Here is a 120,149-nt window from a genome sequence, read left to right on the forward strand (position 1 = left end):
CTGTACCTTGCATGGTGTCTCAACCGTATTTGGCATGCAATGAGTATCTCTTTGAATAAATGAATGAATGTTGATCATATCTCCGAATTATCTCTATTCCCCTATTCCCCAAACCAATTATTTGTCAAGGTGAAGGCTTTAATCAAAGCTCTTAGCCTAAGAAAATTCAATTGCTGGGCTTGGCCCCTTTTGTAGTGAATGCAAAACTCATGAAATTCAAATGCTCCTGAGAAATCCAAACACATCTCATTTACGTGTTTTTTTTCTTTTCTTAAAAACAAAGGAAAAATTTAAAGATTAATTTATTAGCTTTTAGCAAATCAAATCAAAACAGAACAAAACAAAACAAAACAAAACCCTAGAGGAAAAAAGTGGAAAATCCTCTCTGGTGGATCTGGATGTAACCTGTAACTTTAGTGTAGCTGAAAGAATGCTGTTAGGCAAACAAGGCAGAGGCCCTGGCACAGTCGGTGTCCCTAACCCAGGAAAGTCACTTAGCTGCTTTTCATGTACAAAATAAAAATGTCAGCTTAGCACCTGCAAGTTTTTTCAGGTCTGAAAACAGTTTCCTCCTGTCCCTTGAACAGGGATTGACTTGTGATAAGCGTTAAGCTCAGCTTCTTGGCCAGCACCATGGAGGGAATCTGCCTACGTCCTGTTCTTGGACCCAATGACATCACAGACGATGGGGACCTCGCCACTGGCAAACACAATCCTTACCTGTCAATAAATGTTCCTGGTGGCCCAGGGTCTGGCTTTGTTTTGTTTTATTATAAAGTATATTTAGGAGAAAAAAATTCAAATGTTCTCACTTTCTTTCATGTTTTAAATAAGTTTTTGCTGCCAGGCAGCATATTTTAGCTTTTGAGAACCCAGGCTCTTCCACCGACCGGGGTTTGAATCTGGCTTTAGTTTCAGGTAGGGACCTCTCTATGCCGTAGGAAACTCCACCTCTTAAGAGTGGCTATTAAATTAGAACGCACCCTGCCTCACAAGTTTGTTAGGAGGTATAAGAGCTAAACAAAAAAATACGTTATTGCCCGGCACATAATTATGGCCACTTGATAAAGCAGCCACAATTGACTTTTTCATATTCCCTTCATCTAGAAAAACAGTACTTTCTGGCTAATCCACTGAAAGTAAAAACAGTTACTTTGTGCTGAGTGTGGAGGGACCCAGGAAACACAGGAGAACCCAGGGTTCAACATGTTCCTCTGCTACCACCAGTAGAATGTAAAGCTACTTGAGACCCTGCCTTAAGACAAACACATACCCGCCAAACCGAAACCCAGTCCTTATAGGCTAACCCAGCCTTTCATGTTGTCTTGTTGTCGCTTTGTATCCCTCCGCCACGAACCTACCTTTGACGTGGGCCAACTCCTCTGCTTACCTCGCTCCCTGCGTTTCTGTCTGGCTTTGTGCTGTGGCCCCTTATACTTCCAGCCCGGAAGATACCGCATGGAAGGCTCATCTGTGTTGAGGGTGCCCTTCTGTGGGCCAGCATCTTCCTGTTTCAGCAAGCTACAAGAGATGTATCCATGGTTTAAGACTAAAAAACGTTACTTAGCATGGTAAGGTCCAGCTTGAGGCCATCGAGCCTAAAGGACAAAATGTGGGACATGGTATCTCTCGGTGTGACAAGGTCACAGGCTCACTTCACATGTGTGCTGGAGTTCTGTGTCGTTCCCCCCCTCCGCCCATGCACTCGGAGAGAGGAGCAGTGGCGAGTCCATTCCCAGGAGAGCTGAGAAACAACAGTAAAACAGAGGTAACCGTAAGGAAGAAAGGTCCAGATTTCCTCGGAACCATTTTCCCACACCCATAAATACCAGGATAGTAGTTACAGTCCACATTTTAAAATAACATTTCACCTTTTCACTGAAATAATTGGCCAGAAGTTCCTTTTGTATGAATATGCTTCCGATGAATAAACACTTTAAGTAAAAGCTGTTCCATCAGAATCCTTTAAAACCTCACTTGACTAATTGACGTGCTTCTGCTTAATATGTAAATGATGTCAAATCTGTCATGTGTCATTCCTTTATTTTAGGAACAGGGTTTTGCTATAAATATAAACATTTTTTGAAGGCTAACCAGAGTGATAACACTGCCCAGAAATAGTGTCTGAGCTAAAGCAAATGGCATGCCATCAGCGGAGGGCAGGGCAATTTGCAACCGTTTGCCACCACAGACTTCCAGGGCAATGTATCCCGGGGAAATAAAAGAAACAGAACAAGGAAAGCTTGTCCCCTGTCAATCAGCCAGCCACAGAACTACAGGGGTTTCGTTTTGAAGAAGGGTTAGTAGTAAAACTAAAGGCTAAATTCACACGCTGATGTCTTTCTGCTCGTGAATGTAATCCATACATCGGACTACGTTTTCACGTCCATCACAACTGACACTCTCCCCTGCAACTCTCCCAGAAGATTGTAATAGCCTTTTCCTGACATTCTTGCCTCATTTATCTATGAGTTCTCCAAGATGCTAAGAGCAGCAGGATAGTTTGTAAAAAGTAGAAATTTTACCACATTCATTCCAGGGTTAATGACTGGCAGCCCAGGCTAGGGGAAGACTTTATCCCCATCCTTCCAACCTGGCCTGAGAGCCTCCAGAGGAGGGAGGTTCTGCATTGCTCGCATTCTTGCTGAAGACTCTCAGTGCTGGGACTCTCATTCTCTGGGAGCCACAGCTGGCACCAGACGCTCCTGTCACATTCGGGAGTTTTACAACATGTCTCCAGCGATGCTACACAAAACCAGAGGAACTCGCGGCGCTGACTGGGGGGACTGACAGTTTCTATCTGCAACTTGAGCAGTCGAACTCTCTTATGCAGTGTGTGGTTCACGTGAAGCCACAGGAGGTTTGAAAGTGCAAAGGCTGGGCACCAAACAGAAGGCCAAGGGGTGTGGCAGTTTGAGAGCTTCGGTCTGGCCCTTCCTTTAATCCCTTCCCTTCCAGACCTAGGCAAGCCTGAGCTGTCACAGAGGAAGCAGTGTGGCCAAGCCCTGCTTATTGACCCCTGCTTGCCAAATAATCTCCACCCATCGGAAATGGGCTGAGAGTTTGACTCCAGCCCTTCCTGTTCCATATGCATACGTGGGTTTAAATCAGTGAGTAGGCACACACCTTGGGTAATTCTCCCTGTATTCTGATGCATAGCTTTCTGCCTGAAATCCTCACACTCTGCCAAGAAGGTGAACACTGAGTCTCACCTGTTTGTTTGTTTGTTTTCAATTAAAACTAGATGTTTCCATTTGTATAGACAGAACTGTCCTCTTTTCAAATTACTCAGGAATTCAATTATTAATGAGTTATTCAATTATGGGTAATTTGCTAATGTCTTATTCCCTTATTTATAAAACAAAATATATGATGGTACCTGCCTCATAGTATTGCTGTTATGATTAGATAAGACAGTAAACTCAAACTCAGCCCATATTTAAGACATAGTGAATGACCATAAATGCATCACATTCCTGAAAACCCTTTGTCTTTCACTCATCAAACCACTTTCTAGCCAACCCACCTTGTATCTATCTCCAAATTGTCTCCTCCCAAAGTCCAGAATAGGCAGAACAATTGGGATGAAATATATTCACCTACCCAGGTACATATGTGTGAAATATATAAATATTCAACAGCCGTGTCAAAAAGCAAACTTTGAAGTGGAAAATAGATATTGGGATGCTCATATATCCTGTTCAGTCTATATTCTCTCAGCTCCCACATATTTTTGGAAATGTTAATTAAGGCTCTGATTCATTTATACATAATGAGATTGATGTGGCAGTTTCTAGGGACCAAATGCAATTATGTTATTCACCGAGACACTGGTAGTTTTAGTTTCATTATCTTTAGTTGAACAGCTTCTTAATGCCCAAATTAATAATCAATTTTGATTATTCTATTCACATCACAGGAAATGAAAAATAGACAACCCTTCCTCAACCTGACTTGGCTGCAATGATGTCAATGTCCTTACTGTGATAAAAAGATTACGAATCACCTCTTAACATGTTCCCCTCCCCTATGTGCTTTTATCCTAAGAAAGGATGGGATAAAGCTTTAGTGCCTGTGGCATTTTAAAGCTTCAAATTGAACACCCCAAAATCTTAACTTCATTTAAAACTTGCTTTGGCATCAACCTCAACAAGCCAGCTAGCCACGTGTTCACGAATGGCTGTCAGAATCACTTGGAGCTTGTTGCTGTTATTTTATTTTTATGGTTGTGAGCCTAGCCTTTAAACACTTAGCCATCACCCCAGCCCTGCTGCTGTTATTTTCAATCAAGAGTCCGATCTTGTCATCATTTCTTACATGGTTCGGATCCACTGCCAGATTTGGAAAACATTGTCAAAAGGAAATCGGCTACTAAATCTAGGTGGGAATCAGACAATACTTTCACGAGATAATTTGTTCGACCTTTTATAACCATTCTCATGTTTTGCTTTGCTGAGCTCATCAACATACTTCAGTATATAACATTTGTATTCTGTACCTTAAATGCTAAAGTCTTATGATGGAAATCTAGAGATAAGGGAGAGTATTAGTCAGTATGAATGTGATAAATATAATTCATACAATCACCTTCTGCTAGCTCTCAATGATCATTGCAAAGTTTAATTTTAAATGACTGGGGATATGGCTCAGTGGTAGAATGCCTGCTTACCATGTGGAAGGTCTTGCATTCAATCCCTAGAAGCAAATAAAAACAAAGCTTAACTTTACGTATTTAGCGGTAGCTACTTGTTTAACACACACAGTTTGAACTGTTCGCAACATCTCTACCATACCACATTGTGGGTCCCGAGAACATGAGCTTCCGCTTCACTGGCGAGGCTCCAAGCTTCCTGCAGGCTCGGTCGGGGTCCCCTGATGGATCCCACCCCACCCTAAAACATAGGCACACTCTACTGCTTACATTTGCCTTTTAGATCAGTGATTCTCAACCATCTTCACTGTAGGCACGGTCCATGGTACTGGAGGATGTTTAGCCATGTCCCTGACCTCCACCTGCTAGCCTGACCATCGCCCTTCTTCTCCCACCACGGATGGCTAAAAGCACCTCTCTAGGCATGGCCAAATGTTCTCTGAGGACAAATGACCACCAGAAGTGGCAAACTATGAACCTGAAGATTCCTTTGCTTAAAATGCCCTTAAGTCAACAGAGAAATCCCTGCGTGATGGCAAAGGGTTGGTTTTCAGAATGTTCTTGGGTCTGAGATGAGGAGAGTAGAGGCTACAGGGGAACACCACAGTATGCACCTTTTTATTAAAAGGAGGGAAGAAAGGAAAAAGAGACTTGCAGCCCTTGGTCACTGAAATTCTCTCATCCGTCAAGCATGAGGTCCATGCTCTGTCGGCTTAGCAGCAGCAGCTCTGCAGACTAAGGAGGGCTCTCAGAGATGGGGTGTGTTGGATGTTCCAGACCAACAGCTCAAAGGAAAAGCTCTAGGTCCAGTGAGGATGGGGTCCTTTTCTGTATGCTGGGCTTTGATTTACTTTTGTCTTTAATATCAAACATAATACTACTTAATAATTAAATAACTGCCAATGCCTCAACAGTGCATGGTGGAGCAGGTTACAGAGAAGTCTTGGGGTGGAGAGAGTAACTGCCCCTGAGAAAATGCCTGACCAGCTCAGCACTGGAGGCAACAGACCAGAGGAGCAAAAAACGTGAGCTCAGATTTCCAACGGGTTTTCTGTAAAACTTTGGGTATCTATAAATGAGGATAAGGTCGGTAATTTCTTCAAAGAGCTACTGTGAGGATTCAGCAAGGTCACATTTATGAACTTCTTCTATGACTGATAAAGAGGAAGGCTGGATTGACCCTGAAGAGTAGCAAGAGGAGGGATCTGAAAAGAGCTGTGAACTCACCCAGACTGTTTCGCAAGTGGGGGGGGGAGAAAAGAGAGATGGGGTGGGAGAAGAGATGCAGTGAGGAGAAGGCAGGGAAGGGGAGGGATAAGAGGAGGGGAAGAGAGCGAATGCTGTCCAGAAACATCTAAATAGTCACTGTGACAGGAAAGCAGGCCAAGCAGGAAAGAGTGTGAAACTGACCCAGTCTGTGGGAACCCTGATGGAACTGCTGTCTTGGTGACATGACTGACCAATCAGCTCATTTATTTGATTTTGTTGGGCTTCCTCAGTGACTTTAAAGGAAAAAAGCAGGGAAAGCAATGGTTGAGTTGCTAGAAAAGCTGGATTAGAAGGTCAAGAGGCCCTGGACCCAAGACTACCCCAGAGATTAATCTAAAAGAAATGAGAGAGAAAGAAAGAGAGAGATTAAACTGAGAGCCCTGGGAGGGGCTTGGGAGCTGCCTTGTCTGGGTAGAGAGGGAAAGTCAGAAAGGCAGGATATGGTTGACAGATAGCAAGGACTCAGAGGTGGAGCAGTTCTGCTAACTTCACATGGAGGAAGGGTGCTGTGCCACTCATCCCCGCCCAGCACCCCTCCAGGAAAGCCAAGGCTACACAGAGAAACCCTGTCTCAAAAAAAAAAGTATACCTGGCAAATGCATCTTCCATTTCACCTTCAAAGGCAGCTACTGCCTAATATTTTCCTGCCTCTGTACCTACCAAAAATCAGCACCTCCATCTGAGGTTTTGAGATTAATTTCCCAATCCATGATTTTTTAATATAATTTTTTATGTGCCTTGGTGTTTGGTTTGCATGTACGTGTGAGGGTGTGAGATCTTGGAGTTACAGTTGTGAGCTGCCATGTGGGTGCTGGGACTTAAACCCGGGTCTTCTAGGAAGAGTGGTCAGTGATCTCCCCAGCACGCCTTCTGTCCCAACCATGGTTTCTAATTCAAGATCTAAGGTATAATTACCAGAGTTCTTCCCTTAGGAACCGGTGTACAGGCAAGTACTTCAGGGTGATATGATAGGCCACCATTGAAAAGAGAACAGTGTAAGCATTACCTAGCTTGTAGAAGACTTTATTAGGAATTTAACTTCACACCCAAACTGGGTTAGTGTGAGGACTTTTTTTTTCTTTTTCTTTTCCCTTTCTTTCTTTCTTTTTCTCTTTCTTTCTTTCCTTCTTTCTTACTTTCTTTTTCTCTTTCTTTCTTTCCTTCTTTCTTTTTTCCTTCCTTCCTTCCTTTCTTTCTTTCTAGCTTACAGATGAAGAAAGTTGGGAATTTAAAGATGTCCCAAATCATTTTTCTTCTCCATCACGGCCGGGTTTTATAACCCAATTGCCAGGCATCAAGGTATTTCTTGGAGGCCACAACAACCAATATCTCACTTGTACTTACGCATCAGTCTTTTTTAAGCCCTGAAAGCCAGTCGGGCAGCAGGCTTGTTATGCTTCCAACCTACTCAAGGTGACCAAGTTAAGAAAGGATGGGGGAGGGGTCTTTTGTGCCAGCCTCTCAGCAAATGGCACTGTTGCTGGTGTTCTCTCAAAAAGGAGCGTTGACTGAGCAGGAAACACAAGTTCTGAACCATCAGTGTTCCCTTTCCTACTGTTCCCACTCAGCAGCTGCAGGTACAAAGTGATAAGATGTCATTACACAGCGAATAAAACCTCAGTGGCCAAGATACCTGTTACCCTGTGTCTCAGAGTGACTTCTGGAGGATTCCTATGTCAGACAGTAGATGAAGACAGGACTTGCCTGCAGCGTAAATCAGGCTGAGGAATCAGTGACCAGCTCTGCTCCCTCCCATCTCTCCTCTAATCTCACTCCAGGCGCAAGTGTCACCCATCCGTGGGGTGCGTTTTCCTTCAGCTCTTCAGAGAGCAATCAAGAGCTGAGACACTACTCTGGATAGACACAAATGTCAAACACCAGCGAAATTCACGCTGCACACTGTGCAGAATCTGTCCCCACTCTGCTCTGCACTTTTCTGCAGTGAGCCCTCCTGCTGTCCTCCATCATCTCACACACATGGGAAGCCTCACTGTAAGACAGCAGTCCTGTCTTCACAGGTGGTTCCTCAAGTGCGCTTGAGTTAGCAGGGTCCCTTCAGCTAGCCCTGCTGTGGCCACTGTGACTTGCAGCTCCTAGAGCTCAGAGCCATCCTCCATCCCGGGCCACAGCTCTGCAGGAAAGAAGGGCTGGCCAGGGCCCTCCTGGCCTTATCCATGGAGCCTTTCTTCTCCTAACTCTGTAGTATTTGAACATTTTGGTTTTCCAAAGACCGTGATGTTTGAGGTAAAAACTAACCTTACAGACTGTGTCCTATATCCTTGTACATGCTGTATTAAACCAAACTTTGCCTTTTTTTTTTTTTTTTTATGAAATTTTGCTATGTATTTCTGACTGGCCTCAACTTGAAGGCTAATTCTCTTCCTTTCTCTGACTCCTAAGTGCTGGGCTTTGCTGCCTCAGGCTTTATGCATTTTTAGGTAAGGAATACATGTATAGAAAACCAAAAGAACAAAATATTATACACAAGTTTTAAAAAATATTTTAAAATTGAATTTATTGTTTGGGATTAAAGTGTGATGCACATTAGCTAGGTGAACATTTTCCAAATCACATATTTTATAGTAAACAATCCCATCCCATAAACATGCTTTCTAGACACCAGAATAATATGTGAACAGTTAAAGATGAGTTCCGTATCTATTATGTACTCTAAGTTTTGGAGGGATTCACAGTATATTTTAATGCTGAAATCTAATTTCCGGTCTACGAGAGAAGTCAATGCTTTGACATACTTGTTTTTAAAGAAAACTTTTCCAAAATTAAAGACTATTCATCATATTGGTTGAAGGTCGTGGAAATTAAGCTCGTATTTCTTTGTGGTGATTATTGAGATTCATTTTTAAAGCACTAAAATACACTGTAAATGAAATTATTTAAATCCTATTCTAAGGTTTAAGTGTCTGTGTAGCTGATAAAAGACAAATGATGACACACAGACTCAAATTGCATGGCATTTCCATGCTGGCTCTCACACCTGATCATTTAAAACATCCTCTTTCTGATCCCATCCGGTTCATCACCGCGCTCTGCAAAATAAAATCACTGAAAGAGACTTCAGTGAGCAGGTTGGAAAGGTGGATTTCAGGTATTTAATCTATCTAGTTATTCTACCAGGAGCACCTACTCGGAAATTTAAATATAGACAGTCTCAACTCATGTGATTTGGGACCGTTTTACTTTATGTCGTAAAAGAGACCTGTGTTCAGTAAAACCCACACACCATTTACGTTTTGAGCTGTGATCGTCCCTTGAGCTGCAACACACACACACACACACACACACACGTGCTGATCCAGCATGGGCCATATGCTCACAGAATAAACAGAATATACTCTGTACTAGGCACCAGTGATTAATTAAGAGGGCTACACACCCTTGAGCAATATAGTTCAGAAGACTTACCCTTATCCGGTTTAGCAGCACAGAAGTGGAAACCAATTCCATTAAATTCTCACTTGCTTACCAAGTTTTGTTTTGAGGCAGGGTCTTCCTAGGCAACCAGTGTAGTTCTTGAATTCAGTGGTCTTCCTGCCTCGGCCTCTCAAGAACTGGGATTATAGGCATCCAAAACCGTGCTTGACTTTACTAATTAATATTTGAGGAAATATTTAAAAGTAGGCTACCCTGATTACTGAGGGGCAAGGTTTGGTTTGATACAGCATGTACAAAGATATAGGACACAGTCTGAATGGTTGGTTTTTACCACAAACATCATGGTCTCTGGAAAACTATAATGTTCAAATATATGGAGTTATAAGAAAGGCTCTGTGGATAAGGCCAGGAGGGCCCTGGCCAGCCCTTCTTTCCTGCAGAGCTGTGGCCCGGGATGGAGGATGGCTCTGAGCTCTAGGAGCTGCAAGTCACAGTGGCCACAGCAGGGCTAGCTGAAGGGACCCTGCTAACTCAAGCGCACTTGAGGAACCACCTGTGAAGACAGGACTGCTGTCTTACAGTGAGGCTTCCCATTGTGTGTGAGATGACGGAGGACAGCAGGAGGGCTCACTGCAGAAAAGTGCAGAGCAGAGTGGGGACAGGTTCCTCTATCTAATGGATCTTGACCCAGAGTAGTGTTTCAGTTCTTGAATCCTTGATTGCTCTGCCAGCCATCAAGAGTCAGAAAAAGGAGAACTGCCACAAGTTGAAGCTAGTCAGGAATATAGCAAGACCTTGTTAGAAATAAACAAATAAATACACTAAACCCACAAGCCTCTTGACTTTCAGGAGTAAGCTCTATTCTTGTCATGTTTTAAAAGCAAGGAGTGCTTCTGGATACTCCCTCATTCTGTGACCCTACATGAGACACTTTAACTCCTGGCCCCAAGTATTTCTTCATGTAATGTAGGGTGTATTAAAAATATTCCAAAGCCAAGGTTATAGTCCGGACCTAGAACATACTCATTGCTAGTTTTTTTAAGTCCCTAGATGATCCCAGTATGCTGACGGCTTTGAGAAGAACTTCCGGAACAAACTGATTCCCAGACAAACTTCTGTTCCCGGGGAAGTCTAACATTCTTCCTGAAGGTTCCAGGCCTTCGCACTATTCCTCCAGAGCAGCTCCACCTCAGCACTGGGACTAACAGTCTGCCTATTCTCCCAGTCTGCTATGAGATTCACGAGTGTTTTTATCTTTAAACTCTAGAACTAACCCTATGCTCCTTTGGTGGGGGTACTTCAGACATCCATGGAATAGAGCCAAAGAAAAACAAAACTAAAAATGTATCGTGCTAATACTTAAATGCTTCAGGAAAAGTAATAATTTAAGATGCACAGAATAAGTCACTGGTGAAGTATTCCACTTTAGAGAAACATCTCACTGTACCAGTAAAAATAAACTAGATCCCAGCATCAAAGGATAAAACTGGACTACATACTGAACCGCATTCCCCTTTGTAAGGAGCACCATTAAAAACCGTATCCTGGGGTAAGAAACGCACCCTTTCTCAGTCCCCTTTCTATCTTTAGTGGATTATGTATTGCTTTATTGCTTCCGAGTGGCATTTTAAGTTGCAGGAGTTTAAAAACTGATTTAGAAAGTTTGAAATAGTTTACAAACTATATCATGTAAGAGTGATTACTGTGCTCTTCACGTTGTTAATATGAATTCAGAAAAAAAAAATTCACATAGTAAATTTTACCACAGTCTAGCCCTGGACAATAAATCCAATCTTAAACACCCCCCTCTTTTTTTTTTTTTTTTTTTTTTTTTTTTTTCAAAAAAAGCTATTTAAAATACTTTGTTTTTTTGGGTTGCCTAATTGTTTCCTAATTGCAGTTATGTTTCACAATATAACAATACGATGTTTTGTTTTGTTTTTTCTCTGCTAGTTTTTGGTACAAGAAACCTGAAAAAAAATCAGATTTAGGAACTAGTTTCCAAAATAGTAATATGTTTCTCATTTATCATGCGCAATAAATGTTGGGCTATTTCATTAGATGTCAAATTGTTACCAACTAATACCTAATTTGTACCCAGCCAGAGTAAGTATAAGAAATGAGCGAAAAAGACTTTTGTGTACATGCTCAGGCATGGAAGTCAGAGGCAACTTAATATTTACGGTCTCCAAAATGGAAAGGCGATTGAGGTGGTGTGATGGCTAGTTTTTATGTCAACTTGATGCAAGCTAGGTCATTTGGGAAGGGGGAACCTCAACTGAGAAACTATCCCCAACCACATTGGCCTTCTGTGAATTTTCTTGACTGATGATTGATGTCAGAGGGCTCAGGTCACGTGTGTGTTGGGGGGAGGAGGGATGGCAGCCCTGGGTTGGTAGTCCTGGGTACTCTAAGAAAGCAAACTGAGCCCAGCCAGTGAGCACCATTCTCCCAAGGCATCAGTCAGCTCCAGATGCCAGGTTCCTGCACTGAGTTCCTGCCCTGACTTCCCTCAGCTATGGAGTGTGGCCTGAGAGTCGTAAGCTGAAATAAACCCTTTGCTTTTGGTCACGGTGTTTAATCACAGCAACAGAAACCCTAACTAAGACAGAAGCTAACCGTTACAAGCATCTGTAATTTAGGGTTCCTAAATTGACTTTCGCCAGGAAAACAAGTCACACAGATAAGGCACGCGTATTCAATCAATAAGCAACCTATAGCTATGTATGGATTGAAAGAAGAGGACTATTTCAAAGCTAGCTTCCAAGGGTGTCACTTGTCCTTTCTCGGGTGTCTGCACCTACCTGGGAAAGCTAGACACACAGAGCCCCACCCCTCCCCCGTCACCGGAGCAGCAACACCTACAGAACAGACCCAGAAGCTCCTAGCTCAGTGGGTGGCAAGCCTCGTGGCCAGTTGGGGTCGCTCTCCCTGTGCTGCCAAGCCCCGAGGCAGGTCCGCATGGGTGCAGACGAGAGAAGGGGACTTCACTTCTCCATCCGGCTGCCAACGGAGCAAAGAAACCTGCGTGCCCTGCTGGGGTCTTCAGGACTAATGAAATCACTTCCTGCTGCCTTTGGCATCCCTCACGGGCCACCGGGCCACCTTTCAACAACCAAGGACCAGCATCATTTTGGGGGACACAAGCAGGAGCTGTTTCAACCTGGAGAGACAGACTGAGCAGGGGCGGATGGGCTTGGGGCGGCGCACACAGACCGCACGTAGGATAAAACAGTGAGGGCGAGGTGGGCGCGGGACAGGAGGGGACCGAGAAGTCACGGAGTCTCCTCCACCGGGGACCGCCTCTCCTCGGAGTGGCCGCCCCTGTTTTGTCCTGAATTATCAAACGGGAGCTCAGGTCAAACAGCCGCCCCCAGGCAACCCGTCCAGGCCTACGAGGGAGCGCCCAGGGACTAGGGGGTGCGGGGGCAGAGCGGAGGAGACCATTCCGACCGAGACGGGGAGCCGAGCGTCTGTTAGCCTCTGCCGTATAGGAAAAGGCGTGCGTAAGCGAGTCCACCCCATCAGATCCACTGGAGTCAGGCTCGGTCAGCCGAGGCCTAGAGGAGGGACGGCTTCCTCCGCGACCCCTCGCCCTCAGGTCCCTCCGCAACTCTTGGTTGGGTCCGGGGCAGGGCGGGGTGGGGAGGGCAGCGCTCCACGTGCAGCCGCGATCCACCTCCCCCCACCCCACCCCGCCCCAGCTCTCAGTTTCTTCCGCTGCTCCGTCTCCGCCTCCAAGTCGGGGCTAGGCGTGGCCTCGGGCCGAGGGGGCGTGCCCAGGGCTGGCCGTGGGCGTGGACTCGAGGGGGCGGAGCGGAAGGCGTGGGCGGGGGGCGGGGCGGCCGCGGCGCTGGTCTGGCGGCGGCAGAAGGGCTGGAGGCAGCGAGCAGGCTCGGCGCCGCTGGAGCAGACGCGGGTTCCGAGTCGGACGCCCGGCGCTGGCGACTTTGGAGGTACGCGCGGGAGCGGGCGCCGGCCTGCCGGCCCCCTTTCTGGGACGGCGCGCCCCGGCCGTCGCTGTGCCCCCTGCCGGTCTATAGCGCGGTGCCCGGTGGTGCTGGTCGCCTCTTTTCTTCTCTCTCACGGGGCTCTGGGCGTCGAGCACCGGGCGGGCAGGTCGCCTCTCCGCGAGTCGGAGCTCGCCCACGCCGGGGCGGGAGGCTGGGGCCCCGGGGCAGCCGCGGCCGCGGGGGTGGAGCGGAGCTGGGGCCGCGATCTCCCGGACCCGAGCTCGCTCGAGGGGCGCATGCCCCTGGCGCCCCGTCTGTGACTAGCTGGGACCAGCCCTGAGTACCGAGCGATGCGCGGTACTGCCTGTTGTGCGCGCAGGCCGGGCAGCCAGCTTTGGGAAGGCACCGCAGCGCGGCCGTCCGGGGTCCCCGCCAGTTTCTACTGTGGGAAACCCTTGAAGGGGGCCTAGGGGGACACACGAGGAAGGGGGTGCGGCCTGCAGAATTTGGGTTTCTGGAGGAACTTCACCCCGCCAGGCAAAGGAGACCACTACCCTCCCCTCCGGAAAGGCGGGGACGTGGACAGCTGGGGGCCACCCATGTGAGGTCTCCAGGATTAAAACAGCACTTGGAGTTCCAGGATGGCTTAGCCTAATGGTGGAGCTATTTCTTAAAGGCAGAGGTAGATGGGAAGCTGTCAAAACAAGCACATTTAAAGTTGAAATGAAAGCTGGCACAATTTTCAAACCGTACAGTTCCGTGGCTAGTGTCGGAAGATACTACCTCACTGGCCCCCTTACACCTTTGGGGGGGGGATGTTTATTTATTTATTTAAGCAGCTAGTCTGTTTTGCCAGCGTTGCCCTCAGGAGCTGTGTAGTGCCCACAGCGGGGAAGGAAAATTTGCGCAAGGATTCGCGGCACCTTTTGAATGTGTAAGTGTACCTTGCGAGATTTTCCACGCGTGATTCCCTCCTCTTTTAGGATCCGGTGATGTCTAAGCATCTACTTAGTTTTTGCACGAAATACCCCATGTTGCCACAGGGTGTAGTTTGGGGATTAAAGAATGCTTTTGGAGAAAGCTGCTAGTGGCTTCATTTTCAAAGAATGTAAGTCATTTCCTTTCTGTGGTTTCAGGGAGTTGATATTTCACAGCATCAAAAAACTCCGGGGAAATTTTTCCGTACTACATCTGTCATTTAAAAGGCTTGTGACTTTTGGGTTTTCTTCTTAAAAACAGTGCATAAATTTAGGCCCACCATTGTTAAAAGGATGAAAAAGAGGGTTTTTTGTTTGTTTGTTTGTTTGTTTGTTTGTTTATTCATATCCCGAATCTAGAGCATTGAGACTGTAGAAAGTTTTTACAGCCAAGACCTACAAATGGCTTGCAGGATGGAGAGTGGGGGAGGGGAAGCGAGCAGAAAAGGGCAGGGAAACAGATGCCTTTTGCTCCGGTCCTTTGTAGTAAAACTTCTAGCACCTAATCATTTTCCTTGGGTGTGGTTTTGAGAAATTACAGTTTTACCGTAGAAATGCGAGTACTCCACAGTTGGAGGCAGTTGACATTGAAGTGTGGGGTTCTTAGGGGAGAGGTGTGTTTGTAAACATACTGACTTCGTATTTCATAGTAAAGTAGACCTTCGGTAGATTATTAGATGGAGAGGGTCCCCCAGGGAATATCCCATATCAAGTTATCTGCAGGATATCTTTTCCAGAAAGCAGACTGACTGTAATAAGACACCACTCTCTCTCTCTCTCTCTCTCTCTCTCTCTCTCTCTCTCTCTCTTTCTCTCTCTTTCTCTCTCTTTCTCTTTCACCAGCTTTGAGTTGTTTGCACCAATACCTGTGATCTGACGCTGATGGGCCACAGTAATGGACAGTTCTCAGAGGGCTGAAAACATTATGAGACAGGGAAATTTTTCTGTTTTTTCCATCCCTTCCTTTAGGGGTTAACAGGGGTTAGACACCAGCTTCAAGTACCTAGTTTGAGCGCGTAGATTTAAGACACCCCCTGGCTTTGCAGGAAGGTGCCTGAACGCAGCATGGGCAGGCTGGATGCCCTGCTTTTAAAGCAAAATGCCAGTGTGCTATAGGTTTTTAAAAATCTGTCATTCAACCGGGCCGGCGGGCTTGGGGGTTGTTGTAGACCATTCCGCATTTAACTATGCTTATAAAGCTTTTGGCTTTCAGAACTTATGACATAATGGGGCTGTATAGCCTTTTGTGGCAGTTGCCTGGAATGCAAGTTTCAAATAGAATTGTTTTTGACTGAGCCCTCAGGTTTTGTGTAAATGACTCCTGTCTCACAACTTTCTGATAAAGGAATTCTTTGTAGTTTCCAACTTGGATGTTAATACATTTTGATTTCTAAAGCTGTTTTTTTTTTAATAAAACCTGCAAACAATTATTTTATTACATGAAAGCCAGTACCAAGAAAAGATTAATTCAGTCCAGATGTCAAAATGTATGTGAATTTTAGGTTTGGATGATCTCAACAAGTTTCCCTTTTGTTGATGAGGCTGCCTGGATCCCAGATGGCATCCACAAATTATCCCAAAGTCTGAATTTCATGGGCTTTCTCCAAAGTCACTTTAATGTTATTTTAAATCTTCTCCAGAATAGAAACCTTTCTGCACATATGCAGAGAGGGTCATTTTCTTGCTATCCCTGATAGAAGCCTCATCGTGCCCCAGAGCGTATGAAAACAGGAGATGGGTAGTAGTTAGGAAGCTAGCCTTAAAAGGCTTTAGGTATCTGATTCTAGCTTTCCTTTTTCCTTTTTTTTTTTTTTTAACAGAAAAAAAGGGGGCCAGTTTCAGGTGTTTACAGTCTTCAGTAGAACTCAGCTGTAAGAGTTTGTGGCTTCAAGTGCATTCTGTCCCCTTCTTACTCCAAATGAGTACAATTTAGCAGAGAAGATTGGTTTGTTTATTTTTCCAGACAGGGTTCTTCTATGTAACAGCCCTGGCTATCCTGGAACTCAATTTGTAGACCAGGCTGGCCTTGAACTCCCAGAGATCTGCTTGCCTCTGCCTGCTCAGTGCTCGGATTAAAGACATGCACCACCACAGTGGACCAGACTGATATATTTCTAACTAAGACTCTCTAACACCTGATTTAAAAGAACTCTTATTTGCACATTTCCAACCAAGTGTTTTTAAGGAAGTCTTTGTGGAGCTTTTGGCAGTTTTGTTGGTTTGGTATGGTTGGTTTGTTTGTTTTCTTTTTGGTTGGTTTTGTTTTGTTTTTTTGAGACAGGGTCTCACTATGTAACTCTGACTGTCCTATGTCAACCAGGCTAGCCTCAAACTCACAGAGATCTACGTGCCTCTGCCTCCTAGTGCTAAGATGCTGGAATTAAAGGCTTGAGCCACCACATCCAGCTTTTGTATGATTGCATAATTACACATTTTATAACTTTACTATCTTCTGGTTGTGTACAAAACAGGAGATCTCTGTGAAAGGAATTTCATGGGTAGTGAAATTTTAATTCTCTAAAGCTAAATAGGAAAAGTAGAATTACGGGCTTCAGTTGCTAAACTTTGATGGGTAAGGGCTAGTTGAAAGGGCTTTTATGTTTGTACATTGTCCTGGGGAAGAGGCTTTGTTGACCTATATAAATAAGAAGAAACAAGGTAAAGGGATAATTGGAGAGGAACTAGGTAGCTGAGCACTGAGCACTGGGTTACACGGAGAATTTAAACTTGGAAGGATAAATAGTGAAAATCAACACTGAAGTAGGGAGCACTTTCTATTTGAAGGTAGAAATTAAAAGAATAATATCTTTCCTAGCTGGGCAAAGGGCAGATTTGGAATTGATGTGCCTAGGGTCTGTATACAGCCTGGGTTGGGGCTGCCGATTGTTGTCCTGGAAACCTTGCTCTACTTAACGTAGACTCCCTAGTTTGCTGTTAAGTAATGTGTAGGGGCTGAATGCCATTATTGCCCACCCCTTACCCAGCCACCTCCTGTTTTAAAGAATGGAAACTGTGTGTAAATGCTAATGATTATACAGATATTTAATTGATCTCTAGCATTTGGGAAAGCTATTAATACATGGTTGATAAAAACTGTGGGACCTAACTGTTCTTCAGCAGTAATGGCTGCTATTATTAGAAGGTTTGGGGTGGGAGCTCTCTCTACATCTCATTATCTTTCATGATTTCGTGGTGCAAGTTTGCATATGGCCACTTTACATGCCTCACGTGGAGGGATCATGCAACATATCGTATTGATCAAAGAAGGATTACAGAACACTGAGAAGGGGGAAGAAAATAACTGATCTGGCAGCTAGCTGTGTTGTTCCAGGAAGAGAAAAATGTGTTGAAACAAATTCACAGATGAACCAACTGTAGTCCTAAGGAAAGGGCAGTGTTTACCTGGGGCTTCCCTGGCATTTTCCAGCTCAGCATTTTCTTGCTTTTCTTTCCCCGCCTGCATGCCATTGTGGCAGAGTTCAAACAGTAAGAAACAAGGGAGAGATCCAGGCATTACCCAGGTGATCGTATAATGTGTGCACAGTACAAGATTCAATCAAAAGCATCAACTTAGATTCGGAGTCTCCTGAGTGGATTATCCTGGGGTAAGCTCAGACGCTCCAGTGTTCTTATGACTCATATAAAACAATATTTTATAGCGTACATCTGCAGTCTCATGTGAGAGAGAAAGGCTTCCCCAAAGTAAAGCAAACTCAGGAGCTGGCTCTCTGGCCGAGTTAAATGAAATGTAATTAATATTCTCCCTACAGGAAATAGCCTGTGCTGCACAGTTTCAGTGCAGCGGCTGCCTGGCTTTCTTTCGCACCTTTGGGTCCTTGCTGCTTTCCCTCTTTGAATCTGTTGTCCACTTGTTATATGTAACCAGAGATGTGCACAGCTCAGAATCAGCTGGCACAGAGTGACCCGATCCACGGGTGGCCACTGTTCTGACTTCTTATCTAATAGGTTAGTGTTCATCTGTTCTCAGACTTCATCTAAATGCAATCAAATAGAGGTCGTGTACTTTTCGTGTGTATTTTCCCTTTGGGGGTTAGGTGGTATGTCTTCCTTAGCCCAGTGTCACATTACACATGGGAACTGATGTAGGTCGTGGTGGTTCTTTAGCTTTTATTTTCATTAGAATGTCCATTCCTCCACTCTGTTAACAGCTGGGCAATGTGAGGCTAATAGGTAGTGACTAATCTTTTGGTGGCTCAAAAAATTTTTTTGAGTACTTCACAATTGAGAGTATAATCTTAAGATTATAAGCAAATAAAGGAAAAAAAAAACGGCAAAGGCAACAGGAACATTTCTGAAGGTTCGCCATGGAACTCCAGCATGTTGGAATGTCTCAGCTAGGCAGTGCCTGACTTGAGCTAAGCGCTGAAGACAGTAAAGGGGCCTTAGGTGACCCATCAGCTAGCCCATCATGTGTATAGAGTGGAATGACTCATTCCAAGTCTCACCCTAATGACCATGCCACCGTGGAAGCTTCCTGGGACCTGATGTAGTCCAGCCAACGACTACACTGGCGGGGCTGCTGCCCAGGGCAGTGCAGGTTTTGTCCTGCAGGGGGACCACGGGGCTGGAACGCAAGATTTCTCATCCTGATCTATGCCTGGAGGCTCATCTATGCCTAGAGGATGACTGCCCTGTTCTGACTCACTCCATAGTGCTATGGGGGATCTGCTCAGATACTCTGACCCATCAGTCAAATTGGATCTGTAGCAAGATGGAATCTCAGCTGCTCCTCCCCCCTCCACTGGGGCCCTTCACACTGAACTATTGGGATTACTCTTCCTTGTCTCATCCTCCTTTCTAGGCTGGCCAGTGAGACGTTGGATTGCAAATGCTGTGTTGTATCTGTTTGTTTGTTTTGTTTTTTTAATGATTTATTTAGTTAGTTTGTATTACTATTTTGCTTGCATGGATGCCTGTGTGAGGGTGTCATATCCCCTAGAACTGGAGTTATAGACAGTTGTGAGCTGCCATGGGGGTGCTGGGGATTGAGCCAGGGTCCTCTGGAAGAGCAGCCAGTACTCTTAACCACTGAGCCATCTCTCTGTGAAACTCCACTGAGTGGGGATCTTGAAGCCCCTGTTAACTTGTCTTACTGATCCTAAGTGGCCCAAGATGGACTCTCATTTCACAAGTCTCCATCTCTAGGTTCAATGGATTCCTGTGTTTATGCTTTTCCCCTCTCTACAGTTTTCCTCCGTCTGCGTCTTCTCCTCCAGCAAGCAAATAGGCTCAGAGGCATCCAGTCTTTACCAAAAACAGAGCTGAGATTCTGATGTTTAGTGCTGTGGTCAGCCGCAGGAAGCCTGGGATTGTGCTCTCACTAAGAGACCCCGTGGATAAAGCCAAGAGCTTGCAAAGTATGCACAGACTTTTGTGTCTCCCTGAAGAATAGAGGACATTTTCATGGTTCCAGACAAGGCCTAACATTTCAGCTTAGGCTCATTAAAAAAGTGCTAGTGGGTGGTAAAATTGCAGAAATTTTAAATATAAGAGTATGTCATCAGCAGCCTTGTTGGAATAAGATACTACTTTCAACAGCAAAATTTCATCATGTATAATCTTGGGAAAATGTTCAGATATGCTGACCAAAGATCTACAGCCCTGACATGCGGCTCAATAAAGTTACAAGAGGAAGGGATATTACAGCTTGAGGAATGTATGGAAGTGAGGCAGGGAAGTGAGATGTAAGATGAGGATTTCTGTTTGTTTTTCTGAGACAAGGTTTCTCTGTGTAACCCTGGCTGCCCTGGAACTCACAGAGATCTTCCTGCCTCTGTGCTGGGATTAAAGGCATGCACCACCACTGGCCAGCCGATGAGGATGATTTTTTTAAGTGGCATGTATTCATTTTACATAGCGATGATAGGTTTCAAAAGATGTTTTCAATCAAATGTATTATGTGATTTGGCTGTGTTCGCTCTTCCTCGCTCATGCCCTTCCCTTATCCAGCTATTCTTGCTTCTGTTTTCATATCACACATACTCACATATAAATGATTTTATATGTGTATGTGAAATCTAGGAACCACATATTAAAGAAACTGTGGCATATATCGTTTTGAATTTGGTTTAATCTCAATATGGAAATATCCAAATCCCTGCAAATCATTTACTTTGTGATTAAGTAAAACAGAGAGAGAGAGACCAAATTTTCTTCATTCATTCATCTGTTGGGAAGACCAGCAGATGAATTTGGAAGAGAGACCAAATTTTCTTCATTCATTCATCTTCATAGGGGGCTGGCGTTTTGAACAGTCTTGAAGGGGCTGGCGTTTTGAACAGTCTTGAATATGCTGACCCGGATTCCATTGGGTAGCTTTGAAGTCACTCCTGGAACCTACACTCTGTTCTCCGTTGGATAACTGGAGAAATTACTTGCACTTTGCCTTTCCTTCTCTTCTGTGGAATGATGGGTGACAGAAAGATTAACTGCCAGTGGTCTCTGTTCAGATATTGGGCAGTTTGTGTTGCTGTCACAGGAACAGCTGGCCTTTCCTACTGATCACTAACTGATGGGAAGAAGTTTTCCAGTTCTCCCCATTTCTCCCCTAATTGTTTTTTTTGTTTTTTGTTTTTTGCTTTTTACAGATATCAAAAAAGTGAATCGAGATATTAAAAATAATTCTCTTCATGGTCATTAATATTGGGTAAAGTACTTTCAAACTTAAGAGTAGCAAAGGACCCCGCTTTCTGCTCATACACCCTGCCGAATTTCCCATGAACCTTTTTAAAGAAAGAAAGCCCCATACTGGTATGACCAATTGTTTACTACACAGAGAGAGGGAGTGTGTAAGAGAGAGAATGTGTGTTTATATACGATGAGCCAAACCCCTTAATGACTTTCTGTTTTTGGGCCCAAAGTTTAAGATTTTTAAAACCATTCATTCAAAGGAAATTAATAGTCCGAAAGTTTCAGAGGAAGCATTTAAGCCAGGGGAACCTAGCTTAAGCACACTGGGAAGGTACATTTACATCTAAACAGCGTAATTACGAGCTATAGGCCACGATGAATCGCGCTGTATCGATGAATCTGAATGTATCACTCTCTTCTCTTCCTTGGGGGTGGGGTGCTACCTCATATGACCTGTTCCTGTCTATGGACTCTGAAAACCTCAGACTTTAGTAAACTGAACCCTTCAAACGTGTGCACCAAGCCTAACAGAAGGTAGGTTTTATGAAGAGTTCAGAACTGTGCCAGGTAACCTCTGCAATTCCTGCCAAAGTACTGCGTTTCTGCCTGGGCAGTGAAATACTTGCACAGGGAACAGGATTAGCTGTTTCTAGGTAAGTGCTCAGTTGGGCCTAAATCATTAGGTAACACACAGCAATGGCCAAGCCTCTAGCTTTGGGTGCTGAGCTCCATCTTCAGGAACTCTCCTAGCAGTGTGGAAAAAGCCTCAAGTATTAGAAGAAAACTAAGAAATTAACATGACAGAATGTAATAACATGAAATGCAACCAGCATAGTCCAGGTTGTGTTGTTGGCCCCGGGGATGTGTAAGTGAACAGAACAGAGAAAAAAAGTCCTGCTTTTGTGTTTGTCTATTAAGAGACAATAGGTAAAGTATACTTTACGTGTTTAGAAAAGGTCATGAGAGCTGGGCACGGTGGCACACACCTGTAATTCCAGCACTCAGGGAGGTAAAGGCAGGTTGATTGAGGTCAGCCTGGTCTACAAAGTGAGTCCAGGACAGCCAAAGCCACACAGAGAAACCCTGTCTCAAAAAAACTAAAAAGAAAAGAAAAAGACCATGCTATGAAACAAAAGGAGGTCAAGGGACGGGGGAAATGCTGGTCCAGGGAGATGGGGACATTACCCGGTAAGGGTATTGACAATGCTGTTAGGTGTATGTCTGATAAGTTCATGTTGAGAATGCTGGGAGTTGAGCATGTGCTTAAGTGAACCTAACTTACGAACAGTACAGCTTAGCCACACAGGACCTGGGAACGTGTGAGTCGTCTCTTGTGACGGTCTGCGCCACTCAGCATGAGGAGAGAGAGAATTGTCCTGAATATCACTAGCCCAGGAAGTATCAAAAGCCAAAGTTTGAGCCGTGATTTCTGTTTATTGTATATCAGTTTAACGTTACAGAAAAACAGCAGCAACAACCGACAAACAAAATTGCCCAGCAATTATCTACAGTGTAATTTAAATAGGCTTCATTGAAAAGGTATCTGGAAGGAGGTGGAAGTTGGTGAAAGCCATGCAGAAGTTCAGAACAAAGCATTCCAGCACAGGGATGGTGAGGACTCTGGTGAAACACGCCTGAGAAGAGCGAGCAAGGAGAAGAGTAGAGCAAGCAGAACTCTGACTCATCAGGCAGGGCCTGCCTGGGCCATTTGAAGGACTTCGTTTTTCTCACCCCTGAGTGAAGTGGGGAGCCATGAGCCATGGCTCATGAGCCATGAAGTGGGGAGGTGCTTTGGCCTGTGTCTTGATAGAAGTGATGGTTGGGGGCGGGGAGGGGCAGGGTTTTAGAGGTAGAAATAGCTGCCAGTTGTCAATAATCCACCTGGGGAGAAACAGGCAAGAAATCTGTAAGAAACAGTTTTCTCACCAGCTAAGCGCTGAGATCGGGCTATCAGGGTGACATTAAAGCATTTGGCTTCCTTGTGCCAGAGCCTGAGATGGGCAGGATTCCCGGAAGCTGCTCTGACTGATGTCTGACTTCCAAGTGGGGGAGCTGAAGAGGAGGTTGGCTGTAGAATCTGGAGTCCAGGGAAAGGGTCCGGAGTGTGGAAGTTGCCAACAGAATGTGGGTCAGGTAGCTTATGCAGAGAAAGCCATGAGCCAAGCCTTGGGGCAGATAAGTATTTATAGCCGGTGGAGATCAGAAGAAATAACTAGCTGTGACACACACCCAGCAAATGCACAGCCTCCTGCATAGAGCAGGCTCAAGTGGAGCGCGAGGAAGAGACGCACCTCCGGGTGGTGAGAACACCGGCTATCTGCTGGGGTCTGTGGGGCTGCATAGCACCGCCCACACAAAGAAGGAAACCCTTATGCTCTGCCGGGAGGTCACTGCCAGGTGCCTCGTGTTTCAAGTTAAGGCAGAAAATGCCATCTTTAAAATGTCAAATGTCCCAAGTTTTAGGTGATGGCAAACAGACGTGTTAAAAGCCGAATTATGTCTGCAGCCAGTCTTGCTGGTGGGCCTCAAGCATGCAACTTTGGTTTGGCATGAAAAAATCCATACTAAGGAATCTGGATAGCGTCCTACATCCCCCACAGAAGACACTTAACACTGATTTCAAATGGGCTTAAAGTTGGGCACTCGGCAGCGTCCACCATGGAAAATACTGCGCTGCAGAATCGTTTCACAGTGACCTTGTGAGCCTCTCTGTTACTGGTCAATTAGAACCATTTAACTAACTGTAGAGTGACTTGTAAGCCCCAGCTGAAAAAACAAGCAAAATGGTAATAAAAAAAAAAGTGTTGACAAAGCAGTACCTAAGAGAATGTTGACATTAGATGCCTACACCACAGTCCACTAGGAAAAGGCTGTAATTAGTGGTGCTCCACTGTTCAAAAAACATGTGCCATAGCCCACTGCCAACGAGAAGTCCTTGCCCTTTCTAAAGAATCCTTTATTACCAAGCAATATTCACATACATGTAACAAAGTCTTAACGCTGCCAGTCGCTCTTAAGCTTTTAATGCTCCAAAAACAATCCTTGCACATTCAAAGCCTAAGTATTAGTGTTTTAATAAGCTTAGAGGAAGAAAAGATAATTAGTATCAGAAACGTGTTTATTCACTTTGATGACAGTATTATGTAAAATTAGAATTATAATTCAAAGGTAATTCTAGGAAGAGAAAATTCTTGGTACCCAATTATGATATAAAATACAGAATTATGAAAATTGCTTAATCACATGCTTAGAAATAATGATCATCGTGAAAGCCATTAGTAAAGTATAGAACAAACCATTGCAGAGAATTTTATTATCTGTCTTGACTCTTGAGAACCCCTAGCCCTAATCTCTGTGAATGAGGACTTTCAGGCTGGTGGGCCCTACACATAGCCTGGACACCCCAAACCTACTACTGTTTCGGAAAATGCCATCTCAAAGCACACATCTCTTTTCCTATAAAAGAACTCATATATTGAATTCAAGAACAGACCATTAAACAGACAAAATAAAGTCTTGGGCAAAGTGCTTTCAGGACACAGTCTTTAGCCAAAGACATTCAACTTGCAACTTCAAAACTGTATCAAATGGTTTTCCTATTTCAAAATAAGTAGTGTACATATAATCTGCATACCAGAGTCTTGCCAGCAATACCTAAGAGAGGAGGGGGCCATGGAGGCCCTCATGGCTCCCAACAATCCTATTTCTGAAATCCCACCCCATATTAAAATGTACACACAACCAATACTAAATGTTTATAAGCTACAGAATTACAGACAACAGTTATCTTGCATAAAGTTTTCATTCTGTGATCCTCTCCAACTGGACCTATGTTCCTACCTCTACTGTTACCACAGCTTTCACCTTCATCTGGAGTGACTTGAAGAGTCCAGAGAATGACTCTCCAGCCTTTCCACCTTGACCTCTGAGCAACATGTGACCCCACTCGCCCACTGTCTCCTCTTGGAGACATTTTCTTTACTTCAGGGGCACCCCCTGCTCTCTTTCTCATAGCTCATTCTAAATTCAAGTCCGCATCCAGGATTAACCTTGCACAGCAACACAGCAGAAAAACGACTCAGTTCTCTGCCCATGGTGTGGTCAGTGGTGTTAGTGACAATAGTAATACTCAAGGAAGGGCCCACTCCATTGGAAGTGTACGTGTCTCTGTGTGTGTATATATGTTCTTTGGCTTAGGGCTTCTTAATGCTTCCTTGGACTGAGGTTTAGTTGAATTGTCCTCCCCATCATCCTGTCTTACACATTAGCACCATGCTTTTTCCTCTCCTGGGGTTCTCTTTCCAGGATCTAGGCTCTATGCTGTTGCTCCTCATAGCTGAGACCGGGCACCTGCCACTTCGTACGTCATGTTTGCATCCCTTACCTAGCCCACCCCAGGCCCCTCATTTCTTGAAAGCAAAGACCATATAATTTCCTAGTACGAAGAAAGTTTATTTTAGATGTACTAGACTAGCTGCTTCCATTTAGTTTCTATACCCAGTGCTCTATAATTACACTGATGCTATAGAACTAGCAAATAGCAGCTTTATGTAAAATCTCTCTCAAATTGTGCTTTCTAGGTGTGTTTTCCCAGTCTTTTGTTATAGCGTTTGCATAATCTGCTTGAGTATTCATTCACTAATACTTCAGTCACTTTCCATGTTCTGTCCTGTTGTATAGGTGTGTGGTGTTTCCAGATAAACGGGTCATTGCTGCTTACCCCTTGGGGGAGGGTGCAGAGGTATGCTTTGTCTTAAACGGTGAACACTTTCAAAGGCTCAAATTTTTTCATTCATTTGACAGATAATTTGTAAAGTATGGTGCCTGCTCCTGATATATCTTATTTCCTAGCTACAAAGATAGATTACTTACTTATTTGGTTTTTTCAAGAGAAACGGTTTCTTTGCCTGGCCGTACACCAGGTTGGCTTTGAACTCACAGATCCACTGGCCTCTGCCTCCCAATTTTCTGTTGTTTTGTTTTAAAGACAAGGTCTCACTGTGTTTCCCTGGCTGGCCTGGAACTCACAAGTCCTCTACCAGCATCTACCTCCCTGAGTTCTAGGACGTGTACCACGGTCCTGGCCCTTGGAAGGTAGATTTTAAATACTAGAACACGTGATGATTTAGTTTGAAAATTACTGCTGAGAGGTAGACAGCAAACTGGGCGGAGGCAAAGGCAGGAGGATCTCTGTGAGTTCAAGGCCAGCCTGGTCTACAGAATGAGATCCAGGACAGCCAAGGCTACACAGAGAAACCCTGACTTGAAAAGAAAACAAACAAAACACACACACACACACACACAAAAGAAATCGGCAGATCTCAGAGTGGGTTGCTCTGAGTGTCTGGGAGGGAGGGGCAGAAGTAGGGGATGGGGCAGTGACCAGGCTCTGAGCTCCTCCCCTCCCCCTCTGTTCTTCAACAGCCGACTTTAAAATAATCGGAATATAAAAACATAGCCTCTAGGAGAAAATTAATGAAGGTGTGATTTATGTAACTTTAAGAACCAGGGTTTGGGGATGTGAATGTTCAAAAAAGGAAAATAATTTTCCAAAGAAATTTCTTTGGCTGCTGTCACTGCAGCAGTCTTAATAATACTTTATGACTCTAGAATTTGTTTGGTGATTCAATCTGTTTTGAAAGGCAAATAAAAGACAAAAGGAAAATTAGGCTGAAAATTTAAGACACAGCTAGCTAATTTGGAAAATAGCTTTATTTTATGAAACTATTGACTATTTCAAAGGTATTAACAGTAAAGATGTTTCTCGTTGCTCTCAGAAGGAAGAAATGAAAATAACTGAACATCCCTCCCCCAGGAGACGTGGGTAACACCTTTATGTAATGGTTCCATGCTCATAACTGAAAAGTAGCAACATATTCCCGACTGATTTCTTCGGGGAATGATGAGTACCATGGAAAAGGACTCAGCTGTAAAGTGGATGATGTATGGAGAGGAAGGCGCGCAGCACTCTTCCTGTTTACCTAGATTCCACCGCCAAATGGCTCGTGGTTTTCTTCCAGAGAGAGGAGAATTCTCTGCTTAGAGAAACCTGTCTAAATACAGTGTTAAAGTTAACTTTGGCATAGTGAAGTTAAGGTCTGCTTCAGGGTGCCAGTTTAAAATCTTTGTTAAGGAATTCAAGTTACTTATAGGAGGAGATTTTTTTTTAAATGACAGATATTAGGTAGTGATACTTCAAATAAACCCAAGATTTTAAAATATAACATAAAATTTTTTTCAAGAATAAAATTAAGAAATAGTTTCCTCCCCAGAAATGTCGAGTGCCTAGAATTTGCAGCAAATTCTAGTTAAGTTCATTTAAAATATAAAGCCTTTCTAATCTCAAGAGTTTATTTTCTAAGCCTGCTTTTATCTTAAATATCTGGAAAAGGACATTTAGATGATTTGTAACTCATGAAATTATTTGCTTTTAGAGGTGCCTAGAGAAACATTACAAGAGAAAATTTCCATGAAGTCAGAGAGTAAAACCAGAAAGCTAATGGAAGTGACCCAAAATAGAGCATAAAAATCCCTTTAATAAACAGTCCATGTGTCCGTTAACTAGGACTGCTTCCTGAGAAGCAGTGTGGGGAGCATGGGAATCAGAGTGATAGAGACAGAGATCTAAATATAACGTATAATCTGTTTTCTGTTGAATGGACTTTGAAGTAATGTTTTAAATTGCCTAAGAGATTGGAAAGGCTGTGAAATTTCGTTTGAGGGCGCAGCCTCAGGTCAGCCAGGCTGCCTTTTGTGGCACTCCAGTCCTGTGATGGTGACTCCTGTGTGTGTTTTCTGGTGTTGGGAGGTCTGTGTGGCTGTGCAGGTAGGCAGCAAGCACCTTGACAACAGGTAGTTGCTCCTGTGCTCCCCTTTTGACCCTGTCCTTGCCACCTGGGAAGAGTTCTTGACCCGTGTCCAGCAGTGTCGCCGCTCTGTGGGGTCATTGAACTGGCACATCACCATGTGACCTGATGACCCATAAGTGGAAAAAGAAAAAAAAATGACTACAGGGCATGTATTCTATCCTAAGTCTGACATAGAAGGGAAATCTATGTAATGGGTATTCAGCGCTTAATATTTGCATTTGCATTGAAAACAATAGAAATTTTGTTCCCTCGATAGTGAAAAGGCCCCAAGTAGAGGCTGAGCTTTTACGACTACCAGTAGAGGATAGCAATAGAAATTATCTATGATTTCTCAAAGTGAGATTGCATATCTTGAAATGCCTGAGAGTGGGGATATTGTGTGACAGAATCAAAGTACCAGTACCACCAATGCTCAACTTTAAGGACTGTTGCTCTTTTCCTACCACCAAGCACCTTGTTTGACAAATAATTGCAGTAGTTAAAAATATGGCACAGCAGTTTTATTCTTCTCCCTATTTTACTATCTCCTTTATTTATTTGTTTGTTTATTTATTTATTTGAGGTAGGTTCTCCTTGGCTGTCCTGAAAGCACCACTCTACTTAGACGAGGCTAGCCTCTAACTTGGCACAATCGTGCCTCAACCTCCCAAGTAGTCTTTGATACCTTAAAACTTCAACTTTAGTCTCTGCCAGATCCTAGCAGCTTACTTCTTCAGCTCGTGTTGATTTTTCCAGAGAGAAGTTTTATTGTAGTCTAACTGAAGTGCGTCTTTTCATACATGTTCTACTTTCCATAATGGCTTCCACTTGACACAGAATTCCAAATCACTCTCCTTTAACCACGAAAGGCAAAGTTGTGTGTAAAGTTTTACACCGTGGATCCGTTGTGGAATGTAGCTATTACCTCGTTACTTTATTGAACTGGCTAAAAAAGGAATCTAAAATGAAAAGTGTTTTGAAATGATTACACATTATACATGTCAGGATTAGACATTAAGTTGAAGAACTTGATCTCCTCTTTACAATGTCGTAATTTAACAACTGGAATGCAGAAGGCTGTGAAGCCCATGAGATAATTTGCGGTCTTGCGGAAGCATTTATACCACATACCTTCTATGAGACATTCGCTCTCAGATCACTTTGAAAATGACAGCACGGATGCCTTGCCTCAACACTTGTTTGTGTGCCAGAGATTTTGCTGAAATTCAAAGGTGAGCAGGGCCTGAGCTTAGCACAGGACAACCGGAAAGACAGAGGAAAGCTTGCTTACATGATGCTCCATACAGCTGCGCTCCTGTTGTTGTTTGACAAGAAATTATCTTTCATCTGTTCGGAATTCTTAGTCAGAGATAACTTTGAGTCTTTGTTTCATGAAGTAGCCTTGACATTTTTTTTGTCTCACTTACCAAATCACCATGACTTCCTGCATTTCAGTTCTAAGGTTGAGTCTAAGCTCCAGGTTTAAAGCAAAGCCATGGGTTTACCAGTTGAGCCTATTTTACATTGTCTTCATTCATACATTTCACATATAACAAGAGGTTGGAGGTACTAAGTGCCGCTTACCATACAAGCACTAGTGGAGATGTAGATTCATTTTCAAACGCTTTAACTTCCCTACGATAGATTGCATGTATGAAAAATAATGTTGACAAATTTTAAGTGGTGACTGGGTTTTGGCAAATATATTTCCTCATGTAGCCACCAAAACAACTAAAATAGAGAAAGTCCTTAATGCTTTAAACTAAGCTGTGCCAGTAGCTCCTTTTGCCTTCTGTGGGAGCACTCAGTTATGGCTACTCTTCCATTCCCCTGCTGATGAGGGATATTTGGGCCATTCCATTTGGGAGCCATGATGAAGTTAGCATGACTGTCCACATTCTTTTCCTTAGCTGCATGGTATATAAACGTGTACCCGTCATAGAAACTGTCCAGTTGTTTTTCCAAAGCGCCTTGTGCCGTTTCAAGGTCCTGTCAGCAATGGCCAAGGGTTCTCCTTGCTGCAGAGTCTTGGTGCTGTCAGTCTCTTCAGTTTTAGGTGTATGTTGGGTAACTTGCCATGGCTTTTACTCGTTGTTTCCCTAATGACTAATGATCTCAAGCATCATTTCAAGTGCTTATTTGTCCTTTTCACATATTCTTCGCTGAAATAACCATTCAGATTCATTGGCCATATTTTTTTAAGGTTGTCGGTTTTGTTTAGCTACATGAGCGATTAATATTATTTATGTCTTCTAGGCCTGTTTTGAAGCAGATGTTTAATTTTTTTTTTTTCCAGTTTTAAGGTTTCTTCATCTTTAAGGTCACTTTCAAAGGGCAGAGCTCTGTGAAGATTTTGTTGTTGTTGTCTTTTGGGTTTTGTTGTTGTTCTTGTTTTTTTTGGTGTCTTAAGAATGTGACAAAGACCTATACATTTCCTGTAAGTTCCAGGAATTTATCTTTTTAAATTTAAATCTACAACTCATCAGAAGTTAGCTTTTGTGTAAGGACAATGGTAAATTTTTTTTCCATGCAGTTAGGTCTAATAGTTTCAATACCGTTTGATAAAAACGTATTCTCCATTGAATTACTTTGAGCACTTTTGTCAAAAGTCAGATAGCTTTATATAGGTCTTATTCCCGCAGTCTTTATTCCATTGGCTGTTTCTGGTTTTGTTCAATTCCGCTAAACTATAGACCTGTCCTTAGGCCTATATTATATTGCTTTGCTGATTGTATCTTTCATAAAAAAAAAATCTGTGAATGAGCTAGTAAGACCTGCTTTGTTGTCTTCAAAATTATTTTCCCTAATTTTGCATCCACTTGCTAGTTTTTGGTAGAGGAAAAAAAAATCACACTACAAGGTTTTAAAACTTTATTTTGAAATAATTTGAGACCCACAATAAAGTCTAAAAGTTCCATTGTGGAGCCGTTTGATAGCCCCTTCTCCCCCACTTAGAGAAAAAGAAATTATATGTGCTTTCAAAACCAGGAGCTTGACATTGGCATAATACTATCAGCTATGTTATACACTGTGTTTCTTGTCCTGGATTTTTGGGTTTGGTTTGGGTTTGGTTTTGATTCATGGAGACAGGGTTTTGTTTTTGGTTTTGGTTTTGGTTTGGTTTGGTTTAAATAGCTCTGGCTGTCTTGGAACTTGCTCTGTAGACCAGGCTAGCCTCAAACTCAGAGATCTAACTGCCTCTCTCCCAAATGCTGAGATTAAAGGCATGAGCTCCCGTGTCCGGCTTCATCTTTGTCCTTTATATCTTGCTGGAGTCAGTACACCAGATTTTATTAAGGGTTTCTGTTAAGTATGTGCATGAGAGACGTTGGTCACTTTGTTTTTCTTATAATGGCAAGGTTTGAGGAAATGCTGGTCTCATAAAAATAATTGGGAAATGATTCTCTTCAATTTCCTGAAAATTTTTGTGTAGAATTGGCTCCCCCCGCCCCCTTAAACATCGATGGTAGTTGTAGGGACAGCGTCTGCTCTTGGCATTTTCTTTGTCAGGCTTTCCTAGAACTTTGATCTGTGTGGAAGATAGCGGAGTACCCAGCCTCTTTCTCCAGTGAGCTCCGATGATTAGTGTCTGATGAAACACTGAACATTTCAGCTAGGCTGTTGAACCTGTCAACTTAAATTGTTCACAAAACTGTCCCAGTTGCCAGATTTTTAGTCTGGACTCTAGTGTAGCATGGCCGCTACCGTTTGATCCAACTCTGAAGGTTTGCTTTGAAGCTTATGAGGTATTTTGAGAGTTGCCTTCAGACCACAGCTATTTCAGATGCTTGCTATGGGGAGGGCCTTCAGAGCCGGCCATCTGTTACCACACGTGCTGCAGGGCTGCTCTCCCCGGCTAATGGGAAAGAGAGCCATTCCCAGACCCCCTGAACTGTGGGGTTACTTGGCCCATTGCTCTCTGAGGATTGTGTCTGGCTTTGCAGGACATTTTTTTTTCCCCACACAGGCACCAGTCAGTACTTGGCCAGTGATCTCCAGCATGCCCCCACCCCAAATCTTTGGCCCTCACTTTGTTCCTCTACCTCCTCTTCAGTGTTCTCTGCAGCCCCAAGCCAGCTGCCTCTACTGCTGCAACTCACATCTCAGTCTTCTCTCATCTTGGTGAAATCGGCAGGAACTAGGAATTTCTAGATACGGTGTGGGTTTTTTTTTTTTTTTCAAACCTTTAAAACTCCTCAAACTGGAAGAAATACTCATGAAAATATGGAGAGCAGAACATTCGGAGGTGTTCCATGCATCATTTTGTGATTTTTGTGCTTGGGCTGATTCTGAAGCATGGTTGCAATGAGTACTCCTCTGCCAGTGGAAATCTGTTTATAGGTCACCCAGAGTAGACCAGTGGCACAGTTACCAGGGTCAGGCTGAAATGAAGAGCTCTGCCACCAATGGCTCATCACTAATGTTGATAACCTAGAGTGCAGGTATCCTTTCCAGTTTCTACGCGCTGCAGCTTGGGAAACTGTCATCCTTCACCTCAGGGGAAATCATGTCCAGACTCAATTGGAAATGGCTTTTGATGGAATGATTTGTCCAGGGAGGTTTCAGGAACCTCTGATTATTGAGACCTGTATCGAAGGTGAAATGATACCAGGTAACATTTTGCAATTATCATATGTGAGAACGAATTCTTACCCAGCTCTCCATAGTAGAAATCTCACCATCACAGGTAGCGTGCTTTCTTAACTCATTTCCCATCCCCAGCTGCCAGCATTTGAACCTGTGGCCCAACATAAGCCCTTACCCAGTCTAGAGACTCAAATATTTTCTTTTTAATTTTTCAAGTAATTTGTGCTGTGTATGTAAGAGAATGGGAGTAGATTTCAGGAATGGGTTCTCTCCCTCCCAGTGGGATGCTGGGATTGTGCCTGAAGCTCTTTTACCCACTGAGTCATCTCACTGGATCAAGAGTACTTTTTTTTTCTTTTTTTTCCCTCTTTCTTTCTTTCTTTCTTTCTTTCTTTCTTTCTTTCTTTTTTAGGTTCTTTTGAGACAGGAGACAGGTTCTTACTATGTAGATCTGGCTGTCCTAGAATTAATTATGTAGACCAGGGCGGCTTCAAGCTCAGAAAGGTCTGCCTGCCGTTGCCTGCCGAGTGCTGGAGTAAAGGCGAGCAGCACAGTGCTGGCAAGATGCATACTTTTAAATAAAACATTTGCGTGGCTGTGCTTGTGGCCATAGCTGGGGTGAGTCTGAGCCTACCAACAGCAGGTAGGCTTGTCCCGGTTGGGGTGAGGGAGTTGATAGAGTGGCAGCTGCCCCGCCGGTGCTGGGCATCGGGCCTGACATGAGTGAGTGACAGCTGGCCACAGGTAAGCCGCCCATCCAGTTTGCCGAGGCTGAAAGTCCCCGGCTCATCCCAGGAATAGTTGCCCTTCCGGTGTGGTCAGAGTCTTAGGAAAAAGGTACAGAGCAGAGGTGGGGTAGTTTCTGGTTTTGTTTGGCTTGGGCCTTTTTAAAAACTGTAACCTTCAAGCTCGAGGTATGGTTCCATTTTTCACGGGAGATTACCCATGTTAGTGTAGGGCAAGGTGTGATTCCGGCTTCCTTCCTCCACACCCTTTGAAAACTAGACTGTAAGGCTCTGAGAGCATCAGTGGGTGACTGCCGTAAGAAGGAATTCGCAGGGTAGAGGGAGATGCGCGTCACCCGACCAGACATCCAGCGGCAGGTGGGTCAGCCCGAGGTTACCCGACTAGGTTGGTGACTCACTTTTGCAGTGTGTCAGCCTCACGTACTGCAGGGCACAGAGGTCCAGCACACGGCTCAGTTTCCCTCCCCCTTAGAAGACACGGATAATAATTGCGTTGGCCTTACTTTGTATCTTATTTCAAGACCCCTGTGAGAAGAGTTTTAGAAGTAAGACTTGTGAATGAGTGGGGGGTGGGGGGGCTAGAATGTTACCCCACAGGTAAGTGCCCTTCAAAAGTAACATTCCAGCTGCTGAGCCTGGCAGGTTTATGGCTGTTACCTTTCAGAAGGGAGTAAGCTAAAGGAACGAAACCCTGGGGCTACTGGGTAAATGAGACCACTTCAGGGTAAAGAATGCCTGAGGAGCAAACGTAAGGGCCATAGCTGTGGCTTCGCACCATCTCCCAGCAGTCACGCCAACAGTGGCACAAACCACGTGATCTCCACAGAGCAGACTGGCTGGTGGATTTAGTGACATTTTAGGGACTGTTGACCAAGTCTGGTTTTGTTTTGTTTTTTGTTTTGGTTTTTTTGTTTGTTTGTTTTTTTAATGTGTCCGGTAGAGAATCCCCGTGTGACAGTAGCAGCAGTGAATATTTTGTGAAACTGTAAAAAAAAAAAAAAAAAAATTGGTCATGTATACAGCACTTTTCTCGTTTTTTCTTGAGTGCTTTTTAGGCTATAATTCACAATTCCATCTGTATATGACACTTTTGTCTCCAACTCATACAGTCAAAGCAAAGTCCCCAAGTGGGTGTACAACAAGACTTTGTAGAAATATAAAGCTTTGTTAGAATGTTTTCCTTTGAAGCCTGTAGATTATGCTTTTGATCTTTTACTGAAAAGGGTGTCTGTCCCCAGGCTCCGTGTGTACAGGCCGTGTGTGTATGTGTGCATGTACATGACCACACCTCGTGGAACTGCCACGTGTCTGGGTGTGTCGGTGTAATCTCAGCCTCATAATTTATATGTATGGGGATAAAAGTTGAATTTCTGGCATGTCAAAGTCTCTCTAGCTTCCTAACTTTCCCTATATAATTCTGTGGCTGTCAGGATGAAGAAAAAAGAAAAAAAAAGACATTTTATTAGCACTTGAGTATGTTTGACATAGTTAAATGCTTCCAAATGTTTCTTAACTCTGTTTAAATCTGTAGCTATTGTACTTTCCAAAGAGATTTAAACTATCTCATATCCGTTATGTTTTAAAACAGAGAAGTAAAATTCTGCAATAAATAAATATATAAATAAATTTTAATTTTAAAAAATAAAATATTTGCATATGTATTAAAAAATCATCTTTAACTTCACTCTCTCCCTAGGCTCCTATGGAAGCCGCCTTGCATCTGTACCCATCTACAAATCCGTTGCAAATCGCAAGCTATCATTTCTTACCCTCTCATACTCAAATCCATGCCATTTTAATGTTCTGGGCACAAAGAAACTATAACATGAGCAAATTAACTTGTATCAAGGCTGATGGTTGCTTTAATGTGCTAAAACGTCAAAATTGTTTATAATTTAAAGTAAGTAAAAGGTTGTCTCTTTAATAAATACCTGCCAGAAAATGAAAATAAAAAAAGAAAAAGAAAAGAAAAAGTCCAACCCACACTGACAGGGTTGTTTGGCCAAGTGACAGGGTTTGGTTTTTTGTTTTGTTTTGTTTTGTTTTTTCACCTGTCAAGTTCCCAAGTTGGACGGCGGTGAAGATTTCACGTCTAATATATTTAGAAACCCAAGACATGAACACACATGTTGTCACCAAATTGTCTCCTAAGTGTTCATTAAGTGCCCTTGAGGCTGTTCTCCAGGTTCAGGGCCATGAGAACAATTCTGTGGGAGATGAAGCGGTTTACGATAATTTAGAATGTGATGAACTGCATACAGTTGCCAGTTGTTAGTGAAGGGTGGCAGTGGCAGCAGAATCACATGCATTTCCTGCCCTTGTATATCTTTCTAATTTTGTTGTTGTTGTTCTTTGTTTTGTTTTTCAAGATACAATTTCTCTGTGTAGCCTTAGCTATCCTGGACTCGGCTCTGTAGACCAGGCTGGCCTTGAACTCACAGAGATCCGCCTGCCTCTGCCTCCCGGATTGCTGGGATTTCAGGCGTGCACCACTGCACCCAGCTGTATATCTTTTTAAAAATCTGTCTCCATTATGTGGTTGTTTTATCATCCATACCCACTGATTGATTTTACTTTTCTAAAATCAATCATGAAGTTTAAATATATTGACAATTGGCAGAATCAATACAGTTGTTGTTGCCAGGATACAAGGACGTTTGCAGACTTTACAGGTACACAAGATTAATGTCTAAGACTAATTGTCCTATCAAGCTTCCATGTTTCCTTGGCCAGTTTCTTCATCTGAGTCATTATTGGCAGGCAAGATCGTTCTTCGTGGCTTGACAATCCCATTCTCTCCCTTTTCTTCAGGTAGAGCCACTGCAGGCACTTTGGAAGCTCTTTGTCCATCTTCCACAGTTTCAGTCAGTCTTTCAGGTATCCAAGACAGACGGTTTTCAACACCTGAGGCAGGAACACAAACATAGCCTCACATCCAGTGAATTTCTGGGGCCCGACCATTCAATTGGCCAGAGATAAATTCCCTCCAAAGGACCGTGATTGTGACCTTTTTGGAGAGGCCTAAGAATGTTCTGCAGCAGTGAGACCATCCTCACCCAAATTGAAAAAAAATATGTAAAATAGGAGATAACATATTGTGAGGAGTAGCCATAGAACCCTACTCGCCCTCCCTTGATTTTAAAAAGTGTAAGTGTTTAGCTTGGAAAATCACACATAGAAAAGTGTATAAAGTATTTACATTATTTTAATGCAGTTTTGAGACTAATCATTCCTTTGCTTCCCATGAGAGTCATGTGTGGCCTGTCCTAAATGAATCATTCTTTATTTTTGCCTAATCTTGAACTTGTTAGTCACATAGAATCATATATCTATTAACTTGAATTTTTTTGTTGTTGTTCATCATTTTCTGAGAATTATATTCATTCATTTTTAGCTGTGGTTCATTCATTTTCACTGTGAGTAGTTCTAATGCTGAATGTTTTGCTCTTGGCAGTGGATGTCTCTGTTTCCAACTTGTATTCTTAGGAGGAGCTATTTAATGATACAGAAAGATACCCGTTATTAAAAAAAGCTAGCAACTTCTCAAATGTTTCGCTCAATCTTTTTTAAAAAGGCGTTGTAATTATGTTCTTTTTGGACAAAAGTATTTTAGGAGAAACATCAAAAAAGTTAACGTTAGAATTCCATATGTTTATTTGATACACATATCAAATAATGAGCATGTCACAACAAAATTATCGTTTACAAACACATAATTCCAGTGTCAGATAGAACTGAGAGCAAGTCCCGTGAAGGAAGGAATCAAAGATTTCATCGTGGAAATTGGAAGCAGATGCTCCCCAGTCTAGTGTTTTGCCTGAGAACAGCACTTTCTGTTGGCAGTGTTGGGCTAGAAGTTCATCTTGGTTGAAAGGAATTTTTGTGCCTCATTGCTAAACCTGATACGACTTTTGAATGCAGATGGCTGTGGAAATACAGTTTCTGTGGTTTAAAAGTCATGAATTTTAGCATTGCTTTTGTCCTCCCTGCTGATTGCTTTGCTTTTGTCCTCCCTGCTGATTGCCTACCTAGCCTCACCAGCTCAGCTTCCCCACAGTACTCAGTTTTGGTTTTAAAAGTCCATTTACTTCAGGGGAGGTTGATTCTACCTCCAGACCTAGAGGCAGACGCATTCCTGCCTTTGACGGGCTGTTGTGACCCAGGACAGTTGAGTGTTCCTGTATGCTACCACATTATAGTTAACGTGACCCCTCTGAGAGACGCCCGCCTTCAGACAGGACTGATTTCTAGGGATCAGGAAGCAACTAGGTCCTAGATGGCATTGTATGCTTCTCCATCAAACCTCCGTAAGTCAGGACTTGTCTCATACTTACCCTATGTCTTACGGTACCTTACAAAACATGCACTGTAGCCGCGCACAGTTGCACACACACATGCCTTTAATCCCAGCAGTCTAAGAGGCAGAGGGAGGCGGATCTCTGGGAGTTTGAGGCCAGTCTGGTCTACAAATCGAGTCCAGGACAGCCAAGGCTACACAGAAAAACCCTGTCTCGAAAAACAAAAACAAACAAACAAAATGCCATGTAGTATATAAACAGGTGGTAGGATTTACCCAAATCATACAGCTAGCAAATAGCTGGTTAGTTAGTCCACAGGGAACAGAGTCAGAACCAAGCCATTGTGGCTTTTATTTTTGGCCCTTGCAATTTAGGGAATCCAACCGGTGCCTTTTTTTTTTTTTTTGGTACGTTTACATTAATAAAAGTTGATGTAACAGGAAAAATGGAGACTTTTTAAAAAAGCTATTTTGTTTGAGAGTGTTGGAGAATAGTATTCTCACTGTCTGCTCATTACATGGAGAGAAAAGGTGCGCCCATTTTGTCTTGTAGGTGTTCAAAAAGCTGTGGTCAGCACTTAATACCCATGGGGAAAGAAAGGGTTTGTTTGCTTGTTTACTTGTTGGTTGGTATTGAGACAGAAATTTGAGACAGAGCTTTACTCTGTGGCCATGCTGCCCTGTAGTTCTGTATGTAGCTCAGGGTAGACCGAATGAAATGCTCAGCAGTCTCCCTGCCTCTGCCTGCTAAGTGCTGGGATTACAGTTGTGAGCCACAGGGCTCCAAAGGATGTCTAAGGAACATAATATTAATCTTAATCACTAAGGAATGTCGTTGCTTTTCTTGGCAAGTAAGACTGAAATATATTCAGTGAATCTCCCTGGGTTCCCAGTGTGGAAATAGAACTACTCCAGGAATTAGCTTGCTAATAAAAACCTGCCCTGGAAAAGGATTCGGACTCTCACTGACCGGAAGCAGCTGCTGCTGACCACCCAGGGATGAGGAGGCAGGCTTTCTAGGCCAGCACCTGCATTTGCTAGAGAGCAGGAAGAACGATGTTTGTTCACTGGAGGAAGCTTGACAGATGGGACAGGATGTGAAGGGGGATACTCTGAGCAGGGGAACAGCATGGTCAAAAGAGAGAGACAAGTGGTGACGCAGAACATGAGTGACTGAGGATCACAGTGCCTCGACAGCCATGTGTTCCAGAGCAAGTATTGCTGTGTTCAGTGGCACACTCCTGTAATCCCAGCACTCTGTAAGTTCAAGGCCAGCCTGGTGTACAAAGCCAGTCTGGGACAGCCAAGGCTATACAGAGAAACCCTGTCTGGTGGGAAGTGGGGGTGAGGAATGCCAGTATGTGTGTTATCCATGAGGAGAGGTGCAGTTTATTAACCCAGTACCATGTGAGGATGTGGTTAAGGAATAATGCAAGTCTAAGAGCATGGAAATCCAGGTGGAACAGGTCATCAAAAGGGTGGATTGCAGAGAAGAGGGCTATTTTTCCTTTCTAAGATTATTTTTAAATGTTTATAGAGCAGTCAGATCTTTCAAACGTTGAAGATCACTCTGTTATTTACCCCTTCCCCTCAGTCTTTGTGCTTGGAAAGAGTATCTGTCAAAACAAATTAGGTCATCTGTTTTCATTTTATCACCATGTCATGGAAAACTGTGTTCTGCAGTAAGTACTCAGATGGTAGGAGTGCTGTTTAACTGAGTGATGCTTCAGATTCTCTTGGGGTTGACCAGGGTAAACGTGATGCTTCTGTCAGAATTTTAGAGTGCCGGGTTGCCCTGACTTCTTTAAGGGCTGCAGGAGCAAAGTCCTTCTGCTCATTGGGTAATCGCGTGATGCTCTTCCCACCCCCACCCCCGCCCCATGCTCGTCCCCCCTCACCTAGGCGGCTGCGTCATGCTTTGAAGGAATACGCCATTAATCTCTAGGGTAAGAAAAGTCATGTCACTTCCCAGGTACCACAGCCACCTTGCCCTCAAGCAAGTAGAGTGTGAATGTTACAGAAAACAGTGATGGGAGAGAGCAGAAGTTGGGAGCAAGCGTCGGGCTAGCAACAGTAGAGTGCAGAAACGTCAGGATAGCGAGAGCAGGTGATTGGCTGGGGGCACATCGTCCTGACCAAAGTGCCAACTTGTTTTACAGCATCACTTAGCAATTGGCTGGAATGTAACAGTATTGCTTTCTGTTGTTTCCACTGTGTTAACTTTGACTCCTTGCAGAGATCATGAGCTCCAGTGGCCAGAATTTAGCAGCAGTCTGGGGGAATGAAAAGTGCACACACAGGTTGATTGTCTCATAATGTGAAGTCATAAGCCAGAATGCTTTGTGAGTACCTGTGAGTCTCACATTAGGAACATTTGCTGTAGGTCTGTGCAGGTGTTCCAAAATTGGAAAAACCTCTAGAATCTGAAACGCCCTGGTCTCACGAATTTCAATTACAGAATATTCAACCAGTAATGTTTTACCATCCTGTAGGGTGCTCAGGTGCTGCTGGCATTGGCTTATGTGTTGGTTCGGCTCCTGTAAAGGTCTGCAGTGGCTGTGGCTGGTGTGGGTGCTTGTGATTGGAAGGGATGCTCTTACTGACAGCATTTCAGAGGCACTGCACTTTACAGGCACGTTGCTGTGGGTAGACTTCCCATTTCTCCCATCCTCACTTCACCTGATACATTTGTTCAGAAGCGTGGTGTGCTCTGGTCAGGCTGTGCTGCAGAAGTGGATTATTAAGTCCAAAGATGGAACATCTTCATGAGTGTTACTATAGAAAAGCCACGGAGGTTCTAGTGACTGGCCATGCCAACCATTGTGGAGGAGAATTCGTCCACTCTTGAATCACAATAGGACACACTTGTTTGGTCCTTCAGCTGTTCCTCTCGAGTCAAGGGCCAAGCACCTCATTTAACTTTGAGATGGTACAATCTACTGTATAGTTCTTTCCCAGTCCTAACCCCAAGCCGTAGCAAAATCTCACTGGTTAAATACAAAAGTGAAATGAGCACAGAGGGAGGGGTGGAGAGGAGAGAGAGGCTTGGTTAAATACAAAAGTGAAATGAGCACAGAGGGAGGGGTGGAGAGGAGAGAGAGGCTATCTACCAAGAAGGGAAGAAATTTGTCCTAGGTCTCAAGGTACAATACAGTCATTAGCAAAATAGGTTATGGATCCACATATGACCAAAAAGCAGTGTGTCCATGCTCCTTTTATTATGCAAAGCCAGCCATGTGACTTGGCGTAGAGCGTAGACAGTACATACTGTGTTCAAACTAAGCATTCCACTCAGGTGAGTGGCCTCCTCAACAATCTCTGCAGCAATCTCATGTCAGAGGTGACAAAGTGAAGAGGTTTGCCCGGTGGGTAGAGCGTCTCAGCTGGGCAAGCAGCCAGCCACACTGGCTGACTGTGTTCTTTAGCACATAGCTCTGTGACCATCACATTCCTTCTTTCTAGACTTAACCTTTTTGTTGATTCCACAGCCAGCTGGCGTCCTAGAGACCCGCAAAGCCTGCATACTAACATGGCAGTCATGTTGCTGCCTCTGTGAAGTAGCATTTAAGAATTACTTTAATGACGGGAATATCCTTCAGTGTCATGAATTAGGCTCTAAATTTGTTTTTTTTTTTTTTAACCAGAATTGTTGTGTCTGTATTGCTGTTTGGTCGGTTTCCAAATTAGGTGGCAACTGTGTTTTCTTAGTTACTGTGTTTGCAGAAGCCCCCGCCCTTCCATCGGCTGCTCTGACTTATTGATGGTGGACAGTGCAGTACTAGCCCATGCGGGAGCATGGCCCCGCAGAAAGGCATACTGGCCTTCCGTAAAACAGCGTTCTTCACCCACACATCAATACACAAGACGGGATGGTCCTCGCTGTGCAGGGCACGCCTGTGAACTAATTACCCCGTGGGCTTGTTTACCTTAACTGAGTTTTTTGGCCACGATGCTCATAGAAAATAGTCCTGTCTGAAGAGCAGTGGGGATTCCTGAAGTTTCCAAGGTTTCCATTTCCTGGATTCGCTCACTCTGCCGATTCCGCCTTGTCTCCTTCAAGTGGAGAGGAACTCTAAAACATACTGTTTTTCTTTAAGTAGATTACATACGGGTGTTGCTACACACCGAGAAGTAGGAAAATTTTCGTGAATAAACAGACCGGGCAACCGGTTAGCTTCTTGCTGGATGTACTGAGTTAGAAAGGACATACTCAGCAGTGTAAAGGACGGGAACCGATGACTTGGTTTTCTTGTGGAAATTCCTGGTTAATTCTAGCCTCTGGGACAGTTATTTGCAACCATTCAAACGATGCCACGATACCACCATTTTCCTTTCTGAGTTTCCCCTCAGTGACACATTCTTCTCGTGAAGAGTCCTTATCACGCAGGGTCAAAGGTGATTGTCAGCCCACAGGAAGCGCCCCAAAGCGAACGACAGCTCTCTCCATCCTAGCTCTTACATAACTGAGTTCTTGGAGGAACCCCATTTCGCCTAGGGCTACATGCTCACCCCATATGGAGATGAAGCATTGTGGTTGGAGAATGGGGTGCCCTATTTGGCCAATACTGGACCACACCCTACCCTGCCTTATCTCTGAGCCAGCACTCATTTGAATGCACAAACCCCTACTTGCTCTTTTCCCAGAATTTCAAAGAGTTAGTGCCTAAAATAGTGTTGCTATACCACGTACAACCAGTAATACAACTTCCCGAAATTTAGCCCAGCTGCCGCATCTGGGCTATCTGTGAGATGGCTTACTGCATGGCTGAGTTGTGGCTCTTCTCCCTGCCTGGAAATGCATAGCTGGTAGCAAACAACCTTTCCTCTCCAGAAAAACAAAACAAAACAAAACAAAAAAAAAAACTTAATACTGAATATTTTATATTCCTTATGCCATTTAATCTATCTAACATTTGAGGAGGCCAGTGTTACGGATTTTGCGAATGAAGTACAGTCTCAGATTAGCAAATGTATGCGTGGTCACCCAGCTGGTATATTGTGGAATCTAGGTTCACATCTAGGTTGTACGTTCATTTGTTTCAAGAGCTGTTCCACAGCTGCAGGCCATGTTCATCCTAGAAGCTGGACTTTTAAGAGTTCAGAGCCAAGCCAGGCAGGGATGGCACGCACGAGAGCAAGCCAGGCAGGGGTGGCACGCACACCTTTAATCCCACGCGGGAGGCGGAGGAAGTTAGATCTCTGTGAATTTGAGGCCAGCCTGGTCTACAGGGAGTTCCAGGACAGCAAGGACTATGCAGAGAAACCCTGTCTTAAAAAAAAAAAAAAATCAAGGAGAGGAGGAGGAGGAAAAGGAGAAAAAAAAAAAGAGTTCAGGCCAGAGTTTTTGCCTTTGGAATTAAATTGCTGTTTTTTAAATAAACACACATTTGGACCTTAGAAGATGGCCCAATGGTTAAGAGCTCTTTCAGAGGACCTGGGTTCAATTCCCAGCACCCATGTCAGGTGGTTCAGAACTGCCTGTAGCTCCAGTTTCGGGGAATCCAACTCCTTCTGGCCTTGGTAGGCGCTACACTCATGTTGCTTATACACTGTGTCTCACATACACTTAATTAAAAGTCAGTCTTACATGTATTTAATAAGAATAACAGTGGATATTTTTGCCCCAGGGTAAGTTTTGGCAGTGCTGGTTAACACTGTGGGTGTCATGACTGGTGAAGAGAGGGGCTTCTGGCAGTGAGTGGGCAGAAGCGAGATAGAGCTGAACATGTGATTCAGATGAACCCCACTCCAGATACCGTTTGGCCCCCAGTTGCAGCAGCGGTGACTTAGCTCATTTTCTCCTTGTTGTGAGAGTTGGAGGAGGGAAGATGGATTCTGGTTCACAGGTGTAGACACAGGCCGTCCTGTGGGAATGATGAGGTAGGTGGTAAGGCTCTGTGGTAACGAGCATGTGGCAGAGTCCCATATGGTGGTGCAGCGGGGAAAGCTCAAACAACCAGAGGTAGGTTTGGCCTCCACAGGCCCTTTCCCAAGAACTCCTCTCTTCCAGGTTTGCCTTACATCTCAAAAGTTCCATAATGTCCCCAAACAGTGCCACCAGGAGCCCAGTGCACCTGTAGGATCCATTGCACAGTCCAGTCATGACAGGTGCCAAGCCTAAAAGTCTTCAGTAGGATCCTCCCTGGTCAGGGACAGGTGTGGTAAGCCACCAGCCAGCAGTTTAATGAGTATCACCGCACGTGCCTGGCCTTGGGGATATATGAGTAGAGGAGACAGGCAAGGAAAGGCAGAACTGGAGCTGCCTGAGCTAAGCGTTCAAGTAGAGGTGACGCTCTGATCCAGGAAACAGGGTATCTGCCTGAGATGGTTTTCTGTGAGGGGGACTCTGAACATGCTCACAGCCTGCCCAAGTTCCGGGGAGGAAGACAGCCTTTACTGGGGAGCATGACATAGAGGTCGCCATTTTCTTCCCTGCTCCAGCAGTGTGTGGCAGTGCCCAGCGCGTAGCAGGCGTGTAGCAAACATCAGCCGCCGTCGCCACCATTACTTCACCTGCGCCAAGCAGTGAGCGAGCCTTCCCGTTTGCCATTGTCTGTCTGCAGACTTCTTCTATGAGACAGATGGGTGGGTGGGTGGAAGGAAGACATGACGGAAGACAGGAATAAAGTCCTGCCCTTTATTCAAGTGTTTGCTCAGATACCAACCCATCAGCAAATGGTCCCATTACCCGATACAGCACAACATCTGCACATCATGGCCGTAGCATCCGCACCCTCACCCACTCTGGCCTACTGTACATGCCTGTTTGTCACATAGTAGGTGCCTCAAGCACGTATTTTCAATTAATAAATGAGCAAAACTGTGGAACTGTGTTTTATGGCAGACCTGTGACAGCATCTTAAGGACACTATACTGGAGCTGTCGTTCTCAGCCATCCTAATGCTGCAGCTTTTAATACAGTCCCTCATGTTGTGGTGACCCCCAACCATTAAGTTGTTTTCGTTGCTACTTAACACGGTGTAAATATCTGATGTTCGAGCCCTGTGAAAGGATCATTCAATCCCCTCTCCCCAAAAGGGGTCTCAGCCCACAGGCTGTGAACCACTACTCTAGTTGGATAATTTTAATCACATATTAAAGCTTTCCGTGTAGCCTATATTTCTGTACTTAAAGTTGTCAGTCAGCTGTGTCTTCCCTTGAGCTGCCATGTCCTTGCCCACCCCTGTGTGCGTGCTGACTGGAGGGGAGCCTCTGCTTTTCAGCGAGTGGTGAACACACGGTCTGAGTGCTCAGTGTGTGGCCTAAGATTTACCAGTGGGAAACAGTTAAGGGAGGAGTCTCACAGTCCACTTTCCAAAACAATTTCCTTTATTTTTGGTAGGTAATAAAGTGACCATAGTGGCTGCTGGTGGATTCTTTCTTAGCCATGTTTGCCTTTCACGATCATCTTCTTACATTTTAGGGAGGTAGTCCCAGAAAGAGAATCCTTTTTTGCTTCCATCCAAACTGAAACTGTATTATGTGGGGGAAAATTCAAGACTGAGGTGGGCAGTGCTGGCACAGGCCTTTAATCCCAGCACTCGGGAAGAGGCAGGCGGATTTCAGAGTTCCTTAGTTCTGCAGAGTGAGTTCCAGAACAGCCAAGGCTACACAGAGAAACCCTTGTCTCGAAAAGCCAAAAGGGGAAAAAATAATCAAGGCTGAAGATTGTGTATGTATAACCCCCAAAGTATATTTTTAAAAGTCTCTTTGGAAAAAGAGCTGGGTCTAATCACTGCCAGCACAGTCTTTCTTCACTACCTGGTTTGTCCATGAACTATGGGGCAAAAAGGTATTGCTCTGAGGTAGGAATATGTTGTACCTTGGTGAAGAACTCAGAACAAGTAGCCAGTGGCCCTCTACCTGACTTCTGAAATCCAAATTAGTATCAATTAGGTCCAGTTACTGTTTCCCAGGACAGTCCCATTTAAGATTAAATGTTATAATGGTGTCAGGTAGAGGTAGGTTTTGGCTTGGCTTGTGTTTGCCTTTTTAGTGGAACTTTTAAACCAGCATTACTGCTGTCTTGGTACACTGAAGGCTTAATCCAGTCCCGTGTAGAGAGTTTGTATCCCCAAAGTGTCACATGCACCCATGGAGCAATGCTACTTTTTCTGCCCTGGGCTACTAGGAAATCTGCTGCAGTAATCTTTGTCCAGACTTTTGTACTGTGTCCAAACCGTAAAATAAAAATGGTCCCTAAATGAAAATTTTCATGTATTTTAATGAAGCTCTGGAAACATCCTGAACTTCAGATTTTCCCCACCTAGTTTAACTTTTAAATTCCAGAAAGTAGGTCAGTAGAAATATCCTGTTTTAATTGGTTCAATTAAAAATGTAAAAGCATAGGACTGCCTCAATATGAATTGCAGATTTAAATATGAGGGATTATAATGGGATTAATATCACTGCAGGGTTTGATTTAAATGAGATATATTTAATCATAGCTTATAATTTATGTAGTAAAGACAGGCCTAAATGTTGGAATATCTCAATAGATAGGGGAAATGTTTGCTGTGGAATTTAGCAGTATGATAAAGAATCACTCCAGAACTGCACTCTCAAGTGATCCGCCTAAGGCTGTCGTTCTCCAGGACCTTAGTCATCAGGGAGAAAAGTGTTCTTCGCTCTGTGAGTATGTGAAATGTCAGATTTAAGGGATGTGCCTTGACAACTTCCTCAAAGCTTTTAATACTTTCTGAATTTTTGTTTTGTTTGTTTCAAGTCAGGGTTCCTCTGTATAGCCCTGGCTGTCCTGGAAATTGCTCCGTAGACCAGGCTGGCATCAATCTCCGAGATTATCCTGCCTCTACTTCTTGAGTGCCAGGACTAAAGTCGTGCACCGCCACTACCACCGTGCTTGCTTTCTGAATTTTTAAGAAAGAATATAAGGGGGGGGGGTGTCTCTCGGTCTCCAAATTTAACTAATTTTAGGAATTTTATTAGTTTCAGGTTTTTGAGACAAGGTCTCCCTGTGTAATCCTGGCTAGTCCAGCCCCTACTTGCAGCCATCCTCCTCCTTCTGAGGGCGAGGGTTGAAAGTGTGCATCACCACATCTGGCTTATGTTTGGCTCTGTGAGATAGGATTTGCTTTATCTAGAACTGAATTGGATTGTACAGTAGCCCAAGATAGCCTTGAACGTGAAATCCTCCTGCTTCAGTGTATCAGCAATGTACCTGGCTTCCTTTTAGGAGTGAATACATTTGGAAATGCTGAGAATATTTTCAGCAGTAGCAATGAGGGGTCATTTTCTGGTGTCAGTCATTTCTTAGGATGTTTGTCCAGCGTTTGCCCTGAGAGTGGGCTAGAATGGAGCACCATGCTAGCTAGGTTCCTTTCCTCACTGAAGCGGAGTTCTCTACATTTGCCCACAGTTGTCATGAGTAGAACTGCACTGTAGCCTGGACTCTGCAATGTCTCTAACCCAAGGTATGATTCACATGTAGCCAACATTACCCTTCCAGCTGGCACTTGGGCATGGTTGACCAAGAAGAGTACGCTTTCTAGATCAATGAATGACTGCATTTCAAGTGCGGTTCCTGGAACTCGGGGAGTTAGCGTCCACTCTAAAGAGGACAACAGCCCTGGCCTTCAGGGGGGTGCTGGGGACCAAGGGGAAGCAGTAGCCCTTTTCCTTTAAGGAAGACAGAGTGGCCGAGTGATGGATGGTCCCCTTCTTAAGAAGGAAATACTACATACAAGATTACCATTTAATTTCAGTTTTGAATGATTCTCTCAGAGATTGTATTTAAGTTTAAATCAGTAGATTCTGTTTGCCGCTGGTACCATCTTTGAATAGATTCTCTCTTGCTGAAAACAAATGAGCTCTAGGGAGCTGATGGATCAAGATTCTGCCTTGGAAGTCAGTTCCGTATTCCTAGACTTTCTTGCCTACAGATACAGCTGCGGGGGAATAATGTAAATACCGATGATAAAGAGACGGGTAGTCTTCACACCCTGCGGTTGAACAGTGTCCTGCCAGCGGCACGCTAGCACTTCTCTAGAGGAGGAAAAACTTACCAGTGCTCTCAAATTATTCTGAAGGGTCTCGCCAGTACCCGGAGACAGAAAGCAAAAATGAAGGATGGAGTTACTGAAGACCAGAGATAAAAGTTTCGTTGCTTGCAAGCAAAGTTACGTACTTAGAGAACTTAAAACAGAACAAAACTTAATGTTGAGTAAACTGACAAAATAGGAAAGCTTTCCGAAGCCCATGGTTCTTCTACATGTGTGTATGTATGGTTTGATAACACAGACTTGGTGTTGTTGTGTGTTATTTGATCGGTGAGCTAATGAGTTAAATTTTCATCAACCAGTTAGAGAACCAAGAGAAAGCAGGACATAAAAACTAGGGAGGGTTTAATAACCACAGGGAACGCCATGGAGAAATCAATTACAGTGGCTGCTGCGGCTCCCGTGGGTGGTCCAGCAGCCAGGGCCACCTTTGCAATGAAGGTCACCAGCAATCAAGCAGAAATGTAATAGAAACCAAAGACTCATCTGAGTCCCAGTCCCTGGAAGAGAGGCTTCTGTGGATGCTGGGTTTTTATTATTATTATTATTATTATTATTATTATTATTTACACTTTATTCACTTTGTATTCCCCCTGCAGCTCCCTCCCTCCTCCTGTCCCAATCCCTCCCTTCCTCCACTCTCTGCATGCATGTCCCTCGCCAAGTCCACTGATAGGGGAGGTCTTCCTTTCCTTCCTTCTGATCCTAGTCTATTAGGTCTCATCAGGAGTGGCTGCATTGTCTTCCTCTGTGGCCTGGTAAGGCTTCTCCCCCCTCAGGGGGAGGTGATCAGAGAGCAGGCCAATTAGTTCATGTCAGAGACAGTCCCTGTTCCCATTACTATGGAACCCACTTGGACACTGAACTACCATGGGCTATATCTGTGTAGGGGTTCTAGGTTATCTCCATGCATGGTCCTTGGTTGGAGTATCAGTTTCAAAAAAGACCCCTGTGCACAGAATTTTTGGTTCTTTTGCTCTCCTTGTGTAGCTCCTGTCCTCTCCAGGTCTTACTATTTCCCACTTGTTTCATAAGATTCCCTGTACTCTGCCCAAAGGTTGGTCATAAAATCTCAGCTGAAGTTCACTCTAAAACCCCGTCACCTCCTTTGTGGGACTGGGAATTCTCTGTCAGGATCCATTGCCCTGACTTTATGGTACTTGGTCCATCTGTGAGTGTCCAGGCTCTCACTGTGTTCACTCATGTCTAAGAATGAAGCCTGGAGACAGTTGTCAACAGGCAGTATGTGTCTCTGCCTTCTCATGCACCAAGTGTGGCAGTCTTGGCTTGCCGTGTGCTTTCCGTGTTCACTCTGACCAGACTTTCCCCTCCACTCACAGGTTTGCCCATGCACTTTCTACAGCTATGAAACCTGCATAGCAGGGCGCCACGATGCTTCTGTTGGCCATATGATGAGGAAGAGAAGTTGGCTTTGGAGTGCTGGGAGCCTGAGCCGTTGCTGAGCACTCAGCACGCCCGGCCTGACCACTGGAGAGCCCACAACACAATGAACAAACTGACCTTCCATAACAACAGAGTCATGCAGGACCGTCGCAGCGTGTGCATTTTCCTTCCCAACGATGAGTCTCTGAGCATCATCATAAACGTGAGTAGGTCCATCTAGGAATATTCCCATGTGCCAATCCCTGCCAGCCCACACCCAAGTTAGGTAGTTCAGGGTGAGTCATCACAGAATGAATCAGCGAGAACATGGCAGGCTTACACTCTCTCTATATAGTCACTTGAATTACTTATTGGGTTTCTCTGTTTCCTTATCTTTCCGTGTGTTCAGCCTTGTACCCATTTGGGATTATTTGGAACACCTGCCACATTTCCGTTCAGGTCTGGGGGGTGCTTCTAATTCACGGTGCTCAGCCACACTACCCCCTCAGGTCCCACCATTGGTTTCTTTGAATTTCCTTTGCTCTTTTCTGTATTGACAGGGGTCCATTTTGTCATTTCTTACATGGAAGCCTCTCTCTTGGCTGAAACTTAATGTAATGAGATGGGATCTAGAGACTGTGTATGTGGAGGAAGGAAAAAAATCTGAAAGCGGCAGTAAACATTTTTTTGAGCATTGGTTTTTGTCTCTAAAGTTGTTTGGCTTCCTGAGTAAAATTTATATTTAAGTCTGTCTGTCTTTCAGATGTACTCAGAGTTGTCACCCATGTACATAAAGTGGTAGCAGTTGCTAAGTTTCGCATGTGCATCTTGACTGTGGTTTGCTCAGTAGTCAGAGTCTGAGCAGTGTCCAGGAAGATGCTGTGGATGGGCTAAGATGTTGCCACTGGCTCTTAAGTCAGAATTAGACACTTGCTAACCTGGACATTGAAGACTGAGATACTGTCTTTATTTTTCCTTTTTCCTTTTAACAGTTAAGTTATAATTTACACATTGCAAAGCAGAGAAATCTGTAAGTGTGAAGCTCAGTGCATCTCTGTTAGTATATACTTCCATGTAACTATTCCCAACTTAAGATAGACATTTCCATCTCCTCAGAAAGGGTGTTTGCGACTCTTCCTTGTCAGGAATCCATTGTCCTCAGCAGTAACAACTGTTTTGATCAGAAGGTAGTCTCCTTCAGTTACAAAGGAAGTGATATATGTTCCTCTTGTCTTAAACATTTTTCACTCAATATTTGTCCTGTGAAGTCGACACAACAGCAATTACACACTTACTGTTGCTGATGGATATTGTGTCGTTTGAAATTGCTGACTAATACTAATAAAAGTTCTATGAGCGTTTCTGGGACCTAGACTTAAAACACAGACACACATGCCTCACTGTGTGGTTATCGGAGTAGATGTGTGACTCATAGAACACACCAGTGAGTGCTGTTGGCGGGAACTGCCAGCAGATGCATGGTAATCAATTTTGTACCTATCAACTTTTTTTTTTTGGAGACAGGGCTTCACTACATAGACCAGGCTGGCCCCATACTCAGACATCTGCCTACCTCTGACTCCCAAGTGCTGGAACTAAAGGCTGGGGCCACCATTATTATTTTGTTTATTTGGTTGGTTGGTAGGTTTTTTTGTTTTTGTTTTTGTTTCCAAGATAGGGTTTCTCTGTGTAGCCTTGACTGTCCTGGACTCACCGACCATGCTGGCCAGAGGTCCACCTACCTCTGCCTCTGCCTCTCTGAGTGCTGGGAATACAGGAATGTGCCACTGTGCCGGCTTCTTACTGCTTTCCCCTCTCCCCCACTTAATTACGTTCGGATGGAACTAAGGAAAACTTGACTTGAATTAGTTTTCTGCTTGTATGCTAGTATAGTTTTACTTTTTTTTTTTTTGTTTAATGGACTAGTTCTGCAGAGCATATTTGACATTTGAATAACTTCATCAAGAGTTTAGATTGCAGCAAGGTCCTGCTTATATCAGGCATCTTGGTCTTGTCAAGCAGCCGACAGTTTGTTGATTTACTCATGTCGCCTCACTCCTGCTCATGTGTATTTTGGGAGTATCAAGTCTGCCTCTCAGGTGGATTTTACTATCTCCTGGGCAGTTTCCAGTAACAAGCTAGGATCCTGATTAGGGGCCTTGGACGATGGTTTTAGGTGAGGGAGTAGACTAGTATTTTTGCAGCTCTTGAGTTTTAAAATACGATGAAATCGGAAACATTTTAGTGTAGGTACCAGCAGCATGGTTGAGAAGAAAGTAAAATCCTTCTGTATCTGTGGACTTATATATATAATGTGTCCTCTGGCAATCCAGGACATACAGCACAAGCGCTGAGAACACTCCTGTCCCTTTTTTTTCTGTCTTTTTACCCAGTAAAGCTGCTGTGCATACTCACGAGCATGGAGCATGTACAGTGAGGAACAGTTTCTAAAGGAACTCATTGGCACTGGAGTCTCAGCTGAGGGAAATCATTCTGAAAAGCAGACTGAGAGGCTCCAGGCGGGCTCATGGCATATGTTATGGCACCATACCTAGCATTTTAACAATGTTCTTCCTACTGTCAAACTTCACATTTATTTTTCTTTCACTGGTAGAATTAACCAAAAACGGCCTTAATGTGCTGCTGTGGATTTTTTTTTCCCCCGCAACATATGCCGCTCTGCAGATCTCTGCCTTCAAAACTTGAATGTGCACTAGAATTACTGAGGGAGGGCCTTGGTGAATGGTCAGCTCTTCGGGCTTCGCCAGTGGAAACACTGATGCAGGTCTAGGGCAGGACACAGGAATCTTCATTTTGCAAAATTCCTCAACACGGACCAGAGATTGGATAAAATCCTAAGGCAGACAGGAAAGGCTATGGCCCAGCCCCACTCTCAAGAGGTCCACTCACTTACTTTACTTTGGGGCCTGAGTCGGTGCCCAAGGCGGTCGGTATCAGGGGGACGTAGACTGCCTTGTCTGCCCGGCGGCTTCCTCTGCAGCCCTGGGCCTGCTTAAGTTGGTCATTATTTTCCCGTGATTTCCTTATATATGAAGTGGGGCTGTTCTCTGCCTCATGTGGGAACGTGGCAAGGATTTAAAGAAACTCCGTGTGTGTCTGTCCACAGAGATGTTCAGTAAGTCAGTCTTTACGGCGTAGCGTTTAACTTGTCTAGTTCCCTGTGCTGTTTGCTCCTTTCATTAGGGTGTTCTGCCACTGACAACAGAATGGAGTCTGGAATGCAGACTGTCAGACAGGCAGGCCCAGATTCTTACTCCAGAGAACATAGATCCTCTGCCATGCCCAGGCTCCTCTCCAGCAATCCTTGGGACCTCAGAAAGGATGGGGTTAAGTAGCATGGAGGCTTGCCCACTAGAAAAGCAATCCAGATCTGCCAGGACCCCCTTTTCCCCACAGCAGAGAACGGTGACTTTTTGATGTTTGCAGAGTTGGCTGTAACAAATTAATTAAACAAAAATGTTGTATCAGTGGCCTTCCCAGCCCCACCCCACCCCCAGCAGTGCTTGAATCAGTACTAATTAGAGATACTTTAAATTAATCTTAATCATCAAACAAGTATAAATATGGAAGTTTAAAAAAATAAAATTATGGTAAATGTAAGAGGCAGACAGTTTTTAGTTCAGAGCTGGGAGCTTGTACCTCTCATCCCCATGGCAAGGCGAGCAATTTTTTTTTCCCAGAGAATATTTCAAACATCCTTGCACAGTAACAAACCATTGGCAGAGCGAGGATCAAACTCCATTCCAATTCAGAGTCCCGCGCAGAGGATATTAAAGCCTACACTGTTGAGGCCGTAGTGCTTTCTAAAATTTCCATTGCCCCTGAGGATGAAAGCCACTAAGAAACTTCACAGTCAGCCATGTGGCCTTAAAGACTCCAGTCTGCAAATACCCAACGCTGGATCTTGTTTTCACAGCAGGTAACACTTACAAGCCACATCCTTATTTAATTATAGTTTTTAAACAAGAACACTATACTTACTTGATGATTGTTAAAGAGCTTTAGCAGACGACTCCAGATACTGATTTAAAGTAGCGGAGCAGTGATAATTAGACAGGATGCCTGGAAGAAAGGCACGGCCTTGTTTACTCAAGAGTCACCATGGTTCTTATTTTACAAAAGTTTAGTTTGTAGTTTGGGTCTTAGCTGCTTGTTATATTTTATCCTGGCTGCTCTATGTCCAACTAAAATTTAACCACAAGCTAAGGGTTAAAAGGTCCCCCAGAATGCCGAGCACGTGGTGGCAGACGCCTGTAATCCCAGCACACAGGGAGGCAGAGGCAGGCAGATCTCTGAGAGTTCAAGGCCAACCTAGTCTACAAAGTGATTCCAGGATAGCCAAAAGCTACACAAAGAAACTCGGTCTCAGAAACAAAAACCAGGGACCCCAGAACAGTATGATATTTTAAGCCTCAAGTTTATGGAGCTTAGTTCAGTGTAAGAGTTGTCTGTAAATGTGGTACTTTCTCCTCTTCACTGTTTGCTGTTTAAGCTTATTTGTAACAGTATGGTTAGGACATGGACTACAAACCCAGTATTTACATTAAATGCTGGAAATAAGTAGGCGTTCACTAGGACGAAAAAACAAATACCCCAAGCTGTTATCTTGAATCAGGCTAGCCCAGAGGGGGTGGGAGTAGGGATTTCCCATCAGCCACTGGATCGTCCCATTGGTGAGGTAGCTTGTGTCAATGCATTGTTATTAAATCACTGGATGACAGGGCTGGAGAGATGGCTCGGCAGCCTAATGCACTGGCTGGTCTTGCAGAGGACCCACATTCAGTTCCCAGTTCCCAGCACCCACATGAGATTTCACAGTCGGTTTCCAGGGAAGCTAGTGCTTGTCTCTGGCCCTTGTCGGCACAGCACCAGTAAAACACCCGTACACATCAAATCAGATTCTGGCGGATGGCACATTTATAAGCTGGAGCATCCTAGGGCTAATTGAAGTGTCTGGTGGACCACAGTGGAGGTACTCAGGCGCTCCCTGGGGAATCAGATCCTGGCTTAGTCATCAGGAACTACTTGAGGATGTTCTACGGATGCTGCCCCTGACAGGATCTAGAATCACTCAGGCAACCACTCAATTTACCTGTGAGGGATTACCCAGACGAGGTTAATTGACATGGAAAGACACACCCTAAGTGTGTGTGAGCACCCCATGGAGTGGAATCCCAGATGGAACAGAGTTGAGAAAGTGAGCTGACCTGCAGGCATTCATCTCTCTGCTGACCGGATGCCACAGGAACCTGTCTCAGGCCTCCTGTCCACCCTCCGCCGTCCCTTCCCCCAGCAATGGAGTGTACCTCCTTGTACTGTAAGCCAGAATGAGCCCCTCCTCCTTAAGTTGCTTCTTGACAAGTTTTTTGTCATAGCAACAAGAAGCAACTTTTAGCCCACCAAAGCTTCCTCGGTTGCCGGGTGCTAGAAGAACCCAGCAGTTGCCTCTGGCCTTCAGTTGTCTGCTCTTTCCACTGGGATTTTGTGTTTTCATTTTCTTAATTTTAGTTCTATATGAAAATATGAAAGCGCTAACTCCGAGTTAAGTAATTTAGTTAAGTAAATTATAGTCACTAAAGTTATGATTATAAGGTTACAATTCAATTATGACTGAAGAAAGGATTAGAAAGCTAATAATGCCTCCGAGAAAGGAAACGCCCATGACGTACCCAGGTGACAATCACAAAGGTTGTGTTGCGCATGTTTGAACGCGTGTGTAATGTTCAGTGCATGGAACCTTTGAGGATCCGCCTTTGTTACTCCTTGCTTACATGTCTTTGAGTTTTATTTTCTTCTTCTGTAAAATAAAGAAATTGAGCTGGGTAGTCCTTCAGGTGATTCAGTGAGGCAAACTCTGAAGACTCAGTTTACTCCCTCCTGACATTTTGTAGTCAAGAAAGCATCAAAACTGTATCTGGGGGTGGGGATTTGGCTAAAAGGGTAAAAGCGCTTGCTGTACAAACTTAAGGACCTGAGTGCGAGCCCCCAGAACCCAGTTAAAAGCCTGGTGTACCAGCACAGGCTTCTGTTACAGTGTTTCTACAGGGACCAACAGCAAAGGACTCTCAAACGAGGTGAAAGGTGAGGGCTGACACCCACGGTTGTCTTCTGACCACCCCCTATACACACACACCCACACATAGAAATGCATGTGTGTCTACGCACACACATACACACACAACACAAAAACAAGTGATGTCTTCTCAATTCAGAATAGATGCTCTCCAGAATGTCAAGTTAATAGGTAATACCTTCCTGTGTGATTGAATTGTACTGAGACTCAGAAAGGTAAAAATAAGTTAAGCAGCAACAGGGATCGATTGAAATGAACTCGGGGCAGTCTGTCACTGCAGCAAGATGAGTGCTTCGCTTAGACCTTTATGAAGAAAACTTCCCCTTCAAATGGGATGTCTTAAGCAGACATTTCTATGGGAAGATGCACAGATGTCTGACGGGCATCCAAACAGTGCTTAGCCTCAGTAAGTGTCAAGAAGGCGTCAATTAAAACACCAGCAAGGCCTTACGGGTGTTAGGATGGCTGCTTGGTTGCTGGGCATGCAGAAGAGAGGAAACCACTGTGCCGGAAGCCCATGCGCTCTCACAACCCTGGTAGCCGAGTCTGTAGCGGGTGGTAGTGCCCACTGATGACCGAAAAGACAGCATGGCACGAGCGTGCGCACACACACACACATACACACACACATACTCGGTGTAGTGATGAGCCACGTCAGCAGGGAGACCTTGTCATTCGCAGCAACGTGGGTAAATCTGGAGAGCATTACACTGACGTCATAAGTTAGGCACAGACTGCACAGTCTCACTTGCGTGGAATCAAAAACAGGCTACGTCAGAGCAGCAGAGTACCGAGTAGTTACCAGAGCCTGAGGTGTGGACAGGCAAGGAGTTGCTGGTCAAAGGATCTGAAGCTTCAGCTAAGGAGGTGAAACACTTCAAGAAAACTATGCACCAAGGCAACTGGAACTAATAAAGTGCCGGACGCCTAAACCTTGCTGGATGAGAGCAGTGTTCTTACATATACAAAAAGAATACAATGTGAGATGTGAGGCAGTGCATTAGTTAATCCAGTTCTGTAGGGCAGCGGCTCTTAACCTGTGGGTCATGACCCCTTGTGGGGTGTGTGTGTGTGTGTGTATGTGTGTGTGTGTGTAAACAGCCCCCTTCACAGGGGTCGCCTAAGACCTTCAGAAAACACAGATGTTTACGTCGCAATTCATAGCAGTAGAAAAATTACAGTTATGAAATTTTTAGCAATATAGCAATGAAAATTAATTTCATGGATGCGGGTCTCCGCGGCATGAGGCGTATTAAAGGGTCGCAGCATTAGGAAGGCTGAGAAGCACTGCTTTTGTTAGGTCTATCGAATACTACATGAAAACCTGTCCATTAAAGTAAGAGAGAAATGTTAACAAAAAGAACAGACTTGCCAAATAAATACCTTACGTGGAAAAAATCTCTTCTGAAGGGCCCGTTTTCATCACAGGATCTGAGAACCTGATCCTTGTGTCATGAGATTTATGAGTCTTGTGCAAGATTGCCTCGGCACTCCATTAACATGCTATAAAAATTGATACTGTGGTAGTCATTGAAACAGCCACGGGTTGCAGTGACTTTCATAAACCGGGTGGTTTGGCTGACATCAGTGTGTCCTGTAAAGGTGTATATTTACAGAGTTTGAAAAATGCCTGATGTGGCTCCCTGTGTGGACTGAATTTACTTAGCTCAAGTGTCTTTTTTTTTTTTTTCTCCCTCAGGTTAAAATTCTGTGTCACCAGTTGCTGGTCCGGGTGTGTGACCTGCTCAAGCTAAAAGAGTGTCACCTCTTTGGTCTCAGTGTTATACAAAGTAAGTTTCGATGTAGGCCCTGGTATGTTTAGCCAACTGTCTCTGAGGAATGACACTTTAAAGTCTGAAGTCGTCACGCAATGTGAACTAATTGTCAAAATACGCATTAACTTACCATCATCCTTAGTCCAGTGTTTGTTTTCCAATGTCAGCATGACGTATATCTTATGTGATTTAGTATTTTTATTATTGTTATTATATTTTGAACATAGTATTGATTATTTTTTTAGAGATTTATATATCTGTTCCTTTAGTTTCAATAAACCAGGGTTGATTTTTGTTGTTGTTCCCTTGTACACAAGAGACCAGCCCTACCTCAGAGGAAAGTAGATGTTTTTGTCATTTGTCATTACTGTCTATAATACTACAAATGATGATGGCTTGTGACATCACAAAAATTTTGGTCAAAGTAAAACTAACTTTCTTCTGTTCAGATTCTCTTGCAGTTAAAAGTGTAACAGGGATGGAGTTGTTGAATTTTGTTTCTCTTTTCTTTCATGCCCTTCTCTTTTTTTTTTTTTTTTTTCCTAGTCAGACTGTATGTCTTCAAAATGCAGTCACTTTCTCCTCCATTGTATCAGGAACTTGTAGGAAAGGGTTTTCATAGCCGCTTTGCTGTCTCGTGTCCCTTGCTTAGTACTAGACTCTTTAAGACTCAACCATAAGCTATCTTATGTCAAATTGTATCTGGGAATTTCTCTGCTTTAGCTTTTAAATCCCAGAATCTTTTTGGGATCTCTGCTCATCTTTTTCAGGGAGATTTATGAGTATTTAATTATACTTTCCACATTCATGTGGATAATCTTTTACTTGAATCCAAGGTTTAAATCTAAAGGATTATGGCAGCTTGAGAATCCGGTCAGTGCTGTGAATGTTTCTGTCTGCCACGTTAGAAGATAGATTGTCAACAGATAGAGCGGGCTCGCTCTCCCCCCAAACAGGAACTGTGTCCAATTGCCTGTCTAGGAACATAGGATGGAGAATGCAGAAGGCCCTGCCAATCAGCCATTTGCTCCTCACTTGGTTCCTGTAGTATCGAATACAATAAAAACGGGAAGGTTACACTGGGCTTGTGCAGACCTCCATCCCCCTGTAGGAAAGGGCATAGAAGCAGTCAGGTGCCTCACAGACTCCAAATGGCTCACGCCGTGCTCTCCTCAGGCTTTCTTCCTGCTGCACCTGCAGCCAGACTGTTGGTCTCCGTGGTTCAACAAGTCAGTCTAAGAAAACCAGTTCATCGCTCCCTTTGGTTTCCAGATGAGAGCTTTTAAGACGCCCTTTAAAGGAGAGTCTGACGTGTGGTGAAAGAGTTGGAGCACCAGTCAGGTGACCAGGTTTGAATTCTGGCTCTCCTGCCGGCCAGCAGCGAACCTTCAGACAGGCCGCCGACTTCTCCCATTGTCTAGTTGTTTCACGTCAGATAGACACTGCTACCCACTCCAGCTTTATGGGAGGAACATGTGCTTGAGATTTGCCTCACAAGTCTTGTTAGTGTGGTTTTAGATTCCTAGCACAGGGGTGCAGGAAGTGAGAGGGTTCCAGAAAGCCGCACACGTGCAGCCACAGCTCCCCACCGTCAGCCCCAGCACCAATACCCAGAGCCCATCGTTTGCGCTTGGGCTCGCTGCTGGTGTTTGTATCAGCTGTGTGCTGGACAGATGTGTGGCATGTAGCCGGGTTGTGCAGGATGGCTTACTGCCCCGAGCTACTCGCACCGTTTTAGATTGGCGACTGAAATTCTTATTGTCAGTTGAATAGTTGCAAAGAATGTAATTCTCCAGCACTTTGAACACTGACATTTTGAAACTCAGCCATCGGTAGCACTCCTCTTAAAAGCTATCTAAATACCAAGAACCTGGATGTCAGCCCAATTCTTTCAGTTTTGTTTTGAAATAATTTCAAAGTTCCAACGGTGAAAGATGACGACAAGAACTTCCTTAGGTGTTAAAGCTGGAGCCTCTTCCTCCATCTTCGATCTGCCTGCCTGCTTCCCACCTCCCCGTACTGGAGACAGGCAGTATCTCTTACATGACCGGAATCAGGAAGGCTAACTACTCTTTAGTTTTGCCAAGGAGCCTAGAAGCATCCACCACGGTCACAGACAGTCTGGTTCAAGTCTGTATAGTTCAGCCATTTCTTCACCCTTCCTTGTGAGCTTGAACAGTCAAGTTACTTTGTGGAATGTCCTTTGATTTGGGTTTGGTTTATGTTTCCCCATGATTGCTTTAGGTCATGCATGATTTGGGTGGGGATATCAGGCCAATGCTAATGTGCCCTTCTCAGTGCACAGTATTCTGAGACACGCAATAATTATTTATGTCCGTATGGTGATGTTAGCTTTTGGCCAAAGTCTCTCCACATACTTTCCTTGATACTCATGAGCTTATATTAACACTTCTAATTACAGTCTAGTTCCAGGAGGTTCATTCTACCCCTTCTTCTCTCAACTATTTACGACTCCTTTCTTCAAGAGCGAGAAGCCGGGCTTATTTGCTCAGGCATTTAGGAGCATTACAAAGGGTATCACAGAGGTGTACATTCTAGGGCAAGGTATGAGAAGGCAGACACAGCCCTCCTCTTCCTGGGTCTACCAGTCTCCGTGTGTTCTGACACCCAGAGTTCTTAAGCTAGGCAGCTCTGGTCACGCTGTCAAGTGTGGCAGACACATAAGGGAATTGTGAAATGTACGTGTGCTCATAAACTCACGGACTGTGGCAGCACACAGGACCTGCACAGGTCTGAGCCTGAGTCCCAGGCCGACAGGGGAGAGTAGTTCCCATCCCTAACCAAGAGGCTGTCCATGGGTTATAGCCGCTCACAGGTGGAAAATGTGCTTTTCTCCAGTACAGTCCCACTGGGCATACAGGCCACACCTAAGGGTGGACAGCAAGCCCAGCGGTGGGTGACCGACACAAACCGAACTCAGTGGAATCTCTCACAACATTTTGTCTTGTATCATTTTGTTTGGGCATTTTTTTTTTTAATCTTAACTGGTTGTTTGCTTGTATATTATTGTTCCTCGTTTTGTGGTTTTATTTGTGTGTGTGTGTATGTGTGCTATTTCTTGTGCTTTTTCTTTGTTTTGTACTTGATATTCTGGTTTGTTTTATTTGCATTCTTTTTTTTTTCTAAAAGAAAGAGAGAAGACATGGAGTTGGGTGGGAGGAAAGGAAAAAGAAAGGAAATGGGGAGGGAAAACCACGATCAGAATATATTGTATGAAAACTTTATTTCCAGCAAAAAATAAAATTAAAATATGCATTGCTCCTCTGAGCAGGCTCACTTATGCTCATGATTTTGCCACTTCTGACAGGAGCTCCCACCGCAGGCAGGTCAGAGTCCTGTTCAGTCAGTAAGAATGAGAGGTGCGGAGACAGCATTCACTGGCCCAGCAGCTGGGCTAAGCGGCACCTCCCCTTCCTCCGTCTTTGGGATGTCTTAGCTCTTCTTCATATTAAGAGGACTGACACCATTTATAAACAGAGTAGCATTGCTTTTCCAGTCTTCCAGTCAAGCCCAGTGTCCATCCAGGGTTCTGCTGTGGAACCAGCTCGCATCTCCCTGGAATGAGCATGGTCCCTTCACTGTGAAAGTTGTTACGGAGCACCCAGAAGTAGATGCCATTAGTGATGGGGGAGAAAATAGTTGGGGTGTGTGCGTGTTTTAATAAAAACTTTGTACAAGATCAGAATGCTAAGGGCTTCTCTGGTGAAACAGATCTTTGCCCCCTTCTCCCCAAAAGAAATCGCTCAAAGAGAAATGAAAAAAATATATATTTGGGCCAGCTTGCTTTAAATAATGCTCCAATCATTTCATGTTAGTTCCAGCAGATAATGTTTTCTATTCACTTTAAGAACACATCACTCCCCTTGAAGTTTGGTGTCAAATCTTGTTTTTCCGCAAGACTTTTCTGATAGGATAGATCCCAAAGGCAGAGGCAGTAACACTTTGTCATCATGGCAAGCTGGTGCCACGGTGTGGGGGACACAGAGAGCAGATGTTTTAAAGGCCAGCTCTTCAGGAAGCAGGCGTCATGCCCACACCTGGAAATGAGCTACCATCAGCATCCCAGCACCTCACAGGGTGATTGGGACGGAGCTGCTGCTATGTCAGTATTTGCACCAAGGAGAAGCATCTCCTGTACTCCAAACCAAAGTGAGCTTTTCTAAGATGCATGTCCAAGGGAATGAACGCTAGATGGTTTCTAAAGGTCCTGGAAGCCAAGCACGTGAGTGAGTTAGAAACCACATCTCGTCTAAGCATTGCATGCTTTAAAATAATGAGTTCCGTCTTGGAGAAGCAAGAGAATTCATGGCCTCAGTGTTGTCTGGATCGTGACATTGTGGGTCTTTCCATGTCCTCACACTACATTCACAGATCATGAAGCTGTTTTTGTTTTTTTGTTTGTATTGTTACTTTGACTAGCTTTTTCTTTGAAACAAGACTCTTCTCTTTAGCATCTTGTTTTGTTTTGTTTTGTTTTTCTATGTGCAGATAATGAACACGTATATATGGAGTTGTCACAAAAGCTTTATAAGTATTGTCCAAAGGAATGGAAAAAGGAGGCCAGCAAGGTACGGCAATACGAAGTCACTTGGGTGAGATTACATTTATGCACAAAATTTTCTCTATCCTTTAAAAGATGTGTATTTTTACCTGTCACATTAGAATAAAAATTATAGGCAATAATTTATCAAGTAGAGAATGAAATCAATGAAATGAATTGTAAGTGCTGAAATGTCTTATGGATCAGGTGTGAGTAGCTGACAGCATAATCGGTGGGTAATGATGTTTCAGTAATCCCGGGGTAGCGCTTTGAAGTGAAAAGCATGAGAGAGTGTCTGTTTTTCTCCCGTGACGGTGTTATCAAAATTTGTGGGAGGTTTTAGTGATTTTCAAATTTGCTGTTCTGTCGCCCTTGCAGTCACACCTTTGTCGATTTGCCGTGCTGGCTGGCGTCTTCAAGTAGTAAACATCAGTTCCGTTTGAGGTGGGGGAGCAAGCACAGGGGGGTAGCCTAGGTCCTGCCTTCCCCCTGGGGAGGCAGGAATGAAGTCGGGTCCTTCCTCATTTCCTCCCATAGCAGAGCAGGATTCTTGGGCTGCACTGGAGGAAGACGTGAAAGCCAGCTGCAGAGTAGAGCAGTCCAAGCTCTAAGTAAACAAGCAGCGTGTTAGAGGGTGCTGTGCGGAATGTTGAGGGAACAAGAGAGCATTTGTAACATGGAGCAAATGGTCACCACGGGGGACGGAGCTGGGCCAAAAGCCGGAGCTCAGCTAGAAATTTCCATGACATTTATTTTTATCTTCCCTTATGTTGCCGTCGACATCACAGCGAATGGGAATCCAGGCGGGTTCTTGACCTTGAAAATTCTTGGTTGGATGTGGACCTGGTGTCCACATGGGCAACTGTCTGTCTGCTATAAGCCCTGCATTACAAGCATAAGCCTGCCTGTGTTTGGAAATGTGCCTTGCCAGTGATGGTCTTCTGATTGATTGCCTTTGAAGCCTGTTTTGGAGATAAGTCAACACAGTGTGTTTCTCTGTCTTAGGGCATTGACCAGTTTGGGCCTCCCATGATCATCCACTTCCGGGTGCAGTACTATGTGGAGAATGGAAAACTGATCAGGTAGGAGGGCAAAGAACCCATGAGCCTAAGCCTTGGCTTCCTCCATAGCACTTACTTTGACACACACACCAAATATGTCATGGTGTCAATTGCTTTCTTCTGCCTGTGAGAATATAAACTCTCTACAACAGCAGTTTTTTTGGTTGTTTGCTTGTGTTTTAGCATTCGTGTATTCTTAGTGCCCAAAACAACAGAGCCACATTTGTTCCTAAGTACTTGTTGGCTAGGTAAATGGAAGACGACGGGTGGAGTGTTCATGTCACGGCCTCACATTTGCACTCACAGCCCACTAGGAGAAACTTTCATCGTTGTGGAAAGAAATTTATTAAATATGATTATATTTTCTTTGGGGACAGGGCCCCAAACTCTCTCAAGCTGCCGTTTTTTGTGTTAGCCTGGCTTTCCCTTCACTTGAGGTCTTGCTTGGACTCTTAATCAGTAGCTTAAAAACTAAGAGTAAGCCTGGTGGTGGTGGTGGTGGCGGCGGTGGCGGCTGCGGCGGCTGCGGCGGCTGCGGCGGCTGCACTCCTTTAATCCCAGCACTCAGGAGACAGGGGCAGGCAGATCTCTATAAGTTCAAGGCCAGCATGGTCTGCAAAGTGAGTTCCAGCATAGCTAGGGCTACACAACAACAAAAAGAAGCAAAACTAAGAGAAAGCCCAGAGGAGCTTCCTGTGGAAATCAAGGGTGTGCTCTGAGGGGTCAGAAAACAGATTTTATCATCTTGGAGATGAATGCATGATCAACGCCATGATATGAATCAGAATTATCTGGTTTTGAACCTCTTTCTTTGGTGTGTGATTCAGTGCTAGAGATCACAATTTTTGGTCGGAAACATGAACTTGTTTCCCTTTACCTTTAAACTTTAAGAAACTTTATATGAATGTTATGTGAAAAACTAGCACTTGGTATTTTCTGTCATCACAAGATGCAAAGTAAGAGTGAGAAATAGCATTCCATAGAGAGTATCTGTAAAGGCCAAAGGTCATTAGTTAGCCTTGGCTTATGTGACATGCTCACCCGCTTCAGCTGGTAGGGATGGGATGCCCTGTAGAGAAGGAAAACGTATTGCTTGGCCACTAATAAACTCCGTAGGGCTAATAAATGTTAACCCTTTACTTCTGCGCCCTACCCCCCTCCCGCCATAAACCACCCAGCAGCATCGAGTCAGCATTGATACAAGGCAGCGCTGAAAAGTAACCTATCCATGGGAAAGTAACTACATAGATGCTTTATTTTTAAGCTCTTCATTCTTAACCCTGGCCTTGGTTAAAATAGACCCGTATGTTTCTGTTATCATCTGCTGGTGAGCTGTGACCTCAGGTGAACAGCCTGAAAAAGTGAGGGCGGCGACCTCACTGAAAACATCAGCACCTGCAATCATTTTTCCTTAATCATAAAACTAATCCTATTTGCCCGCAATCATTTCTTCTGAGTTGACTAGATGTCCCGCTCACCCTGCCATCCCCACTGCCAGCACTTCCTGTTCACCTCCCCAGTGGAGACTGATTTTATTTCTGGCTGGAGTAGATCAGAGAGCGGGCACTGTTAGTATCTCCTCATGGGGAGCATCGTGGTGGTCATGACATGTGCCTGTGAAAACACTTCAGAAAGCAGCAGCCTCCTCCTGTAAAACAAGGCAGGTTTAAGGAGCACTTTGCTGCTTTCCTCCTCAGAGGAACAGAAAAATAACAGACCACTAGTGTGTGCTGTGTCCTGGCAGCGTTTTAAAGTGCCATAGAGCACTTGTGAGCCACCGAGGAGAGGAACAGTACAGGGAGCACCAAGCAGAAAGGCCAGGCTCACCCCGGGGTTTGTTCCCTCAGACCTGCCTTTCTTTGAATGAATCAAAGGCTGTGAGCTTTCGGGCTGAGCCTTCTGGCCCCTGCAGCCTTCTGAGCCTCCTCTGGTCTTAGCTTGGGCTTTTCCCCTCCCGACTCCCCGCTAAGGGAATCGAGCACCGGGAGGGGCAGCCGATGGGGTTTGGGTTGTGTCGGCATGCCTGTACTGGTCCACCACAGCGTGAGTACTGTCCTCCTGTGTCTCCCTAGTGACCGGGTTGCAAGGTACTTCTACTACTGGCACCTGAGGAAACAAGTGCTGCTGTCTCAGTGTGTGCTCAGGGAGGAGGCCTACTTCCTGCTGGCAGCCTTCGCCCTGCAGGCCGACCTCGGGAACTTCAAGAGGAATAAGCACCATGGAAAGTACTTTGAGCCAGAGGCGTACTTCCCTGCCTGGGTAGGTACCGTGTGGATTCTCCATCTAACACATCAGCCTTTTCAAGAGATGAGCCTTCGTGCTCTGGGCACAGTGATGCCCGAGTACAGGTCCAAGGCCGGGAGCTGGGCACAGTACAAGTGTATACTCGTGTCCTCGGGAGCTGAGAAGGCTCGCTGGCCATCCCAGATGTGGAGGACCTTCAGTCGTTCCCAGCCCCCCCCCCCCCCGGGGGAGGTGCCTAGCCGTGACGCTCCTGGTGAAATGCATTTTCCCCCTTTGAGGAAAATCGTTCACCTCTCAAGAAATGAGATCATTCACAGTTTTAATGGGCTGAGAAAACAAATCTAAATCAACTCTGGGCTCTAGCCTCTGTGTCCTTCCCTGGCAGGCGAGGAGCCGCCCCCTTCTGTGGGTGAGAAGATGTAGGTCATTCCGGCAGGCATGGTCTCACACGCATGCTCCCTAGCCTGTTGTGGTGCCATTTGTCCCCCAGTCCTCTGCGTCCTCAGCTCTGGCTCAGGCTCGTTCTCCTGCAGTTGGTGTTCACAGAGCAGTGGGTGGCCTGCGTCCACAAAGCAGAGCCACCAGGCCTGCTTCCCAAAAGATAGGCCAAGTGCATTTGATTTTGCTAGCGTCCTCCTTCCCCTGTGCAGTCCTCAGGCCACTTCCGCCTGCCTGCTTCCTGTCAGCCATGCACACACTGTCTCGAAGGTCACCAATGACCTTTATGTTGCCTGATTTATTAGATGCTTTTCTCTCCTTTCACTGACTTTTCTGCTGCACTTGACACTTGGCCGTGCACACCAGAAAGATTTCAGCCCAGTCAGCACTTTTCATGACCACCTTCACAAGATGCAGGTAACACCCAAATATGTTTACACTGTCCAGGGAGGGAGCACTGCAGACTCGGAGCACCCCAAATCACACTTCTCATTCTCCAGCCTCCCCAGAAGTAGCTGTGTCTCTGTATTCATGGTGTCAGAGTGCTGGAAGCTGCTGTGGGCCCAGGTGCCCAGACCCTGGCATCACATGGACTCTGCTTAGCTCTGTGCCTTGTCCACGTCCTACCCAGCAACAGCAGTGTCCTCTGACAGGACCACTCCATTACCTGTCACCACGTTTAGTCCCACATCTGTTACAGTTGCATTCTTTGCGTGTCCTCTGCAGCCCCTTCCTTTAGCATTCCCTCCATTTGAGTCCCGGATCTCAGCACGCTGTGGTGGAGATATCACTGCCTCGGTGTCCCCCAGCTTGCATCTGAGAGGATGGAGCCTCTGACTTAAACCTGAAGGAACTCTCCAGTTGCCTGTGGTGTGAAATCCTGGCTGAGATGTGAAAGCCCAGGATCTGGTTAGTTTCTTAAACTATGACCTGGCAACATCCATCTACTGAGTTATGGTGTTCCTGCACAATTCCTGGGGTGCCTTACACTTCTGGACCCACTCCTACTCCAGCCACCCACCCCCAAGCAGGCTTTCACTGTGTGGTCCTGGCCTCGCTGGAACTACCTGTGTAGACCAGGTGGTTTAGCACTCACTGACATGCTCCTGCCTCTGCCTCCTGAGTGCTGGAATTAAAGGTGTGCACATGCAGCGCCACACCCATCATGGGCTTCTCTTCCTGTAGCTGCTTTAGCGTGTGAAGCCTCTCTCCTTGTTCCAGCTGGCTAGCTCCTGGTCCTCTGCCTATCGGCTCCTGGGAAGTGGTTGTGTTTTATCCATCGATGTGCTCAAGAGGCTCGCCTACATGAAAGTACTATTCATCAGTCCCAGCAATTCCAGCACTTCTTTGTATATTTTAAGGGACAAGTGTGACTGCAGCCATTTCTGCTTTTGATTGACATTTCGTGTTTGGTTATTGAAGAGAAAGTGTGAGACATGGCGCCTCTTGCTGTTGGTAGCAGCCTTTGCATTCTCCAGCTGCCATCAGATCGCCAGGCTTGGTCATTTCAGTCAGACGTTCCACATAGTGCATCTTGGCCCCAGTGACCAAGGTTCCAGCTCTGCCCCTCCTGGAGAGCATCCAGATCCTCCACTTGGGAGTCCTTACAGTGTTCCCCCTGTGTTTGGGACGTGGCAAAGAGAAGCTTGGTGTTCTGATGGAGGTGATCTCCGTAAAGAAGCCAGAGAGCAGAGGCTGTACCTCTTCAGCAAAACTTGATAACGGCTCTGTCATCTCCTGTGCATACTTTTTTTGGGAGGGAGGGGTGCAGTGGGACTGTTCTTAGATAAGGTTTCTCTTTGTAACAGTTCTTGCTGTCCTGGAACTTGCCTTGCGTTGGTTGGTTGGTTGGTTGGTTGGTTGGTTGGTTGGTTGGTTGGTTGGTTCGTTGGTTCGTTCATTTGTTCGTTGGTTGATTCATTGGTTGGTTGGTTGGTTGGTTTCTTTGCACAGGGTTTCTCTGTGTATTCTTGGCTATCCTAGAACTCACTCTGTAAACCAGACTGGCCTCAATTCAGAGACCCCCCTGCCTCTGCCTCTTGAGTTCTGGGATTAAAGACATGGCTACCACCACCTCCTGGCCTCTATGTACAATTCTTTTTGAGATAGTCAACATCAGAAACGAATGCCAGGATCTGGAAAGTCACGTTAAAGCTAAGCACTCACCACCATTTGAAGCCCTTCCTTTTGCTCACTTTGCTGCCAGCTTTTCCTGTTTTCAAATCCTTACGAAATCAGGGCATTCTCAACACCCTCAGCCTGCAGCTGCTGGGTCCTAAGTGTCTAACCTTTGAAAACTGGGGTGGACACCTTCTGAATCTAACTAAGCCTTAGCAAATGACAACAAATGTTGAGTTGGAACTGTTTCCTCATACATTTCCAGAAGAGTTCCTGGCCTCTGTGTGAGACCCAAAAATGTCCCAAAGAATCCTGCCTGCTCCTTTACCTTCCCCAGATGATTGTTTATAGTCTCATGTTCAGTGTTGTGTGTGTGTATGGTTGTGGGAGTTAAGAGGACCCTGAGCCCACAGATGTCCCATCATTTGAGGAGTATAATCCATAAGGGTGTGAAATCATGTCAGTTCTCCTGGGATTCTTCCCCCCCCCCCCCCTTTGATGACTTTTAAAACCAAAAGAATTTAATTTTCTCAATTAGGAGACTTTTCTTTTACCAAGTGGACTTTGTTGGTCCCATCCAGTAGCATAGCAAGGTAGTAAAAGCAGGATAAAATAGAATTTCTAATGGGGGTGCTGGACAGATGACTCAGTGGTTAAGAGCACTGTCTGCTCTTTCAAAGGACCCGGGTTCAATACCCACCACCCACATAGCAGCTCACAACTGTCTTGTAACTCCAGTTCCAAGGGATCTGACACCTTCATTCCAATGTACATAAAATAAAAATTAAAAAAAAAAAAAAAGAATTCCTAATGGAAGTTATGTGGCCTGTTTCAGCTTCTCATCCTCTTGTCATTGGTGGGGCTGCTGTTCCAACAGGTTGTTTCCAAGAGGGGGAAGGAGTACATCCTGAAGCACATCCCGAACATGCACAAAGACCAGTTTGCTCTGACGGCCTCCGAGGCGCATCTGAAATACATCAAAGAGGCCGTCCGCCTGGACGATGTGGCCATCCACTACTACAGACTGTACAAGGTAGGAAAACCCCTGGCCCAGGCCCGGGATGGACTCCTTCCCAGTAAGCCTTCAGCTCACGGAAGAACTGTGCTTTCCTCTTATAAAAAGTTGTAGGAAGCTCTTCTTTTGGCTTGCCCTTGGTTTCCACCCCTAGTTACACAAGCAGGCTGTCACAATCCAGCCTGGAAGCAGGATGGAGGATTCCGTAACTGTTTGTTACAGTGTGGTAATGAACGGCTCCAGACTGTGAACCAGGCTCTCTGGTGCTTACACTGTCCTCCTTTTTCTGCTTTGAAGAGTAACCTTTGCAACCTGTTTGATGATATTATTTTAGTGTTCCTCCATGTGAAGCCCCGCCCTCATTGTGTGCCTGTAATTATGGGAATGTCCCCCTCGGCAGTGCAGACGGGGCACTGTAGACCTCCTTTTTCCCTCCAGACCCCCACCACCCCACAAGACGTGCTCATTTTATAGTCCAGGAAAGTTGGGCTGCAGTCCTAAGGGGTAGGTGGGTTCCACTGTCTTTTGAACTCGAGAAATCTGAAGCACAGAGATGCTAAATAAATAAAATTAAATAAATCAAAAAACTAATTTAAAAAGAAAAAATAAATGGAATGGTAGCTGGGCAGAGTGTGGTTTTGGACTGAGACATCAGCCAGAGGCCCTGGGTGTCTGGGCAGCTGTACTGGCCATGGCCCTCTGTTAGGTAAGGGTGACATTGTGCGCCATGAAGGCCAGAGGGGTCCATGAAGTAACAGGCATTAAACAGCAAGACAGCACACCTGTGACACTAAAGCATCCAGAAAAAAGTGCGTTGTTGCTTTTTGCCCTGTTTGCTGGGGAAGCTGGCTAGTTTAAAGAAACTGATAAGGAAATTAGTCTTCCAGCAAAGTTGGCGCGCACGTGTGCACAGCTTAATCTTTTGGAAAAAAATAAAGAACATTTGCTTAGTATATGGTTCTACATTGCACAGAAAATGCCTTCTCTGACTTAAAGGGGGTGGATGCATTGCTGATACCTGATGGACACCTCCCCTTTTGAGCATTCAAGTGGCAGCCATCAAATGTGCCTCACAGGGCAGCTTGTCAAGGGGAAAAGGCAGAACAAGGAACACGCTTAAGGAAACGGCTTGGTGCCTGCCCCCCCTTCCCCCCCCTCGTCTCAGACACGAACAGCAGCATTGTTTCGGACCCAGTCTTATTTCAGAAACCTTGGGTGCAGCCTGGGGAGGAAAAAGGACCCTAGGCTGTGTGCTGATGGAGAGCAGGTCCTGTTGAACCCAACATTGCAGGTGCCTTTCTTGACATAAAAACAGATTAGCTGGGAAGGAGTAATCTAGGCTGGAACCAGCCCAGCTTCTTCTCTGTATTCCAGGCAAGCCCCCATTTTCTAATACCTCTTCCTGTACTCCTGAGAAAATTGGCCTGAAACGTAATGAAGAGCTAGGGGCTAGAGAGGTGGCTCAGTGCTTTGGGGTACTTGTTGCACTTTCAGAGGACCTGGGTCTTAGGCTTACCACCACATAATGGCTCACAACCACCCACTACTCCAGTTCCAAAGCACCCGACACCCTCTTCCAGCTCCTGCCAACCTAAGGTGCATATACACACCCAGGCAAGACACCCAGGCATATAAAATAAGTATTTTTTGTTTGTTTGTTTTTCGAGGCAGGGTTTCTCTGTGTAGCCTTGGCTGTCCTGGAACTCACTCTGTAGACCAGGCTGGCCTCGAACTCACAGAGCTTCACCTGCCTCTGCCTCTGCCTCTGCTTCCTGAGTGCTGGGATCAAAGGCGTGTGCCACCACACCCAGCTTCTAAAACTTCTTTTTTTAGATTTAATAAAGATTTGATAATATAGCCTTGTTTTGAGCTAGCTAGTACAGAAAATATTTCTTAGTAATTTTTAAAGCTTCATGCCTTACTCATTAAACATAAGTTCTTAAAGATTGGCCAAATCTGAGCACATTTTTAATTGCAGCATTCTTTTTATTACAGTTAAAATGCTTAAGTTTTACAGTTTATATGCACACATACACACACAACAGTAGAATATGTATCGTATGAGCGAGTATTTGCAAATTCGCAATGTGAAGTGTCTGAGGGAGAGCCCTAAGTGTTTGGTCCCTTCCCCCTCCTTTCTGTGACACGGGTAGGGAGCTAGGGTGTTAGCGGATACAAAACCTGTAAAGTCGGATGCATCTCAGACTCTTAACTAGACCGTTGGACCCGATATTCTATCACCCACGCATTGATTAAGCGCAAAGCGGAAGGTGAAAACGATAAAGCGGTAGGAAGGCAGCAAGAAATGTCTTGTGTGGTGCTGGAGTTCTAGTGACGTGAGTCTGTAGAACCGTCTCACAAGTGGAAGTGTGTACAGTGCTGAACTCTAACCTGGAAACCTAAGGAATCAGAAGTACAGAGTATAATTGGCTTAATAAATACTTAAGATTTTAAGTGTTGCAGGAAATCAAGGATGTGGAAAGATTGGAGCAGTTATTTTAATTACGAAGGAGAGAAAGAAAGACCCTTCCAGTTCTGAAATGTGTGTTTTTGTTCCTCTTTTGTTCAGCTGTTTATTAGAAGGAAAAAACAATTTCTCACAAGATCTCTTTCCTTCAGGATAAAAGAGAGGTCGAAGGCTCGCTGACCCTAGGATTGACCATGCGGGGAATACAGATTTTTCAGGTTTGTGGATGGGGGGAAGTATCAAATGGGGTTGAGCAGGTCTTACCACAGAGAATGCTGGTGGACCTGCCGCGGGCTCAGCCCTCGTTTCCCTTTGTCAGCACAGAGGTGGGTGATATAAGTCGATGGATGGAGTGGCTCATCTGCCTTGACAGTGGTCAATCTTAAAAGAAAATGCAGGGCGGAAGATCAGGCCAGGCTTGGCACTTGCAGAACGGCAGTATCCACACTTTGCCCCTTGGGCCCCGTGGATTGTCAGTGTTCTTGTCCACTGTAGAAAGCACCTACCAGGATGCTCCAGTGTCCGTCACAGGTGTCTGATACACACATTGTTCTCCCTTACCCCGGTAGGACAGTGTTACCCTTTAGCTGTACGTCAGGGATCTGTGAGAAAGACAGAAAGCTGTTTTATCTTTGATGCAGGCAAAATACCCAATCATGGAGTCTCTTCCCAGTTGCCGAGTGTCTGTGAGTCTTTTGGACTTCACATTTAAATTTAGGGATAGACCATAGGGAAGGTTGTCTTCAGAGGGACAGTGCATGTAGGCCGCAGGAGCTGCTGAGGACTCCTTCAGAGTTTAATTACTGAATTTTAGTTTGTTATGATCAACATAGTTTTAGGATATCTGTCATGTTTCCTCTTAACTCCTTATGTACTGAAATTCTTTCCACAGAATCTAGAAGAAGAGAAGCAGTTGCTGTATGATTTCCCCTGGACAAATGTTGGGAAGTTGGTGTTTGTGGTAAGTGTAAACTAAGAAAAGAGGGGTAGGGAGAAGAAAAAGAAGTCTCATGGGTTGTGTTTCAGGATTTGGAGGGGTTCCACTTTGAAAAATACTGTGTCCAAGAGCAAAAGTAGTCAAGATTTTATTTATTTATTTATTTATTTATTTATTTATTTATTTATTTATTTTTAGTGGGGTTGGAGTGGTATTTTGTTTTGTTTTTAAATGGAAGCTAGGGGCAGGCGAAATGACTTGGCACAGAGGGCCTATAGCCAAAGCTGACAGCATGGGTTGGATCCCTAGGACCTACAGGGTGGAAGGAGAGAACCCGGTTGTCCTCTGACCTGCCCCCAAAACACAATGGCTTTCACCACCCCAGCCCCAAACACACACAAAATAAATGCTAGAAGGCTTTTAAAAAATTAAAAAGCCGACAATAATCTGTTTCCCTAAATATTCTCATAACCAGAGTTAGTTACATCAGTAGCAAATTAAAGTCAAACAATCTAATCTGTGTGTCCAGTGCCTGTCTGCCGTACTGACTTAAGTAACTGGAATTGCAGGGGGGAGAAAAATGAAGGGGAAAATACAAGGTAAATCCATCAAATAAAATTACCGTTTGAAAATTGAAGATGAGGGCTTGTTGGCACTCAGGTTAAGTGACCCAGCATGGAGGCTGGCTTGTAGCCTCACAAGTTACTTAGTTCAAGTGAAGAATGAACATGAAATGAAGGGGTGTTTCCTTTAATGCCAGTCTATTTAATATTCAGCTCCTTTTCTGTAGGCGGCCATCAGCAATGGGAAAGGCACTTTCATCGTCAGAATCTTGAGGGTGATACAGGTTCTATGAGAGCAAATCCTTGACTCTTTGCCGGCTCTCTTCCTCTGTCAGTCACGTTCACTGTGTTGATAGCATTCAAAAAATTGCAGTTACTACTTTGTGTGTGTCTGTATGGAGATCACTAAAATCCATAGTTCTGCTGAGTTCTGAAGCAACTGAGAGAAGTCGACCAGGAAAAGCGATGGCTTAGGATGTGTGGACACACATTGTTCTGTGTGGACAAGAGGGCCTGTGCAGATAAAGGGCCCCCTCGCCCCATTGGAGCATAGTGCTTAATTCCTTGAGTACTGTCTGCTCTGGCCTTACTCATGTTACTTGGAACTTCCCTGCCCTCATCACTGCTGCCTTCATGTTCTGTACCTTTTCCAAACTGTTTGAAAATCATAGTCAGCCTGTAGTGCTGCTCGCCTTTAATCCCGGCACTTGGGAGGCAGAGGCGGGCAGATAGATCTATAGAGTGAGTTCCAGGACAGCCAAGGCTACAGGACTACATAGAGAAACCCTATCTCAGAGAGAGAGAAAGAAAGGAAGGAAGAAAAGAAAAGAAAAAAAAATCCTAACCCTGTTTGCCCCCTTCATGGCCCAGAATCAGTAGTGATAAAGGCATTTATGAAATTAAGGCATGATTAATCAATCAATTAATGGTGAAATTAAGGCTTTCTGGGGTCATTGTGATCAGTGACTCCTGAAACTCACACTACAGCTTCCTTATTTAAGATTTTGTTGAAGACAACAGATTTCTCAGACTCATTCCCCTTCCCCAAGACATTTTTTGATTCAGTAGTTCCAGCATGGAGACCACGAGTCCATTTTCACTAGTTTCCCAGCCCAGCCTACATGTGTGACCTTGAGTGACTCAGTTTCTCTGTGCCTTGGCTTGGTGCTCATATGGTTGTAGTCAGCTCTTCCCTGTAGACTTCTCTCCAGGGTTAAATGAATAGATGCCTGTCCTAGTGCTCAATGTGAGTTACTGCCAGCCCAACATTGGAGAACAATAAATTAGGTATGGGATTACATCTGGGGGTCTGTTGTGCTGGGCTAAAGAAAATGAACATGCCCCTCCCGCCCTGCTATCAAGGTTTCCCGGAGACCTTGGGTAGAGCCCACCCTGAGTTTGGTGTCCTCTGTCCTTACAGTAGCTTCTCACATCTGTGAGAATCTTAGTTTAAAAAGGAAGGGGACCTTGGCCACTCAGTTTTCTGCCATGGTTCGATCACTTCTTCTCCACAGGGCAAGAAGTTTGAGATCCTGCCAGATGGCCTTCCCTCCGCCAGGAAGCTGGTCTACTACACAGGGTGCCCCACACGCTCCCGGCATCTCCTGCAGCTGCTGAGCAACAGCCACCGCCTCTACATGAACCTGCAGCCCGTCCTGCGCCACCTCCGCAAGCTGGAGGAGAACGAAGGTGGGGCAGGTGGTGGTGAGGGGCTCACGAGAAAGCAAAGGGCGCTCTGCCGCCACTGGGCTCTTTTGGGTTCTTTGAGGAAGGGTTTCTCTGTGTAGCCTGACTGTCCTCTCTGTAGACCAGGCTGGCCTCTGCCTCCCAAGCACCGGGCTTAAAGGTGTGTGCCACCACGCCCGGCTACCTCTGCTGGCCTCTTCCTGTACCTGCCAAGCACAGGAACTGTTAAGCACCTGCAGAATGGGAGTTTTAGAGACGTGGACTAGAAATTGAGAGCTTAGTTCCATTCACTTCTCAGTCCAAGAGGCCCTTTGACCAAACAGCTCCTCCCCCTCCTCTGTTTAGAGTGTCTGGCCCCTGACTTAAAAAGTGATGGACTAGGGGGAAGCCCTCTCTATCAGAGTACTGAATGCACCGGGCCAATCATCATTGCTGTCTGCTGGAAGCTGCCATTCCTTCCAGTGTGGTGCTGTCCTTAGGCCCAAGTGACAGTGAAGACAGGCCACAGATTCTCTGATTGACAGCAGGGAGACCCTCAAGCTGACCATGTATGAATGACAACAGTGGAGAAGTCCTTTTCCATCCAAGGGCCTTGCCCTGTCGGGGCTTTATGAGACGCACTGGACATGAACAATATGCTTGAGGTCCTAGCCCTGTTCCTGGGAAGAGGGCAAGCTGTGCGAGGAAGGAGCCCGTGGTTTAACAGTTCTGATCTCTGTTGGCAGTTATGGTGCCCAGGGGCCCCTCTGCTTGGTAAACACCAGCTTCTCATCCCCAAGTGCCATGTTGCATATTTGCTTAGAATTGCTTTTAGCTTGTTTTGTTACGGTCACTGTCCATTGTCATAGTAATCAGATCAGAGGCAGAATGTGTGCCTGGGCCTTGGGACACAGTGGTATGTCCTTAGGTCTATATATGAAACAAGTGCTGGCCCCACTGTGCTGGTGTAAAGGGACACGGGCCTGCCCTGCCTCTATCTAACAAAGCCACCTTAAAGAAGACATGCATCTGATCAACTTCTTTAAAGCCAGGTGTGGCCAGATGTGTGTGGAGATTCCCTGACTCTACAATGATGAGAAGGTGAATCACTCCCTACCACCTGCCACTATGCCTCTCCTGTGGCAAGAGCTGGTGGCTAGAGGTACACTGGCTTTTGCCACAGACCTCCTGTTTTCCCTAGGTTGACTCATCGCTCTAACAAATGCATCACCCCTGGGCTGACATGACTCTTAAGAGGAATGCACTCTGGGACAAAAGCACCAAGGGGGAACCTATGAGAAAAGGTGACTCAGTTGGGCGCAGAGCATGATCTTCCAAATCTGCCTCATCCCTAAATGGCCACTGTGGTACCTTAAGAGGTTCATTTGTCCCATCAACTCTCAACCCAAAGGCTTTTGGTAATGCACATGACCCTGAGGGGAACCCCTGAGAGTCTGGCAGATTTAGTACCTCTTCCCTGCAGAGATAAGGTAAAGTTATGAAGGATGCTGAGCTCTCGGAGGCCAGAGCAGCGTCCCCTAAATGTATTGGGGGCTTAGGTGAGCAAATATCCGTTCCACTGCCGGAACAGAACACCCCAGGCTACTGATGCATAGAGAATGTCTGGGAAGCCCAGACAAGGCTGGGCATCTGGCGGGGACTTCCTGCCACATCACCCCTGCAGGCTGAGGTGCCGGAGAGTGAGGGAGGCCACACCCACAGCAGCAGCATTTGTCCATGGATAAGGACAGGGATCTCACAGCCTAGTCACCCACCTGAGTCATGCCTCATACTGTCACATTTCAACCTGAGTTTGAGAGGGGACTCCCAGTAGGGGAGTAGGGAGATAATGGGGGTGGTATTCTTAAAAAGAAAATGTTTGGTTTTTTTTTTCCTACTTAGAGTGTGGGCTAGCCTTGATGCAGAACCACCGATCCACATAGAAGGGATTTTTCATTTTAACCAGAAAAGCCCTTTTATGGTGATAGTTCAGCATAAAAAGAATGAGTATTCTTAAACTATATTTCTACATACGTTCCTAAGGCACTGTTGTTTCACCATTTTTATAGAAAATGGTCACAAGAATACTGCAAGGGAGTTGAGAGGAGTAAAGCACGCCTTGTGTCGTTAAAAACATCTACAGTTACTAGAACATATTCTTGGGCCCCCAGATCAAGAGGCCACACTAAACACTTTATAGTCCGAAAGCCTGTTCTCCAGGCTTACTCTGTAGAAGGCACGGGTATTCTGATGATTTGGCCGTGGGCTCTTGTGATCAGAAGGTGAGGGGCTGTGAGCTGCACCTGTCCCCCATGCCCCCACAGACACACACAGCCTCTCTTTCTTCTGCCAGCCATCTCCTCTGGAGGGCCAGTTGGGGTGCAGGTGCAGGGTGTGTGCAGACAGGAGGGCTGCGAGTGTTTCTGCTTAGTCAAGAAGCAAAGCAAGTATGTCCATTAACATACCCTGAGAGTCCCATTAGCCCGCCAGTCTAAAATTACATCAATTTAATGTTCCTCAAATGCACTCTGTCCTTAGCACTGGTCTACGGTGCTGTTTTCTCATCAGTTCTAAGACAAGGAAGATAGACTGTTTCTTTTACACTTTTCTCACCTGAAACATAAGCATCCTGCTTTGAGCCCTGCCCCCTCACTTCCTCAGGTCAGCTGTGACTTTATGACCTCATGTTTTGCTGAGAGGGCTTCCTAATGCCTGGCTCTCCAGGTTCTATCTTTGACTCCTGAGTATTTTGACAATCTGAGTATTTTTAACCAGTCAGAGATCACTTGGTGTGTCGCTAAAACAGTAGTGATGACCATGGTAGATAATGCCTCACTAAGCTGGAGTCTTGGATTACGTGAAAAGATCAGTTTTAGGATCTTTGAAGGTAATCTTGTGAATAGCTGTGTCTTGTCAGGTTTAGCAACTAAGGGTAACAGGAGACCAAACTGAGCAAATGGACACATAAGTGAACAGCAGTCTGAGTGTATCTAGTATCCTCTGTGGAAGACCAGATGTTTATACACAGCATGCTGCTATCTGACAGTCTGCAAAATGCAGGGTCCTGTTGGCACTGTAGTGGCAGCATCACATGGCACACCTGCTCCACAAAGTGTCACGTGTTCTCAGTTCTAAGCCTCTTTCACTGTGGAGTGGCAGCAGTTTGCAGACAGGAAGTGGCATGCTCTGACACTCTGAAGAGCCCACTTCTCCACATAGTGTTCCTAGGTCACTCTCCAGTTCCCAGAATTCCTCAGTCACTAGATTCAGAGAGGCTGCCCTTGACCTCAGCCAGACACTCTCACAGTCTTGTGCCTCGGCTTGAGTAGGCTGCTGAGCTGTGTTCTCCCACACAGAGAAAAAGCAGTACCGGGAATCCTACATCAGCGACAACCTGGACCTTGACATGGACCAGCTGGAGAAGCGGTCACGCGCCAGCGGGAGCAGTGCCGGCAGCGTGAAGCATAAGCGCCTGTCTCGCCACTCCACGGCCAGCCACAGCAGCTCCCACACCTCAGGCATTGAGGCAGACCCTAAGGCCCGGGAGCCGGGGCCGGAAGACGGCTGTTCAGGTAGCGCCATGCACCGCAAGCTGAAGACCTGCAGCTCCATGACCAGCCATGGCAGCTCCCACACCTCAGGGGTGGAGAGCGGAGGCAAAGACCGCCTGGAAGAGGATTCACAAGACGATGGTAACGTCAGTCAGGGCAGTTTTACATGCTAGTCCTGCAGGGTTGGTGTGTCGAGGTGCCCGAGAGACAGTGATAGAGGAGAAGTCTTGTTGGCTCCCAGTGTGACCTGACTGAGGTGCCTATGTCTGTCAGGGACCTTTGCAGCCACAGAGGTGGCAGCTTGTATGAAGAAGAGGGGACAGAACTCCTGTAGCCCTTATGTGTTGGGTTTCTCATCCCTAGAGGAAATGAGGCCGTGATTAGGTCCACAGAGCTAAATGTCCTCTTCCTCTGAAAAAAAAAAAAAAAAAAATGCCCCAGGCTTGGTGGTGCTTCCCTTTAATCCCAGCACTCAAGGCAGAGGCAGCAGATCTCTGTGAGTTCAAGGCCAGCCTGGTCTAGAGGGGGAGTTCCAGGACAACCAGGGCTACACCCACACACATACACACACAAAATGCATCCAATATGTACTATCAAAGTGTTTCTTGAGTGCTCTTCATATCCCCAGAACTACAGGGAGTGTAAAAGAAATACAGAACCTGGCTGCCAGGAAATTGCTCTCTGTTGAGATAGAGCAACACATCCCAGCCCGAGTCAGCCAGAGTTAGCATTTGCATGCTTCTTTTAAGTATGTATCTATTTCACACGAGACCTGGAGCACTCGGGATTGATGAAAGAAAAACCACACCACGTGTTAGGCTCCTGCACACTCCATGCAGCTCTGAGGCAGTGGCCATGGGAGGTGGGGCACTCAGGGGCCATGGGACACTCAGGGGCCATGGGTCAGCAGGCATCAGCTAGCCCTGGGTCATGGCAGCGAAACTGTGATGCTTCTCCTCTTCCTTGAAGAGTAGAGTGACTGAAGTCAGTCACGCACGAGAGGCTGCACCTGTAACAGCAGCCTTTCAGAAGGGAGCACGTCATGCTGAGAGCTGTCCCTGGAACTTCCAAGTGTAAATACTTACCTGGCCGCACTCACGGTGTATGGCTCGTGGTCTTCGTTTGCCCTGGAGTCATTAAATGCCTTCTTTTCCTATTTCTCTGTCAGAGATAGAGATGTTGGTCGACGACCCCAGGGACCTGGAGCCCATGACTGAAGAGTCACTGGAAGTCAGCCCTGACATGTGTATCTATATCACAGAGGACATGCTCCTGTCAAGGAAGCTGAATGGGCACTCAGGTGAGCTCTTACGGCAAGCCGTTTCCTCCAGAACCCCCCACGCAGGTGCCTTTGAAAATAGCAGGGTTCTGGGGTCTCTGTGCCACCCGGGAAGAAAAGCCACAGCAGGTTTCTTGATCATGGGCCAAGTGTCTTCTGTAGAAGAGGTGGAGGGAGGGTACCTGGAAGGAGCATAAGCACCTCTACCCCAACGCCGACCACAAGTCGCTGCGGTGTAGGCTAGCTGGCCTTCTTTCTTTTCTCCCTTTCTACCCCCTTACTCCTTCGCTGTTATAAACCTGATAATTAAAGAACCACATAATGGCCCTGGAAGGAACCTTGGAGATACTTCAGTCTGGCCTCTTCCCATTTTCTACATGAGAAAAGTACTCGAGAGTAAAGAGACAAGTGCCTATGGCTAGACACAGAAGATGGTTCTTAAGTTTGGTTTGGTCCGTGTCCCCCACTGTAGTCTCTGGAAGACAAAGTGTCAAACCGGTTTGATTTTTAGATAGACGATCTTAAATTGCGTGTCTGCAGGAACTCCTCTAGAGAGCACGCCTTCGCTGTAACTTCAGCTCTAGGGTTGCACAGGATTCTGTAGTGCACGTTCTAGCTCCTGCACTCAGCAGGGTGGGGTCGTTCAAAACCTCCCTGTCTGTTATCACGTCATGCATCAGTCTCCTCTGTTCCTTGGGCTTAAGGCAAGAGCCAGCACTGTGAACGGGCCCTGAGTGCGTATTCTCTAGCCAGCCTCAATAAAGCCAGAGGCTCTTTCTCCTCTCTGATTGGCTGGCACTGGTGGCTGTCATCCTGGCCCTTCCTGTATGAGAGTACGGGGGACAGTTCCCTGCAGGAGTCTGTTTGCTCACCCAGCCCAGCCACAACCTGAAGATGCTCAGCCTGAAACGCGGCAGACCACCAGCAGAGGAGATGGAGGAGCTTCTCCCTCACCAGCCCGGATTCAGGGTGCTAGGCCAGCCTTCACTTTTCCCGCCCCTTCTCTTTATTATATTGAATTTTCTCCTTACCTATTAAATATAAACCCACAGCTGTGTGCATATAAGTGCGTGAGAAATGCTGCACATATTTAGGTTTGTAAAAAGAAAATGACTTAAATGCTATACATCCAGCTGCCTGGGGGATGGAGTACATGGGCCACAGGCAAGTGCTTCATATGTTTCTGCATTCAGTTTCCATGAGATTGGTAATTTTATAATTTTAAGTAGAAATGCAATTTAAATAGGATGACATTAGTAATATTTAACAAAAGTTTGTATTTTAATAGTAAAAAGGAAAAACAACGAATAGTTGAATTGTCTGATTCCCTAGACAGTGGACTATTAAACAGCCTTTACATGAGATTTTTCAAAGGATACCATACAGAATTCAAAATCTAGACGAGGAGAGCATAAATTATATAAAAGTGCTATAACTAAAACTGCTTATATAGAGCATGTAAAAATGTGACTTTGACAGGGCATGGAATCTTTCTACTTCTTCCTTGCATCACTCCGCTTTTCCAGTTTCTCTACCACCTGAGCATTGCTTTTGGGCTCTGACCTCAGTTTGAGTAGAGATGGAGGTGGCCTTGCTCTGACCTCTTCAGTGGTTGACATGGGCTTAGAGAAGAGTGTTCACAGGCCAAGGAGCCAAGGGCCTTAGCAGAGAGCCCACACGGAATCCCAGCACGTGCCCGCCAGTGCCAGGGCCTCCCAGTCCTGTGGGATCTGTTCAAGGCTTCACACTCCTCGTGAGTCAGTGGAAAGCAGCGTGTAGCATCCCGAAGCATGAACTTTACCCAAGAGTTGTAAACCACTGTGTGTGAGCTAGGCTGGCTTCCCGGTTCTTGGTTCAGTTGAGCTGGTACGGAGTCCTCTGTCTTCACAAGACGTGAGCCAGGCTGTGTAGGCTGCTGGCAGTGGCCAGGTAAGTGTCCGAAAGGTGGGGTACACTGTCCCTCTGAAGCCGTTGTTTTTGTGCCCCTCTGCTGGGCTTCACTTGCTTGATCAAGTGGCAAAGAAAGTTTCAATGATATTCAGTCCGATACCAGCTGGGGTAGGTGATTTTAGCCTCCGAAACATTTTTTTGTGGAGGCACATCACTTACACATTACAGTCAGAAGGGAAAATGTCAGCCTCAGATTTCTGGTTCCGAAAATTGAGGTCTCCTCGGAGCACAGAAGGCGATTAAGGCCTGTGCTGACCTCTGAGACCCAGTGCTGAATTCCCGCTGCTGTCTGCTTCCCACTGGGATCCGCTGTGGGGTCCATGGTCACAGCAATCTGTTGGCCAGTGGGAGCGCCTGACCCTTTTTGTCCATGACTGTTGAATCATCAGCCCTGTTTATAAAAGGAAGCTAATTCGAAGTGGGGAGGCTTAAGAGTCAGCGTGCACACACAGCTGGTTAATTGTCCAGGCAAATTCCAGCCCATCTGACCGAAGAGGCCAATGCCCTCACACCTACGTCCACGAGGAACCAAAGCTGGGAGATTAAATCGCTGTTTCATAGTTGGGGGATACTCGGAGAAGAGAAGGGAGACTCGGTACAGAGGCCTCCGTCTGATGTTCCAAACAGCATACTCCTGAACCTCCCCACCTCTACCTCCTGCCAAAGAGTGGGTGCCGCCAGCTGTGAGCCACCGAGGAGTCCCCTCCGAGGTGGTCACAGTTGGTAGTAGCTCTTGTCAGAAGGTACCGAGCGAGGTGTGAGTAGCTCGTTGCTTTTCTGTTTCCCCTCAGGGTTAATTGTGAAAGAACTCAGTTCTTCCACCTCCAGCTCTTCAGAAACGGTGGTCAAGCTGCGCGGACAGAGCACGGACTCCCTTCCACAGGTACCGGAGTTACACACGTGCCAGCCTGGGCCTGCAGTTCATACAGATGAGCAGAGGACAGCCAGAAGGAGGCGAGCCACGACCCGTACACGCATCCTCTCTGTGCTGAATGCGGTCTCATTTCCCTTCCTAGTTCCACTTAGATTTGGGTTTTATGTGGATATATTGTACTTTATTGCACACTCCCTCTAGGTGGGAGCCTCCAGTCTTCCGGCTTCTGGTTAACTGCGAATGCACACCTGAGAGGGTGTGTGTGTGGGGGGGGGGGTGTCTCTGTATCTCTGTGTGTCGTGTCTCTGTGGGAGTCTCTGTGTGTGCAGGAAAGGTTGCTGTTGGCAGAGCAGTGTCTGCTGTGCTTTTGCCTTCCAGATTGAGTTTCCAAAGTGTGCTTTGCTAGACTATCTGCCAGCTGTGACCACTGACTGGCTCAGCTCTTTAAAAATGTATTTCCATATCCTCCTCCCTTTCTTTCTTTCTCGGGCATTGTGTGTCTCACTTTGTCCTCTTCTTTTTACCCATGCTTTTTTTTTTTGTACTTCCATAAAAGAAGCCATACCGTGAAAATGGCATCTATTAACTGTTTTTCTAAAATTCCCCATATTGAACAGCGTGTGCAGCGCGGAAGATTAGAGGCCGCGCTGTACCATCCCACGTATGCTGCTCTGTACGCAGATGTCCCCAGACACCACAGGTGTTGTAGCTGTACAACAAATGGCAAACCTACGCCCCTGAGACATTTGTGTGGCCTGGGAAGACTATTGTCAAGTTTAACGGGCCAGTCTGTGTAGCTGCTGTCACTCACATGTGACTCTTGGTAGCAAAATGTACTCCTGTAACTTTGGTGTCTAGTAGAGTGGTGTCTTTTTCCAACAAGATGTCCAATGTGCTAAGCTGTAAACTGAGACTCTAGTTTCTTGACATCACCCACTAACCATCTCCCGTTTGTGGTATTGTCTGAGCCAGCCCTTAACTTCTCTATTTTCCAGCAGGACCACTTGGGAGTCCAAAAAGCTTGCCACCCACTGGGGGCATTTGGAAGGATAGGACCTCTCTGGGTAGCCAAGAGCTGCTTTTTTTATTCCACATTTAAAAAGTTATTTTTTTGTGTGTGTGTGCGTGTGCGTGTGCGTGTGCGTGTGTGCGCGCGCAGGCGCGCAAATGCATGCAGTTACCTACGGAGGCCAGAAGAGTGTCAGATTCCCCGGGGGCTACAGTTACAGGCAGCTGAGAGCTACTGCTGTGGGTGCTGGGACTTGAACCCGGGTCTCCTGGGTCTTCTGCAAGAGCAAACAGTGCTCTTTAACGGCTAAGCCATGTCTGCAGCCTGTTTCTCCCCAGCCTTTGGCAGCAGAAACACTTTATATCCTGGACTTTTTAAACCTTGCTTCCTCAAGCTGTGTTTCTTGAATGATCATTGCTCTCCATTTCTTATTAAAATATTAACACCCAAGCAGGAAGGGTGTCAACAAGTTGAATTGCCCTATCCTGATTTGAACGAAAGACAGGCAGTGTTTTTACCTTCCAGCCTTCTTTTGCAGTAATTGCCTGATTTCACAGAGGCTGGCAGTAGTTGCCCGCCCGTCTTTGTGTTGGCTATATGCACTTGGACAAACCTTGCACGTCTGTACCAGCGGAGAGTTTGGTCAGGCCAGGCACATTGATGCACTCGGCTAAGTTACTCCCCCAGACCCCGGCTTGGAAAGCCCTTTGTAACGCGTAAGGACTGCTTGACATTATGTGTCCTTGCATTTCTCACCCTGCCCTTACCTTGCAGACAGTATGTCGAAAACCAAAGACCTCCACCGATCGGCATAGCCTGAGCCTTGACGACATCAGACTGAACCAGAAAGACTTCCTGCGCATTGCAGGCCTGTGCCAGGACACTGCTCAGAGCTACACTTTCGGGTGTGGCCACGAGCTGGATGAGGACAGTCTCTACTGCAGCAGCTGCCTGGCCCAGCAGTGTGCCAACATCCAGGATGCGTTCCCAGTCAAGAGAACCAGCAAGTACTTTTCTCTGGACCTCACTCACGACGAGGTCCCCGAGTTCGTTGTCTGAGTCCCGCCTGCGGGCAGCTGCTGTCCGCTGGAGGCTGTGGAGTCCCACTTTCTCTCCTCTTATTTGTGCCATATTTTTTTCACCCCAAACTTAGCTCTTTCTTTATAATATTCGTGATGGAAACAAAAGCCTTGGGACAATTGCACTTTAAGTATTATGCAGAGGTGAGAGGAACACAGAATGTAAACAGAAGACAAGTGCCCAGATGCTCACTGACCCTTTGGAAGGAAGTGTGCTTTCCAGCTTACCCAGCTTTCAGACTCTTAAACTATGGTGTGCATTCATCTCTTGTTTTCTGGCCCAAATACATGTCTGTCACGGGAAAGACGTCAGGCTTATCTGTCCCCTTGTGAGTTTTTCCCAGCCGCTCCCTCCAGCCGCCTGTGGTTGGAGGGAGGACGGAGGAAGTTCTCGCTTCTCTCACGGAGAGCCATTTTTAACACATAGCCATTGCTGCCTCACAGAGGTTGGCCCAAATTGAACACTGATGAAGCGGTGAGAGTCGTACGGTTCTAGCCAAAGATGCGTGTGTCACGGAAGCAGCACTCCCGAGTCCAGAGCCGTGTGCTGGGCCACCTGGGACTCCATCACGCCTGCGCAGTGCCACGTCCGCTGTTCTGTTCTTCCGGGAAGCCCTGGGATTCACTTGTGCTCATGACATGGTGCGTTTCTCGGGGTTTACAGAGCCGGTATACGTTAAAAGCAATGGAAATGTCTTAGAAAAAGTTCGTTTGGTTTGACTCTCTTCGTTGTTTTTCTTAATGGAAGCAAACAAATGGCAATGCTAGTTTCTGCTTTAAAAAGATACCCTAAGCGTATGTTTATGTTACATATGTAGTCTCCTGGGACTGTGTGTTTATATGTGTTTAAAGCTTAGGGACTCTTCATTTGGACTTCCATGTCTGTCTTGCACGCATAGAGGTCCTCGTTCAGTGTTGAGGGCACTTCATTGAGCGAATGGTAGCCACAGACAATCAGTTGATAAATACAGAGTTAAGAGTGACTTTCCTTGTGTGCCTTTGGCCAAGAGTCTCAACCCTAATAGCATAATAAATTTATCTGGGGAGCTTTTAAAACACGCCTGGGACTTAAACGCCTGGCAGTTTAAGTCCGTCTCTCGTGGGTGGGTCCCAGGCAGAATTGTGAAGTTTACCAGGTAAAGACAGTGCACAGCAGGACTGGAGACCACTGATCCAAGAGTGTCTTTTTAGTAATTCTGAAGCAGAAGTGGACAGAGGCTAGTGGTGATTGAGAACGGCCATTTTTAAGACGGTCGCCGCCCTGCTGCTGTGACAGTGGCCGATGAAACCGACCCAGGAGAGTGAGCGCACCGACTTGATAGGCAGCGAAAGTGTTGCTCGCACTTCAGGAGAGAGCTCCATAGCACAGCGTCTTCCTAGGAGATGTTTTTAATGAGTTAGTATTTTACAGCATTTGTTTACCATATTTTGATACTCCATTTTTGCTATCTGCCAGGTTTTATTAAAAAAAAAAATCAACAACTGTATTATTTTCTAAAGAAACTCATATTTTTGTACAAAATTATGTTTCCAAGTAACAAGAAGTAGATGGAGGGTGCGGCAGAACGTCAGCAGTGTTCCCCGTGGGTGGGAGTCAGTGTTCCAGAGCCGGGGGCAGCCGCGAGCGAGCCCCCGCCATGCTGCCATCCTGCGCCGGCACGACAGCAGCAGGGTCTCAGCCTCGAACCCTCTCGCCTGACACTTTAAAAGAGAATTTTTTTTTTTTAAAGTTCTGAGGTCACGACATTATATTGCTTTGATGGAATGCTTCTAAGAGAACCAAAGTTTCAGATGCCAGAATGTATAAGTATCCCTCATTATCCTCACAGAAGGGTGACCCTCACCACTTGTCACAGACGCGTAGGGGCCAGACCCTGGCGAAGGCCGTGCTCCCTGGAGCCCCGCCCACCGAGCTCCGCTTTCTTTCCCAAGGCCCTCCGCGTCTCTTGCAGGCAGAAGAGTTGCGTAATGGAACAGGGCTCGCCCATACCTTTCTTCTCTCTTCTCCAGGGTTCAGCCAGTGGTGTTGCTTTTCATTCACCCTCCTCCAGTTGGATTTGGGAATAGTCTTAACAGATTTTTCAAAGATAAAACCAGCAAGGGAACCTTTTTTTTTTTTTTTTTTTAGTTTCTGATCCATGGTAGAATCATATACAGATGTGTATGTGAGGATCCACTTTGAATAACTGACATTTTTGTGTTGGGAAATGGTTTCTAAAACTAAGGGGAAAAGCATGAAGCTGTTTCTCATGCTGCACCTGCTACCATGTCTGTTGCTGGTCAAGACATGGGTTTGGTATACGTCACCTCGCCACGTCATCTTCATCTGTATTTGCAATAGTGAGCTTTATATCTAAGGAAGCTGTAAATAATCCTTTCTGTGAAAGGATCATCATGTCGGGATGATACTGAAAGTATGTTTAAAAAAAAAACTTGCATTATTTTGTAATTATTTCTTATAGGTGTTTCATGGTAAGATCGACAGTCAATAAAGTTCACTTTTTTGCCTTTAAGGCGTCTCTTCTTATTCTACTTTTTCAGTAAAGCAAGAACCAGGGAGAAGTCCTTACGGGCTTTCTCTGTGTTCTCCTGTCCCGTGATGGCCGGTCTAGACAACCTCGTGGGGACACTGGTGGTGATGGGCGAAGCTGAGCTTGGCAGCAGGCTGGGCCTGCGTTAACCCCTGTTAGAACAGCACATGTTAATCTCCATGCCTGTGGGGCAGTGAGGAACCAAGGGCCTTTCCAGACCCTTGGCAAAGTCAGGCACTGTGCTCCTTTTGTCCTCCGGCGAGGACAAAATACGTGTGTGTTTAATAGCTTAATATGTGTATGTTTGCATTTTTACATTTGTGTGTGTTTATGTGTGAGTACATGTAGGCACGTGTGTGCCGAAGTGCCTGTGTAGAGGGCAGGAGAGCTGCAGGGTTTCGTTCTTCTTCCATCGTGGGTTCCAGGGATTGAACTGAGGTTGTCAGTCCCTTTGCCCGCTAAGACACCTCCCTGGCTCTAAAAGGGCTACTTGAAAAATACTTTTTTTTTTTTTTTTTAATTAAAGCAGCAACTTAAATGCAGACATTTAAAACTGCCTCTGAATGTTGGCTTTAGTCGGTATGTGCTTGCGGTCACAAGGCTGAAAGGTAAAGGCCCCACGGCGTTAAGGAAAGGGTCATGGGCTGAGTCGAGGTTTTCTTGGCTGCGCGGCGGTGGTAATAATTCCAGGGACTGTTTGAGAAAGTAAGATGCCCCTGGTGAGTAGGGCAAGAGACGGGTGTGCAGAATTTCCAACAGATATTTAACGCTTAAGGAAAAGAGCCATTCGGGAGCCTAGAATCCAAAAATGGGAGGAGGGGGGGAGGGCTGTGTTAATGTGTAACGCTGAGGTTTGAATTCAGGGCCCCAGGCGTGCTAGCAAGCACTGTGCCGTGAGCTAGATTCCAAGTTCTTTTTACGTATGTGTGATGTGCAGAAATGCATGTGGAGGCCTGAGGTTACCGTAGACTGCCTTCCTTAGTCTCCCTCCGCTTTATTGAGGCAGAGCCCCATGCCGAATCTGGAATTCACTCGCCTCAGCTAGTCTCAGATAGCCAAACTGCCTAGTCCCTGAGTCTGCCTCCCAAGCGGTGATGTTGTAGGTGGCCATCACACCCGCCCAGCTGTGGGCTCTAGGGGTCCACACTGCAGTCCTCGTGTTTGCAAAGCAAGAGCTTTATGCACCGAGCCATCTCCAGTCTTTAGTTTTTGAGGCAGGATCTCGCTACGGTGCTCAGGCTGGCTTCATGGTCCTCCTGGCTCAGCCTATTGAATAGCTGGAATTACAGGCCCAGTATCATCAGGCCCAGCTAAAACCACAACTTTCTAGTGGACTATTATTCATGAATGTTTCACAATACCTGGTAAATTGAAGTAAGTTCAAGTCAATGGGAAAAAAAAACATCAGGCCACCTGTTATCTATCCAATGCTCTGCCTGTCTAATCCTCACAATTCACCACTCAATTGTCACCCCCATTTCACCACTGAGAAAAAGATTAACCTTGCCCCGAGATCCTATAGCTAGTGAATGATGCAGTAGCATTTGTTTGTTTGTTTGTTTCAAGACAGGGTTTCTCTGTTTCACCCAGGCTGTCCTGGAACTCAATCCGTAGACCAAGCTGATCTCAGTGCTGAGCTTAAAGGCTTGTGCCACCACCACCTGGCACATTTATTTATTTATTTATTTATTTATTTATTTATTTATTTATTTTAATGTTTGAGCAGTTTGTCTGCATGTATGTAAGAGGCTTATGTGCATGCCTGAAGCCAGCAAAGGTCCGAGGAAGATGTCAGGTTCCCTGGAGCTGGCCCTGCAGGTGAGTAGGTGCTGCCATTTAGATTCCAGGTCCTGAACCTGGGTCTTCTACAAGGGCGGCAAATACTCCCGGAACTGCTGAGCCATCTCTCCAGCCCCATGCCTTGGAACTTTAAGTGCAGTTCTGTACCAAACCTTTTCAACTGTATATACCAAACTAACCAGTGTCCTTGGGAAAACGAACACTGATAGAGAAGAAACACATTTTGTGAGTGAAAGTGAAGTTTGCTAAGCAATTTGCTTTTTAGCACCCAATATGCCAGGCCTATACAAGGTTTACGCAGGTTTTCCTTGGCACAGAGGCAGCCAAGGCCTGGAATGAGGTGTGGGGGAGCAGACTAGCCAGGGTTTTATTGGGAAAGACTGCTTCTGACAGCGAAGGGGCTGGCCAAGGGAAGGATTAAAATAGTCACACAGCAATTGTCTTCTGTTTGGCCATGAAAGGTCTTGAGTGCTCAACTGAAAAATGGATACAGAAATTGTGGTACATTTATACAGTGGAACACTACTCAGCTATTAAAAACAAAGAAATCATGAAATTTGCAGGAAAAAGGATGGAACTAGAAGAGATCATCCTGAGTGAGGTAACCCAGAAGCAGAAAGACAGGCATGGTATATACTCAGTATAAGTGGATATTAGCCATATAATATAGGATAATCATATTAAAATCCACAGACCTAAAGAAGCTAAACAAGGAGGGCCCTGAGAAGGATGCTTAATTCTCATTCAGAAAGCAAGCAGGATAGACACCAGAAGCAGTGGAAGAGAGGGCACAGGACAGGAGCCTACCATAGATGTCCTCTGAAAGACTCCACCCAGCAGGGCATCGAAGCAGATACAGAGACCCACAGCCAAACTTTGAGCAGAGCTCAGAGAGTCTTATGGGAGAAAGGGGAATAGAAGGACACGGAGGGGACAGGAACTCCTCAAGGAGACCAACAAAGCCAAAACTGGGCTCAGGGTGCCAGCAGAGATTGACACATCAACCAAGGATCATGCATGAAGAGGAACTGAACCCTCTGCTCAAATGTAACCCATAGGCAGCTCAGTCTCCATGCAGGTTCCCTAGTAAGGGGAGCAGGAGCTGTCTCTAACATGAACTCAGTTGCCTGCTCTTTGATCACTTGACCCTGGAGAGACGACCTTGCCAGCCCACAGATGAAGAGGATATAGCCAGTCTTGATGAGACTTGATAGGCTAGGGTCAGATAGTAGGGGAGGAGGACTCCCCTTTTCAATGGACTAGGGGAGGGGGATAGAGGAGAAAGAGGGTGGGGGAGTGAGGCAAGGAAGAGATGAGAGGGGACTACGTTTGGGATATAAAGTGAATAAATCGCAAAAAATAAAAAGGTCGAGTGCAGAGAAGGCATTAGGTTTGGTTTGGTTTGGTTTGGTTTGGTTTGGTTTGGTGTTTTCCTCCAGTGGTAAGGAGTCACTGAAGGGAGATTAAGCGTGGAGTGGTGCTTTGCAGACGGTTAGGGGTAGGAAGCAAGGCTAGAAAGGATGGTGAGAGTCTGACCAGGATGTGGCAATGAGGCAGCAGAAGCAAAGGGCTGTTGGACACACACTTTCGTCTTTTGCCCGCTAAATACTAAACAGCCAGCAACTGTGCACTTGGCAAAGCCCCTGGGAAAATGATACTTCTCTACTACTCTGTATTTTCAGTGACATGTAGGCTGTGTGAATACTCTGCATGTGAGAAATAGGCACAGTGGCCGCCATTTCCCCACTCCTCAGCCTCCGCTGCTCATCATGAAGGCCTGTAGAGCATAAACCAGCCATGACCTGGGGCTGGCCCAGAGCGTCTGACCAGCCTTCATCCAGGTGGCTCTGCGGGTAAAACTAATGTGCACGAGAGCTGATCCTGTTGTCCAGTGGCCGAACCTGAGCAATTTGGACCAGCCAGGCAACTGGCCCTACCCTACCATGAGCCTTGCTTAGGATGAGCTAGGTCTCCAGAGCATCCAGATATATTGTGTTTTGTGAGAATGACATTCTTTTATCAATACAGCTGCTAGAAGGGACTGAAGTTCAGATGGGGCTGTGGACTCATTGATTCAGGACCCCGAACACATCCATCCTTCCTTGGTGAGAGTGTTAGATGCTGACGAGCTGAGTCTGAGGGCGGGGACGAGGGAGTGTGGTCAACTATTTTTAAATCCCCTGTTACTGTTTTATTTGTTCCATCGTTTCTCAGTGCTTTATTTTAGGTTGATCCCCAAGCATGGGATCATGAAAGTGAGCAACTCCACCCAGCCCTTTGATTCTTAAGACCTGCATGTACAGTCAACAGAGGAGCGTGACTTTTGAAAAGTCCTACTCGAATGCTCGGAGCCATTAGAGGTGACAAAGTTAAATACTCTCAAGAGATTAATTGAGGTCTATAAACATGGCAGGGCTATAATTAACCTACTCATTACGTAGGGTGGGCATTTATCCAGCTGGTGTCAACTGGAATCAGCTAAGGTCTCCTCCGTGTTCTGCTGTCATTTTGTTAGTTTAGACAGCTCTCAGCTGGGAAAAGAATTGTGTTCCAAGTTTGCACCTAAATTGGTTATCTGACATTTAGAACAACCCCCCACCCCAATTTCCTTACTAGCCTGCAAATGCCTGTTTCATCCTGGGATATTATTAGAAGTTATTTGTTTGTGGTGTTTTTTAGTTTTGGGTCCCCCTCCCCCAAGCATTAGTAACCATCTTCAAAGAAGGTGGCCAAGCAACCCCATAAGCAGGTAAGCAGGAGCGCAACCTCAGGCTTTGCTTCCCATACTTCCTCCATACTCCGCTACAACACAGGGAAATCAGCATGAGGTAAGCCAGGCAGGATGAAGCACTTCCAGCCCTGACGATCCTTGAGTTGAAGACTATTACCACTGCTTGCTCATCCACACCCCACCGTCCTGTCCCCAAGTTGAGAGCAGCGCTTGAAGATCTTACGCCATCACGCAAGAGCGGTCTAGAAAATGTCCTCTTCTGATACACAGAGGGAAGAGCGAGTGGGGCTAGGAGCCAGACCCCCCCAGACTCTGTCCCTGAACTGTCGCAGGGTTGGCAATGCTTTCCAGAAAAATCAAGGCGCTTTCATGAAAGCTTTCAAAGGCAGCGTCAGTATGAATGAGTGTGAGGATTAATTTTTCAACTTGATTAGACGAATTAAAACCCTGGGCAATGGTGAGACACACCTTTCGATGTGCCTTGGATGGCTGTCCCAGAGAGGGGAACTGAAGGGAGAGAATGCAGGTGACACCCCATCCTGTGGACCCAGCTCAAGGCTGAATGAAAAAGAGAACTTACCAGACCACACGGTTACGGTTGACCATTAACTCCAAATTCCTCCGCTGCCACAGACAGGATCTGGTTCCACTGACAGTCCTGTCAGGTTAGGATGGATTGTTGTTTGTGTCATGTTTTCACACGGCAATGAGAAGAGAAGTGAGCGCAATGGTAATTTAAGTCCACAGGGAGGATTTCATAGAAGACCTAAATAAGTTGATACACCGTGTTTCTAAAGCATAAAGCTGCAATAATGTGTCTGGTACATTCCTCGGCTCCAAACAAGTTACCCAAGGGAATCATTTCAGCCATCATGGAATGGTGAAGACTGGTTTTACTATCCAGCCTTAAACAGCTTTTTAAAAAAGTCTTTGTATACTATGTTTTAGATAGTTGACAATCGGCAGTAAACGTTCACAGAAACAAGCATCACCTTTCACTCCCAGGATCACTGCCTAGGGAGCCTCCAGACCACAAAAGGGAGGAGAGCACCCAGTAGAGCCCAGTGTCCTCTTGAATGAGAAAGCAGAGGTGAGAAGATGGCTAGACTGAGGCGGCTAGAGCTAACAGGGCTAAGTGCTGGGGGCATAGACAACTGAGCACTAGGAAGAAAACGCTTGGGACTAAGAAAGAATCACAGAATGGGGTTTGGTCGGGGCAGGAGCAGTCTGCCTCCCTACCAGTCAGGATGAGAAAACCTCCTGAGGTGATTGCAGCCCTACAAAGTAGCTCAAGATTGGAGGCTGCTGTGTGGTCCTGCCCACCAGCTTTAAGCCAAGCCTTTCGAAGGACTGAAAGAAAGGAGCTGACAACTTAGAATTTTATACCCAGCTAAAATCTCTTTCAAAAAACAAGAATGAAAGCTGGCACAGCGGCGCACACCTTTAAGCCCAGCACTCAGGAAAACAGAGGCAGGGGGAATCTCTGTGAGTTCAAGGCCAGCCTGGTCTACAGAGCAAGTTCCAGGACAGCCCTATCTCAATTTAAAAAAAAAAAAAAACGAAGAAAATATTTTTATGTGTTAAAAGCTAAAGGCATTTAACACCAGCAGATATGTATAAGAAGTGTTAATAGGAAGTCTTTAAGGGAAAAATGTAATAAAGTTATAGGTTATATAATTAAGTTTTATTTATTAAAAAAATCTGGATCCATACAAAGAATGAAGAGACTTAAAAACAGTAAGGACGTATTTTAAAGCAGTTTAAACATTTAATAATTTAATAGTTGGAAATCCTCCACAAACAATTGGCTGTTTGAAGCAAAAACAAAAGCAATGTGTTATAAAGTTTATAAACACATATGGAAAGAAGGCTTCTGGTCGCAATAGAATAAATATCAGAAAAAATGAAAATACACTATCAAAAGAGCTAAAATTTTGTTTTCTATAAAAGGCCAAAAAGATGAACACTTTAGGTTTTGTCAGTGGTGTGAACTGGGATCAACTACAAAGCTCTGCAATCACAGCATAAACACTGCCCTAGACAACATAGGGTCAGGATCTATTTTAAATAAAGCAACAGTCTAACACAGGGGTGGAGGTGGAGGTCGTATGATGGGCAGTATTGATGGTCAGCCTGAGCGAACTGACAAATTGCCTGGATTAGTAAAGTGCCACCTGGCGAGTCTCTGGGAAATTTCACATTTCGGAGGATTAACTAGTGGGCAAAGAAGTGGACTAGTTGTGGGTGGACAATGGCTAAGAGCACAGGTAGATGAAGAAGAAGAAAATGGAGACAGGCCTTCTCTTTGTGCATCCCACTCCGCTGCCCCCACGCCCACCTCATGGACGCCTCAGAGACAGTGAGCTAAAACAAACCCTCTACACTGGCACAGCAGGGGGGAGGCCCCGTGGTTGTCTGTGTGCCTTTAAATGTTAAGTACATCGTGAAGGACATTCAACAGAAGTTATGAGTAAATCTGAGGAGATGAAGAAAGAGAGAGGTCTTTGCTGTTCTCTTCTAAATTACATATTCTCAGGAAACTAATATTTTAGAAAAACAGATCACAGGTTGGGGGGGTGATTTAATAGGCAGAGGTGTTTGCTGCCAAGTCTGAAGACCTAAGTTTGAACCTCAGAATCCACAGGGTAGAAGGAGGAACTGACTCCCACACACATACATGCCTTCACTAAATAAAAGTTAATTTTAAAAATTAAAAGTAGGTTAATCAGAGAGCGAATACCTTTTAGAGAAAACCTATCATTGATAATGCTGGAGGTAGAATACATTGCACGCTGAAGACTAGAAAGGGTCGCCACATGGAAAGTTGAGTGAGTTCTGCAGCACAGAGCTCCATAAATGTTTCAGGGGAATGATGGGGAGAAAAGTGAGTCCCCTAGAAAGCAGTAGCAGAAGGTCAAGAGGACAACAGGAAAAGAAAGAAAGCGAGAGGGTACAGACATCCAGGACCTGCAGACATGGAAAACCAGCCGGTGCGCATGGATAATATGGAGAGAAGAAAGGCTTACAAGAAATGACTCAGGATGAAGAAAGGCATGTCCAAACTAGAAAAAAAAAAAAAAAAAAAAAAAAAAAAACCAACAACGCAGGGAACACCCAAAAAGTGAATAATAGAAACCAGTTCGGGACAGATCATCAGGAAAATTTCAAAACCCCAGAATGTCTCATAAATGTGTTTGGTTTTTAAAGTATGATGCAGGAGGTTCTGTGAAGAACGCAGAAAAAGCGGGTAATACGTTAGCAAATAAAAGTAGTGACAGAGGACTTGGGGCTCACACAGATCTGAGTGGCCCACAGATAACAAGGCCTGCTCCTGCCTGAAGGAGGAAATTGTGCCCGGGGAAAGAATGTGTGTAAAGGTGCCTGGGAGATCCTCACCCTTCATAGCAGAAAGCTGCCAGTAGCCTAAAGGGAATGAAGAAAACTAAAAACACAGAATGCCTTTTTGAAATATGGATATAAATCCTTTTTTTTTTTCTTTCCTGAAATCACCTTGTGAGTTGAAATCAATGTTGTATGGATGTGGTGCCTAGCAGCGTCTTTGACTTTTCAATTGTGCAAATGTACCACTTGGGTACAATTTCTAGTTTGTTTGTTTGTTTGTTTCTTCTTTTTAAAAGCGATCAGAATTATTTCACTCACTAACCACTGAACTGCTCCCAGTGACCGTGGTTTCCTGCAAGCCACAAAGGGGTGATGGCGGTGAGGGGTGGTGACGTGGCTGCTCTGGGGGAAGCATTGCTGTGTTTGGGTAGGAAAGACATGTGCATAGCCCAGGAGGCTGCGGCTCCTTGCTCCTCCAGGGGCTGGCTCTTCTTGGCAGTGAACTCTCGGACTACTGTGGGGTACTAACTGAAAGGCCTCCGGGGGCCACATGGGAGTTGTTAGTAGGAAGGTGCCAGGAGGTGAGGCGGCTCCCCTCCTCTGGGCAGAAGGTGAGGCGGCTCCCCTCCTCTGGGCAGAAGGTGAGGCGGCTCCCCTCCTCTGGGCAGGCAGGGGAGCGTGGCGCTGATGTCCCTGAGAGCGATCTAGCTTGAGTTTCCTGGGTGAGGACAGCCAGCAGATGGGTGTCTAGTAACCCAATGCCCCTGCTGAAAGGACGGGAGTGAATTGCTCCACCTGGCCCTGGGGCTGGCTCTGCCTCCAGTTTCAGCTTCAAGCCCCTTGGGGGGGGGGTCTAAGGACAAAAAGCAGAACCTGAGACCCCGTATTCAGAGGGAGGGGCTGGAGACACAGAGGGTGGGTGCCAGGAGGTGAGGGAGGGGATCTCACCAGAAGTTTGTGTGCCAGTCCACCCTAGATCAAGGGCTCGGAAACCTGAAGGCCCTGGAGCTGCCCGGGCGCTTTTGTAAGAGCCAATCGGAAGCTCAGGGACTCAGCCGAGGACTGGGACACACCCGTGCGTACTTCAACACTTCTCCACACCTGCTGGCACCAACTGCACACGCCCCTGCCAGAACTACCTGAACTCTTTCTCCTATTCTTCTGTCCCTAAGTTCAAGCGCAGAGGGAACTTTCTGCACCCAAAGGTCTGGGGTGGGTGTTGGAAACCTGCCTTTTAAGCTGGGGGCATGACAGCCCGTGTGAGGAAGGAGTCGGTGGGTGCTCGGGGAGGGCAGGGTCGGGGTTCTCCTGTAGGTCACCGCCATCTCTTCATTCCAGCCATCCCTGAGAGTGGTGATGTGAGAAGGGAGGGGTGGAAATCCTCAGGGAAGGTGGTGAATTTATTAGATGCTGGAAATTAGCAGAGCTCTCTCCGTTCTTTAAAGACTGTAGGAAGTTGGACACATAGGTCCCTCCCTCCCCTTCTTAAGGACCTCATTAGTGCAGGGCCTGGCAAAGGAAGGGTACCCAGCTAACGCTCAGCTTAGCAGCAAGGGGAAGCTCTGTAGCCACTTGTCAGACAGCCAGGTGAGTAGGGCAGATCCCAAACAAGCCTTCTCCTCTCCACTCTCCCGCTGGCCCACCTCTCCATTGCGGTCTCAGCTCAGGCCTCTCGACTCTGACAGTCCTCTCCTGGCTACCAGTTCTAAAGTTGGCTTCTATTGTGTCTCTGCCCTGTAGAAATTTGTTACTAGCACCTGCCCTAACCTCCAATTCCCAGTCACTAACCCATTTATTTGTTATTGGCTCACGGTTGCTCTCCTCTTCTACCTCACTGTAGGCGCTGACGAGGCTTGCTCATGGAAGTACTAAGCAGAGCCTCCCAGGGTAGAGATGCACCCAGCTGTCCTTCCGGAAACCTGTCATACCATGTGTGTGCACACGTGTGTGTTTTGGGTTTAGTGTCTCTCTACTGCTCACAGGAGAATACCCAACACACACACACATGCACGTGCATACACACAGATGTCACACCCATCAGCTTCTAGATCAGGTCTGTAGAACAGCAGGCACATGATAAATTTAGGTTAGGTGAATATAGTGATGTTCAACTATAGAAGAACACAGAAGGAAGAAGAGGAGTAGGAGGAAGAGGAAAAGGAGGAAGAAAAGGAGGAAGAGGACTTGTAGTCATCCTAAACTACACATTTTTTTTTCTCTGAGTGGGGCTGATATTAGCATGGATTTTGCCTACCCGTGTTCATTTCCCTCCAACTATATCCTCGGAAGCTGCCAGAGAATCAGGGTGCTCCTGCTGTGGACGACATTTTATCATGGATGGACAGCAATCAAGGATGATCCTGAGCAGAGAACTTGGCTGAATCACAACATGAGATGCTTTTGCTCGGCACCGGACAGGCTGAAATAAGCACACACACACACACCCCAAGAAGGAGCCCGGTGCCTTCTTAGCGCCTGAGGCGGGCAGGCCAGTTTCCATTGGTCTCTATTCTGCACAGGACAGCGACAATTCTCTTTCACCCCACCTAAGGTTTAATGTGACCAAATGCAACTGTGTGTTTTCTGATGTTCCCCTACCCTCATGTTCTGTGGTTTACAGGCCTGAGGGCAGTGATTCCTTCTTTGGCGTGGCCCCAGTCAAAGGCTGGGCTTGGAGACAGCTCTAGTGGGTGTCGCTCACACTAGCTGTTGAGGAAGGATGAACAAAACCACGGGCAGAGATGGCACGGCATACAGATTCCTGGTCCCAACCTGTGTTTCAGAACGGTGAGCAAGGCAAGGAGTTGGATTTCACAGCATCTCCCTCACCTCCTCATGAGTGACTCCCGAGCAAATGTGCGAAAGGGGAACGGTTTTCAGGAGTCTTAATCTGATTGCAGGCAGCTTCTGTTGTGTCTGCTCATGTCAGTTACAAACAGGAAAGGAATCCTGCTGTCGCTCCTGGGGGTTAGGCAAGCCTGGATGAGTCTAGATGAACCGCCCTGGGGGAGAAGGGGGGACCTCAGTTGGAGCTGCGCTTTTTCTGGGCCCTGCCCATTCCTGACTGCAGCCTGACCTCTGGTGGTCAAAGAGATTAATGCACAGGAGCAGCTGCAGGGGAAACTAGAAATGATAGGTTTGGAAACAGCACGACCACCATCACCACACACACACACACACACACACACACACACACACACACCCTGAACTTCCCAGAGGCCCTTGCCAAGACTGGGGCCAGCTGAGGAGTTTGTAACAGTTATAGATTCCCTGGTCCCTCGTTGGCCTCCAGCTGACCACTAAAATGCCTTCCCGCATTTCACCCAAGAGAGCAGAAGGGAGAGGGGGAGAGCTGGAGGCTGGGTCTTTCCATGGTGCATCAATTTGTCTTTGTTTTTCTCCTCCAAGAGGGGAGGGTAGCCATGCTTGGCAAAGCTGCAACTGCTGAAGGCATGGAAGGCTTCTTCTCTGGCGGCTTGCTCTTCACGCCGTAGCTTATTTTCTCTTCAGTTTTCCTCATAGGTACTCACCTGCCTGAAACACCCCAAAACACTTCTGAGGAGAGACAGAGATGGTTCTGCTTTAGCGCCTGATCCTTCTCTGTCCCGCTGGGGTCCCCGTGTGGCTCACCCCACCATCCAGACCGTGCTGACCTTCCTAACCTACAGCCACTCATGGAATAAAAGGGGTCAGAGGCGCCTGTCGCTGAAAGAGGCAGCAGCACCCCTGCCTCAGCTGTGCCTCGCTTTGCACACTGAACCTTTGAGTCCCAGAACTGGACCATGGAATCCATCTCAAGGAGCGAGCATCCTTCGGTCCAGTGACTACTCTGTCATGAAGGCGGAGAAGGTAAGTGAGATGCCCTTGCGGTGTGCCGTTGCCAGCCAGGAGTCTGGGAAGGTAGATGGCGATCGTGGGCAACGCTTAGCCAGGCACCTGACACACAGCTGAAGGCCCTCTGTGAGGCCAGCCTTGGGCTGGACGCTCCAAGGACAAAGCAAAGTGAAATACATGGATGACCCCTGCCTCGAGTCATCTTCGGTCCTGAGAGCAGCAGAAAGACCCTAAACCCAAAAGCTGTCGCCCTTGGACATCTCTGCTGGGTTTAGTGTTTTCATTTCCTGCTGGATTCTCTCCACAACCAGTTGCATTCGTGAGTAGAAATTACTTGACGCTTGAAGCATTTCTTTGAGGGAAGTTCTTTTGTTTTGGTTTGTTTTGTTTTTGTTTGTTTGTTTGTTTGTTTTTTGTTTTGTTTTGTTTTGTTTGTGTGTGTGTGTGTGTGTGTGTGTGTGTGTGTGTGTGTTTGAGACAGGTTTTCTCTGTCTCTGTAGCCCTGGCTGTCTTGGAACTCAATCTGTAGTCCGGGCTGGCTTCACGGAGACCAGCCTGCCTCTACCTCCAGAGAACTGGGAATAAAAGTGTACACCCCACTGCTGGGCTGAGGGAGGTTCTTCTGTAATCTTCATTTCACAAAAGAGAAAGAGTCTCAAGGAAAATCAGATAGTTTGCCTAAGGCCAAATGGGCCACCTGGAACCGGAGCCCAGGTCAGCCTTCCTTTGGGGCTCACGCTCCCCTCTGCCAAGCGACTCAGCCTCTGAGCACTTCACATCTACTCCTCTGTCTTTGCTCTGTTGCTTTGAGTCAACTGCTCTCTCGCTTTCTTATTTGTTTTCATTTTATGTGTGTGATTCACTTGAATGTGTGCAAATGGTTTCCAGTGCCCGTGGAGGCCAGAAGACCGTGTCAGATCCCCCGGAGCTGAAGTTATAGAGAAAATCGCGAGTTACCATGTAGGAACCAAACTGGGGTCCTCCGCAAGGGTGCCCGATGCTCTTAAGCACTCGCTCCTCTCTCCAGCCCCTCACCCTCTCATTTTAAACGTTATCTCTGTCCACTTGCCCGTCCTGACCCCATACACCTGTAGTGAGAGTTTTGGTTTCTTTAAAAACCCAGTTATTGTTACATGAATATGTTTTGTTCCTGTTAGGAATTAGGTGCCTGTAGAGGTTACACGCGGGTTCACAGATCACACCACGAGATCGTTCCATGTGGGAGGTTTATTAGGGAAGGGGGGAAGGGGTCGCAGGGAGACGAGGCAGAGACCCTGTTCTCTTTATAGGGTGATCCAGAGCATGCGCGGGTGGTTCCAGGTGGTCAGCAGGTGGTCTGGGTGTCTTTTCAAATGCCTGATACTCGGTCTGTCAGGCCCCAGGGGCTGCCCATGGAAGTGCCTGCTTGCTGATCCCAACAGTTCCCACCGCTGCATTTGCTATGCTGGATTGCTGCTTTGGGGGTTTGCTGGATATGATGACCACCAAGATTAGGCTTGGCTGTATTATCCCAATACCTCAGTCGTCAGGAAGTAGCCTAAAAAGGTCTATGCTCCTCCCCGACCCCTTCCCTCTAACCTTCTTTCTCTCCTATCTAGCATTAGGGGGTTGGAAGGGATTGTGGAATAAAGCTTGGAAGGGTGGTAGGTGTAATGATCCAATAAAGTAGCCCCCAAAATGTGCGCCTACACACTCCCGTAGTCAAAACTCACTCGCTGTCACCCTTCCTCTTCCTCCTACTTAGGACCTTATTCCTTCACCCTCGTCTTAGCCCCTTAATCCATGAGCCTGTACTCACGCCCTCTCAGTCCATGGGCGTGACAAAGCCTTCCCTGTTTTAGACCAACACAGAATTAAAACACAAAACTATAGAAAAGATGGAAAAGATTCTTTTGCCCTCTGTCCAGCTCATCCCCCTGCCCACCCTCGCCTTACATTCCAGACCCAGAAGGTGCGCACGCAGACTGTGTCTGCTTTCTCGACTCCATGGCTTGTTCAGCCGGTACCCACCCGCTGCCTCTGCAGCGTCCTCATTTACCAAACTCTTGGGGAAGTTACCATGCTGGGACCCTCTGCCTGTTGGTGAATGCTTCCTCTGTGGGGCCTCTTGTCACTTGTCGCTATGACAACATGCCCTCCTGCCTGCCGCTCATTGTACCTCGCAGGCCATTCCCCTCTGCCTCCTTTCTGGCTTCGGCCAGCAGCTTCTCATCTGCTGCTTGTCCCTTCACAGCTCTTTCTCCAGATTTCCCTCCTTGACCCGCTCTTTCTCCCTCTTTACTTCCATCCAGGACCATCTCAGCCACCTTCTGGTTTGAACTGCACCTACCTGGTGCTGTCTCCCCAAAAACAAAGGGAATAGGCATCCCACCCCACCCCCACCCCCATCTCCATCCCCAGCCTTGGATACCTGCTGGTCACCTCCACCTCCTCATGGAAGGGGTGGGGCTGGGGTCCTCCCTATCAGCTGGAGAGGGCATTCCATTGTTTCTTTTCTTTTCTTTTCTTTTCTTTTCTTTTCTTTCTTTCTCTCTCTCTTTTTTTTTTTTTTTTTTTTTTTTTTTTTTGTTGTTGTTGTTGTTGTTGTTTTGTTTTCAGTTTTGGAAACTGAAGACAGAGCCACATGCCTGCTGGGCAACTGTCCTTCCTCTGAGCTTTGTCCCCTGCCCAGAAGTCACACTTGATACTTGATAGTCTTACAGTGGACACTTTTACGTGGGTTTCCCAGATGTCCCTAGGTACATATTTTACCAGTATCCTGGCTCTGGCACCATCCTCTTGTTCCTAAGCTACTGTAATGCCATCCTATCCTGTTCCCGCGTGTCTGGGGACATCTTTCTGAACCTGTCTCCCCACCCTAGAGGGATCTATGTCCATTTTGAACTGCCTAACGTGACATCCCCAGGGGTCTCTCCACTGCTTCCAACAGGGGCTCTCGCCCTCTGGGGGAGGGGGTGTGTATGCAACTGCTTTGTGACCTTGCAACTGTTTCTGGCCTGAGTTGCAACTTTCCCCTCTGCAGCCCTCTCTCCAGCAGCACAAGCGGACTGTGGTCGCTGCAGGTGCCTTGGCGGTCCTCACTTCCAATCAGTGCGGCTCCCTAAGGACAATTGTTTTTCTTGGCCTAGCCCCACCCCTCAACCCATTCATTTTTTAGGAATGATCTCCCTCCAATAACCCCGTTTCCCGGTGTATATTTCCAAGCATTTATGCATGCATCTGCCCCGCCTTCCGCAGTTTCTTGGGAAAGATGTCCCCACCCGAGCTTGTGCTTACCTCATGCAGTCCTAACATGCTCTTGTTTGCAAAATGAGATTTATCAGCCACCCTTTGCAGGTGCTCTGGGTTTCCTAATCTGCCTTATGCAAGCGAGGAGGGAGGACTTGGAAGGAAAATGAAAACCTTTCCAGCAGAGGGCGGCAGGGAGCCAGGGCTCTGAGGACTGACAGCATCCCTTCCGCCTAGGCCTGGGTGTGTCTGAAAAAGGATGCAGATTAAAGTCCACACCTATCTCCCAGTACAATCACAGCCACAGGTGATAGATGGTGCATGCAGATGAACATGCTGAAGCAGAGAGCAGGGGGAGAAATGTAAATCTGTGCCTTTGCTGCCTGGGAAGGCATAAAGAATATATTTGAAGCTGGGTGCAGGGGTGCACGCCTGTAATCCCGGCACTCTGGGAGGTAGAGGCAGGTGGATGGCTATGAGTTCAAGGCCAGCCTGTTCTACAAAGTGACTCCAGGAGAGTCAAGGCTACACAGAGAAACCCAAGCAAGCAAGCAAGAATATATTAAATCTTTATGACAGACAAGGAAGGGGTTTGTTTTCATTTGCTGAAATGGTCTTAACTCTGTAGCCCATGGTGACCTTAAAACCATGGTGATCTTCCCAAGGGCTGGGATTACAGATGTGAGCAAAGAAATACATCTGGAAAGGAATTCAGAAGTTTTAAAGCCTCGCCAAGGCTCAAACGTTCCCTGATCAAGGGAAGAGCTCCTGACCCCCACCGCCACCTCCCAGCTCCCTTTGGAGTGAGATCTGGCTGTGTGGGAACAACGTAAAGGCCAAGCAGGCAGTCTCTGCCTCTTCCAAGATACTCTACCTGCCCTTCACACCCCACCCTTTAGGTCCCATCCCGAGAAAGAACCCCTTTGGTGCTCTCTGGCCCATCTTGACTATTTCCGGAGGGAGGGAAGCAACTTTTAAAAAAATAGATATTTTATCAGCTGACCCGAAACACGTTCTGGGTTAGCTTCCTAACTGACCAACTTGGCACTTCTGAAAGCAGAGAGTTGGAGCGCCATCTCGTGGTTGATAGCCTCCATTTCAATGGCTGTTAAGAACCCAGCCCCAGGGCTACACACACAGAGACCTGCAAGAGGTCAGGTGTGGCAGAACGCGCTCCTGTGGAGGGAGACCTGGGCCTCACTTGGGGGATAAGGTGGTCATCAATAGCATCGAGACAGCATCCAAAGGCGTCCTCCTTGGTCTCTTGACTAGTACGGTTTGATCTGTAGATATGGATTCTGATTCCGGGCAGTCTAAAACTAATGTCCTTATACACCAGACTAGAAGCCAAGAGACCTAGTGTCTGCCTGCCCCTCTGCCACAGCCTGCACAGGTGGGTCTGTCAGAGGGTGACAGACAAGACAAGACTCCATCTGGGTCCAGGTATGAGTGCACGTATGACCACAGGCCAAGAAACCCTTTACCGAGGGTTTTCCCTGCATCTTCCCTGCCTGTTACATAGCGTATGTATTAAAGTTATGATGGGATTTATTAGGCTGGCTTACAGGATGTGGTCCAGACAGTTCAACCCTGGCTGGCTCGATTCAGGAAGGCCAAGAACCCAGCAGTTGTACAGACCACAAGGCTGGATGTCTCTGCTGTCCCATTCTGGAGTCCCAGAGATTCTTGGTAAGCTGCTGATGAGCTGTCTGCACTGTAATCCTCGTGAAGTTGGCTTTGACACTGGCCTCGGCAGCAGGATAGACTCTTGCCGGCAAGAGTGAAGGCAAGCAGGCAAAAAGCAAACCTTCCTTCGTCTGTCTCCTTCTACCTGGGCTGCCACCAGAAGGTATGACCAAGATTCAGGAAAGGTCTTCGTATTTCAGATTATTTATCTGATTACAAGAGCTTCCCTCACTGGCGTGCCAGTGTCTTGGAGTTTTAGTTGATCACAGATGTAGTCAGGTTGACAACTCTTTGCTCTTCCAAAGGTCATGAGTTCAATTCCCGGCAACCACATGGTGGCTCACAACTATCTATAATGAGATCTGGTGCCCTCTTCTGGCCTGTAGGTGTACATGCAGGCAGAACATTATATACATAATAAATAAGTCTTAAAAAATAATAAAGTATATGGTCTTTATTTTCCAAAGCTTATTTTCCTTTTATCATGGTGAATATGGGGGTGGAGATTCACACATAAGCCACGTGGCTTAAATACTTGGTATGTCCTGGTGGTAGGTGAGCCCAGGTCCCAAGAGTGCCCAACAAAGTGGCGGGAACTCACACTGCTGCCTACCCATTCTGTGACTCCTCCCTGTTTCCATGTGACTTGTGAAGTTTTTTGTTTTGTTTTGTTTTGTTTTGTTTTGTTTTGTTTTTTTAGTTGGTTGGATTTTTTTATTTGTTTTTTTGCTTGTTTGGGTTTTCTTTGTTGTTGTTGTTGTTTTGTTTTGTTTTGAGACAGGGTTTCTCTGTGTAGCCCTGGCTGTCCTGGAACTTGCTCTGTAAACCAGGCTGGCCTCAAACTCACAGAGACCCAGCTGCCTCTGCCTCCTGAGTGCTGGGATGAAAGGAGTGCACCACCACCATGTGACTATTTTTGGGGGGGGAGTACTCTTTGATTTCTAAAGATAAAGAGAGAGAGAGATTTTGCTAAGGAATGAAAAAGAAAGTTAAATTAGATCTGTTACAGGGCAGACAGGTGCTGCAGTCCCTGTGAACGCAGACGGCACCGAGCTCAGAGTTGCACCTAAATGTCTCAACTGAAAAAGCACCTTGTGTGGTTTTTCTTGCCCTCTCTTGACCCCAAAGAGAGCTCAGACACAGAGAGCTCAAGAATTCTGCTTAGGGGCACAAAGCCTTTAAAACAAGCCTTTCTTTCCCTTACTCAAGACTTTGGCAGTATCCTAGACGTGCAACAGACCACACATATTTCAAGTATAAAACTGAGTAAGATTTGATTGTATAAATCTCCAAAACCAGGGGAAGCCTCCTCCATTGCTGGTGGGAATGTAAACTTGTACAACCATTTTGGAAATCAATCTGGCGCTTTCTCAGATAATTAGGAATAGTGCTACCCCAAGATCCAGCTATACCACTCCTAGGCATGTATCCAAAAGACGCTCAAATGCACAGCAAGGACATCTGCTCAACCATGTTTGTAACAGCTTTATTCATAATAGCCAGAATCTGGAAACAACCCAAATGTTCCTCAGCAGAGGAATGGATACAGAAATTGTGATACTTTTACACAATGGAATACTACTCAGCAATTAAAAACAAGGAAATCATGAAATTTGCAGGCAAATGGTGGGATCTAGAAAAGATCATCCTGAGTGAGGTATCCCAGAAACAGAAAGGCACACAGTATATACTCACTTATAAGTGGGTACTAGACCTATAAGATAGGGTAAACATACTAAAATCTGTACACCTAAAGAAGATAAACAAGAAAGAGGACCCAGGGTAAGATGATCAATCCTCACTTAGAAAGACAAATGGGATGGACATTGGAAGTAGGAGAAAACAAGTAACAGGACAGGAGCCTACCACAGAGGGCCTCTGAAAGACTCTACCTAGCAGTGTATCAAAGCAGATGCAGAGACTCATAACCAAACCATGGGCAGAGTGCAGGGAATCATATGATAAAAGGGGGAGATAGTATGACCTGGAGAGGACAGGAGCTCCACAAGGACCAAATATATCTGGGCACAGGGGTCTTATATGAGACTGTTTCTCCAACCAAGGACCATGTATGGATATAACCTAGAACCCCTGCTCGGATGTAGCCTATGGTAGCTCATTATCTAAGTGGGTGCCTAACTGACATGAACTCAATGGCTGGCTCTTTGATGCCCCCCCTCCCAAGGGAGGAGCAGCCTTGTCAGGCCATAGAGGAGGGCAATGCAGCCAGTCCTGAAGAGATCTGATAAGCTAGGGTCAGATGAAAGGGGAGGTGCTTCTCCCCTGTTAGTAGAGAGGGGCAGGGAGGAGATGAGGGAGGGAGGGTGGGATTGGGAGGAAATGAGAGAGGGGGCTACAGCTGGGATACAAAGTTAATAAACTGTAAGTAATATAAAAAAATTAAAAATTTAATTAAAAAAAACCAAAACCGTCACCGCAATCAAGATAATGAACATGTCTATCATCCTGTCCATTTTGTTACACTCCTTTTGAGATCTCTATCTGCTCTTCCCAGCCGCCCATCGAGCTGCTATCAGCACCGTTTCCATTTTACCCACTGTTACTTGAATAAATGCATTGCAGCACATACTCAGTTCTGAACGGCTTTGTTCATTCTGCCTAAGTATTTTGATACTCACACTGCAGTATGTCTGAGCAGCCCATTCGTCATTCCTACATTCTTCCAGGTTCTATGATCCCTAATTCAACAGATAGCCAATGCAGTCATCCCTTTGATGGTTGTGTATACACCGAACACGTGCAGGTGTTCTCCTCGCACTAATCCATCAGCAATACAGCTTAGCACTTATTTCCAAAGCATTCTCATTGTGTTAGGTTGAGTGAGCAATCCAGACATGCTTTAAATCACACAGCAGGACACACATGTGGCTGTGTGGTAGAGCTGCTTCAGTGGGGGATTTGAGCATCCACAGACCTAGATATCTGCAGGGGATCTTGCTGACAGTCCCCTGGGGCAGCTGTATTTTGATTCTGGGGCTGTTACAAATGATGTTAACAGCGATGTTAAGTCCCTGTGGCAGATCTGAACCTTGTTTCTTTGTGGTAAAATCTGTGAAATGAAGTGTGTGGATTCTGTGCTAAGTATAGGTTTAGGTTTTTAAAAACCAGCTAACCCGTTTCCAACATGGTTGAACCATGCTTCATACCAGCAGTGTGTCAGAGTTCTGGCTTCTCTATGCTCTAGCCAGTACTTGCTGTGAGCTTCTCCCATTCCGTAGTGCTAGCGGTATTCACTGCCCCATTGCTTCAGCACACGAGGTAAACTGAGGTAGATGACCAGCTGGTGGCTGACGTGTCTCTCTGTGCTTTAACTCTTAAACTTCCAGGCTTGTAGCCTGGCTATTTGGGGCTCTCTATATAGTCAGTTTAACTCTAAATACAGTTTAACTCCCAGGGGCCTCTGGTCACAAGAGCCTCTACAGAGAAAGAAAGGTAGCAAGGACTTGAACACTGAACTTTCAGACTCAGGATCTAAAACTTTATCAATTGAGATATCCAGGCCTTTTGGTTTCTCTGGCTAAAAACTTTTCTTTAACAGCAGAGGGTCTTCATCAGTTAAGCCAGGTGGCTCTTTTAACTCAGAACAAGCGGCTGCAGCCCTGACAGTTTCTTGTTGTATATACAAAGGGTTGTGAAAGAAAGAAAGAAAGAAAGAAAGAAAGAAAGAAAGAAAGAAAGAAAGAAAAAGAAAAAAACCTTAGTTCCTTTTAACTTAATGGCTCAGCAGTGAACAGCGGCTTGCTGGAAGAGTCTTAATTAGGAAGGCCCATAAAACACTTTAGACTGCTTATCACTCACTAAACTTACTAAACTTAGAAGCATGCAAAAATGTGCCCATTAGGCAGACAAAGCAAGCAGATATTTACAAACCTCACACACACACATGCACACCCATGCACCATACAATCAATAGACAAAGTAAGGGAGCTCCCAAAGACACCATTCATTCGTATATATGTAAATATACAGATAGAAATATACATATATATATATACAATATATACAGAAAATTAAACAGACAGACACAATTTTGGATGAAGCAGGTAACCTCAACAAATGTTTAATTCTGTCTTGGGTTTTTTATACTCTCTAATACAAAGGTTCTCTCTGTACGGAAAAAAAATATATCATTTAAATAGATCCAATCACTACATAAAAGGAGAGTTACAGTAGGACTATTGATACTAATATTTAACTAGATATTTTGTTTATTATAAGTTTAAAGCAGTGGTTTTATTTATATGCTCATTATGAGTTCTAAGCAGAAGTTCTATCATCTTCTCATTTCAAATGTATATTATGTGTTCAAAGCAAGTTTTTTTTACATCAAGGCCTTTCTAAGAAACAGGTGTCTGTCTTGTCTTGTATAGCTAAACATTTATTTATATGGTCTTTTTTATCATGGTGTACGCCTGGGCTTTATCCTTGAACTAAACTTAGAATGAACGTTTTTCCTTGATTATTAATACGTTTCAATCCTGTTTTCCCTCTTGGTGGAAATTAAGGGCTTGACATACAGCAGTTCATAGAGCTCCTATCAATTTTCGTTACACTATAAGAGGGTTTTTAAATTACTTGAATCAAGTCAGAAATTCCTTAAAATCGGCAGCAGCACTGTAAAATCATTTAAACAGCACTATGAAGGTGCAGCTTCAAAATAATCTGCAGGGAATCTGCCCAACAGAGTGAAGCAGTAAGCAGTGAGGGTCTCTGCCAGGCCGGATACATGAGACACGCATGGAAAGGCCGTATAGCAACAATAAGCAGCCTTGAGGCAAAATCCTTGGGGCCTTGCCTACAACCAGGGATACATCCATTCAGCAGCTGTGCAAAAGCCAGTGGCTGCCTCCAGGGAGCTCACTTGCTTGCTTCTGCCAATCCAGCATGCAATTGCTCCCAGTGTGTGTGTGTGTGTGTGTGTGTGTGTGTGTGTGTGTGTTTGCACCTGTACACATATAAATCCAATTTGTCTATTTCTTAAGTGGATCCTAGTTATGCATGATCATCTCTAGGAGATCTTCACCTAGCCTAATGCCACAGAGATTTTCCTTGTTCCTGAGGTTCTGTGGTTTGGATTTTATCTTTAAGTCTGTAATTCATTCTTATTATTTTTTATGAAACACCGTTCTTGCTTCTTTATTTTCAAATGAGTATCTATTTTTTTTCAGTACTATTTATTAAAAACCATCCTGCCTCCAGGGAATTTTCTTTGCATCTTTGCTGCCCAGGTATGTATGCATTTGTATCTCCGTGTGTTATTCTGTTCCATTGCTCCGTGTGCTTATTGTTATGCTGTGAAAGCCACCTCAGGTAACCTCTTTCATTCTTCAAATGCGTTTTGATTGTTCTTAAAATATGTTTGCATTTAGTTGTTCTCTGTGTGTGTGTATGTGCATTTGTGTGCATGTTTGTGCTAAAAAATATTTATTTATTTATTTATTTATTTATTTATTATGTATGCAATGTTCTGTCTTCACGTCCATCTTAGCTACAAAACAGCAGACTAGCATGCAAGGCCTCAGAGCCCTGCACCGCAGCTGCCTCCCATCAGAAAGGCTGATGGGGACGCAACTCAGCCCAACCTCACCTTTTCAACAGAGGCTAACTTCCCATCCCCAAGCCTGATAAGATGAGGTTCTACAGAGCAGCCGGAAAAGCCTCAGCTCGACTCTCTTAGGTCAAGACAGACTGCACGCTGTAACTCTGAGCTGAGTTGTTTCCTAGGACAAAGTTGCAGCGTTTGGGGATCAAAAAGATGTCTGCTTCTGCTAAGTCCCAATAGAAACGGGCATCCAGGCATGGATACCGGGTGATCCCAATCAGCAATGCTTACAGCTACATGTAACACTTAATTTGACTTGATTAGTTTTCGGGAGGGGAGGGTGATAGACCTGTTGAAGGGGGTTAATCACTCAATGAAAAAAAAAAAAAAAACATAAATGAGAAGTTGGTGTGGTGAAAACTGCCTTATCACTCCCCTTTATTTCCTAGCGGCCGTTTCATTAAATTTTCTCTTACTGGCAGAATTAACCTGATAAGGTCAGAAGAACAACAGATTCCAATTTACAGGTTGCAGAAAGTGGCGCTTTTGTATCACATGGAATTGCGTGTGAGGTCTGGAAGGACGGGAGAAGAGTGGTGGCGGGTCGCTTCTTCCTGGCCTGTTTGGGCCTGTAGTCCCATTCTCCGTGTTGGGGTTCTCACATGATTGCGCTCGCTGACCGATGTGAGTGAGGGCATGGCTCAGGGCACCAGGCTGCCTCTGGCTTTTATCCGCTTCATCCCTGATGACTTCCAATAGCAGAGGCGCCCCGGTTTGCTGGCTGCAGCGAAGATAGGAAACCTTTACTTTGGGAACTGCGCCAAAAATGAATTTCCGTGTCATCCTGGTAGCCGGTGATCTCTAGAAGGTGCAGTGCTGACCCAGCTGCCGCAGCTCTCCTAGAAACGGCTTAATTACACAGCTGTGACAGTTGCTAGAGCCAGCCAGCAGCATGGGAGGGAAAGAGACCAGACCAACAGAGAGACAAGGCAGACGGGACGCGCGGTCTAACTCATTCAAGCCTCCTGCTGTCATAGTTTGTCAGACCTCTGAAAATCCATCTTTGAGAAAATGATCGCACAGCTTCAGTGCCTCTCATTAGTCCTCTCAGTTTTGGCAAAAATCATAACCCCCGGAGCGTCATTAGAAGCACACGTGGTATGCTCAAAGTAGGAAGAGGCTCCCCAAAGAGTCAAAGGACCTGTGTCCTGGGCTTCTACCGCTCTCTCTGAAGGTGTTAAATCCCCTTCTAAACACGGCCCTGCACATTTCTCCTGTCCCTTTAGCCACCCTTCCTCCTACACTTTCATTTTGTTTTCTTATCCTGGCTTCCACCTTTTAATCCTTGTCACCCCCTGGCTGCTAAGAGACGCAGACATATAGGGCAAAGAAAAATTTTCAACAAAATTATAGAAGAAAACTCCCCTAACCTAAAGAAGGAGGTGTGTTTCAAGGAAGAAGCATAAAGAACACCAAATAGGACCAGAAACACATAATAATCAAAACACTAAATGATAGGAAAAAAAAAAAAAAAAAGCAACTGGGCAAGGTGGTGCCCGCCTCTGACCCCAGCACTCAGGAAGGCAGGAGGCAGAGGCAGGCAGATCTCTGTGAGTTCGAGGCCAGCCTGGTTACAAAGTGAGTTCAGGACAGCCAAGGCTACACAGAAGAAACCCTGTCTCGAAAAAACAGCAAACACAAAATTGCACAAAACACTAAATGTACAGAATGAAAAAATATTAAAAGCTGCAAAGTAAAAAGACCAAGTAACATATAAAAGGCAAACCCATAGAATAACACTTGAATTCTCAATGGCAACTCTATAAACCAGAAAGACCTGAACAGATGTTCTACAAATACTAAGAGGCCACAGATAACCAGACTAGACTACTATACCCAGCAAAACTATCAATCACAATAAATGAAGAAAAAAATATTCTCTGATAAAACCGAACACAAGAAATATCTGCCTGTACAGCTCTGCAGAAGGTGCTAGAAAGAAAACAACGTAAAGAAGTTAACCACACTCACAAACACACACACACACACACAAAAAAAAAAAAAAATAATCCCAGATCAGTAAATCAAAAGGGTAGGGAAACCCACAGCATAAACAAAATGGCAGAAATCAATAAACCTTGCTCATTGATAACTCTTAATATTAATGGTCTCAATTCCCCACTAAAGAGACATTACTAACAATTTGGATTAGAGAACAGGGTCCATCTTTCTGTTGCACCCAAGAAACACGCTTTGCTATCAAAGATAGACATCACCACACAGTAAAACAGTGGGAAAATATTCTAACCAAACGGACACAAGAAGCAAGCAGCCAGAGCCATTTAATATCTAACAAAATAGATTTACAGCTAAATCTAATAAAAAATGATAGCAAAAGCTCTTACATACTCACCAAAGGAAAAATCCATAAAGAGGACATTGCAATTTTAAACATTTATGCACCAAAAACAAGACACCCAGTTCATAAAAGACACACTTACTGTAGCTAAAATCACATATGGACCTTCATGCGGTGATAGTGAGTGACTTTAATACAACACTCTGACCAAGAGAGAGGTCACCCTGACAACCAAACTGAAAACTAAACAGAGAAATGCGGGAGTTAAATTACATTACAAATCAAGTGGACCTAGCAGATACTTACAGAACATTTCACCCAAACACAGAAAATGTATACCTTCTTCTCAGAACATCATGGAGCTTTCTTCAAAATTGACCGCCTACTTGGATATAAAACAAGTCTCAACTGATATAAGAAAATTGAAACAACACCCTGCATCCTATCTAATGACCATGGATTAAAGTTGGATGAAAAAAAAAAAAAAAGCTGAGTGGTGATGGCCCACACCTTTAATCCCAGCACTTGGGAGGCAGAGACAGGAGAATTTCAGTGAATGACAAACCAGCATTCACTGGCACACATAGGTAGTTCCAGGATAGCCAGCGCGACACAGAGAGACCCTGCCTCAAAAACAGATGTACTCCACGGGGTCTGGTGGTCCACACCTGTAATCACAGTATTTGGGAGGCAGAGGCAGGCAGATCCCTGTGAGTCTGAGGCCAGCCTGGTCTACATAGTAAGTTCTAGGATAGTCAGGTCTAGAGAGAAAGACTCTAGCTTTAAAAACTTGGGGGTCTGGAGAGATGGCTCAGTGGTTAAGAGCACTGGCGGCTCTTCCAGAGGTCCTGAGTTCAATTCCCAGCAACCACATGGTGGCTCACGACCATCTACAATGAGATCTAGTGCCCTCTTCTGGCGTGCACACAGAACATTGTAGATATAATAAATAAATTAATTAATTAAAAAAAATCTGTAAAACCTAAAAGAAATGGATAAATTTCTTGATATATGGTACCCATCAATGTTAAATCAAGATCAGATAAGCAATTTAAACAGGGCCATAGGGCCTGGAAAAATAGAAGTAGTAATTAAAAGTCTCCCAGTCAAGCAAATCTCAGAGCCGAATGGATTCAGCACAGAAGTCTACCAGACTTTCAAAGAACTGACACCATTACTCCTCAAATTGTTCTGTAAAATAGACTCAGTGAACACTGCCTAAGTCTTTTTCTGAGACCACAATTACCCTGACAACTAAACTACACAAAGACTCAACAAAGAGAGAAAATGACAGAACAATTTCTCTTATGAAATTTCTTTGATGTAAAAATTCTCAGGTTTAACCTACAAACTGAATCCAAGAACACGTCAAAAAGATCATCCACCATGATCAAGCAAGTTTCATCCCAGAGATCCAGGGACGGTTCAATACGCATAAATAGATAAACATGACCCACCATATAAACGGGCTGAGAGACAGCAACCATGTGATCATTTTGTTAGATGCAGAAAAGGCTTTTGCCAAAATTTCTTCATGATAAAAATTAAAAAAAAAAAAAAAATGTCCTGGAGAGACTAGGGATACAAAAGACATACCTCAACATAAGAGCAAAATATAGCGAGCTTATCTGATATCAACCTAAATGGACAGAAGCTCAAAGCATTTCCATTAAAATCATACAACTCACTCAAGGTGGTGAAGCAGGCATCCGAGGGCCCACTAAAGGGCATGCTGGGCTACGCTGAGGACCAGTTTGTCTCCTGCGACTTCAACAGTGACTCCCACTCTTCCACGTTTGATGTTGGGGCTGGCATTGCCCTCAATGACAGCTTTTTAAAGCTCATTTCCTGGTGTGACAATGAATTCGGCTACAGCAACAGGGTGGTGGGCCTCATGGCCTACATGGCCTCCAAGGAGTAAGAAGTCCCAATCACCCACCCCAGCAAGGACACAAGAGCAAGAGAGAGGCCCTCAGCTGCTGAGGAGTGCCTGTCCCAGCTCAGCCCATCACACTGAGCATCTCCCTCACAGTTTCCATCTCAGACCCCCAGAACAGCAGGAGGGCCCAGGGAGCTCTATGCTCTTGAATACCATCAATAAAGCTCACTGCACCCACCCACCCACACACAAAATCAACAGCTCTCCTATCTATAAGAGGCAAACAGACTAAAAAAGGAAATCAGGAAAACAATAGCTACTTTTACAGTAGCCTAAAATAATTTCTCTAACCAAGCAAGTGAAAGATCTATATAATAAAACCTTAAGCCATTGAAGAAAGAAAGCTCAGAAGTCAGAAGGTAGAAATATCTCCCATGCCCATGGACCAGCAGGGCGTTGAAAATGGCCTTGTTCTACCAAATCTAAGTAATCTTCAGCTTCAGTGCAATCCCCATCAAAATTCCAATACACAGTTCTCCACAGAAAGGAAAATTTTCAGCTTTATATGGAAACACAGGCGCACACACACACACACACACAAAACAGGATGGCTAAAACAATTAGTAACAGTATAATAATTGATAATAATAATAATCTTCTAGAGATATCACCCTCCCAGATTTCAACTTGTGCTAGAGCTACAGAAATAAAACCAGCTTTGCATTGCAATAAAACAGCCATATTGATCAACAGAATTAACTTGAAAATCCAGACGTAAGTACGTACACTTATGGATGTAGGAGACAGGGAGGTCCTTGTGCTCACAGATAAGCACTGGAAAACCCTGGAATGTTAAACACACATGCGTTGTAATCTGCTTAAACTTTTTACAGGACTATAGACCCTCCCTTGACTGCCCCTCCCTTGACATCTACTTTAGTTTTTAGCACAACTGGGGCTCCTCTGTTAACACCTGCTGTTGCCTTTAGCATATTGGAAGCCATTTTGCCTCCAAGTCTCCCTGGTGATAAGGTGAAATACCCCCAGACCCTTACTGTGAGATTGTTTTTCTTCCCAGTCAATCTGTAAAACCTATATTTATGGAAGGTGTCACAAGTTTCTACAATGAGTTTTGATGTAATTATGTTCGATCTTTTTGTTGTTTATTTGTTTTTTGAGACAGGGTTTCTCTGTGCAGCCTTGGCTGCCCTGGCCTCACTTTTAGACCAGGCTGGCCTCGAACTCGCAGAGATTCCCCCATGTCTGCCTTTCTGAGTGCTGGGATGACAGGCATGCACCACGGCGCCCGGCTCATGTCCGATCTATATCTAGCTTAGTTTGTGCTTCATTAATTATCACCAGGAGATTTTTCACCAAATTGTGCTGTGCTTAAATATGCCGAAAATAAACTACTCAGGGTCAGACTCCTGAGATGTAAGTCAATATTGGATATTTGGCGAACTACCTTCTTGCTTCATGTGGGTCATTACTTTGTGGGCTGTGGTGGTTGCAGAGATCCTCAAACATAGACATCTGGGTTTTGACGAAGAAGCCAAAAACACACATGGAAAAACAGTACTTTTTATAAATGGTGCTAGTTAAGTTGGATGGACGCATGAAGAGGAATGCGAGTAGATCCATGTTTATCACCCTACACAAAACTCTAAAATTCTAAATGAATCAAGGACCTCAACCTAAGAATAGTAAGGGTTTCTATTGCTGTGATAAAACACGGCGATCAAAGAGGAAGCTGGAGAGAGAGTAAAGGTTTTATTTGGCTTACACTTCCAGGTCATAGTTCATCATTGGAGGAAGTCAGAACGGGAATAGAGGCAGGTGCTGATGCCGAGGCCATGGAGGCTGCTGCTTATGGGTTAGCCTTTCCTGGCTTCCTCAGCCTGCTTCCTTGTAGAACCCTGGACCACCAGCCCAGGGACGGAATCCACAATGGGTTGGGCCCTATCCCATCAATCACTAAGAAAATGCCTCAAGGCTGGATCTTATGGAGACATTTTCTCAACTGAAGTTTCCTTCTTTCAGATGACTCTACCTTGTGCCAAGTTGGCATAAGATTAGTGAGCACATAGATACCCTGGATCTCATAGAAGAGAAAGCAGACAATTGTTTAGAACTCATTGGAATGGGCTGAAACTTTCTGAACAGGAAACCAACAGCTTAGGCACTTGAGAACAGTAACTGGGACTTCATGAAACTGGAAAGCTTCTGAACAGAGTCAAGGTTGTTGTAGTAGAAGTTTTGGTGTCTTTAAAAACTCAGTTATGTTATGTAAACATTTGTTTTTAATCCAGGGTGTGGGATATAGAGCTGATTCAGATCATCCACAGCAGCAAACTATTTGCCTCATGGGGATTCTGAGAGGAGCCTTTTGCCAGCTGTAGAAGGTTTAATTCTGAGGATGGTGAGAGAGAATAAATGCCAGAGCAGAGAGAGAGAGAGAGAGAGAGAGAGAGAGAGAGAGAGAAAGAAAAAGAAAGAAAGAAAGAAAGAAAGAAAGAAAGGAGGGCTCCAAAAAAAGAAGATTGCTGGTGATGCAGTTTGATGAGAAGAAGTTGGAAATATCCTGAAACAAAAATTGGGCTTGTCCCAAGGAATCCAAGGACCTTTACCAGCAGGAAGTAACTGAAGAGAACTGCTCCCCCTCTCCCCTCTAACCTTTCTCTCTTACCTGGTGTTTGGATGTTGGAAGGGATTGGGGACTAGGGAGAAAGAGATATAAAGAGCCCCATTAAGATAGAGTAAAAAATGTGCACAACAGGTTGTGGTTGCGTCAGTATTGGAACTGGAACTGGGCTTGGGGGTGGAGTTGGGGATAAGGTTGGGGTTGTAGTTGGGGTCTGGTTTGGGAAAAGGTTAGTGTCTTAGTTAGGGTTTCTATTGCTGTGAAGAGACACTGACCACAGCAACTCTTTTTTTGTTTTGTTTGTTTCAAGACAGGGTTTCTCTGTGTAGCCCTGCCTATCCTGGAACTCACTTTATAGAGCAGGCAGGCCTTGAGCACAAAGAGATTCACTGACTTCTGCCTCCCAACTGCTGGGATTACAGGTGTGCCCAACCGAGCCTGGCTCTTATTGTTATTAAAGAAAAAAATTATGGCCAGAGTCGGGTGCGGTGAAACTTTGTCTCAAAAAAAAAAAAAATCATGTTTTCTCTCATTTCATCACATGGGATGCATTTTAATGGTAATTCCTCTATTGTACATTATTATTCCCTAAATTAACCCTAGCTCCACTTCAAAACTAAAGAAACAAAAATTTCTTGTTGATACTGTGTGCTTACATGTTGAATACATAAATTATTTTCTGAGGCACTTCAAATTCATATTTTTCTTATATTCTGATAAAATCCCAACAGGTGTCATTTTTCTAGCTGAGGATTTGGGATAGATGGAAGACTATACTTCAAAGAGTGACAGTACTCAGTCCTGAAATTGGCCTCCACATCACAATTCTCCTTCCCTCTGTCTTACTGAACAACAATAAAGTGCTGTCACCTTAACACCCTGGACTACTTGGCTTATGTGTTGTCTATTTGTGGCCTCTCTCCCCCTGTTACTATTCTCACCTCCAAGAGCAAGACTCTGTGATTTTTTTTAACTGATTTCCAAGCACTTAGGAAAACTCCTGGCATGGAGTTGGACACTCAGTGAACCTGCTTCCTGTAGGATAGATCCGGTAGGCCTGCTGGCACTGAGGGGGTTCCTTTGTTTCTGACATTTTTGTGCGGCAGAAAAAGCTTGCAAATTTCCCAACAACTCTTTCTTTCTCTTTGACATGTATTTGTTAATGTGTGTTTGTGTTTATTTGCACTTTGGCTGTAATGGGGAGTTGAACCTAAGGCCTCATGCGTGCCAGGCAAGCACTCTACCACTAGGCTATAGTTCTCACCTGGGTGAAAAGGTGCGTGTGCATGTCAGGCACGTGTGCGGAGGTCACAGGACAGCTTGGAGGAGTGGGTGCCCTTTCTGTGTGGCTTTTGCAATAGGATTCAAGTTTTCAGGCTTAGCAGTAAGCACCTTTCTTTACCCACTGGCTCCCAAGTTTCATTTCCAATTTTTATTTTGAGTTGGTATCAAAATACCAACTGGAGTTGGAGGAAATGCTGGGGAGACATAATGGATGTGGATCTGAAGGTGATCTGACCCAACATCTATCAACTCACTGGTTGCCAGGATTCATTTTGATTGACCTGGATGGTCAGGCAGTGTCCCCTTACTCCTTCACCACTCCCACTAGTATTCCTTAGTAAAACAGAAAACAAAACAAAACAAAAAAAAAACACCTTTAGGGGAAAAAATGGTATCTAGTCAACTGTCTATCAGTAGTTATACTCCCAGTCAGAACCCCCAAACAAGATCTCTAGGAAGATACATGAGCCATGACAGTGGCACACACCTTTAATTCTAGCACTAAGGATGCAGCAGAGGCAGGCAGGTCTCTGTAGGTTTGAGGACAGCCTGGTCTACACAGGAAGTTCCAGAACAACCAGGGCTATGTAGAGACCCTGTCTCAATCTCCACCCCCAAGAGAAAAGGGAAGGAAAAAAAAAAGAAAAAGACACATTAGAGCCAAGCATGGTGGCTCATGTCCTTAAAATCCATCACTCAGGGTGAATAGACAGAGGAAACACGTCAAGTTTGAGGCCAGCCTGGGCTACATAGTGAATTCCAGGCCAGCCCTCGGCTGTAGAGATCTTACCTCTAAAAACAAATGGCAAAGCATTAAATAAATAACCCATTTATTTATTTAATTAATTAAGCATTTATTAACTTACTTAATTAAGCATTTAGCAATAGCTACCGAGACATGATTTTGTGGCCTTTAAAGTTAGGCTGTCTTTTGTTTTGTTTTGTTTTGTTTTGTTTTGTTTTTCGAAACAGGGTTTCTTTGTGTAACCTTGGCTGTCTTGGACTCGCTTTGAGGACCAGGCAGGCCTCAAACTCACAGAGATCACCTGCCTCTGCTTCCCTGAGTGCTGGGATTACAGGCATGTGCCACCGCGCCCAGTCAAAGTAAGACTGTCTTAAGGACACACTTTAGAAGAATAAATTTAAAGAAGATTTTGAAATTAGTTTGAAACAAACTTGCTTATTTCTCTTTTCTGAAGATTGTTCTTTGTAATGAGATTATAAAGTGATATTTATAAAGAGCATTGCATAGATTTACAATGAGAAAGGAAATCTCATTACTGCCTGCTTCCCTTCTTTGAAAGCTTGTGTGGAGCCTTCTGGTACCATGAAATCAATTGTCAGGGAAGAGGCATTCTGGTCAGAACCTCTAAGATCCTCTGTTCAAAGTGTCTTCAGCAATGGGGACTCGCTTTCAACCTTTGGGTGGCAACCAAGGGCAACAGCAAAGCTTATGTTTGGGGAGTCTCTTGGAGAACCCTGACCAGCTGCTCAAACAGGATCGCCATGCCCAGCACTGGGATTTTTGTCAGCTAGCCTGTGAAAGAACGGTGGTTTTGCAGACTGTGCACAATTAGCTTAGAGGGATCAACATTCTTAGCTTTTAACCAACAAGAGAAATAAATCAGGGCTTTCCTTCTTCATCCCCCCTTAACCTTTCTTTCTTCCCTTTCTTTTCTTTCTTTCCTTTTAATTCTTTTGAGTCTGCCTCAAGAGGTTCCATCCAAACATCTAAGGTTATTAAGGAATATATTTGTCTTACGCTCATTCATTCATTTTCTCTTTTTCTCTGCTGAACCACCATGATCTTCTTCTCATTAAATTTTTATTTATTTGTTCACAATGTCATGTACATACAATGTGCTTTGATCATATCTCTGTACCTTGCCACCCTGAAAGCTTAGTCTCTCCCCTTCTGGAAATCCAACAATCCAACAGGTGAGAACACTGTTTTATTATTGCTGTGAAGAGACAGCATGACCAAGGCAACTCTCCTGAAAGGGAGCATTTAATTGAGTGTTTGCTTACAGTTTTAGGCCATGATCATCATGACAGCTAACAAACAGACTTGGCAGGGGAACAAGAGAGAGCCTGGACCTAGTGTTGGCTTTTTGAACTTCCAAGCCCACTGCTGGAGACACACATCCTCCAACAAGGCCAAATCACCAAATCTTTCCAAAACAGTTCACTCCTTGGAGACTAAACATTCAGATATAAGAGCCTGTGGGGGCCATTTTCATTCAAACCACCCCAATACTCACCACTATAATTACAAGAAAAGGAAGGAGCTTTTCTACCCATCTTTTGTTGTTTCGTTTTACAGGTGCTCACTATGTAGCCCTGGCTGTCCTAGAACTCACTATGTAGACCAGGCTGGCCTCAGACTCACAGAGATCCAGCTGCTACTGTCTCCCAAGTGCTGGGTTTTTGCCGTCACCAGGCCCAACTTTTCCACTTGTCTTGAAATTCCCTTCCCCATCATAAATTCCTATTTCATCCAGTTACCTTCAGAATTTCCTCCCCTTCTCCACCCCATCAGACAGGGTTTCTCTGTTAACAGCACTGGCTGTCCTGAAACATTCTTTGTACAACAGGCTGTCCTCAAATTCACAGAGATCCACCTGCCTCCAGAGTGCTGGGATTAAAGGTGTGCACCACTGCGCCCGAAACCTCCAGACATTTATTTCAGGAGGATCACGGATCAGACACGCAGATAAGTATGTTTATTACTATTACAATTTTCTAAGTTGAGCATAGCGCAGACTTAACCGTTAGGGCTCCAGCACCCATGGTGCATTTTTTTGAGATGGGGTATGTCACTTTTCTGTCACATAACAGAAAGGATCTTTTCCCTACTCGGCACAGAGGTACAGGTATGCACAGCAGGTTGTGAAAGATACACTGTGGATTATCAGGGCTTATAGGAAAAGTCATAGAGGTAAGGCCTAACTAGGTAGTAGTTGGTAGACCAGGCTTCATGTTAATTATAACTTCATTTGAGCTTGATTCACACTCTGAGGTCCTTGGTGGGTCCACCATTCCACCTAGCCCAGCAGCTCTAAGTTCTACTATGGGACCTCTCTGCGCGCCGACAACCTCCTCACTACTACACAAAGGCTATAATCCTAAAGCAAGTGTTTTTACAGTAAGTTGTGAAGCGTGTAATTAGTCTTCCGCCAGAGTGCCAACTGTATTCTACCACAAAAAAGTTTACTTCTGCCCTCAGTGTGCACAGCTCCTAAATGCTGGAGAAAAGGGGACTGATTCAACGCTGTTTCCACTAATCTAGACAGAACCCCCGTAGATTCAGATGTTACTTTAGCTGTGCTTTCTTGGGGATTAAAATAAGAAACTGAGAAGAATAAGTGCCAAATAAAACATCAGTTGAACTTATGTTTTTGTCTGGGCGCGGGTGCACACTTGTGTATGCGCGTGTGGCCAGAGGTAGATTTCGGCGTCATCTTCAACGGCTTCAGGGTTTCTCTGTGTAGCCTTGGCTGTCCTGGACTCATTTTGTAGACCAGGCTGGCCAGCGAACTTACAAAGATCCGCCTGCCTCTACCTCCCCGAGTGCTAGGATGACAGGCAGGCGTACGACACCATGCCCAGCTTCAAAGATTTGCGTCTACACCATGTTCTGTCTGCATGCACACCTGCACGCCAGAAGGGAGCACCAGATCTCAGGATAGATGGTTGTGAGCCATTATGTGATTGCTGGGGATTGAACTCGGGGCCTCTGCAAGAGCAACCAGTGCTCTGAACCGCTGAGCCATCTCTCCAGCCCCAGTGGTGTAATTTTTGAGATGGAGTCTGTCACTGA

General features: G+C 45.4%; 1 protein-coding gene across 3 annotated transcripts; it reads left to right on the forward strand.

Annotated features, from left to right (window-relative positions):
* Positions 1–13,154: 13,154 nt before the first annotated feature.
* Positions 13,155–85,964, forward strand: Frmd6 (FERM domain containing 6). 3 transcript variants are annotated; one of them, XM_021642631.2, is made up of 14 exons: positions 13,155–13,269; positions 48,729–48,994; positions 56,565–56,655; positions 61,150–61,253; positions 62,207–62,283; positions 64,335–64,521; positions 67,940–68,095; positions 70,697–70,762; positions 71,437–71,505; positions 73,559–73,733; positions 77,066–77,401; positions 78,429–78,560; positions 81,281–81,372; positions 83,147–85,964. In XM_021642631.2, the coding sequence occupies exons 2-14, from the start codon at positions 48,896–48,898 to the stop codon at positions 83,429–83,431; spliced, it is 1,869 nt and encodes a 622-aa protein (XP_021498306.1). In that variant the 5' UTR covers positions 13,155–13,269; positions 48,729–48,895; the 3' UTR covers positions 83,432–85,964. The 3 variants fall into 3 exon arrangements, with proteins under 3 accessions (XP_021498306.1, XP_021498307.1, XP_060243603.1); XM_021642632.2 differs by having other exon boundaries at positions 61,150–61,229; XM_060387620.1 differs by having other exon boundaries at positions 13,161–13,269; positions 48,752–48,994.
* Positions 85,965–120,149: the final 34,185 nt, after the last annotated feature.

This window comes from Meriones unguiculatus, chromosome 7, assembly GCF_030254825.1.
Source record: "Meriones unguiculatus strain TT.TT164.6M chromosome 7, Bangor_MerUng_6.1, whole genome shotgun sequence".
Taxonomy (NCBI): domain Eukaryota; kingdom Metazoa; phylum Chordata; class Mammalia; order Rodentia; family Muridae; genus Meriones; species Meriones unguiculatus.

What these genes read in the sequence shown, in the direction of transcription:
- Frmd6 (XM_021642631.2), top strand. Translation starts at nt 48,896, where the DNA reads ATGAACAAACTGACCTTCCATAACAACAGAGTCATGCAGGACCGTCGC. An exon ending in AGGCGTACTTCCCTGCCTGG is followed by an intron (nt 64,522 to 67,939) that starts GTAGGTACCGTG and finishes CTGTTCCAACAG; the next exon opens with GTTGTTTCCAAGAGGGGGAA. An exon ending in GAAGCTGAATGGGCACTCAG is followed by an intron (nt 78,561 to 81,280) that starts GTGAGCTCTTAC and finishes GTTTCCCCTCAG; the next exon opens with GGTTAATTGTGAAAGAACTC.